Source organism: Lepisosteus platostomus, chromosome 3, assembly GCF_059453375.1.
Source record: "Lepisosteus platostomus isolate fLepPlt1 chromosome 3, fLepPlt1.hap1, whole genome shotgun sequence".
Taxonomy (NCBI): domain Eukaryota; kingdom Metazoa; phylum Chordata; class Actinopteri; order Semionotiformes; family Lepisosteidae; genus Lepisosteus; species Lepisosteus platostomus.
This window is the reverse complement of record NC_142613.1, coordinates 73,804,554-73,929,371: the sequence shown is the minus strand read 5'-3', so window position 1 is coordinate 73,929,371 and position 124,818 is coordinate 73,804,554. Positions and strand designations below refer to the sequence as shown.

The following is a 124,818-nucleotide window of genomic DNA, read 5'->3' as shown; positions in this document are numbered from 1 at the left end:
AACCATGTTTCAGAGAAGAGTACCTCATTCACATTGAAGCATTTACTGACCCTGGACACACATTTATTGCAGTAACCTAGTTAATTTCAAAGCTGTATGATTTTCTTACTTCTAGACTTCAGCAACAATTAATAAACATTTAAGCAACAATGAAACATTTAAGATGGGGTACATTTGATCTGAAGTATATTTTTAAAGGTTTCTAATGAAATGCTTGTATGTTAAAGTGATGTGTTTTATATGTTAAGTAAATGGGGAAAATAATAATAATAATAATAATAATAATAATAATAAACTTTATTTTATATAGCACCTTTAAAGGTGGCTTCTCAAAGCGCTTTACAGGATGACAATAACAATAAATAAGAAGACTACAACAATAACTAAGAAGAATTCACAAGATAAGACACAATTACAATTACAACAATACAACAATAACAATAGAGGAGACCGTGGAAGGTGGTACTAAGAAGAGCAGAGGGGTGAAGAATGGAACCAGTTAAGTAAAGGCTTTTCTGAAGAGGAAGGTTCTGAGTCTGGATTTGAAGGAGTTTAGAGAAGGTGACTCTCTGATATCCTTGGGCAAAGAGTTCCAAAGCTTGGGGACATAGCAGGAGAAGGCCCTGTCGCCCATACAATGTAGACGGGCTTGGGGGACAGTAAGGAGGGCAGAATTTGAAGAGCGGAGGTTGCGAGGTGGGGGGTAGGGTGATAATAGTTCAGACAGGTATTGAGGTGCCAAGCCATGTAGATGAGACATTTATCTCTCCTTAGATTTTCAAGTGTTAACAGTACATTTTATGTAAAGCCTTTAGCTCATTCTACTGTAAAATGACCCATTTGTTAGCATTTCAATGATGCTCACATTATGCAGAAAACCAAAGTAAGAATACACAAAGGGCCCATTTAGTTTTATTCATTACTGGTACCAGTCAGGGACATTATGAAATAAGTTCTGTCCCTCTAAATTAGTCTCAGGAAACAGTAACTCAGTGTATGAAAATAAATAAGCTGTAGAGTCACTGGTTTTGTCTTCTGTCTCTGTACTCTATTTAACGTTGTGTTGTGTTAGGTGTTAGTGAAACAATTGCTTTATTAGATCTGTTTCCCTACTGGTTATCATCTTTAAATGCACTAAAAATGTAATATTAAAATGGTATTTTGTAACTAAAGGGAAATTTTGGTAGCTAAAAACAAAACATATGAACATCATGAACTATATTAATTTAGTAATATAAATGTAACGAACAGTTCTTTCCGGACCCCATGCGGATGACACAATCCGAAGAAGTGGGGAAACACTAGGAAAAGGACATGCAGGAATACGGGGCTGAAAACTGGGGGGCGTGTCCAAAGTGCGCTGGTGCATGGGGGAGGTGTGGCCGAGGCAAACAATCCAAAAAGTAATCCATAGAGGGAATCCAAGACACAAGAATAAGTCCATGGCCAGGTGATCCATCCAAACTAGGAATAAAAACCATGAACCGGGTCGGAACCGGCGGACAGGGAACGGGAACAGAGATTAAAACCTTCCAGGTCCCGGACTTGCACGGTGCGGAAACCAGATGCAGAGCCAGGATGAGCGTCAGCGCCTGGCTTTTAAGGTGGGCTGGGAAAAGGGATCAGGTGCACAGAATTAAGTCTAAAGTGAAAGGGCTGGAGCACCCTTAAGGAGGGGGGACTACAATCGTGACAATAAATATATTATACATACTGTATATAGCTAGTAGTGGTAGCTAAAAATAAAAAAAAGCTACAACAGTATTACCAGTATTACCCTTACCTTATTAGCTGCTTCATTTTCTGCATCAAATTCTGTAGCTCTGTCATTGGGTCTGGCCTGGACCCCCTCCCATAAGACTGTGCAACGCATCCACCTTGCGTCTGGGCAGAGGCAACATTGACAGTGACCTGTTTCTGGACTGAACAGTAAACTGATACATCTGTTCTTTTTCTTTTTCCCGTTTACAACCGTTTTTGTGAAATATACTGTATGCCAGGGACTTTTACAATACATTTATATTTATATTTATATTGCGCAATACAACTTTTGTGTACTGTTCTGTTCCGGTTTGTTAGTTGTGTGTTCTGGACTGTGAGTAACTCTTCTTAGTGCACTTCTCACTGTACTGATTGTATTGTGTGTATTGTATTATTATTATTGTATCATTTGTTACACTGTTGCTGTGTTGTCTGTGTGAAGCTGCTGTTGCACTCCAATTTCCCTCACGGGATCAATAAAGTATCTATCTTCTTTAACTCTATATAAAGTTTACATACTTTATAAAACACTATAACGTTCTTAACTATTATATGAATAAATGCTATCACTAGTGTTGTAAAAAAAGATGTAGTACTTTTTAATATCAACTTAATACAGATTATTAATATGGAAATGTGTAACTAAAGAATTCTGGTAGCTGAAAAATTAAAATAAAAATAGTTTCTGATTTTATTCTCATTCACATGTGGTTATTTTGGAAACATTTTGACACAGACCTACTGGTCCCACTAACAGCTCTTCCAGCAGCAACCACAGTTTTTTCCAGGTCTCCCATCCAGGTACTGACCAGGCTCACACCTGCTGAGCCCAGTGGATTGCCAGTTGTGAGTGGCAGGGTGATATAACTGCAACTATATTCATGCCAGTCTGTCCACAGCTTGCTGTTTGCCCTTAAACCACAGGCCCACAGCACAACTGTTACTGTACAATTCATCTCAAGATACAAACTGCACAAACGATACTTTCAACAGTACATTGTTTGTGCGATTAAAGGTGGCTCAACTCCATTATTATCATGATATGGTATGGTTTATTTAAAATAGAACATGTTTCATTCACAGTGTGTACTGCGCTTGAATACGTGAACAACATGCCACACACATGAATCACATGAAGTCATATCCATATATATGCTGAAACAATAGCGTGCAGGTCAATAATAATCGGTCTTCTATATAAATATACTGTATATACAGAAAGTACAGTATGGCATTGTATGGTTTTAAAGCTACTACAGTACAGTATGTGTGAAATATTCAAAATCAAAATTGATTAAGACTATATATATTATTTTAATGTGGATGTAGACCTGAAAGAAGCTAATCCCATTCACAACAAGTTTTAATAATAAACGAATATCTCTAATAATAAACTATTTTTACGTATCCAACTGACTGTTTTTGTAAAATTGCCCTACTTTCTTTTTTAAAATTAATTTAGTATTTGACATACTATAATATACAGTATAAAATTAATAAAAGTCTAAACAGTATACAACTTATATTCTATAATTTGGGTTTTTAGATTGGGGAATTTAAAGTTTGTCCCAGGGGGCTCAGTTATTGACCAGAATTTGAAACTAGGCATTTTATGGAGACAGCCAAAATGCTTCCAAATGCCACATTAAACATTCACTGCGCCACCTGGTGGTTTTACAAAGTAGTGCAGTCTTGCAACAAAAGTTTTTCGAAAAGTGTGGTGCAGATGATGGGGTGTGTACACTGCATTTTACTGCATTATTTGCTGTGCATTCTGATTGGCGGGATCCATACATTTTATCAGAAATTGTGTTTTTGATTGAAAATATTCCCCACAGAGAATTATTTTAATTAATATTTTATTTAAATTAATATATCATATGTAATTAATATATCATATGTAGCAAATATGTATTTTAAATTAAGCACAAACGTACAGTATGCTCAGTATATCCTTACAGTTAAAACCAAATGTTAAATCTTCCAGAATCCTATCCTTAGCCAATTCAAGAAAGAAATGATCAGCTTTAATTTTTACTTCTTCATTTAGAAGGGAACAGTCAGACTCAAACAAAAGCAGAATTTAGGATTTCCATTTTTAATTCAGACTATTCGCCAAACATATAGGATAATATTTATCAGCTTGTGCTAAATATTCTTGACAGTACTATATGGTAGGGAGGTACTGTCAGATGTTGGCTGTACTAAAGACACGTGTATCTGACAAAATTCAGTAACTTGCTATTTCATATGAGTAATTTAGGTTAAAACCTCTTGTCTCGTATGGAATGAATATGCTAAAGCATTCTGTTTTCTAATAGGAAGTCTAACCTCACAGCCTCTTGTAGTTTGGTTACAGTTAGAAAGAGCTTTAGGCTGCAGTGTATGCGATACTTCTCTATTAATGACTGTCTACTATTGTTATTACTCCACGTCAAATTACCCGTTACAAGCAATTTAAAGATTTTTTTTATCCCAGAAGACCCCAGAATGTTTACCACATACAGTAGGAGATCCACTTCATCCATTACTGAAATGCAAAACTGAAGTCCATCTGTCACCACCAACCAGCCACTGAATGCCAGCAGCCCCCAATCATAATTGATCGGATGGAGAAGTGAGAAATTAACCCATGAATTATATTAAGCAGGAAATTAAATTGGACAGGTTGTGCAGACTCAAGGTGGAATTTAGCTAGGACACATGGTTTAACATCACTTCTTATGAGAACGGTGCAATGGGATCTTAGTAGCAGTCAAGTAGACAAACAGTAGACAATGAGTTGGGACCTCAGTTTAATATCTCATCTGAAACACTAGACATAGGAGGTTTTATCAAGATCCACATGAAAATGATATTCTTGCCTCATGTGACAAATGAATGTACAATGGTATTTTAAATACATTTAATAGGATTTAAATCCAGACTGAAAACCTATTAATTCAGCCTAGCCTACTCACACCTTACATCATACCTTGTTGCAACTATGGCTACTGGTGCTGCTTTACATGCCATTGTGTGTCTCGGTGTTGGCGTTCCAGGTAGATACATCTGTTCTGACCAAACTATGCTATTCTCCTCCCCACATGTCCGGATGCTGCATCAATGCCGTGGATCCAAGAGGGACACCCCAAATATAGCTATCATTTAGGAGGAGTTGATGGTCTACAGAGAACTGCATGGAGTACTGGCACACAGAAGGACACGATGGAAGACTTAATACTCCACATTTAGTACTTTGTTTAGGACTGTATAACGTTAGCATGCCCAGAGGTGTTGTGCAGTCAGCTGACCTTGGACCCCTAGAGGTTTTGTTCTCCTTACAGAAGAGTTTTTGGTTTCTCTCCTCCGTTGTCTTCTGGCTTTTTCTCTTTCTGTATTTTAATGTCATGTACATGTCAGGGAACCTATTGGTAGAATTGGAGGATCCTTATGCGTGACCGTGAATCCCACAGAACACAGAGTAGCAAAGGGACAATCCAAAAGACGAAATCCAAAGGCTTGGTCGATTAGGGAGGCAAAGGGTCCGGTAACAAGAGATATCCAAAAACAATCCAAAAGACAAAATCCAGAAGGCGAGGTCAAAGGCGGGAGCAAAGATTAGTAACGGGAGATCAGTCAAAAGGCTAAGAAACGCACACAGGAGAATACTACAAGAGGCTTCTCAATAGTGAGCGTGGGAAGGTGTGTGAGGGGAGTTTAAATACTGAAAGGAAAGGGATGTGGTTAGATAATTGGTTAGGGAGTGAGAATTTTGGGAATCTAGTGCATGTGGGAATGTGATGGGTTCAATCAGGAATGAGATTGTGAAACTGTGGTTCTGGGAATGCAACGCAGTTTGTGAGGGAGAGTGTGGAGTGTGACAGGAATGGAATGGCGTGTGCGAGGAAGAGTGTGGGGCGTGACAGTACAGTCACACAGCTTTGTTAAGTGCCTTGGGGCAACCTTGTTGTGAAAGGTGCTATATAAAAATAAATCGAATTGAATTTAATACTTAGTTTTCCTCATTCCCATTTGTTACTGATTCTTGCATATTCACAGGGTGCTTTTTGGCTATAGGGCAAACGTAACTTTATATGAAAATGTAAACATTTTCACGGACTCTCTGAGTTTCCTTCTTGGCAGTGATGATCGACAGAGACTGCGATTCCCCCAGCAGTGACACACAATTGACCGAGAGCTGCTGAGAGTATCGTGGTATCAGTTAGCCAGGGCTGACTTGACTGACTAGGCTCTCAGCAACACAATGACTCCTGTGGCCTTCTGAGCTCTTGCAGTCATGCAGTGCTGTGCTGCCTGAGAAGAGTCAAATGATGAGTGTCGTGAAGGTGAACGGTTGTCGGAATCGGCCAACACTTCCTCATTCTCACTGGTGGAGTTGCAGGCCCAGCAGCAGTGAGCCAAGTCATTAAAAGCAAAGAGCTGGCTAGTTCAAGCTGTGCGGGCATAATAAAACCAAATGTCAATTCCAAAATTTTAAAAAATGTGTTTTACAAAATGTATTAAGACATAATGTCCGTATGGAAAGGATGTGTGAACTAAATCAACTTTGGGATAATAAGCTGAATTTGAAAATGTAGGAAAAATTCAGATTTAGAGATTCGATTTAGCTGAGATATCCTCAGCAGAGAATCAAGCCTGGGAATCTCAGGCGTTCAGGAGATTATTCCGCACTCATGTGTACACAATAAAAAATTCAACTCCTTGGGCATCTTTGTATTTAAAGACCCTTGCACACAGAACCATCAGGATCTGTATGAAAACCATTAAAAAAGATTAAATTATAAATATATAGAGTAGAAAACACTGAAATACTGAAATGGTTAGATTTATTCATGAGGATGAACAGTTTTACATTATGGAAGTGAGCTGAAAATGTACAGTATGCTTCTGAATCCACAAATATTGGGTGAAGAGACCAGTACTGGCTAAATTATAAAACCATACAAATCAAGTGCAATGCAGCTCTGATACGCCTCTAAAACTCAGTAAGAGAGGATTAGATAGGGAGAACCTGCATGTCATTGCAACTTTGCTTCCATACACAGAAAAGGCGCCTAGGATTGGCCAGGCAGTAAAGGTTAATACCTAAAACATTTATCAAAAAACAAAGTGACAACATGTAGATTATTGGAAACTAACAACATCTGATCTTCTATTAACATTTTATTGTAAAAAACAAAGATATTGACAGTCTATTACAGTATTTGGCAAAATATAAGGATTTGGCAAATTAGGAACATAGTGTTAATGCTACACATCTTCCAACAACTAGTGTGAGAGAACTGACAGATGGATCAGGATTCTTCATCTTGAACTCCAAAAGAGTTATGTAGTAATTTCATGTGTATTGACAGTTTTAATAACGCACATTTAAAAGTTTTACCCTTATCGATCCTCAAGTGCATATATTGTTATACCATTTTTAAATGTATTTTCTTCTGCTTCTTAACTGCATTTATCCTTGAATTTCACAAATTGCTTTCCTGGATGAAGCAACCCCTAGATAAAATAGACAATACCTACATTTGAATTAATCCTCCTCTGGTATTCTATTATATGTGTGAACTATGCATAAAAATTACAGACAAAAGTGAGATTTTAAAATAAAAAAGCTAAACAAGTGCTCTGAGTGCATTTAAGTGTTTATCATATTCACCCACTAACGTGGGATACATAATTAGTCACTCATTGAACTTTTATACTTTAAGAACAAAGACAATTACATGTGCAAAGAATTCAGTTTGCTAATTAGTAAAGACGAGTACTTTCAAAAACTTTAGTTACATAACTGATGTAACTGGGATTTGAAATAAATATGAACACCACTTACATTTACAGGTTTGCTATTAACAAAAGGTTTCTGCAGGTATTTTAATTATTACAAAAATTAAAGATGTGTGGGTATAAATTTAGAGTAGATGGCTCAGTACAAAAAGATGCATAGAAAGAAAAAAATTAACATAGTAGTACAGTTGATTTTGAACTGCTGTATCCCTCTGTGAAAAACGCAAATGAAAAGAAAATATATACAGTTCCCTGTAAGCCAAGATGTAACATTGAGATCTGTTTCCAGTTAAAAAGCTGTACTTCCACTGCATTACAAGATTTTTGGAAAGTGTAAGCATTTTACATGTTTTGCATAACCCGTAAGCAATACTTTGTAAGGAAACTTAATATATACAGTATATATAAAGATACATGATTCCCTGAACCCTTATGTTTTAGAGATTAAACTCCATTTATGAACATCATAAAACATAGTTGTCCATATTTTAGAAGCTTCCATGGTGACAATTCATGGTCACACAAAGCCACAGCTGGAGGCCGTCACTCAAACAAAGAGTCCAACATCCTGAACAGAAACTCGATACATTTTTGCAGAAACCTGACGAGATGAAAGCAATTCGATTCGATAGCGTCAACAAGATTAACAATAACCCAAATTCCAGTTCCTAGTCTCCCATGCAATCCCACTTTATACTCAGAACAACACAGCATCTACCGTTTCAGCCACCCAGCTCTGTACAGAGTTTCTACATTGTTTCTTAAAGTTACAGGAAAACTCTGCAGAGCAGTTGTGATCAAAACTCCATTTCTTACTCTCACCATTATAATAACATTCATACTGAGAACAATACCCTCACTGAGTACAGCTAATATTCGACACACATATTTAACATATACAGATATAGGTATTAATTAAAAACTATTAGAAACATCACAATTTTATGGATGGGCCACATCTTTATTTTCAGTGATTTAACATATTTTAATATGCAAGGAAACATGATGCCCACTTCACTGAAACACTTCTAAAGATGACTTCACAGGTTGTGAATTTAATCACATTGTAGTGAGTGTACACAATACACATACTGATTCAGACACATTATTATTATTGTTACAGCTTTCAGACATCGTAACTGTCAACTGATGAGACTGTATTAAGATACACAAGACTGAAGAACAAAATTGTATAAACCCTTAAAAATTAATTATAATTGCTGCTACATTTTACTGCCCAAGCAGTTATCTGGGTAACACATTTATTCATGTGCTGGTTATAATTTATTAGCATATTTGTGTGTGGCTGTATGTACATATAAATATAATAGCCAATGAAAGAGTTACAAAGTATTTAGTCCTCTATAGTGTAGTATTAATGGACCTTTATTCACATGTACTTTTTTTGAGAAGCAATTGGAACTATATCATCTTAAATTTATGCTGAAGCACAGTAATATGTAAGGAGAGCTGACAGATTCCTTCTCTATATACAGTATATCTGAATTTGTGTGTCATTTGCATAATAAGTGTGAAGGTCATACAGTACACTTTACAAATCATATACAAATAATGAATGATGTTATTAAATTCTTACTATACAATTACTGGTATCACAGTACTCTTCACACAAATATTACTGACACTACAATATATCTAAATCACTGAAAGAACAGATTTTTTCATTAAAAGTCATTTCAAGGCCATGTTAGTAATGTGCATAATGAGTATGGTTAATTTTATACTATACGCCTTACTACATTCTGTTCTGCATTTCCTTCATGTATTGTTTCGTATTGTATTCAAAATAATCTTCTTACAATGAAAATGAAACAAAAAAAGATCAGTAGTAAATTTTATTCCATTGACTTTAGAGTTACCTATGAATAACAATACTGGTGGAATTTGTGCTTTTTCTTTACTTTATAAAAAAACCCATTTGTGCAGGTGTGCATTTTTAGACGTTTTGATATCTAATAACATATTATTCTGCGATTCTCAGATTATTTCCAAGCTCAAGATTCTAGTAAGAATGTCTCCTGACCCAGCTTGTTAAATTTTTAAAGGGGAAGAAAATTGTGTTTACTTCACGTCTTTTATGAACGTACTGTTTTAAAACAGGAAAAAAGGAAGAATTTGGAAAATGCCAATTGCCCATTCCTGTACTCCTTCCCTTTTCCTCACTGTCTCCCCTTTTCCCACCTCCCTCCTCTTATAAAAGGACAGAGAGACCCCTGCTCTCCCTCTCTCATCTGGGATTTTGAGAAGAGCAGCAGTACCCATCTTCCTCTGCTATCGCATCCTCCCATCTGACTAACCCACCCTGTTGTAAATAACAGGACAATAAACCATCCCTCATTATCTCCTTGCTTCCAGAAACAGCTTCAAAAATGACAACGGTCATGCTGGTGTTAGAATGGGAATGGAACCCAGGATCAATAGGAACAACTGGATTAACTTGGGGTGGATGTCATGGAGAGGTAGCAACAAGCTCAACCAGCAGACTTCCCCAGTCAGACAGGCCCGAGGACTCAGGAGTAGATGTAAATTCCCCTGAATTAATAAAAGACAGTTGTAAAACTGACAGCAGAGAATCGGACGAACCACATGGGTCACTATGTCAGTGAATTGCGAGCACTGCAGGGGTAGAAGGGGTGAGCACTAGAACGTTTTATAGTTGTTAGAGTGATCAGGATACAAAGCAGCAAAGGACGCAACTCTGGGGTAAGAAAGAAGGACAAACAGCACAGTTCAGAGACCAGGGGTCTCAAGTGAGCACCAAAACCAGGACGTGCCACTTTCAGCCATGCATTACACTCAATGCAATTCAAGCATCACTTGAGACAATCTGGGGAGAAACTTAAGACATACAGTGGTGATCTGCACATCCGTTTCCCTAAGAGGTCCAGGCAGAATTAATGACACACCGATTTTGACTGCTTCCATCATCAGGAGCACTTAATATCCCAAGAGACCCTGGATCCAGCGTTAAGGAGTGAGGCTCTTCAGTGAGCTAAAGAGACTGAGGTGGAGGAGATTATTTTAGAAATAACACTCAAACCGAAAAGGTGCCATGGGCCCCACACCACGTGGCTGTTTAGTGAGAGTTAGAGGCCAGGCTTAAAGGCGAAGGCAGGGAAATGTGTTTGCACCAGTGTGAGAGGGACCGGAAACTCCAGGCAGCTTGCTGGATCACCAAGCTGCAAGAATTAAATTTTACAGCACAGGACCGTGCCGGCGAGCACCATGGAAACTCTGATGCTCTCTCCAGATAATGCTTTGAGGAACCCAGCTGTAAACATCACTGAATTGATGGGAGGCAAAGCACCGAGGGTGAGACTCCTGCCTTATCACAGGCTGCAGGAATACAGAGGCTGGTAGGTGCCCCACTGGAGAGGCTTGCTGTAGACGTCCTGGAACTGTTTCTACGCAGGCTCGCGGCTAGAGCTTGATGCTGAGTGGGTGATGCCCTGCTGCATCATGGCACGGGGTGAGTGATCCTTCCCCCGAATGGTCATCTGGCGTTGAAATATCAAGACCGGGTGGCCTCCTAGCGTGGAGGTGTGGTGTCCACTTGAAGTCCTGCCTGTTCCCTCAGGCCGACCCTGTCTGACGGAGAGCACCCCCAGTTCCAGCAGGCTCCTAAGCGTCTCCAGTGACCTAGGAGCCTTTCCCATTTGCAGATACTCTCAACTATCCCGGTCCCCTCCCTGTGGACCAGACAGAGGCCAGTCCATTTCTGGGGCAACAATATCTCCCTCAGGCTTTGTAGTGATCCTCTTCCCCGCAGAATGGACTGTCCCTGTATCTTTCCCCTTCCCTCTGGCTCCCATTTTCCTGACTTCCCTCCCCATAATAGGTAAGAGAGACCCCTCTTACTCTTTTACTTACCTGTCCTTTTTGTCCCTCTGCTCCTTCCCTACTTTTGCTACCCCTGTGAATAACACACTCTCCATAAATAACAGGGCAATAAACCTTCCCTAAGAGCCAAGACAACAGCCTCCTTGCCCCCTTGTGTCCACAAACTGTCTACATTATCAAAATACATTAGAAATCAATCAGTTAAAGCAATTAGACCTCCAAATTGTATCATTATCAAAACAACGTCTGCATTGTCAGGGCGATAAGATGACATAGCTTACTTGACCTTGATAAGGGTCTTTCTGGTAAAGTGTAAAAAAAGTAAACATTATTGGTGGAAATTAATATGAAAGGTTGCAGGTTTATTTACCAAACAATTTAGTGTTAATATCAATGAGTGTAAATACACAATTTTCCCACTACAGTTGGAAATTTAATTTCACAACCTCTGCTTGTTTATCAGGGACACTATGAATCCATTAGAGATACCACTGTCATTAGTGGGTTTCTATCGGTGAACTTTCTGGCCAGAAAGATTCTCTGATCCGAAGAGTATTCAATAAGCCCATCGAAAAGAACACAATCAAATCAAACAGAAGTCCTGTTGGAATTCTGTTCTGGGACAGTAAAGAGTGGGGTGGTATAGTACTAGTAATCTTAACAAAGCACGTCACACATGAGTCAAAATCATTAGTCCATTATGATTAATTAAATACTCTTCTTGTTGACTTGTTTTTACAACTTTCTGCTTAGTAGACATATCAGACATGTTTCCCTTTGGGTGTAAGGGGAATATGTGCTGTTAACGGGCCTGCAGTTTGTTTATACTGAACATACTGTCTGCACTTGTCTGGCCTTCAGGCCTCTCGTTTGCAAACTATGTCAAACAGCTGAATTTGTTGGAGATCTGAATTCTATATATATTTCTATACAGTATATAATATTTTATATGTGTAGTTTACCTTGTATCATTAAGACTTCTTGATCCAGTATCTTTTCAACTGTTATTTAAAACTATATTCTGCACTGAAAAAAGGAATACTACACATTGTCAATACAGCTTTTGATGCACAAAACAAACATTAATGTTAAAACACATACTGTGTGTGGTTTCCTCAGAAAACCAATCAGCAAACAATACATGTAGTTTCCCAAAGAGAATTATTCTTGTGAAGTTAAAGGGGAACTGCAGTCCCAATTTCTCAGACAGTTTATTAAATCTTGGTAACAAAATAAATTGATTGACGTTATAGAAAAACACAATTTAGAATTGAGCGCAAAATTGTGAATTTTGTGAAAGCACTGTAAGTTTCCATGGATTGGGATGTGATTTCCCCCTTCCTCCTCACTAGTCTCTGTTATGACTAATATAATGTGATATACGAGCAAATAAATACAGGTTGTGCAGCAGACATTTCACTGCAGAAATGTTCCAACGTGATCTGCATGCGGAGCTAAGAAGTAGTATTTGTCAGCAAAACTGTGATGAAGGCAATATTTCTATTGCATTAAAAGTGATGTATTCACAAGTCTGCTTGTTTACAATGTAAAACGGCCTCAACACATTGCCGAATGTTTTTGTTGCCTTGTTCTGAATCACAGAACATGGCTCTGCACATACATGGAAATTTCACCTATTTGTGATGAAAAAGTTACCGTGTACATTTTACTTTTATTGCAGTTTGAAAAGCACTCATCAATGTTTATTCTTTCTAACCCTGAAAGATAAAAATATCATTGCAGTTCCCCTTTAAATGTGAAAATTGTGAAAATACATATACAGTACAGTATATTCTAAAGCTTACACATCATTTTAACAGCTGAATGGGATGAACTTTACAATTTACTTTCTTAATCAATCTATTTTGAGTAAGGATAATTCGATTTTAAGTAATAATAATAAAATATATGTGCATGGGATTAAAAGATGCAGTAAGTCTAACAATGATGTAATTTAATGGCTTTTAACATTTTGCCCTTCCAGGTTTATGGAAACTTCCCTTCACATTCTGACCAGGCAACAAGGAAATGAGTATAACCTCTTCTGTTAACTGAAAATTAGTACAACAGGAAACACCAAGACAACAACAAAGCCTCTAACAAATTACACAGTCTTTAAACTGCCCTCTTATTCTGCACCTTGGAAGGCTTTCAAAAGCACAGCTGCTTGTAAGGGAGACTTATCTGACAGGGATTTATGAGTATTTCCCCCTTTATGAACACATTTTTGACAATCATACAGCTCTCTTCAACAACATAAAGACATTTTCATTTTAAGATGCAAATCAGTGTCTTTGTTTTTTCAGTCTATGGAATTCCAATTGTTAATAAACAGAAAAGCTTAAGAGGAAATCCTCTGTGTTTGTTGTAGACAAACAGTTGTGCAGACTGCTTATGCATGTTCAGTCACAGAGTAACTGTTTTCATGTGCAACCCATCCATCTTTTGTAACCAACCCCCTAGACTGATACAGAACCCACATGCCTATAGGGGACAATTGAGAGCCGCCAATTAAACTAGACAGCCTGTCTTTGGACTGTGAAAAGTAACCAGGGCACATGAGCAAAAAACCCATGTGGCCATAGATGGAACACGCAAATGACACACGTATCCCAGGTATCCCAGCCTGGAATCAGACCCGGGACCCGAGCTGTGAGACAGCAGTGCATCTGCTCTGCCCACATGCTGTGATAAGTCGTCTGTAAGACTAAACATGCAGTTATCAGTCAATCATACCATGTGATCAGAAAGCTAAACAAGATTAGATCCCCCCTACAGCAGATGTGTTGAAAACCACACCTGTAGACTTTATAAAGGAAATGCCCGGTGGCATGATTAATCAGTTGGCATGTTTCTCTTTAAGCACATAAAGACTACAAAATATTATTATAATAAATACTCATTATTTTCTGCTTTCTGATTTTCTGCTGAAATGCACTATACTGTATGTACTGTATATCCGACAACGTCTGTAAACCACAAGCAACCACATTTTTATGTAAACATTCTCCATTAAGCATCTTTTGATAAAAAAAAACTGCAACAGATACTCTGGTAATTGGTTATAATTAAATGCATGTGCAGTTAACCAACACATTTTGAATAGTGTAATGCTTAAAAAGGTTTGGAAAATTGCTTTTGTTCACATAACACATGCATTATAATGACTGTCCTCTTAAATGTGTCGTTTATGTCATGAGCTATCTCTATATTTTTAAAGAAATGGCATTTTCCATTATTTCATATCAACTTTCTTATTAACTGCTGACTCCAGGTTACATAGCAACTGTGAAGGATTTGAGTCATGTACTGTAGCTTTTTTTAAAATGAACTTGATACTTATTGTTCTATTGTCTTACTCAAGTCAATACTTACAGATGCTCATTTACGATTCATATATGATAAAATTTTGTCCACCTGGTAATGGGAGGAAAATCCCACATATGGGACAGAAAAAGAGGATAGTGCAAAAAAATTCAAAGTGACAAAATATGCATGACAATACATGTCCTAGATAAAGGTTTGTCCTTTCTTTCTAATACAGTACATGAAGCATACAAAAATAATAAATATCTTTGAAAGGTTACAATACATGGAATGTTGGTTTGTAATGATATTTGTAAACACTTTTAAATGTTTATTTTGTGATCAAAAATGTCTAATTACCAAAAATATATTTTTCATGTTCAAATTTTGTTTCCAACATATGACAAGAGAAATGCCAAATCAATGGTATTCACAAAAGAGGAATCCACCATTTAAACGAGTTGTCATAACGAACAGGCAAAGAGATATTACCTATGTCACTGAATTTTAAAATCTGTGAGTTTCTTCTGTTTCTGTGGCCTAGTTCAGTGATTCTCAATCACTGTTCTGGAATACTCCTGTATTTGCAGGCCCTTCTGCCAAGAGGGCCCTTAATCACCACTGCTAATTGCTTTCAGTGAGTGATTTGAGTGCTTGTTTAGGCTTTTTTCCTGCACTTGGGCCTTGGTTTCAAAAACAGTGTTTCTCAATCCTGGTGCAAGTAATACATTTGTCTTCTGGTTCATGCTTCATCTGAGTTCTTAATTACAGGCTATTTTGTTTCAATTTTCTATCTTTAATTTCAGCTCTTAAGAAGCCCAACGAGATTCGTAATTAGTACTGTATGAAGCCTGTGCTAATTACCGAGTTTCTGACCTGCCCTCATTCAGGTGTATTAGCTACAATACAACCAATTGGACTTAAGCAGAAGGAAACACTCCGACTCCCTTTGGGGATTCTGATGTCATTCCCATCTGCTTCTGTTCTTTTTAATTGGTCACCTGTTACGAGCTGTTTAACCAGAAAGAAGGGAGCAGATTCTTAATCAGGAAGTTGAGGTGAGGCTTCACTAAGTGCTGTGATTTGAAGCAGTCGGAACATTTTTTAAACCAAGCACTGAGCGCGGAAAAAATTCTAAGCCAACAGGCAGATCAGATACAGGTACCAATTAGCACTAGAGGTTAAGGGTGCAGTTGAAAAAAAAAACAGTGAACACAGGGATACTGGCCTAGTCCGTTGGAGTAAAGGCAAATGTAAGACAAGCTGCACATAACAGCAGGTCAGGTGACGAGGACACTGTATTGTAAGGCAAGGTCAGGTGGGGAACCAATAAAATAACATAACAGCTGATAGACATCCAAGTTAAATAAATACTCACATGGGCAGGTGGATCCCCCTTTTAGAATTACGAATTCATTTTAGAATTAATAGTAAATGTCCCCCACTTAAATACAATGTTTCTTGCTGTTCCTTTTTAAACTTCACCTATACCACAATTTCTAGACAACTGCAAACAACAATGAAATAAAGAGCATTGTATATTAGCCTGTTTAGATAAAAGAACCATTTAAAAGAAACTGTTGATTCGCTGAACATGCTCTCTTCTGTCACTGTCACTATTACTTTGTTTGCTAATCAGCATTCATTCATATGCCATTGAATACAGAGGAACCTTTTCTGCATTAATCCATGATAGAAAGAAAAAGATCAAATTGGGAGCATTTTTAATCCCAAAACCATTTCTCAAGATTAGGAATAGTCTTGTATTCTTTGTGTCTTTTAATATAATCACAGGTAAGACAAGCATGTTCTTCCCAAAAGAATGACTTCTTCACCTTGAAGTACTTGTGCCAGGAAACGTACTGCAAATACATGTCTTCATTTTTGTCTAGAACCAGAAGATAATCGGCCAGTTCTTTTGGCGAAAGGAAATCATCTACATGAATAAAAGCATCTCCAGGGATGTAGTTCTCGTAGTTTTCTCTTGATGGTCCCAGGACAATTGGCACTGTACCGACCGATAGTGCATTGTACAATTTTTCTGTGATATAGTCTCTGTGGATTGAGTTTTCAAATGAAAGATAAAATTTACAGCTGGCAATAGTAGAGAGAAAGTTCTTATCACTAACATATTCCCCAAACGCCTGACCGTAGGTGTGTATTTCAATGTGTTTGTATAAGTCATTGTAGTACTTTACTCTGGCATGTTCAGGATTCCAGTTGCTCACAATCCAGCAGACCAATTTGTTCTTTACTGGAACTTCAAAATCTGTAGGTATCCTGCTGGAAATAAGAGACCCATAAGGCACTTCAATGTCAGAGTCCCGTCTGTAACTTAAGGTCACATTGAAGAGGTTTTCAAGACCAGCTGTTTTTGGAGAGTGAGTGGGTGACTCCAAGTTCATCCACACCCATTTCTGGAATGGGGGCCGATACAGTGGTGGCAGGTTGACTAAATCCCTGCTGATGTCTCTGTGGTGGAGAAGAACTGCATCCGATTTATTATACAGGTTCCTATCCACTGTTAAATGGCATCCATTGATTTGGAACAAAGAGTTACAAGAATTTAACTCAAAGGTCTGGCCGAACGGCCAAAGCCAGATAAGAATGATCGTGTGATTTAGGTCATTTTTTGAAGAGAAAAGGTTTTTCACCTTCAGTACTGATGTTGCTGACTCAATAGGACCTGATATCCAGCTACTGGAGGGCTTTATATACATAATTATAAAAGTCACAAAGCAACCCAGGAAAAGGGTAGCAATTAAAAGGGGGCGTAGAATTCCGTGAACAGATGCAGATGACATAATTTTTCCTATTAAAGAAACAAGACAAAGACAAACAAACATATAAATAATGATTCCTTGATATTACTGCACATGAGTCTTCTGGTTCTCTAACTGAATGCTTTTCAATAAATACTGTATGTTTGGTTTTGAAACTTGTTAAAACACTGTACAGTATGACTAAATTGGAAACACCTGTTAAGTTATACAAAACATAAACTGCTAACAATGCTGAATTGCATTTCAATTTTTACATTGTGTTCTGATAAAAACATGGTTCTCAACAATTAAGTTCAAAAGCATTCCTCACACAGTAGGTACTGATGCACAAATAGAAACAACGCTAAAATCTAAATTTTTCAAATATTTTAAACCTAGATATCAAACAGTTAATGTGAAAGCACAAATTAGAGAATCCTGCGTAGTATCCAGTATCAAATGTGACACTGTCAAAACGAAAACATAATTTCAAGTGTGCCCTGCTCGACCATGGCCCATTATCACACCCCTGACAGTGTTAATGCACTGACCCAGTCATCCTCTGGAGATACCACTCTGGGACATTCTGCCACTCTTCCTGTGCAACTGCAGCCAGCTGGTGAAGTCTCTTGATGGCACTGACAATTTCATTTAACACTCCACAACTGGCTTGCAGAAACCGAGGGCTCGGGGTCTCCATCAATGTGTCATTGACAGATAAAGTTGCCTTCAATCAGCACCTAAGGTGTTCTTTTGTTAAAGGGGATTCCTTATCACATCATCACACCCCATAGTTAACTTGTAAAGTAGACTGCCCCTGAATGGCTTCTGAGCTTGGAGATCATTTTCACCCACATGCCAAGCTACAGACACTCTGCTGCTGTTAATTTCTTTCCCTAAAATTTCTTGATCTATAGCCAATAAAGTCTGATCAGACACAGTCCTGGACTGGCATGATGGCTTGCTGTGCCCCTGTCCCTCACAGAGTAGGATTCTTGTTTTCTCTGGACTAGTGTTCTGATTGTTGAACTTGAACTTGAACTTGAACTTTATTGCCATATGTAACCGGTACTGGTACAATGGAATTCTTACTTACAGAAAGTCTCTCGATTATAAAACAAGTGTAAAAAACAAAACAAAGTGCAAACAGTGCATCAAGACAATGTACAAACAAACAATAGACAATGTGCAAGTAAACATGCAGACAGTTTGAAAGACAATGTCTCCAAAAGGCAGGCTACCCTGAGTTGCAATGACATCTACCACACAAAGTTCATCACTTTGAACTTGGCATGGTCGCATATTTCAGTGTTCTTGAAATGATTAAAATCCTGTCTTTTTTGCTCGGTTGTTTAAATTCTCAAAGACTCTTTAGCTTGTGACTAAACTCAAACATCAAACGCTAAGAAACTGCCACTTTTATAAAACCACATGATTTTAACGCGGTATGGATCAATACTACACAATCAACAAACCCATTTTTAATGATTTAAAACAGAAATAAAATCAATTATGTGCTTAATGGGTCACCGACATCACACTCTGTTGCATTTTCATTGTGCATCAGTATAATTATTCTGTCTCATCAATGTTCACAGTCACTGTTAAAAATGATGTCTTTGCTGTTTGAAAGCTTCCTTTTTCCTTTTATGAGTTAATTCAATATTGGTTAATTAAAAAAAATAGCTTATAGTATGGTCAAAAATAAAGAGCTGAACTGAATTTTTGTTATTTTTTCCAGTTGACTGAAGGGAGAGATCGAAATAAAAACCAGTTTGCCCGGTAGATGAAACACAAGTTATCTTGTTCCAAACTTTTCAATATTAGAAAGATAATTCAGACAGGATATTTTTGTTGTTTAGCTTGTTATAGTGTCAGACCAGCTTTCTTGAATGTGATACTTATTACTGTTTACTCCCCATCCCATTTAGTTCCTCATTCCATTTTTCTCCCAAAATTATCATTACTTTGTCTCTGAGCTCTTCAGCTAAAAAACTGGAAAGACCTCTGAGCACTAACAGTTAAAGCAATTAAGAGAGCACAATGCCCATACTAAAATTAAGAGATTATCTGCAGAATTATCTGACTGCTTACAGAGTATTTTTCTTTATTCAAATTTCCTACACTAGTTACTAAATCTGGCAAGTCTGAGACTGTCTCAGAATCCTGCTGTTTTAATGGTTGCTATCTCCAAATAAACGATTCTTTGAGCACATGCCTAGAATCAATTTCTCACACAACAAACTGCCACAACAGTAGCTCCACCTACACATGTTTCCACAGGCACTGCACAAGGATCCAGATGCTAACCTATCCGTTGCCAACATAAGACTTAATGATTGATGTTATCACCTTGAATTTAAGTACGAATCCAAAAGCCTGGGCACTCCAGCACTCAGATTACTGGTGACAATGCACCATCTAATGTGCCTTGTCTTGCTTGAACCATAACCAGTTGTATTTGTCACAGCTCGACTGTCACATGTTTTTTGTAGATGTTAAGAACACTAATATGCCTTGGTATCAACACTTCTAAAAAATATGATGAAATCTGAATGAATATTTTGATTATGCATATTAATTACTAAAACTAAAAAGACGTGGTTATGTCTAAAAAATTGGGAATAATTTTACAAAAGCTGTTTTTCTCATATCCCTTTCTATTTTTGTATTAAAGCAAAAAATATCCAATGAACTGCATTTTTATTTTTATAGAGAACTTGGTCCTACTCCCAAAAAATTACAAAATCAAATGTATATTAATTGTGCACTTAGTTAAATAATTAAATCTTTATGATTATGCATTATTTTAACCTTTGAGTTGTGTTAGCAATTTAACAGGATTTCATTGTTTTGAAAATATTTTATGTTTTAAGAGACATACTGTACAGTACTAAACCAAAAAATTAAACACTTTTACTTGACAGTTATAACCTAATATAGTCTGAAGTATCAAAGAAATCACTTTAATGGTTTAGAATTCGATGTTTGTAGTAGCCCATTATGTTAACTGGAATGTTAAAGTATTTTTTTTAGACGAGCAACAGATTATCATCTTGCGTCATCATAATTTATAATAATCTCTTAGCATTTCTTTTGAAATTTTCTGTTTTGGGGGGATTTTTGTCATTCATTAAAATACAGAAGCTGCTGTATATTCATATGCTGAAAATACTTACATGAACAACCTTATGCTGTGCTAGAGTGCAGGAGTCCAGAAATATCTGGTGATTTTTAATAGAGAAAACAACAGCAAACAACAAGGATTACTTGGTTAAAATGCGGCATATCAGCTTCTGGTAATACAGAGCAGTAAAAAGAACAGAATCGAAAGCATCTCACACCAGATCACAGGTTATGATCTTCTCCTTTGAGTGAATTCTGTGGGAGATTTTTCTCTTGATCTTGATCTTGCACTTGTTGGGCTTCTCACACTGTCTGCAGCAAGAGCTTCCATCAGTTCTCCTCCCTGTAACTTAAGGAAGCAGAAACAGCAATCACTGCCTTGGTCCCAGAGGTGGATGAAGCTCAATAAAACAAAAAGCATCTGCTATGCAGCCTTAATAGCAGTTATATATATATACAGTATAATAGCATTTATATATACACTACTGTATTTGCCATATTATGTTGGATCATTCTGTCCCATAACAGTGCACTGTATATAGACATACTGTAGAGACAGAACACCCAGAGACACGAAATAGAGGAATCTGTGGAGATAAACACTGCACATCTAAAATACAATGACATTAGAATCCAGTACTTTCTGGTCTTGTTCACGGTCACGCTGACAACGGTTGGGAAAACATACATGTTGTTTTGATGTCCAAATCCTGAATACTGTTTACATCTTACTTCTAATATACTGTATACTGTACGTGCAAATCACCTTTATAATGTTGACTACATTAACTAAGTTGTCGAGTAACCATTTGTACAGTATGTCTCCTGTGAGTATAGTGCTAAATGACACTAAATGAGTGTTTTTATAATGCATTAGACAGTACACATAATCTAAAATAATTACCACTGGTTACAATGCCAAGATAAATTTTGTGAACCCCAATTATAACTATTAGAAGTACATTTTCTTATTATGATACCCTTGTTTAATTGAAAGCAGTCTTTGCTTAAATAACCAAAAGTGTTTACAGTACATTTACCAATTCAACATTTGAGATGCAATTGTACTGTATATGAAGCAAAAAAAAAGAATTACTGTATTAAGAATCAATGAAAGCAAAAAAATAAATGAACCCCTAATTACTGTAACTAAGCACACATAAAGGGTTAATTTAAGTACCAAGTAAACAAGGACTAAGTCTGAGCAACTCTGTCCTATAAAATAGTCAGAATCTTTATGAGTTTGGTCTTCACAAACTTCACAGGTAAGTGTAAACCTACAAAGCAGATAAGCTATAGTTTTTGTGCTGTGTCCACTAAGAACATCACTTCAATCTTCTTTTCTGTGCTTTTTTCTGACCATTAATGAGTTCTCAAGAAAATGCGTGCATTACCTTGAATGCCTACTGTCTGCAATTTGGGAATTAATCTTTAATGAGGAACTTTATCAAAAAGCCTTATGAAAGTTTAAATGTGTTTTCATTACAGCTGTGACTAATTTACAACATTTCTAAATCCATGTTGACAATACCCTAGAATTCCATTATCATACGAGCGATCTTCTAGTTTAGTTCTAATTACTGTCTCCATAACCTTACACATGATGTAATAGGAGCAAGACACATTGGTCTATAATTACTTTGGTTAGTTTTGTCACCCTTTGTGTGGATGGGTGCTGTATTAGAAATTTTCCAGTCACTGTGTGTTAGTCTGATATTGTGTTTTTTGTTATCGTTCATAACATAATAATAATAACATCACTTTATTAACCCTTTACAATTTCTTGCAGTAGGAATTTGTCTTTTCACATGCCCCAGCTTGCTCTCCATGAGACACACAGACAGGGAGAGAGCATGGGGTCAGAGCACAACACTCCTGGAGCAGTTGGGGTTAAGGGCCTTGCTCAGGGGCCCAACAGAGTAGGATTCCTCTGCCAGATGCAGGATTTGAACCAGCAACCTTCTAGCCACAGGCACAGATCCTTAGCCACAGAGCCACCACTCCACCCAGTCTAACATCCATCATTTTCTTTTACTACAATTGAATACCATCAGGCTCTGGAGATTTCTTTATCTTAATTGTGTCTAGTAGCTGTAATACCTCTTCCGCTGCTGTGTAAATATAATTACATATAGAACTGTTGTCCTCATCCACGTTGCCTTTTTTTGCCTGAGCTAAAGACCAGTCTAACCTATCAGTCATTTCCCCTTCAGTCTTTTAAAGTTTCCCATTATTTCCTTTATTATATCATTTAGTGTTCCACATCATTTAATAGCTCTCACTGCTATAAAACCTTCTTCTCTATCTTGACTTTCCCAACAACATTTTTCATCTGTGCTTGCAGTTAACTGCACTGCTTCTCTTTAACTGGCTGTTTTAAAATAATTTTAAAAGTACTATTTTTCTCCTTCTGTTTTTCTTAATTGATTTATTAAACCTTTTGAATTGTCCCTTTCAACATTTTGATATACTTTTAAAATTAATCTGTTCTGTGCTTAAACAGAATATCTTTAAAATGCTGTCACCAACTCTCTGGTGATTCTTTATCTTGGTGCATTTTATTTCTTATCTCATTCCTCAACCCACCTCATACCTTCATAACAAATTTGTAGTTCTTTCCTTTCTTTTGACTTTACTTATACAATTTTAAAATTTACTTTTATGAATACCATAGTATCATTGCACTAGTCTAATGATTCTCTCATTTTAGTTGTGGCAGTATGGAACAAGCTACCCAGCCACATTGTTGAAATCAGTACCCTGGTTTCTTTCGAGTAACTGTGAGTAACTCATCACTTCTTCATAGTCAACAATTTCATGTTTCTATCTCACTTAAAATATCAGTCTTATTAAAGGGGAACTGCAATGCTATGTTTAGATTTTGGGGCTTATATTGAATCAGCAATGATGAGCGCATTTCAAATCAGGATGAAACTACCAAGCACGCAGTAACATGTATAACCTTCAATTTACATCACAAAATTGACAAAGTTTCAATGTATCATTTCCATTGGTGGTTATTTGTGGTAAATCACACCAAGAAGAAAAATTCTAGCAGGATGTATATTTTTGTAGCCCATGCTGTCGCCTGAACAGCTGATTTGAATTAGTGCAGCTGAACTGAATTCAACACATCGACTTTAAGACAGTTTTGTAAACAGATACTACTTGTTAACATACAGTTCATGTTCAGTTTTAGATTACAAACATTTCTGGGGTGAAATGTCTGCTGCACAACCTTTACTTACATCACACTGAATCGCATCGAGAAACTTGTCGATGGGACCAACATCACCAACATTATTAGCCATTTCTTGGCTTGTTCACAATCCCTTGGAAAAGGAAACAGTTTGACTTTCTGCTAACCTCTGTGCGGTGCACGACCACTACGGTCTGAATAGCCAAATATTTGACAGTGAGGCATCATTTAAAATATTACGTGAAATAATAAAGACAAAAACGAATTAACGTTGTTGGGAAACCACATTTCTCATTTTCTTACAGTGTCTAGCGAGCAGGAAGGGCTGCTTTCGTGCAGTAATTTAGCTAAATTCACAATTTAATACCAAATTTGAAATTTGTAAAATGTTGTGATACCTTCAAATGATTGAATTTGTTACCAAGATTTAATATTGGTTTTGAGAAATTGGGACTGCAGTTCCCTTTAACTTTGAGTATGCCTATAGCTTTCACAGAACATATACTTTTTCATAGAACATAAATATAGTACCCCATTTCACAATGCAGGGACATTGAAGTCTTAAAAAAAAGTTGCATGCTTTAGAGGTATCCAAATGTTTAAAATTCACATCAAAGCACCCTATTTAAAAATGGTAAAACAATGGGAAACCTTTATGGTGTTTGCTATAAAGCAAACTGTCATCGTACTGTTAAAGTTATTCTAAATTTAAGTCAGACTAAACCAACTGCTGTTAAATCATTAAGCAAGCTTTCTCAGAACATCAACAGCGAAGACAGGATAAAAAGAATAGGCAAAGAGTTATTGCTTTGGGAACACTGTAATTCATGCCAATAAATCTCTCTGAATTTGATTTTGAGAGAGTAGAGAGAAAGAAGAGAAGAGACAGCGAACAAAAGGAAGAAGATGGTGAGTAGTCTGTCTTTTCCCAGGTCCCTGACATTTCAGATGACACACCAGAAACATAATAAAGAAGTGAGGGAGACCAGAATACAGGACTACAAGCAGAAGGAGCTCTAATCTTGAGCTACTGTTCGGGTAAACTGGCCATGTGATACACATTCTGTGTGTCTGATGTCTGAATGTATCACAGCAACGTAATACTGAGCAAACCAGTAGCAGCTGATGGTGTTGATTTGGATCAGTGGTCTTCAAAAAGGAGATTATTGAAGGGTTATTGAAGACAGGAATGCCATTTTATTTTAAGGAACTGACATTTTCTTCAAGTATCTGTCACGCCCTGTACTCCTAGAGGGCGCTGCTCTTCTGTCCTGTTCCTAGTTCCCTGTGATTATTCATGTCTTTCTGTTGTGTCTTGTTGTGTAGCCTATTTACTTCCTGCTTCTGCTCTGCTCCTCGCTCAGTATTGAGGTTCGGCTGTCCTGAGACCCGCCTAGCACCAGATCGCCCCATGTCCGCTACCTGAGGGCATAGGTTTCTATACGGCACTTCCTGAACAGCTGAGCCCGGGCTAACCCCCGTCTCGCTGCTATGCATAGGGTCTTTTTCGCTCTCTTGCCATTCCACGGTTTGTCCTTTCCGACATCCCTGACAGAAACCACTGGTGTTGGCATGGTCTCTCATTTGACTGGATGGCAATTCCAAAATGGCACTGACAAAGCTCGATAAGGCATTTTAAGGTCTTATTTTGAATCAACTGAACACACTTCAGTTTCCCAATGGCACACTGCTGACTGCTGCTACTGCTGACAAGTGCGCCTTTCACAATGAAGCCTACTTCGGACATATAGATAATACAACACTTGGACCCAATAAATTAGTTTTTGCTTACACTTGGCCCCCATTAATCAAAGTCTTCAGGATTGTTTCCAAAGTATTTGCCAAACATTTTGTGGTTACATGAAAGGAAAAGTATTCATCATGATTTTGCTTTAGAAAGCCCTATCACTTCTGCACCTTTTCTGTGTAAATTAAAGCAGACATTTTGCTGAGGACTTGGCTCCTTGTGCCATAGCCCAATTGAATGAGAAAGAAAATCAAATCACTGTCTGTTGATTACTATGGTACGAAAAATCCAGCAGAGGTAAATTGAGATTTAAAGTAGGTTAATGCTGCAAGTGGCATTAATGTCCCTGCAGCCACAGGGGTCATGAATGAGAAAGAATGGCTGCTTGGGTGCCACATTGATTTTGTTTCTTTCAAACAGTGAATGCAAATAAAATCCAACAGCACCCAGGATGTCAAAAGAGAGGTTTGGACATCCCAAACTGCTTCACCTAGAAAATATTTATCATTGTACACCATGTTACTATATATATATATGCTATATATACTTAATATTATAATAATGAGAAGCTGACATCTTATTGAGGATATCTCTACTTATAGAAAGCGTTTAACATGGGTCATCATATGAAAAGACAATTGTTACTGTATTCTAATCTTGAGAACGTGGTACTCACGTACCACGCCATATCACCAGCAGCCATATCACCTTGCAACTCACAACTGGCAACCCACTGAAGCTAAGCAGGTGTGAGCCTGGTCAGTACCTGGATGGGAGACCTCCTGGGAAAAACTAAGGTTGCTGCTGGAAGAGGTGTTAGTGGGGCCAGCAGGGGGCGCTCACCCTGTGGTCCATGTGGGTCCTAATGCCCCAGTATAGTGACGGGGACACTATACTGTAAACAGGCGCCGTCCTTCGGATGAGATGTAAAACCGAGGTCCTGACTCTCTGTGGTCATTAAAAATCCCAGGGCGCTTCTCGAAAAGAGTAGGGGTGTAACCCCGGTGTCCTGGCCAAATTTCCCCCCTGGCCTTTACTCCATCATGGCCTCCTAATAATCCCCCTCTATGAATTGGCTACATTACTCTGCTCTCCTCCCCACTGATAGCTGATGTGTGGTGAGCGTTCTGGCGCACTATGGCTGCCGTCGCATCATCCAGGTGGATGCTGCACATTGGTGGTGGCGGAAGGGAGTCCCCATTACCTGTAAAGCGCTTTGAGTGGAGTGTCCAGAAAAGCGCTATATAAGTGTAAGCAATTATTATTATTATTATTATTATGTATTTTGATATTTCTAAAAGTGAATCTAGAAATTAAATTAGTCAGCAAGGTTAGTCAACCAGCAACCTCTTGGTTTTCCGGAAAAACTCCTGTGATTTGTCAAGTGCTTTCAAGCTTCCAGTGATGTCAGTGAGAGAGGTGGGGTTTCCCCACTTTGATCTTCCTGTCCTGCAAGGTGCTATGCTGATTGTAAGATGTCAAGCGATGAATGGCTGTGTATGAAGACTTAAGAAAATGAGATGATTTTCTATGTATTTATATGTATAAATACATTATGTATTTAATCCACTTGCAACCCTAAATCAGTTCAGGTGCAAATGAAGAGTTTCAGAGGTCAAAAGTAGTTAAATTGTCACTGTGACTGCATAATCAAAGTGCATTAACATGACTTCAGAGTACTGTAAATACCACGTTTGCTTTACATTCTCTCTGATAGATACAGAATTTCAAGTCACAACTTACTGATACAACAAATATGATAAAGTGGCAGAGAAGCACTAGAAGGTGAGGTATCCCTTTGAGTAAAGTGATGTTGATTATTAAGATAAGGAATGTGCATTATAAAACTCAGACACTAGCCAAATCAGGCCACCCTTCCAAACTGAGCAGCTCATAAGGCAGGAAAGACATTTGGAATGCCAAGGTGATTTGCTAAAGATTTGATTGATATGTCTGAGATGGGAGTCACTATTCATACATTGACAGTATCCTGGTCGCAGGCTAACTTGGATGAGTGAAAATCAAGGTTTGACTGGAAAATACCTTAATTCCTGTATGATGTATACTGCATAAGTGCAGGTTTTGTGGTTAGACAAGAAAAAAATGTAACTTTGAAATGCAAATATAAAGTCTTACATACATCTGGAGCATTCTCAACATACTGTAGCACATCACATAGCTAGCACCATCCCAGGTGTCAAGTATGGCGGTGGAAACATCATTATATGTGGCGATAATAGCTAGGGACCTATCTAGGGGAGGCACAATTACAAAGAAGCAAAGAAGATGGACTAAAATACTTTTAACCCATCTGAGCAGCAGGTTAATGATGCACAAGTCACAGATGTATTTTGGCCAGCAGTCATATCACCCTGCAACACACAACTGGAAACCCACTGAAGCTCAGCAGGTGTGAGCCTGGTCACTACCTGAATGGGAGATCTCCTGGGAAAGAGGTGTTACTGGGGCTAGTAGGGGGTGCTCATCCTGCAGCCTGTGTGGGTCCTAATGCCCCAATATAGTGATGGAGACACTATACTGTAAAAACGGGCACACGCTATGGCTGCTGTTTCATCATCCAGGTGGGGGCTGGTAGTGGAGGTTAATCCCCATTACCTGTAAAGCACTTTGATTGGAGCCTCCAGAAAAGTGCAATATAAGTGTAAGGAATTATTATTATTTCAGGGTGTCTTGTCCTGTACAGAATCCATAAAAAAGATCTTCCTTTTCTTGTGGCTTTTAAAAACATTTTATTTTCAACACACGTAAGCAGCCACCATAATGTCTGCTCCTTCATCAGGTCTAGAAGCTAGCTTTTGCTAAGAAAGACACATTCCAAAGCACCATTTTAGAAGAGCCCTCTTCCTTCTCATTGATTCATTAGTTTGCTCCCTGCATCTGTGCTCCTTTGTCTAGCATGTGTTTTGGGCAATTTTGACTGGGTAATTCCATTCTTACCTCAGCATTCACACAATCTTTAGTTTGTTATTGGACAGCCCAATCAAGCTTTCTAAAATGACTGAAGAAGCACTCTGTCCACTTTGACTATGAGCTTACATTGCCTAACTTTAACCAAGGCCAACAACGGAGGCAGTCTGCAGCTCGACTCCCCATCAGTCACTGCACACTCCCATACCAGTGATTAAATAATAATTGCTGCTTATGGTAATTAAAAGCCCTGTTGCATTGTTCAGCTTGTTGTGTTTTTGTTTGCTCCGGCAGAGGTCTTCCCTCTGATTTAATTTGTACTTTCTTTCTAAAATTCAACGTTTCCAAGGGAGCCTTCAAAACAATGACCTGTCATGACAGCATACCTCTCAAGGCAGTACCCCCAAATTTAAAAATGCTACAATTAAATATTCAGCAACAAACATAAACTGGATTTCACTATTAAATCCCCAAATCTCTAATCACCTACTCTATGCATATGAATTTACAGATCTCAGTCCGTATTATAATTCCTCTAGCAAACACGCATCTCTCCAATAACAGCATGTCCTATTTTCAATGGTGCTCCGTCATAACAAAGGGGAGGCAGACTGCGGCCTGGGGGAACTAAAAAGCCACTATCTCACTCATGTTAAAAAGACGCAATTCATCCAGTAAGAAGCCATTTTTAGAGACACAGGGCTAGGGGGCAGAAGTGTGGAGTCTGTGTGAAATAGATAGACAGCTAACTGGAGAAAGCCAAAAGGCTTTCTCTCCCTTGCTTTACAAAAAGTGATGAGCAATCTTCCTGCTCATGTGTTGGTTGTTATAGAATAAAATCTGGGTGAAGTGCATTTTCCTGACAACCTTATCACTGAGCACCTGATGTCGTCATTTAGGACTGTCTCCCATTTTTGCTCTTAATATGTTGCTTACACATTGTTCTTAATATATTTTTGCTTCTGTGAATATTAGGTTTGGGCAGTTGGACAGGATTGAGCGAAGACTGGATAGTGAAGTGTAGGTGAAACACGGAGAAAAACCTGCTTGACTCACAGTGCAGTAGGACAGGGACTTGAAGCACAAGGCCAAAGCTACACTGGACTGGTCTGAGAAGGAGAGAGTGAATATTCTTGAGTGGCCCCAGTCAAAGTACTGATTTGAATACGATCAAAAATGAATGGCAAAGCCTGATGATTGCTTACCTGCTATCCAGAAAAAAAACACATCTAAACCAAAGCAATTCTACTAGGGAGAATAAAAACATATATCATCCAACCGGGTGGCACAGTGGCGCAGGGGTTAGCATTGTGGCCTTGCAGCGCTGGGACCCTGGGTTCAATTGAATGCAGACAAGTGTGGGGTTTTTGTGTTCTGGTAGTAAAAACATAACATAAACATAAACATTGGGAGTTAAAAGAGACTACTTTGGAAAAATACTTGGGTGTTTATATTGACAAAGATAATGTGGGGAAGAAATACTGTAAAAAGGTAATCAACGTGTAAGACTATATCGTAAAAAGTGAGAATTTAAATCCAAGGATGTTACGTGAACATTTTACAATGCACTGAATAGGGTTTCATTCATACTGCTGCTCTAAAATCAACCCGGGACTTTAAATAATGTCCTACATTGACAGAAGGAGAGAACTAGACCTTTATGGTCCTGAATAGAAAATTTATGAGGGGACCTAATACAACTACTCAAAATCCTCGAAAGCACTAACAAAATCCTCAAACTGGACTTCTCCGACATTAACAGTCAAACAGGAACCGGAGGGTGGCGGAAGTATGGAACTCGCTGCTCAGCCGTGTTTCTGCACTTAAGAAACGGCAGGAAGAGATTCTGGGATCGATTAGTCACTACTAGCAACCGAACAAGCTAGAAGGACCGAATAGCCCCCTCTCATTTGTAACTTTACGGGCTCAAGGGAATCATACTGAACCAGGTAATTGCACACAGATAAAAAACAATGCCTATTATGTGGGAGAAAAAAAATAGTTTTCAGACAGTAATGGCGTTATTGGAGCACTCCTGTACAAACACTTTATTACTGGGGATAGTCAACACATGTTCCACAGAGGGAGGAATGTTAACTTACAACTCACCCAGAAGAACCCATAAAATGTGCTAAAATATGTACTCCTTTGTGTAACTAGATTTTCAGAAAGCCTTTGACAAACATAATAGCCCACTTGAGATCTAGTAACTCAAATTTGTGAGTGGGAAAGTTTTTTTTTTTCACTGTTTGACTCAAACTTTGAGAGACATGGCTTCACATACGCAATTACTCACCTTCTCCACCATTCACTTGTGAGACCTATGACGAGAAGGTGGTGAAACATTTAACTACAACCTCTTCCTGAAATATGACTTCTGTAAATTTGACTCCTTTTATTAGAAGAGCTGCTGTGGGTCCCGTAATAAGCTCTTTAACTTTCTAGTTAAAGGAAGTTTGCGTTACATTGAATACATACAGTAAAGAATAAGTAGTGCAGCATGTTCCTTCCATTGATGAAAAGTGCAGAGTTAAGTGTGACACAGTCATCACCAGCAAACACCACCACGGCTCTATTTTACATACAGGACACTATCAGTCCAACTCTACATGTCATCTACATGCAATCATTCAATAAGGCACCTAAGTGATTTCATGGTTTTGATTATTTACTGTGTATTTTATTATGTGTTTGGTTACGGAACAACACAATGTAGTGTAATGAAATGTACAGTATTTTAAATTCCTTAAAAGATAATCCCTTCCTAACATTTGATTTATTTTCTGCGTTGTGTTTTTTTAACGGTATGCTATATTTGTTGTTTAATCATTCTAGGTAAAGGCTTTAGAATATTTTTCGGTATTTATTGTCAATCCCTATTTCATTTCTTTCTTCCTTTATTAAGAGGAGAAATGTCCTTCCTCTCTTTACCTCATGGACTAGCTCCTCCTGCTTGCTGTCTCTAGCTCTGTACCCTCCTCTACATGCGCTTCTTATCCAATGAAGGACAACAAACCCTGTTGAGCCTGCAGTTCTGCTCTCTTCACCTCCAGACACAGCTAGGGTAAATAAGGGAGGAAAGCTGCAGTCTCATGAATGGTGATATTCTATATGGACTCATGCAAAAGCTGAGAAAGGGACGCTTTTGATGTAAAGACAAGAGCCCTTCTGAAATCCTGAGAGTGGATATATTGTAAATTCACCATCACACCATTGTACTTGGCACTTAAATGAGTAATGAAGCCAATATCAAGCCAAGGCTGAAAGAAAAGGTTATATTCTGAGTACAACCTTCAAACCTTATTCAACAGGTCTAAACCTGTTGTCATGGCAATAGAACTCAAAAGTGATTTTTTTTTCAAGATAAATTTGTTTGCATTTTCCCAGCTTTTCATTATTTGCACTAACACATTAGGAAATTGCAATCTTTTATCTTTAAAGAGTGTGAGCTTCAGATTTTCTAGATTATGATGTGATTTGGCTCAAATCACTCCCCAGACTTCACCAGAGCAATACTCATCCTAAAATTAGATTTAAAATATCGTAAAATGTCACAACATTTATAAAAATGCATTGTATGACCTAGAAAGTTTCACCTTCCCTTTTCACCTTTAAAATGCACAAACAGCATACTGTATGTGAACAAATTGTTTTTAATTTTAAGGGGTGTTTTTTCAAATTGAGGTCAGTAAATTATGTCTTTCTGGTACACATGATTTGTGTAGCACTGCTACTATAGAGCAATATAACTAAATCAGCAAAGGCTGAGCATTCCTTCAATCATCCCAGTCTTCATGTATCACATCTTAGTTTTATTACATAATCCAGTTAACCTGAATGCCTACCATTTGCACTGATAACTGCAATTCATCTGTGCCTCAGCAGGCACAGATGCACAAAACGATCACTTTGGTGTGGAACATCTGTTGAATGTCATTCTATACTGTACGTTGTCCAGAGTCTATACAGTAAGTCTCTGTGGTTGGTTCACTAGGGATAGAGAAGATAGTGATCCATCTGATTTCACATGTGTTTGATCTGAGAAAAACTGTTGGTGCTGAAAAAGCCATCGAGGGGCAAGTGATTGGGTGTGATGGTTATTATCCTGCTGTAAACAACACAGGACCTGTGCCATGAACATGCATGAGGGAATGATGAAGGGCGTGAGAACACTGCCCCCCTGGTAGGTTGTAACGAAGTTGGTTACAAACTGTGCTCTTTAAACGGTCATTTCAGAACAACCCCCACACCTGTCCCTCTCTTCATTGCAGACTTGTGAAACAAGAGGCTTGCCACACTGTAACAAGCTTGTGGCTTGGAATATTCCATTTCGAAGCATGTCCAGGGCTCATCATTGGATAACTGTAGTGTCACTGAATTCTTGGCTGCTTGATGTTGTGACTTCTTAAATGATGTTCCCATATGTTCCAATGAATACATTTTGATTCCAAACAATAACTGGATCAGCTCACATCACTCCTCAGACTTTAGGACAGGCTACTGTCTATTCTGTATTTCTAGAGCAGCGGCCCCATCTGCAGTGGGGCTCTAGCTGGAGGTCACCTGTCAATAATGCACAGATGACCAAACCTGCTGGTTGGGGAATAACATTAAAACTAATTGGTCAACACCAATCACCAACCACGATTACAGGAGTTGAAATGAAACTGTGTCTACTCTCAGCTCAGCTCTCTTTCTCACTTATGACCTAACATGGTTTTAACCATGACAACCTTATCAACCATGTGACTGCAGCCACTGTTGTCTGAACGTCCAGAAACACCAGGCTGAAAGTCTGTGAGAGCAGAATTCACACTTTTCTGCATCAAGAGAAACTTTGTGACTCAATAACCGATTGTAATTATGCCTGATCAACAAAAAAAATACAGTTGGACTTTTGTCGACAACCCTGAATCTAGATGTTCAGTAGCAGTTATGGAACAACCTGAGTTTTTCCCCACTGCCATCTCATGCTGGACTGAACCTAAGTGAAACTTCGTAAACAAAGTGTTGGACAGCCACTTAAGACGATCGAAGTGCAATCCTCTCCTCTTAACTCTAATCCTATTTCCTTTGGAGCCAAGCCAGCAGAATAAGACTTGGCAGCTGTGATGACTCCAGTTCAGTTCCATATCTCCAGGACTTTCCAACTCTCCATGGAACAGCCTGAACAGTGAATGTTGCTATGGATGAGTAATACATTCAACGTTCACATCAGAAATCTTAAGAATTAAACACATTTGATAAAGTTTAGTTCATGTCAGTAACTCAATATTGATTTGTTTTTGAGAACATGAATGCTAATTCATTACATGAGACTAATTTAAATTATGAATGAGTGTAACAACCAATGTATAGTATGTTAACCCTGATGCATTTAATTAATTAATTTCTTTTTAATCCCTGGGTGAAAGATCCGCCATTTCTGTCAAAGCAGAATGACTCACATATAAAATGGCTTGTTAGTTTGCACTGAATATTTTGTCATTGTATTAATAAATTCTATGGTGTTTATAGAGGCCATGTGTCACGCTCGTAAACGCCTCCTCTTAAGGAGGCTCCGGCCCTTCCTTGTTCTGTACTCATCACCTGCACCTGCCTCCGGTTCCTGCCCACCGTCCTATAAAAGCCTGGCGTTCCTGCCAATCGGGGCTCAGCTTTGGAAGATGGACGCCCGGAAGCCCGCCTACCCGCGAGTCCAGGAGCGACTCAGCAGCATTGGCTTCTACGGCGTCCTGCCCTTCTGGGTCCAGGACTGGAGCGTCTGGTCCCGTTACCCCCTTTAATTCCCCCGACCCTCCGCCAGATCCCGCTCCGGCTTTTAACTCTGTTTGTCTGTCAGGATGGATTACCCGGTCTCGGACTTTTGCTACACTCATGGATTTGCCTCGGACTCCCTTGGACTGTTTGCCTTGGCCACACCTCCCCGAACACCCCCGAGCATGATGACCTGACCTGCAAAGTTCTGATTTAACACATACGCTTTCTTTTTGTTGCAATAAAGATAATTTTATTCTCAAAAAACTAGCTTTACAACTATGTAACCTCACTATTTCAACCTCTTTGCTATCTTTGGCTGTTTTCCAGATTGCTACTTGTTCATTAATACTGCACATGCAATTTGACTCGTCAGCCTGCCAACTTCCACATTTTAGAATATATAAAATTGATGTGGAGTTATACTGAAATACCAGAGGGATTGTTTGCAGGCCCTGAGCTCCATGAACCATCCGTGCTGCTTTGCAGAACAACCCGAGTAATTCCTTTGGCAAACAGATGCTATTTTTTGTTACATGTTCTTTGTGATGCTACAGTATATAGTATTAAGGCTCCACTAATAAATTGAATGTGTGAAGATTATGGTAAAATAATTTGCTGAACACACAGCGAAGGAAAATTAATATGAAGTTTTACACAATCAAAAAATTTAAGAAATTTAAAACTGTAGTTTCTTAATAAATCTCTAACAATGAGTTTACATTTTTAACACATTGCCAAGGTAAATTTAACTATAATGTATTGCAATTAAACAATTTATTGAACACTTAAACTGTAATCTATTACATTTATAAACAAAAAATATAGATCTGATTAATGCTTAGTCATTACAGCTTTTTAAAAATCCAGTGACCACGTTACACCTAACTATGAAATACTGTAACTTGTTTTTTAAGGTTTGCATTTATAAAAACAGTATAAATTATGTGTTGTTTTTATAGATGATTAAATTAATAAAGTAAATAAAGGTACTATTACTATTTAAATAATAATAAAAATATTTCTTATTTAAAGCAACTGAATGCCAACTATGCAAAAGATGTAAACTGCTTTATGGGACATGTAGCTAAAAAGCTCAGTAAGCTTAGTACTGTACTGTATGCCACATTTACAGCACAAAAGAAAAAGAACACTATGAAGCTGTTGCCTTTCAAAATCAGTGCATTCCACTGTGATTAAAAGTCAAATGAATTGAGCAATACATACAGTATGAATACATCCAGAGGAGGCTGAACATTAATGTACTGAAAATGCAGAGGGCAAAATGTAACAGCTGGGTTCCCTGCCACCTTATTCCCACCCTATCTATGTGCACTGTTGCTTTGCATTGTGTATGCTAGATATTATTTCATATATGTATACTTCCAAATAAATTAATATCTTGTATATCTATGCTATTTTCTGCACATGTAGGACAAATTAAATGAAAGCAATTCCAAGACCTTGGAATACTATCATCCCAGAGAAACTAGTCAAGAAACAGTGCACTGGGTCTCAACACCACCCTATACAACTGGATTCGGGACTTTCTGACAGGCAGACCTCAGGCTGTCAGGCTTGGAAACCACACCTCTGGCACACTAACTCTGAACACTGGGGTCCCACAGGGGTGTGTGCTTAGTCCATTTCTCTACTCCCTCTATACCCACGACTGTAAGGCCAAACACAACACCAACTCCATCATCAAGTTTGCCGATGACACCACAGTTGTAGGTCTGATCACAGACAATGATGAGAGGGCCTACAGGGAGGAGGTCAATCTCCTTACAACATGGTGTGATGACAACAACCTCACCCTTAACGTCAGCAAAACCAAGGAGCTGATCGTTGATTTCAGGAAACTGCAAACCGGACATGCCCCTATCCACATCAACGGGACTGAAGTGGAAAGGGTCAGTAACTTTAAATTCCTTGGTGTTCATATCACCGAGGACCTCACATGGTCTCTCAACACCACCTGTCTGATCAAGAAAGCGCAACAGTGCCTGTACTTCCTAAGACGGTTGAAGAAGGCTAAGATATGTCCCCAGATCATCACTAACTTTTACAGATGCACTACAGAAAGCACACTGACAGGCTGCATCACAGTGTGGTATGGCAACTGCAGTGCTGCTGACCGCAAAGCCCTACAGCGGGTGGTGAAAACTGCCCAGTCCATCACTGGGGTTACCCTCCCATCTATCCAGGACATTTATGACAGACAATCCTTGAGGAAAGCTCTAAGCATAATCAAAGACCCCACACACCCCAGCTACAGACTTTATGATCTGCTACCATCTGGAAAACGGTACCGGAGCATTCAGGCCCGGACTACCAGACTCAGAGACAGTTTTTACCCCCACACTATCAAACGGTTAAATTCCCAGCCTCTCTCACTCTCACTCTCACCTCACCTCTCACCTATGATCTGAACCTCACAGTGCCCTCTTCCTTTCTTTCTTACCAAAAACCCAAACACACACTGAAAATCTACCTCTACCATACATGTCAAAAGCTCACTCCCCATAATTTCTATCCCTTTATTTTATTCTGTTGATGCATATTTTTGCACATAACCTGTTACCTTTTTGTTGTTTTGCACATTGCCTGTTGTTGTTTTTTTTGCACATCGTCTGTTATTGTTTTTTGCACACTGCCTGTTGTCTCTGTCTTTCTTTTGCTACACAATTGTATTGTTGTTGTTGTTGTTGTTGTTTTTTTTCTCTTTGCACTACTTATGTCCGAGAGCTAGCTAAATAGCATTTCGTTATACCATATACCATGTATATGAGTGTAATGACAATAAACTTGAAACTTGAAACTTGAAAATACTAACAGCAGAATCCAATCTGCGGTTTTCTCAGGCACCCTGTCTGTGGTTATAGAGGTGAAAAACAGGCTTCACCTTTCTCAGATACTGGAAACCTTTCCGTGGCAAAACCTATCAAAACAGATTACAAATGAATAAACTGGATGCCTGTCGCCTAAAGGCAATGACTTATAGGCAATCTCAAAAACACTTAAACTAGAAGCAAACAGGGTGAAATCATAGAAATCAGCAAAAGAGATGCATGGGGATTTAGCCAAAAAGACAGCCTAAGGGGAAAAACTAAATGTCAAAGGATAAGGTAATTAAGCACTAATACCTAAATGCCAGGAGCTTTGGGAAAAACAAGCAAGATACACACTTGCCAGGAACTGCACTAGCATGCAATCATAACAGATGTATATAATAAAGGGTGCAAAATGCACGAAAAAGAGAAGAGGCCACTTAATCCACGTAGCTTTTTTGATTGCTAGTAGATATCTACTAGCTAATTGCTAAGCTATTCAAAGATCTCTTCCAGCTATTTCTTATAAAAAGCCAAGGCATCAGTTTTAACAACAAGTCTGGGTAGTTTATAACATTTTTTTATATCCTGTATAGCATCCCAGAGTGCAGAAAAGAAGTGTAAAAAAACAGCAAATGACAAAATAAGCATATAAGGAGCATGAGCAGTTTGAGATGCAGCAGAAGATACACAGTCATTAGAAAGTGGAGCAGACACAGACACTAATTAAATAAAAGCCTTTCTGCAAAGAAAGGTTTTGAATCTAGATTCAAATGCACTCAGGGTCTCTGATATCCTTGGGGATAGAATGCCAGAGCTTTGGGGCGAAGCAGGAGAAGGCTCTGTCGCCCATCGAATGTACACGAGCTGGAGACACATACATTAAAGAAGACCAGAGTCAGACGAATGAAAGTTCAAAAGTGAGGTGGGGAGCAGACAGATAATAAATTGGACAGGGGCCAACTCATGTAGGGCCTTAATGGTGAACATGAGGATTTTGAAAGTCAACTTGAAACTTGATAGGAAGCCGGTGCAAAAACTCCAAACTCCAAGACAGGTGTAAGGTGATCGCTTTAACGTGAACTGGTCAGAATTCTGGCTGCCAAATTCTGAACATATTGTAGTTTCTGTTACAGTCAAAGATAACATACAGTAGGGCGTAATGTGTCAATATTTCTGAGGTTGAGGAATGTTTTAACAATACTCACGATGGTCAAAAGCCAAACCAGGGTCAAACATTACCCCTACATTCTTCAATTTTGATAGAAATTCAAGTACTGTGCCATCCACACATATGGTTGCTGCACTGGCTTTATGTACAGTATGTGATGGTAGGTGCCAAGTAGCATGATCTCAGTCTTGTTGCAGTTTAAGTTGAATAATTATGATGAAATTTCAATCACAGAGGCACGGCTAACAGAGAGCCTTGGTGAGTAATGCAACCAGTGATATACAGCATTCTAGAAATGCAGAGAAAAAGACAAAGGAGGGAGTATAGCACTATACAGTACATCATAAAACAGGCACAAGAACTAAACCTAGACAAGGTTTTCCAACGGTAGTCCTCAGGGTCCAGAAACCAGCCTTTTTTATGTTTTCTTAAATTCTAAACGGTCCTACTCCTGGAATAAGTATTACAGCGACCCAATTAATGTGTAACTGTATTCATCTATCACATCTAAAAAAAAATAACAATTTAAAGAGACACTGAAAATATGGGTTACAGACAGAAAGGCCCAGAGTTTGGAACACCTGATTAATCAGAATCTCAAATGGTTTCAGAACCTATGGGGATTATAGACATAAAAAACAGGTGTTATGCTACAGAGCACCAAATCCAGATGATCTATTACAATACATTGTCATTACAATTATAATAAGGAATCAGAACATATCTGTAAAGAAAGAATTGGCTATGAAGGGAAATGTCACAAAGAGGTTCAGAAAAAAAGCAATAGGGACATCAGCAGCTGAAACTGAAATGGCAAACACAGGTAACAACTTCTTTCTCACTCAGTGTGTCAGAGCACCTAGGAGAGTGGAGGTCCTCATCAATGTGATTTAACATTTTCAAACATTCAAGGCAGAGGAGGGAAAACAGGGGTGGGAGAACAATAAAGCAATTGTGACAATAATTTGACATGTTTTGAAGTATATTTATAAACTGTACAGAGTCCAAAACAAAAGTTTTCAATTTAATGACAGCAGAGTCTGAAGGAAAGAGACACATTATAAAACAAGCAGAAAGGGACAAGTTAGTAAGGAATCTGGCAGTGAATGTAGGGCAGCATTTAAAAAAAATATTCTGCTTGAAACAAGTTGGTAACAAAAACAAGCAAATCAAATAAGAAAATGCCAAGACCCAAATGGCTTAATAAATTAAGGAGAAAGACAGTCCTTTATAAAATGACTAAAAAGAACAGGATGCATTAGAAGATGTTTACAGGATACATTAGAAGGAGGGAGACCAAAATAAGTGCTACAATGCAGAATAAAATAAACAACAAAAGGTCTCAATATTATAACAGAGGAACAGAAAAGAATTAATGTAGTGTTCCTTAGAAGTAATCATAGTAATGGATATATAGTACAGCATCTAATAAGGTATATTTCGAATGTTAGAGGAGTTTTTTTCCATGTAAATTATTGATTCTTAAATAGAAGAGAGAATATATTCAAGGTAATGCATATAATTTTATTGAAAACTGGTTAAGAGAAAATGGAGAGTACAGGGAAACTATAAATGCTAAAATTGATTTGAAGTAATCAGACGAGTACCACAGGGATTTATATTGTATTGGGACAGTTAGGTCTGAAGTGGGATTTTCACAAGGAACTCCCAAAATAATATTAATAACAATACTACAATAACTAATACTAATCCATCCATTTTCTAATCACGTCTTCAAATTCAGGGTTGAGGAGGAGCCAGCGCTGGTCACGGAAAGCAACAGGCAGAAGTTAGGGTACACCCTGGACACAATGCCAGTCCATTCCAGGGCACAGACACAGACACAGACACACACGGACACTCACAACTAGGGCCAACTTCCCAGAAGCCAATTAACCTTCTGTGTTGACTGGCTAGTATGTTTCTGGACTGTGGGAATAAACCAGAGCACCCGGAGGAAACCCATGTGAACACCGGGAGAACGTGCAAACTCCAGTGCTGCAAGGCAACAATGCTTAACTACTACTTCTACTGCTACTACTACTTTATTACTAATAATAATACAATAAATTCACTTCTACCTAATTGACTCAAATAAACCGACAGTGTCAACTTCTTTATTCTCACTGAGGAAAAGTACTGGGACAACTGACTGATACAGTAGGTATCTCTTGTTGGTGAGGTGTCTCAGGAAGACAGGAAGGAGCTGATTACATCCTATCAACCTGTTTTGTTTTCTCCTCAATGTTTGAAAACTGCACTCAAAAGTCAAAATGAAAATCAAAGAATATTCTATTTAAGAAAAGCAGGTCATTTTGAAGATGAAAGAAAATAAGAAGTAAGTCATAGCACAGAAGCCAGGCATACTAACATCAACATAAAATCCACAGTTCTCAAAAGACTGAGATTAGCAAGATTACAAATGTTACACCTCGAGAAGTAAATCTCTCATCAGCACCATGAACAGAAAAGACAGATGAGAATTTACTCAGAAGTGCGAAGGTAAGGCCAGGTGAGTTTTGGAACAAGGTTTTATAGGCAGATGTACCCAAGATAAAACTTTAACAAAATAATGAAAAGGTTAACATGTGGAAAAAAGACAGAAACTGCAGATGCTCCAAAAATCGCTACTTCATTTGTGAAGCATAGTGGAGGTCATGCCATACCTGGCTGCCTCTAGAACTGCTTCATTGGATCTTTAATATTGATGCAACTAATATTGGTTGCAGCAGAGTTAATTCACTTGTAGAACCATATTCTCTATTATGTAGAAGAAAAAGCTTCCATTTTTATTGGATGGTGCACTATGCAACATAACAATGATCCAAAACATACAGCTAATGCATCCAAGGAGTTCATCAGGAGGAACAAATGGAACATCTTACACTGGCCAAGTCAATCTCTGGATTTAAATCCAGATTTATTTTACAGGCAGAAACTCTGTGGCAGCAAAAATGTGGTAAAATAAGGCATTTCATATGATTGTACAAAAAGTTTGTTTGGGTCAATTAGTCACAGACTAAAAGAGATATGCAACCAAATATTGGCTTTAGGCTGAAAAGTGAATGTGCCCCAATACTCTCTTGAAATCACTAGGAAGAACATCAAGTATGTTCTATGTTCAAAAGTGATCAGATGTATGCATGGAATTACCTTAAATTAAAATATAATGTATATTTAAATGTATTTATCACTCATATTAACTTCATGATTACATATACAAATTGTTAATTACAAAAGTAAGTTTTGAGTTAGCTATCCCAATATTTTTTTTGAGGACAGTGTATGGAAGCAGGGCTCAATAGTCAAAGTGTCTTTTTTCTGATTTTCAGTGTGGAATTAACCTCAACTTATTCTTTGTAGCTTGCATGACTCTGCTCTCCACTCCAACCTAAATATATAGGATTATTCTCCCCAAATACTGCCTTATTTTTTTTAAACAAAGATGCTTTTATACTTATTTTTTTCCAAGCCAAAATAGAATAATGCTTCAGATACTGACACAAGCTAGTTGGAGAATAGGGTGGTATTAAGGTTTCACAACAAACATTAAGAATGAAAAGAGTGAGATGGAAGACTGGCTGGGTTACTAAAAAGAATTCCCTCATCACCACAGTAATGTAGTCAACAACAATAAAAGATTATCTATAGCTTTTTAAATAATACCTCCAGACGGAAGGAGCTTTCTTCCCAGAAAGATATCTTCACTTCAGTTAAGCCGCAGTCTATTTCTGTTGAGCTCAGAAATAAAATGATGAATAAGAAGAAAACCAAGAGAAGACTTTACAGAGGAGTGTCTGCACTAGACTGTGAAAAATGGAGCAGTCAAACAATAAAGTTGGGGCAGCCTCACGCTGTTGAATACAACTGATGATGTGTGTTTGGGACAGCTAAGAGGTTGTGCATGTACATATACAAAACTAAATTTTAAACACAGATCTCATCATTAAAGTACATATAACATACAGGATATATTTGGTTAATTTATTCCAGGCACATATACTGTATATAACAAACCAATTTTCTTTGCAACATCTTTCACTCAATATATAAAACACTAGGTGAAAATACTGTATGCCATGGTACACATACTGTACTGTAAATTACGTATACAGTGTATAATTATAGCTGTTATCTTCGTGTTGTTTTAATTTTTATCTGGTCAAATATTTTTTGGTTCTTCTATCACTCTCTGAAACATCTAATTATCTTTTATTAATAGGTCTTTTTATATCTATAGGAGTATACAGTAAATTAAAGAACCTCTTTATGCAGTAGCGTCATATCTCGATATAAGGATTGTGTGTGTAACTCTATTTGATGGTACATTGTGAAAAAATACCAAGACAATTTCAGAATGTTGTTGACGATATACAGTATAGTAATGTACTATATATGATATTGAGCTTATTATTTCACGTGAGACAAAGCAATAAAGACAAGACATTAGGAACGAAGACATCTCGTAATATTAAGGTAATATTAAGATAAGATAATGCTTAAACGTGATATTTAATCTAAATATTAGTGATGTTTAATCTAATACCAGTAAGATTGATAAATACTGTAGGTACTGAGATGTCTTTGAACACGTTGTGCAGTCGCAAAAAAAAAAACACACCACGTCAAGTTCTGAACGAAGCATAGTGGTATTGACATCAAAATTAAACATGCTATTAAAGACAGAATAACTCCAATATCGTATTCTAGAAATGTTTCGTTTTCTCTGTGGCAAATTATTTTACAATACATCTTCTGCGGTGGTATGCCAAATAGTCTCCGCACCGTGAACACTACCTGATCTCATACAAAATGACATCAGCGGTCGTGTCTAACCCCTTGGCAAAAAGCCAGCAACCTGTCCACTTCTTTGATATTTGTAAAATCTTTGAGTCACACTAATTATTCTTTAATTCGAGCATCACGTAATGATTTGAAGTAACACCGTGTTTATATCCTATTTCGAAACATTTTAAAAGATCACGATAGTGTTTTATTTTACAGCCAACGTGCAACAGAAACGTGGAAAGGACCCACGTACGTCTATTTGGTAGTGAGAAGACAACTGAAGACAAATTTTCGTTGGGGACTAAGGTCATTTCTGGTATTTCGTGGTGGCCTTTTTAAATAACGTTTTAAATTCACGAATAGCCCATGCCGATTATTTTATATTTAAACATTTCGTTGTATACAGGTATTGTCCATAATAAGAATAATTGGTCGTCTATAACATTTTTACACTTGCATCACCCGGCATAGATATACAGTAACTGCCTTATGCTCCTCCAACTCAGTTTCTCAGAAACAGTCGCATTCAATGAATAATAAATCAGGCGAATTACAACAAAGGGCATTTTCATGCATGGTGAAGCACAGTCTTCTAAATGCAAAATGCACCTGAAGAAAACGCTTAATTTCTCGTAATCCGTATTCTAATTTAACAAAACCAGGTGAAGGTAAGGCACTGCAGGGTAGTGCTATTGTGTGGTAACATTAAATAACAAGTCCAGTAACTCACCGTCCTGTGGTAGGACTGACATCAAATAAAACAGATCCGTATCTTTTATCTTTGTAGAGAGAAATCGTTCCGATAAACCCGAGATGGCCATCCATTCCGAATCTCGTTCGTTTCTGCGTGGCGTGAAAATGTTTTCGATGATGGTAATGTTTTCTTTCTGCAGCTGATTTTAAAAGAGATTCGGCTGATCCGAGACCCATAGTATTGCTGCAGTGTACACGTTGTGCGGGAAGTGGCGTCTTGTCACTTTCACTTAAATGGCATTGAAACAGAACAATCTCAATGAGAAGCCGACATGCTGCGATGGAGAATTTCGAAGAGCTTAAACACACGAGGAGCACGCATCGTTTTAAAGGAACATTCTGCCTTTAAGCGGCAATGGTTAAGCCTGTTAAAGGAAAAGGTGTTGAGCACTACAGTACATCTCAGTTGTGTGTACAAGATAACATGCGGGGGAGAGGGTTGCCTTATCGAGTCGCTGGAATGCTATTCCGTGCTGTTTTTATAACATGATATCTGATTGTATTTTTTTAAGTTTTGATTAGATAGTTATAAACTGAAATTGCATTTACTGTATATCTCATATTTCACGTAGGAAGTGGGACAGGTCTCCAGACAGGTAACATCTTTGGTAGTGTTCGTTTCTTCAAACAGTTTTTACACGCCTGAGTATGCAGTGAAACGATTACTGTATAGAAACAACCACATTTCTAATCTTAATAGTACATTTTATGTGTCATGTCAGTGTCTTTGATTCAGTGAAGGACAACTGTCAAATTGAGCATGGATGAAAAATATATATTTGATCTTAGCATTTTTCATAATATGTATTTTTTTAAACCCGATCAGCTGATTGGTCAGCGTAATAAAATACAACCCAGAATTTCATCTCTCAACATGTTACAGCAGTGGTGCTTTGGCTTGTTATACAAATATCATATAATAATCGAATTTGAAAATGGAAACTTTGTTCGGACCATTGCATTACAACGGTATTAATAACATCCCATTACTTTTTATTTAGATGACATGAGCTGCAGTTTATTTACAGCCTTGTATCAACTAAGTAGCAGAGAAACAAATTTGATGCTTCTGCTTATGCTAAACATCCTCATGGATGTTTTTCAGAACACATTGGTAGATACCTGGCATTGCTTTCAGAAATTTGCAATCACATTTTACCACATTGAGTAATCGTGTATAAGAAAAAAATAATAAATTCCAGACCTGGGGTGCCATTTACAAGGAGTTTGTGTGTTCTCTCTGAGTTCTCATGGCCTTCCTGCGGGTGCTCCAGTTTCCTCCCACAGTCCAAAAACATAGTGGAACTGTAGGCTAATTGGCCCTGGTGTGAATGTTTGCATGTCTGTGTCCGTTTGCCTTGGGATGAACTGACGTTCTGTCCAGGGTGTATCCTGCCTTGTGCCCATTGCTTGCTGGGATAGACTCTGGCTCCCCCACAACCCTGAATCGGTGTCACGATTGTAATCCCTCCCTCTTAAGGGTGCTCCGGCTCTTCCACAATTTAGTTGATTTCGTGCACTTGCTCCCTGTTCCAGCCTCCCTCCAAAAGCCAGACGCTCACTCTGTTCCGGGCTCTGCATTGGAACACAGATGCCCCGAGGCCCGTCTACCACCGAGTCACCCTACGTCCGTGGTTCGAGGGCATAGACCTCCTATCGGCGTCCCAAACCAGCCGAGTCTGGGACCTGGAGCGCCTGGTCCCGTTACCCTTTTTAATCTCCCCGACCCTTCACCGGATCCTGCTCCGGTTTTTAACTTTGTCGTGTTGTCATTTGGATTCCCTGGTTTTTGGACTTTTGGACTTTTTCCCCCTGGACTCCTTTGGATCTGTTCGCCTGGACCATGCCCCCCTGAGCACCAGTGCACACTCATCACGCCCCCCTGTTCGTCTACCAGCCCAGTTCCTCGTCTCATCCCCGTGTCTGTTCACTCCCTTCTGGATTCTGCTGTCTGCATAGGACCCTGAAAGACGCATCGTAACAATTGGATGAAGTGGTTAGAAAATGGATGGATAATAAATAAAGCATATTTGTGAAATACATGCTGCACGTACTGTATCATTATTTTTCAGTCCAATCCCTCTGCACATCCACTTCCCAAGGCTACAAAAGTCTTTGAATGAAAGTTGACTTTGGAATGAAATCATTGTTTTTTTTAACGGAATAAAAAGTTCCCTGGGCCATGTCTGCATGACAATTAGTGCTTTGCTATGAAGTTCCAGCCTTGGAGCTCTACTTTCTAAAAGGGCTCTAAATGAACAGCAGATCATATTATCTAAATAAAAAGTAATGGGATGTTATAAATTACAGAGGCATTGACAAAGTCAACCAAGTGGATTTCTTCAGTGAAGTTCTTGTGTGAAACACAAACCAGAGGACGAACAGTGAGTGGGTACGACATGGAAGTACAGTATGTGTCTTTATCCTATGGGTGGCGGAGTATGGAAAAAGATATCCAGTCACAGTATTGAAGCTGATGCCCTGGCTTCTTTGGAGGAATAACTGAATGGGATCCTGGAATAAATAAACTACTTCCAAACAATAGATATGCCAAATGGTTTCCTGTCATTTATAGCTTTTTTATGTTGATTACGCAGACTTAGGCAGATTAGGAAATCTTTTGGTGCTAGATCCACATTGTAACGTGGGTGGAGAAAAGCACTCCATTGTAGCCCTTATGGTGCTATGCACTGTCATGGTGCAGGATGGCACCAGCGATGAGTGTCACAATAGGACGTGTGCCTCTGTTTCATTTTGCAGATGTGTGAAGGTCATTGAAATAGTTCAATGATGTCACAATCCTCCCTACCCACATCCCCGCACAAACGCACCATTGTAAAACTGACTCATTTAGAAATCGGTTTCTTGTTCTGCTGTGTCCTTTACCCTCTGAAAAGTCCAAGGAAGCACAAAACTCCATTATATTTTTAAAGCCGTTATCCTTCTAATCCTTCTTGATTTTTCCTAACATGCTGTAATCATTACTTTCCTGACACTTGAACTTAACTTGGTAGCTCAATGGCATAAATGACTGCTTAGTGACGGAATTGTGTCTGTGCTTGAAATGAAGAGGAACAGAACACCAATTCCCTCGTTAAAAGTAGTGGAAATAAACATTCCCTTTGTTATAAGAAGCAGCCCCCTTTTAAAAAACCTCTCTCCACCCCAAATGGTGATTATTTCATAATCCATCATGGGACACATTTCTAGTTACCCTTCCCAGTCCTTCCCAGGAAAAATAAAAGCATTCAATGGATTTTGACTTATTTTGTAAGATCACCTATTTGTCACCTAACCTTTTTTAAAATAAAACAATCCCAGATCTCCTGAAGACTTTTGGCCTATCTCTATACTTCTCTTCTCTCCAAATCTGTTGAGCAAGCAGGTCACTATCAACTATTTACTCTCTTTCTCCATAATTTCTGAACACTTCTTTCTCGGCCAAACACAGTCCACAATTTCACTGAAACTGTTTTATTCTGTTACTACTGTAAGTCTTGCAATAATGCATGCCTTGTCGACTTCTCAGCTTTTGACAGTATTGACCAAGACATACTTCACATTTTTCTCTCTGAAGTTGATTTATAATTATATTTATATAATTGGTTTACTTTGTTCACTTCCTAACATTTTTGATTGTCCTCCCATGTTTCATGTTTTGAGTTTCTTTGATCTTGCTCTTCACTTTTCCCAGTGATCCTCAAGCATCAGTACTTGGATATCATCTTCATTCTCTGTGTTTCGGGGTCACATGTATCTGTTTCTGCATCTCCTACTCTCCCTTTTCCTTCTTAAAGCTCTGATAATTATCTTATAGTTAAATGATTAGTTATATAACTGTCTCAGAGATATCTCTTCAAATTCAGTCTGAATAAATTTTCTACTTCTCTTCCCTCTTCCAATCTCTCTATCGGTGTTTCCCTGTAATTCTCTAATCTATTCTCTATACCTTTACAAATCATCTTGGTATTTTCTTTGATCCAAAGCACTCCTGTGCCTCTGTACATCTTTTCCCCCAACATGAAAGGAGTCCCACGTATGTCTTAAGGATAAATCCTTTCCTTAAAGGGGAACTGCAGTCCCAATTTCTCAGACCGGTTATTAAATCTTGGTACAAAACAAATTCATTAATGATTTAGAAGAAATTTACAAATTTCAAATTGAGTACGAAATTTTGAACTTTGCGAAAGTACTGTAAGTTGCCATGTTTTCGTAAACGCACATTTGAGTTCCCACAAATTGCAATGTGATGCCCTTTCTGCTCACTAGTCACCACAATGACTAGTGTAATGTGATGTATGAGCAAATACTGTAAATACTGGTTGTGCAGCAGACGTTTCATTGCAGAAATGTTCCAACGTGATCTGCATGCATAGTTAACAAGTAAGTAGTTGTCAACAAAACTGTCTCAAGTTAAATTAAAAGAGGTTTAGTCACAATCCTGGTTTGTTGTAGAAGTTCAGGTAGGTACAGTAGCTGCGTCAGCATGCGTAGGCAGCAAAGGAACAAGTAATAGGTTTATTCCATGCTGAAAAAAAGAAGAAAGAAAACACAACGTTTCGGCTGTGGAGCCTTCAGGTGTGAGAAAGACAGGGCGGTAAGCAAAGGTAATGTAGCGGGAGTTACAGGGATTGGAGCTGTAAACTGAGACTTAAGCAATTGCAGATTGGGAGGCTACAAAATAAATATAATTGAAGATTTTAAATGGAAAAATAAATGGCATAAATTGCAAACCTTTTTTCAGAAATACACTGTCCTTTAAAACCCTTTAAAAAGAGTTGCAAAACATTTATTCAATATTCTACCATTCCTGTCAGTTGTGCAATAAATAGCAGGGTAATATGCCTAAAATAAATCTGATTCTTTTGATATTTTAATTCACACGTTCTGCAGCTCAAATCAGCTGAGGAATGCTGATAAAATCGATTCAGCGATAATTTCTGCTGCAACATCTGCTTAGCACTGTAATAACAAACCTATGAATTATGTCAGACCTCTTTATTTTATATAATAAAAATGTCTTCTGGAATGCTGATACTAGCTTTCTGTTCACACTGTTCACACTAGCATATGGAAAAGGTTATACAGTGCAAGGTGTAGAAAGAAGATGTCTATGATTCTCATGATAATATGACCACATCTGAAATCTGATATTAAGGCTTCCAGGTCTCATTGGTAATCACCAGTAATTCTAATTTTATTAACATTACCCAACTAATTCAGAATATATTCATTAAAAATATCCGAATTAGTGGAGCACAAGTATACAAGCCTTTTTAGAGTATACACTGCACACAGGTATAAAATAATCATAAAAGTTGTATTTGTTACTGTATAAACACTCTTGAAGTGTTGTCATACATGTATATCATAATTTTAGTACTTCAGTAAATATTCAGGTCTATATGTATGTTGTTGCTTTATATTGCTATAGAATAAAAATGCAATTAACGTTAATTTAGATATTATTTCAGTAGCCAGTGATGTTAGTTGATTTTGCAGGTAATGTAGTCTTTATTCTTTTATCTTTTATATTCACAGTTTTTAAAAGTGTGCTTAACTACATGGTCTACTAGATTATTTTATTTGGAACTCTGCCCATCATTTGAATGTTAAATCTTTTTTTGCACAGTATAGATGTGCACAGATGGGCATGGACATTTCTAGGTCACTCTCTGTTTCTTTAAGCAATTGGCCTGTTGAGTTCACTTAATATTTGATTTTAGCAATGCTTTAGCTACAAGGCAAGTCCTAAAACATTTTAATGAGCAGCTTACATGCTGACAAGAGTCTTATAACCTAAACATTTCAAAAGCATGTGAAATTACGTTATTTAATTTTAACAACACCTTTATCATAATTATGCAATATATGTACTTGTACAATGATATTGTAGCGTTTGCAGGTTCTTTTTCAGAACTAAAGAACAGTGGAGACGCGATTAACCAAGCACTGGCTTTATTTTACAACCACACCAAAACCAAACACAGGATCTACACACACATGAGGAGACTGACGAACACGTACACACATTTAGGGTGGTAATTACCTAACAACACACTCTACTTTTACAGGACTACACAGGGCACTAGAATTACTAGGACATTATTTACACAGGTAGGGTCAGCCGCTGGTCATCGTGCTGACCCTCAGACTCTTCCCGGCTACCACTCCCAGCATGCCCAGCGGTACTACGAGCGCCTAGGGGCGCTTCCTCCTCACCACCAGGCGAGGGCCTTACAATATATTGTATATATACTGTATTTGCATATTATTTTTGTTTCAAAATCTCTTCTTGATGCAGTTTTAGGAGTAAAATATTGGATAATTGGGATTGTAGAAATACAATTAATCTGACGTAATAAAAATCCATCGTGACCAACATGTCACATTGATGGCATGTGCTACAAGCCAAAAATGGCGGCGCGCATGGAGAGGCTTTATTAGCTCTCAAACAATGGTGCTTTTTGTTTGTTATTTTTATGTTATATGTCACGATATTTACTCAAGACACTGAAGTTTACATCTCCTACGACCGGAAGACATTACTGGACATCAGAAACAACTGCAGGGATTTGTTGTTGGGATTGGCTTTTACCAATCATCAATAATCTCCATCTGTGAACTGGCTTCATTACTCTGTTCTCCTCCTCACTGAGAGCTGGTGTGTGGGGAGCGTTCTGGCGCACTATGGCTGCCGTCGCATCATCCGGGTGGGGCTGCACACTTGTGGTGGTGGATTATTACCTGTAAAGTGCTTTGAGTGGAGTGTCCAGAAAAGCGATATATAAGTGTAAGTAATTATTATTATTATTATTATTATTTCTCCTTCAGTTCGCTTGACCTGGATTACATCAGCTGGTCCATCCTCACACCACGGACCCGGAAGCCACGGAGCCGCCAGGCCATGACCGCCGGGAGAGGACGAAACAAAACTCAGGCTCACTACTCGCCAGGAAATAAAAGACTGCTGCACTGTCATTCAGCGGAACGATTTTTTAACTCTCCGCCCTGATAAAAACAAGGGAGGAGGTCTGTGTATTTATGTCAACCAAGCATGGTGCAGAGATGCTACAGAAATCGCGATCCACTGCTCACCAGATTTAGTATTTTTAATGGTAAAAATGCGACCCTTCTATTTACGAAGGGAATTCACGTCGGTCATTATTACCGCTGTGTACATATCTCCTCAAGCTAATGGTAAGGGAGCAGTCAAAACGCTATCCAAAGCTATTAGTAAACAAGAATCAGCACACCCTGATGGTGCTTTTATTATTGCAGGCGATCTTAATCAGGGAAATCTAAAATCAGTCCTGCCTAGCTACCAGCAACATGTTGACTGCCCCACCAGAGGAAACAACACACTAGACATGTATATACTAATGTACAAGGTGCTTACAAAGCAGTATCTCACCCTCCTCTTGGACAATCTGACCATATCTCTCTGTTCCGACTCCCAGCCTACAGACGACTTCTCAAACGCACCAAGGCATCAGTTATAACTGTAAAAACATGGACCAAAGGGGCAGAATCAATGCTTCAGGAATGTTTTGAGTGCACAGGCTGGAGTGTGTTTCAAAGATGCAGCCTCCCACGGACCCACACCAATATCGACATATATGCATTATCTGTCACCAGCTACATCAGCAAATGTGCTGTGACAAGCGTTAAAAAGATACACAAACTCCCAAATCAAAAACCCTGTATGAACACTGAGATCTGCTCTCTGCTCAAAGCCCATGATGCAGCCTTCAAATCTGGTAATGAGGAAGAACGGAGAGTGGCAAAGAAAAAATTAAGAGCTGGCATAAAATCTGCCAAGAAACAGTACTAATCCCAGATAAAACACCAACGCTAACCCACGACTCATGTGGCAAGACATAAATACAATCACGAGCTACAAGAACAAAACAAGCCCTGTAAGCGCTACTGACCCCTCCCTCCCAAACAAGTTTAACACCTTCTACGCACGCTTTGAAGCTCAAAACCCTGAACCAACCACCTGGACCACTGACTCCCCTACCACCCCACCCCCAACACTGTCCAAGCTACTGTAGATGTCTGGAAATCACTAAGTAGAGTGAACATACAAAAAGCTGCTGGACCTGATGGTATCCCTGGCCTGGTGCTCAGAACATGTGCCTGGCAGATAGCTGATGTCTGTACTGACCTGTCCTTAGCCCAGGTCACTGTAACTACAGTAGCTGCTTCAAGACAATCACCATCGTGCCAGTACAAAAAAGAAATCAGCAGCCACATGCCTGAACGACTACCGCCGTATTGCACTCACCCCCATCGTAATGAAGTGCTTTAAAAAACTTATTCCACACATTAAAGCCAGCATTCCCAAAACACTCGATCCTCTCCAGTTTCCCTATCTCACAAACTATTTCACGGAGGATGCAGTCTCTATAGCTTTACGCACCACACTAACCCACCTGGATAAAAGGAACACCTACAGTATACAAGAATGCTGTACATTGACTTTAGCTCAGTATTGGTAACACCATCATACCCATAAAACTTGCTACCAAACCCGGTGCTCTAGGTCTAGATACCACCCTCTGTAGACTTCTTCACCAGCAGACCCCAAACTGTCAGGATTGGCAACCTCACCTCAAACACGCTTACCCTTAACCTCTAAGGGCTGTGTGCTCAGCCCACTCCTTTACTCCCTGTTCACCCACGACTGTACTGCCAGGGACTGTGGTGGAGATGGTGAATAACTTAAAATTCCTAGGTTTGGCAACTGCACTGCATCCAACCGTAAGGCACTACAGCGGGTGGTCAAAACTGCCCAACACATCATCGGCAGTGCCTTACCACCCATCCAGGAAATCTACACCAGAATCTACACCAGAAGTTTGAAAAAAGCCACCAAAATTATGTCTGACCCCACTCACCCCAGTCATAACTTGTTTGTTCCTCTACCATCTGGTAGAAGGTTCCAGACGCTCCAGTCACACACAACTAGACTCCAAAATAGCTTCTTCCCCAGAGCCATCAAGCTGGTGACGCCCCCACTCCCTCCCATCATACTATGATCTCTCCTCACTTCTTCCTGTACCCACAACAACTGTACTCCTACACCACTACATACACGACAACTGAATAGAAGCCGAAATTGTACTTAACACTTTACTAGTTGTACTATTTATTAATCGCTGTATTATTTTTGCACTGTTTTGTCCTGTTTGTATACTTTTCTCAGTTTGCATATTTGCACAGTTTTTGACAACTTTGCACTGGCAACATACTGTTGTTTACACTGTTAGTGTTATTGAATTACTGTCTATTGTCTTGTCCTCCCTGCACCTGAGAGATTAATGGGAAACACTTTTCACTATACTATGCACCCATGTAAGCAAAATGACAAATAAAGTTGAATTTAATTGAATTTACATGAACCCATCACACTAGCCAGATCATACACTATATGCTGTTGTATTTTTATTACTCCCGATTGATATTGGTACAGGCTGAGGCACAGTAGGTGACAATGGAAGGGTCTCTAAGAATTTAGACACCAAACTAGTGTCAATATTTCCACTTCCTCGAGCTTCAAACCAAGTGGTGTTTACTTAGTTGTGGTCAGTGATGGAAACACTGATCAAAATAAGCTTCTGCTTTACCTTAGCTAATTAAGTTCTGGGTAATTTAAAATGTAAGTTAATTGTAGATTAAAAGTGTCAAAAGTGTAGGATAAAAGACAGAGGACAGAACAACAGAAAGAGGCGAAAGGGGAGACCACCAGAGAGAGAGGAGACAGAAAAACACAGAACACAAAGCGTGTGCCAAAAAGACCTTCTTGGAGCTAAGAATCTGAACCTTGTTAAGAGAACTGGCTATTCTGTAGTTTTTCCTGAGTGACAAATCATACGGTTAAAATAGCCTCTCCTGCTGAGTGGGTGAATTTTAGAACAGACGGTTAGGCTCCCATTTATTTTGTGGCATCCGGATTAGAGAGAGAGGTTTAATCATAAGTTGCATTCTTTTTAGTTTCCAAGAGCTTTTTTTTCCCCAATGGTTTTTGTAACGAACAGTTCTTTCCGGACCCCATGCGGATGACACAATCCGAAGAAGTGGGGAAACACTAGGAAAAAGACATGCAGGAATACGGGACTGAAAACAGGGGGCGTGTCCAAAGTGCGCTGGTGCACGGGGGGGGGTGTGGCCGAGGCAAACAATCCAAAAGTAATCCAAGGAGGGAATCCAAAAACGCAAGAAAGTCCATAGCCAGGAGATCTATCCAAACAAGGAATTAAAAACACGAACCGGGTCGGGACCGGCGGACCGGCGGACCGGCACCGGGCGCTTCCAGGTCCCGGACTCGCATGGTGCGGAAACCCGATGGAGAGTCAGGATGAACGTCAGCGCCTGGCTTTTAAGGTGGGCTGGGAAAAGGGGTCAGGTGCACAGAATTAAGTCTGAAGTGAAAGGGCTGGAGCACCCTTAAGGAGGAGGGACTATAATCGTGACAGTTTTGATTGTTTTAGACTCATTGTTTTTGCTTTGTGGAACCTTTTCAAATCTGATTAAAACCCCACCTAGTGTCAGGGTTAGCATTTCCACACTCCTTAGACATTTTTTAGGCTAAGTGCTGGATTTTGAGTCCCTTTAGAACGAGTGATAATTTGCTCCAATCTGAAACTTTTTTTTCTGAGACTTTTGCCTGCCTTTGTTGTACAGTATATTGCAGCGCTTAGAAATTGTATTTGAAAACTAAGTCTGATTCAAAGTTGTAAGAGCACCTGTTCTGCTGTAGAGCATCAGTTTCAAAGACCTTTTTTCAATCGTTTGATTGTTTTAGACTCATACCTTTTGGTTTGAGGAACATTTGAAAATCTCATGACTAGAGGGCTTTAGAGACATATTTCAGGACTGCTCTTGTAGCGAATTTGGGTTCTTTGGGGTTTCTGCCCTTGCCGCTCCTGCCCCAGTTCGTCCCCTGCCTCAGGATTGAACCTGGGACTCCAGCGTCACTCAACAGGGATATTGCCCGCTGAGCTACAGAAGGCCTTTGTCAGTCTGGGCGGCCAACATCCCTGTTATGTCCAGGGGAGTAGAGGACAGTGCCGTCACCATGGTGCAACCAGCTCCTACAACCTGTACAGTATGTCGGCAGTTCGTTACACTCTGTTGAAGCCCCAGCAAGGGTGAGCATTAGTATTCCTACACTACTTAGACAGTTTTTACACTCATTGCTGGATTTTGAGTCCCAAGGGAACATTAGGACAAGTGATAATTTGCTCCAATCTATAACTTTTGATTTCAGAGACTCTTGGCTATCTTTATTGTATATTACAGCGCTCAGGAATTGTATTTGAAAACTGTGTCAGATACAAAGTTGTAAGAAAACCTGTTCTACTGAAGACCATCAGTTTCCAAGAGCTTTTTATTTGTTTTGATTGTTTTAGACTCATACTGTACTTTTTGGTTTGAAGAACATTTGCAAATCTAATTCCTGGAGGGCTTCATACACAGATTGCAGGAATGCTCTGTTGACACCCCACGTAGAGTTAGGGTTAGCATTTCCACACTCCTTAGACATGTTTTATGCTCAGTGCTGGAGTTTGGGTCCCAAGGGAACATAAGGACAAAATTGATTATTTGCTCTTATTTGAAACTTATTTTTGGAGACTTTTGGCCACCTTTGTTGTATATTGCAGCACTCAGGAAGTGTATTCGAACACTGAGTCAGATCAAAAGTTCTAAGATAACCTGTTCTACTGAAGACCATAAACTTCTTAGAGCTTTTTTTAAAGGTTTTGTTTTAGACTTTTTGGTTTGACTCCAAAAAGCTGTGACTGCCCTGTCTTTCTCACACCTGAAGAAGGCTCCACGGCCGAAACGTTGTGTTTTCTTTCTTCTCTTTTCAGCATGGAATAAACCTATCACTTGTTCCTTATTATTATTATTTTGTTTTTGTCACTGAGATGTCTTAGTACATAGTATATACTGTATAAAACAATTTTACCTTGTACTTCATGGTTCTGGATCATAAAAATTTTACTTTTCCTTGCTGAAAGTCTAATGCACAAGAGAGAATGGTGATATACATAAAAAAAATGATACCAGATGATAATTTCTAGCGGCTTCCTGAATATTTGTCCCACAATAGACACTTTTCGGGGAAAAAAATCTGATTTTGTGTGCTATCATGTGAACACGTAATGAGATGGTAATTCTTTTATTTGCTCTGTCCTCTTGTTACTGTATATCAGGAAAATAAAGTATATGCCCAGCAAGGGGGGTGTAATATCTTGTCTGTTTATCAAACATAATCTGCAATTATGGACAACCATTTTTGCCATGGTTGTGAATATTATAATACTGTACCTCTGAAGTCACATCCAATCTTCCTGTAAAATTAAAAAAACACAGAAATACAAGCGGGCACTGATTTATGTCCAGGATACTCCAATGCCCCAGAAAGTGCCCATTCTCCCCTTTTGAGCCACTGCCCACCAAAAGGTCTCTCTGCACGTCTCTGCGCCGCGCACGTCCAAATTCTGTCCTTGTCCAAAACTTTTACAGTTTGGGTGGCGCTGTGCACCACGCGGTACTTGTGTCCCGAAACTGAGTCGTTCGGATCAAAAGTTGTCATCAAGCATTAATGAATCTCACTTAATTGCAAGAGCTTTGATAAATGGTCTTGTTTCCCACTCATACCTTTAGGTTTGGAGAATATTTCAAAATCTGATGCCCAGAGAGGCTCAGATATCGATCGCGGAAAGGCTCTGTTGACACCCCAGGTAGGATTAGGGTTAGGATTCACACACTACTTAGACAATTTTAAAGCTCAGCGCTGGATGTTTGGGCCAAAGTCAGGTTTAGGATGGGTAGTTTTGTAGTCCTATCTGAAATTTTTTTTTCAGAAACTCTCTGGGGCCTGGGTGGCGCAGTGCACCATGTGGTACTTTTATCCCGAAACTGAGTCAGTCGGATCAAAAGTTGTCACCAAGCATTATTGAATCTCATTTAATTGCAAGAGATTTGATCAACGGTCTTGATTGTTTCCCACTCATATCTTTAGGTTTGGGGAATACTTAGAAATCCTCTAATTTAAGTACAAGTGTATTATTAGTGGATCCCATAAGTCTTTCTCTTGATTGCATTTATAAAGTTTATACTGCATATGTCATATACACTGTATCAATTAGTCTACAAACATACATTTGAAACTGTATCATGTTGCGATCCGTCAGACATTCATGCTTTATGAACTTTTGCCTGAAAGAGTGAAAGAGTGAGCTAATGTTACATTACATTCCCACTTGTGTTTGATCCCAACCAGAAATGGCTATATGAATAGTCAGAGTACCAAATTTTCATTTTTGTGTATAAATAACTTAAAAGCCATAGGGTAAAAGGTGACCCAGATTTAGCAATAACTCAGTTTTGCAGAATGGAGATTTCCTGTTTGGCTATAATAGAAAAATGAATATGCTTTCTCCGTTAAAATACAAAAGACGAAAATAATGTGATGCAGCACATTCCACAACACACACACACACACACACTTTACTAAGCTGTTTCTTTTATTGAGTTTTATATGAGATATTATAGACTTTATTTCATTTCAAACTGCCATACTGTACCATCAACCTCTGCGACATCAACTGCAAGCAGCAGTAAAATATTATTTACCAAAACAACTAAACATGTTGCTCAGATTTTTTAATGTTAAATTAAAATTCACATAAAGAAAGACCACATGCTTAATACAGAATTGTGAAATCACTGTAATGTCCCCCAGGAACTATGTAATACAGCTGCTAGAGCAATAGGCTGTAAATCATTTGCATCTGATAAAATGCTTTTTAAGTAAATTATTATGGTACATGGTGCACCCTCCAAAGTAGAAAGAGCAAATACATTACAATAATAACAATGATGCTAGTTTTGTGTGTTTAATATAAGCGCTTATTATTGTAGTACAGTAAATACTGTAGCAGTACTTTGTCGCTGTGATCTCACCATTTGAACATTTGCAGTTGGAGAATTGGAAAACTACAAGAACTTGTTCACATAATGGAGAGCAGAAACCCTGCAGAGAACCTGAGGAAATCTGATCCAGACATCTCTCAAGAAACAGTGCAATGAGATCTTTGGACCAATTAAGACCTTCCAAAGTGTCTAGATGGACCAAATTACCTCTAGTCTTTTGTAATCATATTGCTACGTATGTTCAAAAGGTAGCTGGTACTGTATTTAACACACATAAAATTATTTTCCAAATCAACATCTGTAAAAATCATCTTCATTATTTTTAAGAGGTTGTAAATAATATGACTTTATAAAAGTAATTAAAAACATTTTTAAATATTTAACTGTGTTAGAGAGGTTCTTCACCCAAATCCAAAATGGAGGCCAAATTATTCCACCTCGTCATTATCATGGAAAGGGTGGAACATGGTCCGCCATGTTTTAAAACTCTACTATGTTCTATTTTAGAGAACTACAATTTTTAAAATTCCTCAGATTTGATTACAAATCCAAAATGGTGGTAAAGCCGTTTAATCTGCCAGCAGAACTTTGACTCTGATGTAACGTCCCATAATTTTACAGTCTAGGGGGTTTGGCATTTCACAGCAATTTTAAAACTGGCAGAGGCAAAAATAGAAAGGACCTGCCACAGTTCCCAAATATAACATTTAGTTTATGCACAGGTCTGAGGTGTTGTTGTACATTTCGGTAACACAGCAGTAAGATGGCTGTCAACAGAAAGGAGACATTAAGGAAAAGAGAGGAAAATGAGTTAAGACATGGGCTCAGCCGACTGAAGACAGTTTTCACACCTCTTTAAAAATAGCATCTCTTAGAGTATGGTGAATTGAAGTCACAAGCCTAAATCATATTTAACCCTTGAATTGAATTATTTTATGTATAAGGCTCATCAGCCTGCTCACTGGAGAGCATCTCAAAGCCTTTGTTGTGAACTGTGAACATCAAGTTTATGAAAACAGAATGTGAATGTAAAAAATTGAAAATTGTGAAGTACTGCATATCTGGCAAAAATAGCAAGTCTTATTAATGTCTGATGAGTGTAGGGAGAGGATTTGATTTACATACTTCTCTTAAAGAAATATGAACTAAATAAAGAAGTATGAAAGTATGTTAAGAGTACTTATCTTAACTCTGTAAACTACAAATACAAATTTAAAATGAGCCTTACATCACTATATAATTTTACAGTTATGGGGTCTGTCATTTCCTAAGAAAAATGAAATGACAAATCACAAATTTAAAAAATATAATCTAATTTACTTTTGGCATGGTTTTCAATTTTCCCCACTATCCAAAAACCAGAGGTACGTGATCAATGTCTTTTTTTCAAGTACGCACAAACCTGAATTTAGAAGCAGTAGCACAGTGCTCTCGTTCAAAACAATTCATGCATTGCACTGCAAAAACACTGAAACAAAAGACAACCGAAATAATGAGAAACATGACACACATTGTTCTACACAGTTCATAAAAAAAAATATCTAAATACTTAAATCATTCATTACGAAACAAAACACTTAAATCAATTCAATTTGAATTTAAGAAACTCTCACCGAACAGGAAATTATAACATTTCACAATTTTAATTATGTTTGGCCAGTATGGGAATCTTGAAAGATTACCGTTTTGTAAAACTTAACATTAAACACCTACTGACCAACAAAACAGAATTTACTGTACATATTAGTGGTTTCCTTTCTGTCTCGATCATTTGTCTGATACATAAAATGAACGCATAACCAATAAAATGAGAGAGGCATTTTCAGTTTATACATTCCTGCCAGTTTCCCTGTTTCATATGAGCCACTTCTCTTTTTCTTTAGTGAATCTTTCAGCCCATTTGCGGGTAATATCTAAATATATACTTGGTTTATGAGGCAGGTAGTCCTGATAAGTGTTCAGAGCAGATGTTTTTGGCACTGCTTTCTCGATTTGAGTTCCTTCATGCCACTCGTTAAAAGAAGTTATAGAAACAATATCTGTCCTTGCTTCCAAGGCAGCACTAAATGCTGTTTCGTAGTATTTTCCATTGATGCGGTGTCGTGTGTTGTGGAAGTTCCACGGTCTGATACTTGTGTCAATATAACCAGGCCCAACACTCGGAATGAACATCAGATTTTTGCTGTCACAGAACCTTTTGATGGATTTCCAATTACGATGTGATGAACCATAGGAGAATCCATTTGTGGCAAAATACGTGTACATGCCATCAAACCCAGCTGTCAAGATGCCTGTCTTGTGCTTCTCTTCCACAAGGAGACCAATAAAAATGCCGTCATATGGAGTGTTCCTGATGCTGTGTTGGCCTGTATCTTTGAGGAGACGTGCCCACATTTCAGGACTAATCAAATAGGAATCATAAACATAAAACAGTGGATGGAGCAACCCAGTGTTTGTTTTGTATCTGTAGAAAGCAGGGTGGTCACCATACCTGTGGAAAGAAACAGGTACACTTCACGTGCTAAGAAATAATCAAACTTAAACAAAAAAATGTAATTAAGGGCAGCCAAGTTTGCCTGCAATATGAATCACATGCAACCTATCTCATGAACCACACACATTTCCCTATTACATTAATCAGTCAGAAACTTGGAAACGAGAAACTGGTAGATCATACAGAAGGTCAGGACAATATTTTATTTCCCTGGCACTCCAATTCCCTGATTTTGCATCCCATAGAATACACCCACCCAAATACATTTAATTTACTACCCAAGCTAAAAAATAGAACCTCTGGCACCGATTCCACATCACTCAGATTGAAAGGAGTTCTTAGCTCATAGTCCACCGTTGGTAGATTTAAAAAATGAAAACTGCTGGCAAAATGATGAGTTTTGCTCTTTTGAAATGGACATACTGTAAGAATAAAAGACTAGTACACAATAAGTATAGTATTATAATAATTATAATACATTTTTGCAGTAAACAGGCAGCTGAGAAGACCTTGATTGCAGTTCTCATACTGACAAAAATATTTTAAGAGTTAGAACAATGGATATTGTTTTCCCACATTTAAACTCCTAAAGGAGAAGTAGTTTTCAGAAGTCAGGCTTTTAAATGGGACTGCCCACAGCTGCACTGTAGCTCATCCACCATCAATTCTCTAAAGCTGTGGCTCTCCAGCAGGCAGTGGTTGTCATTATTTGCCATTATTTCCCTGCTGTGGGAAGAATGTGACCTGAGGTCTTTTACCCAGAGAGCACTCAATCCTGGACCCGAGACCCTGAGTGTGCGGATATCTAGGCGGAGTTCTGTTAACCCATAACCATAAACCAATAACAAACCTGACACCAGAGAGCATAACCCAAGGTTCTTTTAAACAAAAACCTCACACGACAAAACACCACAACCACCCCGAGAACATACCCACCAACATATACCATAACCTTCACCTGTAACCAGATATAAACGATAACATTAGCCCGTAACAGTGTTGTATAACCACGTAGACAGATCTATCTCCCATAATTCCATAACCATTAACCACCAGGTGTTTTCTCTTTCATATACAACTAGATGTTTTTTAGAAAATAGCCCCCTCAGGGATTATTACTAACCATGTGTTCTCCACTCCTTTCCCCAGGCAAGAGCCACTACTTCCCCCCAGCCTGAGGGCTTACCCACTATGGGATTCTCACAAACACTTACAGACTCCAAGCTCACGGTAACTCTCTTAGCTACCTCACTACATAAAGTGGATTTACCCACTGAATGAGCATTTTTCCTTCTTGGTACCAGGTTACACAAAAGATGTTGCAGCTCTGTAATCCATCCAGAGAAGAGTACCTAGATACATTCAGGGCTTAAGGGAATGTACCACAGCAACAGGCTAAAGGAAACAAACTTTTCAGCATTGAACAGAGAAGACTGAGGGGACATGATACAAATATTCAAGGTCCTCAAAGGCATTAGAGATAAGATCACTTTATTGGCCATACACAATTTCTTGTGTTAGGAATTTATCTTTATTCGCATACTCCAGCTTGCTCTCCATGAGACACAGAGGCACATGGATGAGGCAAGAGAAGCTTCGAGCCAGAGTGCAGGGTCAGCCATTTATACGGCGCCCCTGAAGCAGTTGGGGTGGAGGGTCTTGCTCAGGGGCCCAACGGAGTAGGATTCCTCTGCCGGCCGCGGGATATGAACCGGCAACCTTCCAGCCACAGGTGCACATCCTGAGCCACAGAGACCCAAGTCAACCCTGTGGATTTCTTCAAAATAAAAACACTGAAGCATGAGGGGCAAGTGGAATATATTTGGAACTAACTGCATTTAAAATAGAGAACAGGAGGATCTTCTTTACCCAAAGAAAAAGGGGAGTACGGAACAAACAACCCAACTATGTTGTTGAAGCCAATACCCTGGTTTCTTTCAAGAAATGCATACAGGAAATCCTTGGATCAAGTAACTAACTACTAACAGTCTAATGGACTGGATGGGTTGAATGGTCTCCTCTTATTTGTAAGCTTTCTTATGTTTTTACGTCTTCTGAAAATCTAAATTTACTCTACTGGATGAACAGTGTATGTATATCTAGTGCTGCTAATGCTTGTTCAAAGATGTCTAACAACTTAAATAAGACCTACCTTTTCTAAATCTATATCAGCTATCCCTTAGAATTATATTTCCATACAGATGATCCTCTAGTTGAACTCTTATTATTGTTTCTATAACCTTACATGTAATAGAAGTAAGATTTATTGATCTACATTGACTTGGTACAGCTTAATCACCCATTTTTATTGACGGGAGCTACAGTACATAAGCAGTTTTCCAGTCAGTGGATATTACCCGTCTTGAGAGACTGCTGAGTTTGCACTCCAGAAAAACCGAATACCACCAGGACACAGAGATATGTTTGTCTTCTATGCTCATATTATTTAATATAGAACTAAAACATGTTGTTGATTTCTATCTTGGAAAACACCTAAGTGAAACATTCACTTAAAACATCGGACATTTTCCTTTCATAGTCTAGATGTTTTGTTATATTATCCCTGAGATTCTTTACTTTATCCTTTCCATTTGTCTAAACAGCTAAACATTTTCTTTTGACCTTTCTTATATCCCTATCACTTGTATTTGGAACTCATTAAATAGATTTTTAACTAGTCCATTTTGTTTTTGATCATTTATAAAGTGCTCTATTTCTCCTTATATTTGTCTTAATTGATTGATTAAGCCATCTTGAATGTTTGAATAGATTAGACAACTATAAGCATTCCCTCAAGCTGGAACATTGACTGTCTGAAAAAAAAACTGCCATTAGAGTTTCTTCTGCTGACATTCCCAAGTTTTCCCAGTTCAAATTAAAATTTCCAATGAAAACAATCCCTAACTTCATTATGCAAATTTGCATTAGAATTTATATTATACAATATAGTATCAAAGATATTCTTAACATGTAAATCAAGATGGAATAAACAGTATATACTTTCTGCTATGTGGCTATATGCTTTGTGGCTGGGACTAAATTGTTTAATTTGATAACTGATGAGAGTTATCAACAGGGATATATACAGTAACTGAACTACAGCTAATTTAAAGTCACCAACAAGTGTGAATATGTTTGCAAAAGAGAAATTATGGTTGATGACTTTCTGCAAATGAATGTTTTATCACTTTTGCTATTTCCTGCACTTGTTATTTTTATTTTTGTATTCAATAAACGCTTCTATTTTAATAACTCTACAGTTATTTTATTACATGCCTCCTACGGTTGACTGCATTTGTTTGATTTACATCTTATTTAGCTTTAAGCTATTGGTTACTAGTACTTTCTAGATTAAATGAAGTATTACATTGCTTGTTGCTGCTAACTTTCACTCAAGTGGACAGATTCATGTACATGTAACCCATTAGGGTGGGAGACAACATGTACCCATCATTTTAGAAAGCTGCAAACAAAAAGCTTTGCTTTGATCAATTAGAAAAATGAAAATACAGTTACTCATAAGTAGTCTACTACAACTAACTCATCAGTTTTGAAATTAAGGAACAAGTAATAGGTTTATTCCATGCTGAAAAGAGAAGAGAAAAAACACCTGTGTTTTCAACAACAGTGTTTTGTCTCTTCTCACCTGTTACTTGTTCCTGTGCAGACTACGCACGCTGACGCAGATACCCACCTGAACTTGTTTGGGAATTATGTACCCATGACTACAAAGTCCAAATTAAATTAAATAGAAAACTCTTACATAATTAAAAAAGAACAAGAGGAAAGCAGACAAAAGGCACTCACTTCTCTACAATGTACTTAATGTTGTTGAACATGCTCAGGTCATCTCGTCCTTTATATGGTTCAATGTGAAAGGTGACCTGTGAAAACAGACATTACAAGCAGCAGGTACTGTAGATTGATTTCTGTTCAGGAATACAAACGTGTTAACGAGTACACGTATTAAACTGAAGGGGAATGAAAAATATTTTTCTTTTCTCTTATTTCTCTGTACATTGTACTTACAAACCTACTACGATAGTATATGTAAACTGTAGAACACTGTGCCAAACAAAGTGTTTTAATACACTTTACATTGCTTTATTCCACTTATTGAAATAGGATAATTTTCAACCACTACAACCTAGTACATTTAGCAAATTGCTACAATGGCTCAAACCTTCATTCAGAAATTTGTTCCAAATGATCAAAGATAAAAATATACTCTCTTTTTCAAATTTTGCTTACATCCTACCCTTGAGCACACCGATAAAATGATAAACCTACAGTCTTGTAGAATTAACATTTAAGGAAAAAAGTAAAGAATGCAGATTTTAACTGTCTACGGATTTATTTTTAAATAGCAGGTTCATGAAGACATACCTTCACTTGATATTTATGAGCAATATCCATGATGAGAAGCACCAGATCATCAGTGGGCTCACCATTGTCATCCTTCATGCCAGGTGGATACCAAGACAGGGCCAGGACACCTATAAAATGTAAACTTTAGGATTAGGAGATACATACAATGTGGGGAGGTATCAGATTACAAAGCTTGGTAAAGGTAAAGGTACGTTTTTACTAACTTACCTAAACCCTGTATTACTATGAACTTTAAACCCTGTAATCTTATTCCTTTTCCTTTCAAAATTCACCAAGTAGGACTGACTATACTGTATTACTTTGAGATTATATAGTTTGCCTGTGACAAAACAAATACATTATTAATCAAGCACCTACTCCGTGCCTTTAGTTGTATTTTAATATAAGTTAAATATAGGCATTTAGTAGTTTTCACCGTTGTTCTAGTCTATAGAAACAAAGGTTTTTCAGACGTTTTTCAGTACTGCTTTGTGTTTGATATGACAAATCAAATCAAAGTTTATTTATCAAATGCACAACAATACGGCGTGCAGCAGTAGTTGCTGGCAATGAAATTTCTTTTTCTGCAAGCTCACAAAAATTACAAGAACCACAAAAATCACAAAAATTCACAAAAACACAAAAATCACAAAATTGAGGTTACATTTTTGAAATTGAATAAAACTCAATGTGAATAGAGCTGTTATGTGTCCATGGTGTATGCAATATATACATGTAGTGCAGTTATGCTGAATATAGTGAGAATTGTGTGTCCATGTAGCCATTACAGGTGATTTGCTAAGGAACTACAGGTTGGCTATTTTACAGTAACTATTATAAACATAATCCACATGATTCTTTTAGCCATTTTAGTTTTGTAATTCCAAGATTAATACGATGTGGACCATCAAGAAATAAGGAGAACAGCAAACCAGAACAGTTTGCACTTGACTGAAATGACATCCTGCAAAAAAAAGAGACCATATTTCTGATGGGTGTAAAAATAAGTACTGGGGCTACAGGGTTCACAGACCATGACTTCAGAAACATAAGGGTTCTGGATCATTCAGGGATAGACAATGATCATTAATGCTAGAAAAAATGTATTGGTCAAAGGTTGTATTTAAATAGTTTAGTTTTAATGTAATTTTTTACCTGGGTCACTATTTGTATACTGATCATCAAACGAAACATGTCACAAATAAAAAAAACAACACAAAATCCTTATCAGGAAAATAAGTTATTCTGCAACAGTTGTTTTGACATTTTACTCAATAAGGGTGAGACAGGTAAATTCACTATGCTGATCATCCACAGGACTGATAAACCGGGAGTCTACTCTGAGAGTAGACTAGAAGTCTGCTGGAAGTAACACAAACTATACAGTACATGTGCGACTCATACTTTGTGTCACGTTGCAGATGCTGTCTTGTGGAATTCCGTCCCTTTCCTCTTGTAAAGACTGGATAAGCGTGTGCTTATTCTCTATGTCCGATATCTCATCCTAGCTCATCCCACAAATGTTCTATATGTCTCAAGGTTGGTAAGGAGGGCATTCTCAGCATAACTGTCAGACTTTTACCTAGTTACATGAACAGAATGAAGACCAGCGTTTTCCTACTGGAACTTTTTCACTTCAGGGTGAGCCTGCAGGAAGTGCAGCAAGTAAGGTTCCAGGACCTGATGAATGAAGCGCAATAGAGTCAGGCACACTTCACTAGAAATATGGCACAGATTGCCCAAACCATCACATCCCTAAGCATCGTATCCTGCACACCCACCAAGTCTATCAGAGTGGTCTACACAAAATCTTAATTCACCAACACACCACTAGCATTAACGTATATTTAACTACTCCATTTTACAGGACGATCGCTCCCATCGGTACCCTTTTTTCCGACCGCCCAATCATCTCTTTATCACCGACCACCCAATCTACGTAAACTTCTGGTTCACAGCACCCTTGACCGCACTCGGCAATCATCCCCACCAGGCACCTTCCCCTGCAACAGAACTCGCTGCATCACCTGCAAATACATATCTAACAACACGCTCATTCAGGGCCACACAGGTCAATTCTGGATCACCCAGATGACATCCTGTACCTCCAGCAACCTTATTTACTGTATCTTCTGCAACAAAATACCCAGCTATCTTTGCTGGGGAAACCGGAAGGAGACTAGGAGACTGCTTCAGAGAACGTGTTCTGGCTGTGAAGATTAAAGATTTCTCCAAGCCCATAGTTTCTCATTTCACCTCAGATGGCTATGATCACACTGATCTCTCTGTTCTCAAAAAAGGGTTTCTCAACTCCCATAGCAAAAAGACAACAGAAACTAAACTCATCCTGAAACTAGGTTCACACCATCCCCCTTCTCTCAATGACCGACTTATTTTCGTGTAGTCTTCTCTATTCTCATGCAGGTTTTTTCTTCACCCCTCTCTTCACCTCTCTCCACTTTCCACTTCCTGAGTGGCCTCTCTGCCCCTCCTGCCTCCTCCCCTCTCCCAGATTTTGTTCTCCTGTGCTATTTAATCTTCGCTGTCTTCCCTGTCTTTCTCACACCTGAAGAAGGCTTCACAGCCGAAACAATGCATTTCCTTTTCTATTCATATTGATATTCATGATGGCACCAGACTTCTGTAAAGAGGACTGGCAAATGCTTATGGCTGACTACATCTTGTTACAATGAGCACTGTCATAAGATTTATTAAAATATCACTCTAGCATACATTTTGCTGAGTCTTCCTCATGTTACAATTATAGAAAATTTCTCACTGCTGCATCTTTAAGGACTGGTTTGCTATAATGCTCTCTATCCTGGTCATTACTTTGAATTACTCCAAATTCACCTGTACAAAAGCATTCAGACCAGGTGGAAACACCTGGTGCACACTCACAACAGGGTGTAGTTGTACATCCTGCTACTATTTGCATTAAAGGCAAAATGATGTGCAAGCTGTCAGCCAGCACATCAGTAATATTTAAACCTGAAATAGGCAATAATCTTTTGTGAGAAACACAGAAAATAGAAAAGTCCTAACATAATCCATTATGCTGCTCACAAGTCAAGTACAGCAGACTGCAGATTTCTTTCAAAGTCATATAATTTACAGTGCCTTGCGAACGTATTCGGCCCCCTTGAACTTTTCAACCTTTTGCCACATTTCAGGCTTCAAACATAAAGATATAAATTTTTTTATTTTATGTGAAGAATCACCAACAAGTGGGACACAATTGTGAAGTGGAACGAAATCTATTGGATTTTTGAAACTTTTTTAACTAATAAAAAAATGAAAAGTGGGGCGTGCAAAAGTATTCGGCCCCCTTGCGTTAATACTTTGTAGAGCCACCTTTTGCTGCGATTACAGCTGCAAGTCGCTTGGGGTATGTCTCTATCAGTTTTGCACATCGAGAGACTGAAATTCTTGCCCATTCTTCCTTGCAAAACAGCTCGAGCTCAGTGAGGTTGGATGGAGAGCGTTTGTGAACAGCAGTTTTCAGCTCTTTCCACAGATTCTCGATTGGATTCAGGTCTGGACTTTGACTTGGCCATTCAAACACCTGGATACGTTTATTTGTGAACCATTCCTTTGTAGATTTTGCTGTATGTTTGGGATCATTGTCTTGTTGGAAGATAAATCTCTGTCCCAGTTTCAGGTCTTTTGCAGACTCCAACAGGTTTTCATCCAGAATGGTCCTGTATTTGGCTGCATCCATCTTCCCCTCAATTTTAACCATCTTCCCTGTCCCTGCTGAAGAAAAGCAGGCCCAAACCATGATGCTGCCACCACCATGTTTGACAGTGGGGATGGTGTGTTGAGGGTGATGAGCTGTGTTGCTTTTACGCCAAACATATCGTTTTGCATTGTGGCCAAAAAGTTCGATTTTGGTTTCATCTGACCAGAGCACGTTCTTCCACATCTTTGGGGTGTCTCCCAGGTGGCTTGTGGCAAACTTTAGACGAGACTTTTTATGGATATCTTTGAGAAATGGCTTTCTTCTTGCCACTCTTCCATAAAGGCCAGATTTGTGCAGTGTAAGACTGATTGTTGTCCTATGGACAGACTCTCCCACCTCAGCTGTAGTTCATCCAGAGTGATCATGGGCCTCTTGGCTGCATCTCTGATCAGTCTTCTCCTTGTCTGAGCTGAAAGTTTAGAGGGACGGCCAGGTCTTGGTAGATTTGCAGTGGTCTGATACTCCTTCCATTTCAAGATGATCGCTTGCACAGTGCTCCTTGGGATGTTTGAAGCTTGGGAAATCTTTTTGTATCCAAATCCGGCTTTAAACTTCTCCACAACAGTATTACGGACCTGCCTGGTGTGTTCCTTGGTCTTCATGATGCTCTCTGCGCTTTCAACAGAACCTTGAGACTATCACAGAGCAGGTGCATTTATACAGAGACTTGATTACACACAGGTGGATTCTATTTATCACCATCAGTCATTTAGGACAACATTGGATCATTCAGAGATCCTCGCTGAACTTCTGGAGTGAGTTTGCTGCACTGAAAGTAAAGGGGCCGAATAATTTTGCACGCCCCACTTTTCATTTTTTTATTAGTTAAAAAAGTTTCAAAAATCCAATAGATTTCGTTCCACTTCACAATTGTGTCCCACTTGTTGGTGATTCTTCACATAAAATAAAATGTGGCATTTTGCCTGAAATGTGGCAAAAGGTTGAAAAGTTCAAGGGGGCCGAATACTTTCGCAAGGCACTGTAAATGGTTTACAAAACTGATGCAGACTTCCCAAACTACATGCACATACATAATCACATTGTCATTGAATAAAACTCTTAATGTGGCTCAGAAATCAAAACTTTAATCTGAAATCCTGTCACCACTTTTTTAAACATGAATAATATACACATCAATTATAAAACAACAGATAAAAAAACAACAAATCAACTAGAATAATCATGTAACTACATTAAGTTCCTAAACCAAGAACAAAGCAGAGACTTTTAAAGATCCAGAGATGTTATCAAAATAGAAATTGACAGAAAATAAACTGTAGATATTCAGAACATCTGGAATATGCAGCAGCATTCACTTAGCTCACTTGTCTTCATTAATAAAACTGTGCAATGCGTCATTCTGTTTAAACCATCTGCTACTTCCTTTTCCCAGCATACCTGATCCTCATAATCTTTAGTGCTAAAATTAAAAAGGTGGTAACTTAATTTAAGTGATCCAACATTTCTTTAAGTAGTTGGATGCTTTAAGGTATTAATGGTTCAAATATAATAGTATACTGCTACTGTACATCAACACAAACTATCCTGAAGGCAATGTTGTACTGTCTGCACATCCTGTACATCCAAAACCCAGTGAAATTAAAAACAGCGGTATCACAGTGCCCTCTACTGAATTTAATTTAATTTCATGATATTTGTGCAGCATCAGCAACAAAAGGATACATACAAAATGAATGCAGTTTAGTACTATTCAAAATTATTCAAATTGCATTGAACAATCCAAAAAATGTAAATAAACGAATGGAAGAACATGATTGTGAACATAGTAAAGGTCTTTATATGTAAGACATCATGGACCATGCAGAATACAAGGTAAATCTGGAGAATGACAAAGGTTGTCACCTCAGTATTTCTCAGTGTCATCTTTCCACAGTCTGTGAAAACAGCAAACACAAAATGTTGGAGGAAGCACTTCTTGAATATGGACATTTGTATTTTAACATCAAAGAACGTAGTAATGCTAGAACACCAAAAGACTATTCTTGCGGATTGATTTTTGTTCTCTTTTCAACAAACTACAAAACCTCTTTATTCATCTCAGCAGGGTCTGGGAACATGAAACAGCACAATAAACCCCTTCTGTCTGCTCTGGGAGCTGACAAGAGCCTGCATTCACAGAAACACATGGTAGAGGGAAATAACTTGTATTGCTGTGCACAGAAAAGTATCAATTCAGGCTCAGAAGCTTTTACAATGTCATAAAACTGAATTACACCACATGGAGTAAAGTAAATGGAGACAGGTAAAACAAAATACAGAAAAAGCCTGCTGTTGTTCTTAACATTTACATTCAAGAGGTAAGCTATGATTGCAGCAAAATACCAAAACTATTTAAATTGAACAGGTTAAATAACAGCAAAACCCACGCAGTTCTTTCATATCCTCTGATGGCCTTGATCAAGGCATCACGAAAATTTTCAGGTGTTTTAACATGTTTTTCAGGACCTTTTGAATTAATCAACCAGTAAAGACACCTGGCCATGTGTAAGCTGAGCTCTCAGCTCACAGGTTTGAGTCTAGGCTATGTCACAGCCGACGGGGATTCCCCCAAGTGGAGGCAGGAATAGAGTAGGGTGGGATGTGTTGGGAAAGTCTCTATGGGTCTCTTCAGTGACTCCTGCGGCGTTCTGTTGATGTCATGTTCAAAGACCACCAAATGGGAGTAGACTGTTCGCACTTCCTCTCTCGTGTGTGCGGTTGTGGGGTTTGTAGCTATAAGCTAAGATATAAAAAAACACACCGCACTGGGTATTTTAAATGAAGTTGATATAGCAAAAAATAACAGGCAATTCTATTTAAAAAAAGGTTAGTGGATTGCAAGCCTGTCAGTTTTAACCATCCCCGTAAATGCAGTACAAACGTTTAAGAACTAAGAAGGGAAATCTTACCTACTGCTGCTGTTCTAAGTTGGAGCACATGTGCTTCAATAACAGAAGGATCTCTAGAACTGTAGGCACCTAGTTCAGGGTAGAAGTTGGACCCAATGTCATCTGGAGGACTGTGTCTTCCTCTTGGAAAACTGGATGCTACTTTGGAGTCCCAGTGGGGCAGAAGTGGGTGATCCCAATGAATATATTTGCCATCAAACTGTGGATTGCCATACCAGTTATAATAGAACACATGGAGATTGTAATTTGGTACAGGTAAATCTTCGGGTTTGGCTTCAAAATGCATGCCACCTCTTGCTGTATTTTTATGGATATTAGTTGAACCACCTCTTGTAGCTGCAGTGTCTTCTTGAATGTGTATTTGAGTTTTGCCGCTTTCTAATCTACTAAGATGTGGAAAAAGTCCAAGTCCAAAAGGGTTCCCAAAGCTAGTACCTTCTGGCCTCAAGGATTTCAGAAAAATCATTATTAAAAATGTACACAAGATTAAACCAATCAATGTAATACATGTCTTTCTTCGAAACCTTGCCATTTTTCAGTAATATTGCAAAACAAAAAACTATTTTAGTGTAAATGAAGACTTTTACATTTTAATGCAGTCAGGCATTAAGTATAGCAATTTAATATGACAATTTTACTTCCCCTCTTCTTTTTTGCTGGAACGATGACACACATTTCTTCAAACTCACAGACGTCCTGTTGACAACAACAACAAAAAAACAGATTTAGTTTCCATTGCAGAGACAAGTGGGAAGAAGAGAAAGACAAGACACAGAGAAATCAGTGCTAGAAGCTCAAACAAAGCTGTTTAATTATTCCCAAGACAAAAAGTGTTTGGGCAATCAAAAAAAAAACTTAAACCACAAAGAAACTGATTCCTTCCAATCTCAATTGATAAAAGGGTAGAAATGTATCCATTAGAGCTTTAGCCTTTTACAACAAAACTTTACATAACGTGTAGACAATTATGACTATGACATTTGTGATAAACCTGTGTAAAAAATATTACTAGTCTGCATATCCGTTTGGAATGGAAATGGCAATGCTGTCCTGCTGGGCTTCAGTTTCTTTCTGTCCTCATACAAGCCCTCTTGTATGCTGCTGTCAGAGCGAGGATGTTCACTATTTACTGCATTTGACCCATTTACACAAGCCTGATTATTATTGGAAAGTTATGCCTGTATAGAATGATCCATGTCTAACAGCGATTATATACAGTGTTACATAAGTATCTGCATTATCACCTTTTCACATTTTTGTGCATGCAATCAAATGAATTCTTAATATAGTAAGCATGAAAATAAGCATATAACTTATCGGGACCACAAATTCATAAGGACATTCCAGGCCAATCTCTTCGGAATAAGCACACTGATCTTTTACTGATCAATGTAAATATAATTCATGATGAATAACGTCATTAACATCTCCAACATATACTTTGCACCCGTCTCTTGTAGGATTCATCCCCATTCTTTTCCTACGGGACAAGCATGTGCACATTGTTGCAGTTGCAGGGCTCCAAATGGTCAGTGGGGCTCATGAACTGGGCAGAAGAAAGTCAGTGTCTCACAGGCAACTTAAGAACATACACTGTCACATCAGGCTGAGTCTGCAGAAAGGGCAGTAGATGAGGTCCCAGGATATGATCACTAAAGCACCATGCAGCTAGGCTGAAACCAATTTCTACAAATGGCACTGTGTAATGACTGAAATCTCCTACCTAAACTAGAGATCAGGCTGACAACAAAACCTTGATCCATGGCTATAGAAGACTTTGCTCCTCTGCTGGCGGATTCGAAAAGTGTTGTTTCAAAGTATTTGTTTTCTTGACAAGCAGGGCTCCTCACTTCCATCCTATGTTCTTCTTTCTCAGTTTTCATTGGGCGTGACATTCAAACGGATATGATGTAGCGCCCAGTGAAACCTGTTATTTACTGTGCGATGTATTGTGTATATATATTGCGCATGTCGTGTGGCTTGTTACCTTGCAGTGGGAAAGTATAAAAAGCCAGACAGCTTTTTAAAAAAATGGGAAAAAAGAGACCTTGAGGTACTCTTCACAGACTTTGAAAGAAACCTGTTTTATGTCCCTGTGCCCTTCAGGTGTCTTTTTAATAAAGACCCGTAATATACAGTGCAGTCCAAAAGTATTTGGACAGTGACACACTTTTTGTTGTTTTGGCTCTGTCCTCCAACACATTGGATTTGAAATGAAACAATGACTATGAGGCTAAAGTGTCGAATGTCAGCTTTAATGCAAGGGTATTTAAATCTATATTGGGCGAACCATATAGGAATCAGAGCCGTTTTTATACATAGTCTTCCCATTTTAAGGGACCAAAAGTAATTGGACAATTGACTGCTCAGTTATTTCTTGGCCAGCTGTGCGTCATTGCACGGTTAGTTCATTAACAAGAGAGCTAACAAAAGGTCTAGAGTTGATTCTAGATGTGGCATTTGCTTCTGGAGTCTGTTGCTGTGGTCTCTCAACATGAGGACCAAAGAAGTGTCAATAACAGTAAACCGGGCCATCATGAGGCTGAAAAAGCTGAATAAATCAAACAGAGACATAGCCAAAACATTAGGTGTGTCTAAATCAACTGTTTGGCACATTGTTAAGAAGCAAGAATGCACTGATGAGCTTAGCAATAGCAAACGACCTGGTAGACCACAGTAGTGGATGACCGAACAATACTTTCAATCATGAAGATAAAAACCTTTTTCGACTGTTGAACAGATCAAGAACACTCTTCAGGATGCAGGCATGGATGTGTCAAAGACTACCATAAAAAGAAGAATACACCAGCATAACCTCAGAGGGTTCACCACCAGATGCAAATCACTTGGTAAGCCTTGAGAACAGAAAGGCCAGGTTACAGTTTGCTAAAAAGTACATATAAAAGCCTGTAGAGTTCTGGGACATATGGACAAATGAGACGAAGGTTAACCTGTACCAGAGTGATGGAAAGAGGAAAGTGTGAAGAAAAAAAGGAACTGCTCATGATAAAAAAGCATACAGTACCACCTCATCTGTGAAACATGGAGGAGTTACTGTCATGGTTTGGACATGTATGGCTGCCAGTGGAACTGGCTCACTTGTCCTTATTGATGATGTGACTGCGGAAGGCAGCAACAGGGTGAATCCTGAAGTGTACAGAAGCACCTTATCTGCTCAGATCAAATCAAATGCCTCAAACTCACTGGACGGTGCTTCACCTTGCAGCAGGACAATGACCCCAAACATACTGCTAAAGCAACTATGGAGTTTTTCAGGGCCAAAAAGTGGAATGTTCTTGACTGGCCAAGTCAATCACCTGACCTGAATCCCATTGAGAATGCATTTCACTAACTGAAGACAAGACTGAAGACAAGCAAAAAGTCCTCGAAACAAGCAGGAACTGAACATGGCTGAATTACAGGCCTGACAGAGCATCACCAGGAAAGATACCCAGCGTCTGGTGATGTCTATGGGTCGCAAACGTCAGGCAGTCATCGAGTGCAAAGTATTTGCAACCATGGACTAAACATGACAATTTTATTTAAGATTCTGTTAATGTTTCCAGTTACTTATGGTCTCCTGAAATGTGGGGACCACAGTATATATAAAAAGGGTTGTGATTCCCATATGCTTCACCCAATATAGACATAAAAATACCCTCGAATTAAAGCTGACATTCTGCACTTTGACCTCATAGTCATTATTTCATTGCAAATCCAACGTGCTGGAGTACAGAGCCAAAACAACACAAATTGTGTCACTGCCCAAATACCTACGGACTGCAATGTAAATTAACTAAGCATGCCAGAGTTAGAGGGGGTAACAATAAGAACATAAGAAAGGATACAAATGAGAAGAGGCCCTTCAGCCTGCCTGGCCCATTTGTTAGTTTTTAATTCATCCAAGGATCTCATCCCTCTGTTTTTATAATGAAAGCAGGCTCTTAGATTCAACAGCTTTCTCCTGGTAACTTGTCTCACACCCCCCTAATCATTTAGGTTGTTCTGTTCTCAGTATTAAAGGCACATCCACACATTTTCCTCTTATGCCCTCCCATTCATGTATCACTGATCATTCAGAAGAAATGTGCCTGGTTGACGTAGTCAATGCTATTGAGGATTGCGAAGGTTTTGGATTTTTTTAATACCAGGTCCCTTCATAGTGTTTTCTGGACAAGACTAAAGAAGCTCAATTCGTTCAGCCTATTTGTGTATGACATACCCTCACACCACAGAACAGGTGTCCAGACTGAATCGGGGTTGGACGCAGTGAATAGAATGAAATAACCTTTCCACCTTTGCCATTCAGTTCTCACTAATAAAGCAGTTTAGAGCTTACGCAGCGGTCAAATCAACTTGATTATATCATAATCACAAAGGATTTATTTAAAAAAAACCCATAACATTCTATTTTGCTCTAGAAATAAACCAGCATAAATAGACCAATAAGCTTCTTATGATGCAGTATATATTTATACCCGAGTGCAGTAATACAATATTGTACACCAGGCTAAATAATTTTTAATTCAAATTTCAATGACTAGCTGCTTGCATTATAAGAACTAATTGCAGAGAAAAACACGAATTGCTGTAAATCAGATTTGATAAAATCTATGATAAGACAGTATAATATACAGCGGTAACATGAGTCTTTGATAAAATACACATGGTTGTTAAAACATGGCCTACACATGCTCAAATTGTTCCTCTTCCTCGCGGCACCAGAAAGGTCATCAAAATACCCCCCTTATAAGCATATTGGAAAGTATTTTATTTTGAAAGTACAACATGTATTCAAATTAGCACATTTTTTTCAGTGTTAATTCCTCCAATAGTATGTACAATATGGAAAATTATTTAAACAATAAAAACAATGTATATTATACATTATGATTTAATATATACACATTATGCAATTTATTACTACATAATAGTAGTTACTATAGGCATTGCCGACTTGCAATGTGAAACTATCAAAAACAAGATCACAAGTTCCTTCTACTCTTGTTTAGCATCGCTGAGATGTCCGGGGATGACACACTCCACCGGAAACATACTGTAACCGCATGTGAACAGTGCGGCTCAATCATATATTTGCAGACACAGAGGGTAAAGTAATGGATCCGAGACCGCGGCCACAGAGAACAGCGCATGTACAGTACTGTGCTACTGTATATCTGCTGCAAACCTGCTGGCAAAACGAGCTCGTTTAACTTTCTTACAACTACACATACTGCAGGACGCGCTCAGACCGCAAAATCGTACGTAAGGTTAACTCAACCACTTCTCGCAATAAAATCACTTTTCAGTACATACAGTATACGCTATAATGGATATATATGCCAAGTCCCTGAAACAGACCTAACGCACGGTTTCAGTACCTTTCACACACAGGAATCCAAACAGCCCCACAGCAGCACCTGCGTGATGTTCACGTTTAGGGAGGGGAATACTTCTCTACCCGCCCCACTTGCTTTTGCGATGTCGGGAAATGCAGTTCAGGCAGAGCCGGGCTACCCTGCACCTCCTGCACAAAGCAACTACAACAACCAGACCCCAGCGCGAAAACAGCGCAGCGGCAAAGCGTCGTGCTAAAGGGCGATTGTCAAGTACCCACACTGTGTTTAATGTGTTGGAAGTGAGGCACACCATCCGGGCTCGGGAGTTAAAAATTAGGGCTTACAGGACTGGATATTAATAAGCTCTTGTGGTTGAATTTGCATAAAGTTTAACTGAACAGTTACGGCTAGTAGTTTTGTTTTAATTGTGGCTGAACGGCCTCTCCGCTAATTTTGACCAGTGAAGAGGGCGTACAGTATCACTATAGTCACTATGAAACATAGACCAGGGGTTATAGCGAATTATATAATCTTAAAACATTGTAAAAACACATACTGTACGTGTTTCTTAAACTGTAATGTACTGTAGTCACTTGCATTTACACAGTATGTATGTCTGCATAAGCACTGTACATTAAAAATCTAATGCTTGATTTACAAGCTGCTCTGACAGCCGAGTAAAAAGCTTAATCTGCTTGTTTAACCAGGGTATTTAAATAGTCTGATATACATACGTATATATAATACACTGTCCAAGTACAAATCCTTGTATTTGTGTAGTGCTGTGCATTCTGAGGGATCCCGATGCGTTTTACATACAGGAAGGAGCCCACAGCGCAACATGCCACGGGAGGGCAGCACCGTCCTGTGATTCAAGGGACCCATTACCCACTAACAGCCCCCCTGCACAAGATCAGGTGAGCAAGCGAGACAGGAGTTCACCAGTGTCATCAAGAGAGGAGATAGTTAATCTGTTTACAGTTACCAGATAGTTGTTGCCGCAGTTATTTTCGCTACATACTGTATGTACATTACTCTAAGGCCGAGCTAAGGGCTAGTAAAGTCCTTAAACCTTAGTGATTTTTGATGTCATAGATTTGATAGACAGTTGAAGGGATTAGAAAACGAATAGGAGTTATGCTGTATCTTGGCCTTTCACAGAAATTCATTTGTGTAATTTTGGATATTGATTCCTAACAATATTACTTTACATAGGGCTTTGCAAGTTAAAAGCAGTACCAAATCTAACACTCCAGCTCTCTTTAGCCATTAAAGTGCAACCATTAAAATTATTCAATTTTAAATATAAAGGTTTTTCTAACCCTAACCCAAGCTTGGCATTAGACATTACCTCTTTCATCACTACACATGAACACAATGTCCACTTTGACTCTCAGAGTGGTCTAAAATGGAAACAACAATAGACAATTTGACTGCAAATCACCAACAACAATCAAAAAACAATAAAAATCAACAATTTATATTCTGTTTACACATTGTAAAATAATTGTTTCTGTAGTTATTGGGTTACATTTACACAGTACTGTATGTCCAAATGTCCAAACGATGAATGTTAAAGTTAGAATTGACTTCAAATCTAGCTGCTTTTTTTTTGTTTTAGCTATGTTTTATAAAAGATCACAAAAAATATTAGGACTCTCCATCCTATTTTGAAATGTAATTTTGGATATTGATTGCTCTTAGTATTACACAGGGCCTTTTATTAAATGCCACCCACTTAAATGAATGAAACAATACCTAATCTGGTAGTTCAGGTTTTCTCATTTTGCCATTTAATGCATAACTGTTGGTATCAAAGTCAGTGTAAGTATCAGTCAATCAAAGTATATAGATTAAAGGATAAATCAGACTTTAATAGGTATTCTAACCCTAAGCCTAAGTCAGCATTAGACCCTAGCTCTTTCAATTCTTCTTTAAAAAATAGTTCTGAACACAAACATCTAAAAAAATATTGAAACTGCAGTTGCAAAACAGTACAGAATGAGAAGACTCTCATCCTTATCAGAAAATCAGATGATATTTGCAGTTCTCTTTTCTAAAACATTTTTCATGTTGTCGATACAAATAAAAAAATGTGGGGGCACCTCAGACAAAAAAAAAAACTAGCTACAGTAGAAGATGCTCAAGAAAATTGTAGACTGTGCAACCATAAAATGCTACAATGTAATGAGAGTGGAAGTGAGTGTAATGAAGTGAGTGTAATGAATTTTAATGAATTAGAACAAAATGTTTTTTTTGTATTCATTCCTTCCCCTCCAAATTTAGGTCGGCATAAGTATTCAGCTAAATGAACTTAAATTTCATTAAAACTAGTGTAAAGTTAGTATTTGCCTGTGTATCCCTTACATGCAACGACTGCTACAAGTCTGGGACCCATCAATATAATTTAGACTCTTGATATGTTCCATTGAGCTGTCTCAAGCCTTAACTGAGGCCACTTTCAGCTGTCGCTTGTTTTTGTGGAGTTTCCTGACTTTAGTTTCTTCTTCAATAAGTACAATGCATGCTCAATACCATTCAAATCAGGAGATTGGTATGGCCAGTTCGGATGTTTCCACTCCTTCTTCCTGATGAACTCCTTGGTTAAGTGTGCGGTATGTTTTAGGGTGAATTTTGGCCCAGTGAGTTTGGAGACATTTTCTTGGACATGGGCAGCCAAGATGATTCTATACACTTCAAGTATTCATTCTGATGCTGCCATCATCAGTTCCATCACCAATAGAAACCATTGCGCCAGTTCCAGATGCAGCCATGCATGCCCAGGCCACAAAGCTGCGGTGTACAGTACATCCACTGTGCTCCACCGATGAGGTGGTGTGCTTTTCACCTTCAGTTGCCCTCTACACTTTTGCCTTTCCATCACATTGATAAAATGTTATCTTTATCCTGTCTATCCATAAAACTGTTCCACAGCTGCTGTGACTTATCTTTGTACTTCCTTGCAAATTCGAATCTTGTAATTATGTTTTTACTGCTGATGAGAGGTATACATCTTGCAGTGCAGCCCTTGTCATTCTTCTGTTCCATTGTTCTGTGTACAGTGATGCTTTTAACCTGCATCCTACAGATTGTCTTTCATGTCTTTTGACTGTTACTACAGGATTTTTCTTCACAGTTTCCTTTGTATCACCTCATCTTTGCCGATTGCTGTTTCTTTGTTTTCAAGACATTCCTTATTTTGGATTTTTCTCATCTTCACAATTGCTTGCTTTTCTTGCATAGGCAAGTCTATGTTTTCACAGATACTGTAATGCAACAGGGAACACATGAGCAATTAGAAACACTCGTTAGCCATTTGTCCCAATACTAATGCTCATCTGAAATGAAGGGATTTAACGCAACAAATAACATTGTTCTTAAATGCAAATTAATACCCAGAAACAAAAGCTGAAATTCAATACTTTCACCTCATTAATCTTTTAATCAAAAGTACAAATTTCATAAGTACACCATAAATATTACAAATTTCTCTTCACTGCCCCAGTACTTACACTTTTCAGTTTATAACGTTTCTGCACCAACGTCAATTTACAAGGTGTTCAAATTTGTTATTCTAATAATAGTTCAAATACAATTCCTGCCTATTTAAGAATTATCTGCATTCAATACATAATGAAATCAAAAGTAAATTAAAAAGGGTATTGAAATACCTTGAAACGTGTAACAATAAACATACTGTACTGTATATTCAAATAGGTTATGGCCAAGAGCTGTAGATGTTTGTCTGTAAAATTAAAATGAGCATTTTCTAAGATATGAAAAAAGCAAATCATTGTGCAGTAATAAACAGAAGCTTTACGTTTAATGTGTCTTGCATACCTTTACATCTTATTGGTACAGGTCTTAAGTGCCTATTTTTCTGAATGATATACTGGAACTGAAGGCAAACCTACTGGACTGTGTGTAACCTACCTTAATGTTTCTAAGTGGTATACAACTGTGATTGTCTACCACATTGTTGTTGTTCCTAAAATGATATACAGTGTAAGCGTGTTACTGTATCAAAGTCCTACCCCTGAAGCTGGTGTGCTGTAGTCGTTGCAGTTATAAATGTTCTGTGATTCAAAGGGAAGTGGAGGCGAATTCCATATGGGTTGTAGTTTCGTGCTGATTGCTAGGCCACTGTAATTTTATGTGTTCAGTCTATGTACTGTAGCAGTAATGTTAAATTCCATTAGCTGATTATGCTGCAATGTTTTCTTGTTGAACAATAAAGACCATAGAAAAAATTGGTTTCTTTTTCCCATTCCCATGTTTCTGAAATACTTGGAACTTGGCAAGTATTGGATAAATGGATAAATGAAATATTGAATATAAATTTAGCTCCAAAATATGTCCATTTCATTTTGTGTTTTTTATTTCTTAAATATATCATCTTGAGGCAGTGCACGTCAGAAGAGCTTCAGCATTATGACCATGCTGTGTCCTGCCCGATGTGTCACCAAGAACTCAAAGCATTCATGGAACTAAAATACACCAGTTGGGGCTTAATTTCCTAGCAGGTACTGTGGAGCTTTAATTGGGCTTGTAAAGAAGGATTGCCGATTCCACAGATGACTAGATAGAGCATTAAAAAAATATGTAAAAATCTTTAAAAAAGTACTGCATGTAATCAAGTGTTATTTTTAATGCTTTGCTTCATGTGTCTTCAGTTAAACAGTGAATAAGTGGGCTATTTGGCTACTCTTTAGAATTTTCAGGTTCATAAGCAAGATATATTTTTTTTTACAGCAGGTGTGGTGTCCAACAAACTTTAGAGTCCGCTGTATTTGCAGTATATTGCTGTATTTGTAGACTTGCATTTGGTGCACTTTTCGAGGTTAGAGGTTACACCTCTGTGTTTTAGCACTTCCTGGAATTTCTTTTTCGGAGAGCCATCTCGCACAAGAGAAATGCAGACTAAAGAGAAACTCAAAAGTGATGTCTTAGCAAAGCTAAATACAAGTTTGCTCAGTCTTGCTCACCTGGGATTCCATTAGTAGTGTAACATCAAAAAGGAATGGAACTATTTTGTACTTTGGCTAAATTATTTTCAGATGTTTGTGAAATGGTTATAATAGCCCCATAAACGTATCCGTTTTTATTTTTTACAAATGATTTATAGGGTACAGATATCCTGGTGGTTTACTGTAAAAGTCAACATGTACACTTCTCTGGCTTTCAAAGCTATCAGCAGAAACAGTTGATGGAAGATCAATGTCTTGCTGAGCTGTAGGGGGTCTGAGAGACATTCTTTAAAAGGAATCTTCTGGTTAACCTGGTTAATTGCCTTCTTGGTAAATCATTAAGAGCCGTCAACAGTTTAGAAACACAAGATAAAAGACAGGTAGATAGATCCAGAGGAAGACATGCAAATAGAGAAGAAGTAGGAGGGACAGACAGAGGAGAAGAAATAGAAACAGAAGATTCTAGCTATTAGTGCCTTGTTTAAGGGAGTTTGCCATCTGTTATTTTAGGAAACTCTAATTTCCCTTATAAGAAATTCCAAGGCTGAGTGATGCGTTTCTAGAATAAGGAGATAGGGCCCCATTCACTTTGGACCATCTGGATTTGGAAGAAGTGAGAATTCGCTCAAGGTTGTATTCCTCTTTTTTTACTGACCTATTAGGCATTATATAGGATTTCCTATACTGTATTTATAGGTTTTAATACTAGGTTAGCAGTCTGGGGTTTTCTGGTTGGTCAAGATGTAGGCTTCTGAGATGCCTTGTTTGTAAATATTGTTATCTTTTATGTTGTTGTTCTTGGTTTGTATAAATATTTGTTTATCCCAGTTTGCCTCTGATTTATTACTCTTTCACCAGAGCTGTGCCAAGGAAAAAATACATCAGGTGCCTCTAACTATGCTAACTACTTGGGTGTACTCTATGCATATATTTTGTTATTTGGGGGTTATGATTATTTTAATTATTGATCACCCCACTATAATTTTATGTTTTCTTAATCCCTTATATTTGTAACATTGTAGCGCTTTTGGGTTCAAGTGGGTATGTGCCCTCGCCACTGCCGCCTCAGGTCGGCCCCCCGCTGCTAGGGGCTCGAACCCTGTTACTCAACAGGGAACCAGCCAGCTGAGCTAAAGGGAAATCTCCCATCAGCCCGGCGGCTGAGGTCCCTGCTATTCACAGGGAAGGGCGGTGACGTCAACCTGTAATGTCAGCCGTATGCGTTACAGTATAAACATTTTAGTTGTTCTTTAATTAGAGTTTAAAACAACTTCCTCTGGGATTCAAGTGTCATCCTGCATAGAAAAATAAGACAGCAGCACTATTATGAGCTCATTCTGATGTTAGTAAAGTTGTTTTTTTAATATCACTTAAAGAACACTACCTTTAGATGCATCACATACAGTACTTTTAGGATATTACAGTAGGTAATCCATTAGACTGTTACAGAAATTGTTTTTTTATTACATTTTGTTTTCCTGGAGAATGAAATTTTTTAATGAAAAAAAAATCCATAAAGATGGCCTTAGTCCCATGTCTCCTTTTTAGTAGGTATCAGAACAATAAAATACACAAAGTAATTGTGTGAATGGTCCAAATGTGTGATCTCTGTAGTCCAGACATGCCTACAGTAGTTACAGTCCAGGCTATGTAGTCAACCAAATATGATTGTGATTCCTTAAACTGTGACACACAATTTGCAGACCACCAGGAAATTGCATGGATTTTTGGACATTTAAAAAACTGACTGTAATGAATAAAGACTGCAGTATGAGCGTTGATGCTGGTGAAAGATTGAACACTGGAGGGTAGCAATAGACAGGCTATTTCCTATCTGAAATTTTCACTCTTTCACCAACACTAGAGGGCAGTATAAGCATAGTGAGCTGAAAATAACTACTTGTATGTTTCTGCAACACAATAGATAAAAAACTGATAATTGTCTGTAAAAAGCACATTTATTTTCTGCCTTCAGTACTGGTTGTTATAGACAGGCTTAACTGTAATTTGCCTGTAATTGGTTATTAATTACTTTAATATAGAGAATGACCTCTCAATTTGCAACTGTCAAGAAAGAAAAGGTTTTTGAGGTTGTCATTTAAAACTCAATTACATACAATTGGTTTAAGCACTGATGCTGCGGCAGACTAATAAAGAAAATGCTGCATTCACATTTGAATTGTAAATACGAAATTAAAAAGTACAACTTTTTTTTATCATTTAATAGAGTTAAATAGTAGTCAAGAAATTAAGAAGTTCCTCATAGATGAAAGGTGAAATAAACAATGCCATTTCCATGAGCCTGAAAGAGGAAAATCCATCTGAAACCTAATTTAAACTGCACTTTAAAAATGTATGTTTGCTAAAGTTTTAACTGAACAGGCAATAGTTGGGTCATGTCAGAGGCCTTTTGAAGTTTCTGCTTTAATTTCATTGGTGCAGTACAGTCATTCAGTATACTGTCATGCATTTGCCTTTCCATGAATGAAAGAAATAAGTTATCACTGACTACATTGCTAATCTTAAACTCTCCGCTGGGCTCTTATTAAAGTACTGCTTATTAGTACTATCCATATTGAAAACAAATGCTTTCTAACAGTCTGCATGCTAAGCACATTGCAAGTAATTCCATTGCCAATATTCCATGATGAGATTTCTAGGGAATGTATATGTACTGTTATGCACATAATGTGCTCTGCTTCTGAACCAAGGGTATTCATTAATATTTTAAGTGTAATGAGTATATACGATCCTGCAGGTTTATTAAACATGCAGTCATCCTACTTGTTCAGGTGCCGACATCTGTAATTCAGATGTTTTAGCAAATTAACTGATCCATACTTACACCTATAACTATAAAGATGGGTTACTGGGTTTACAAATATTTACTAAAATTAAAATATGTATAATATGCATTTCTTTAAGGATTAACTCTTAAGTCTTAACATTTGCCCATATAATATAGGTTCTTAATAGCTGAGTTTATGCATTGTAACACAATTTAACACAGAATAGAAAGTAGATTAATTTTACCTTAAATTATGTTAGGTAGCTTTTTACATGATTAGATAAAGCTTTTTTTTCTGACCTGCAAAGAGGACTTTTGTCATCACCTTACTTAGAAAAAAATCATTTTCAAGAGATCAAAAGTAGAAATATTTTACATGCTACTTAAATTTTAGAAAGGTCCTGCTGAATTCTCTTTCAATAGTACACATTTTAAGAGATCACGTGAGACGTTCATCTACAGTCAGCTCCATAAATGAAGTTTGGATACATAAACACAGTTACAATACATGTGCAAATTAAGGCATATAAGGAATTTTAAATCCTTGTGTTAAAATTGACTTAACCTATTAAAATGAGTGAGAGCAGCAGACATTTAACAAAAAATAAATCCTACAGAACAATTTCCTTTTGCTCTGTACTGATCCCATTCAGAGGTGTGTTCTGAACAGTAACATTTCAGATGCGACTGAAACTAAAATATATAATTCCCTGGTGTGAAAAACATCAGATACATAGCTGCATTAAAAGGTACAGTAGTTCAATATCAAAACCCAATGATTTGAAGAATTTGTGCTGTTGTATTACATTTACTGTACAGTACTGTATATTCTACACGACATTTTGGTCCCCAGTGTGCCACTTTCCTTGCTTTCTTAATGCTCACAAGTTGCAATGCAGTGACACAAGATTAAGCTGTGCTGACCTATGAAGTTTTCACACAGTCACATCTTTTTTTGAGGATCTGCACTCAGAAAATGCAGTGAGTTCAGTTGCCTTTAATGTGTGAGACTGGGTTCACCTGTTAGATCGATTTCCACATCTATTTGCAAAACCTACAAGGAATATATACAGAATAGAGTATACAGTATAACGGTTACAGCATTGTGCATAAAAGCAAAATGTTGTAGGTACATCATTGAAACAAAACATGACAGTTTCCTCTAAATGCAGAGCTAAAACACACATAATAGTTTTACACTTACATGTACATCTTAACACTTGTCCTGAAAAGAGCAAACTGCTCATGGCTGCAGAGAAAAAAATACAAGTAATAGGTTTATTCCATGCTGAAAAAAAAAAGAAAGAGAACACAACGTTTCGGGCGTGGAGCCTTCTTCAGGTGTAGAACCTGAAGAACCCACACCTGAAGAAGGCTCCACGGCCGAAACGTTGTGTTCTCTTTTCTTCTTTTTTTCAGCATGGAATAAACCTATTACTTGTTCCTTTGCAGCCTACGCATGCTGACGCAGCTACCCACCTAGAGAAAAAAAATATACAATATACAGCATATTTAAACATTTAAATCAATGCAATAAGAAGTCAATAATGACTACAGAAAGCTTATGGCATTTTTTTATGCCCAAATAGTTTAATTTATAGTTTAGTTTACTTGAAACTGACATAGAGTAGAGGTAAAGGTATAGGCTTATATAGCAGGTGCTTTGGATTTTGGGGTCTTGAGGCAGGAGGACTAGTGACCATAAATAAATAAGAAAAGGTGAAGGTTTTTAAGAATGATGAGGCTTCTGAGAAACAAATCCTTATAAATAACACACAGATGCACACATATTGTTAATTTAGAAGTTGCATACAAAAGATCAGTTGTATTCTGTTAAATCTAAAACAAAAAAGTGTATCTGGCACACAAAGGGTAAGAAGTATTATGATATAATGATAAATTATGATATTAATGATAAAACAATCTATTGAGATACAAAAGTACAATGAACAGTATGGATAAAAGATAAAGCAATAACTATTATAGTATGGTCTGAAAAGAGGAGTTTTGTGAATGCGATGCAATATATATATATAGCAAACATGTATAGATACTGTTCATATCTGCATGGACAGCCATGTTGAAAAATATATTATACATTTGCACATAGATAAATACAGGCAACAGGATATATATAAAAAATACATATATACTCCGTCCCACATGTGCAGTACATACACATACAGTAGTGTATGTACAGTAGTTCTACCACAAGAACAAAAGTCATACTGGGTAAATTAAGATCTGTTGGCACCCAACCCACAAAAGACCAGTCTCTGACCTTTCTAGTCAAAATGCAGGACAAAACCAGAAATGTTGACTCAACTCCCAATCATACTGGATGTGCATCTAAAATTATCTAAACAGTAAAATATAAAAAATTTATAAGAAAAAATAAAATAATAAATTTGTAATTTGATTTCATAAAAACAATATATGAAATAATAAAATATATGAAAATAAAATACAAATCAAATACAGTAAATGTCTGAATGCAATTTGGACTGCAACTAAAACAGTAGAATACTAAAATTCTGTGACCGTGTGTGTGACATTGTTTTCTATTTTAATAAGATGAAATGACAGCAAAGTCTCCTTTTTTACATTACGTTTTCAGAGGATTAATAAATGAACATGTGAATCAATATTTTATGTATCAATATTCTAGGCTAGTTGTTTTTCAACAACATTGGCCTGGTGTGTATGTAATTATCTATCTGTTGGTATGTTCATCCATCTGTACTGAAGATTTCTATGTTGGCTTTCTGTAATTCCACTACATTCAAACTAGGTCAATTTGAATTATGTCTGGAAAATACAATGAATATTCATTGCCATTTCATTAATGTTCATTATCAGTTCATTAAGGAACTTTACGATCAATTTATTAAGCTTTTGAACGTGAACTACCTCAGAATAATAAAGACATTCTAAAGTGTTTCTGATTTTTTTACAGATTAACTCTTATGCAACCAGTAAATCTAGTATCACAAAGTATCAAAAAAAGTAAACAGTGATATGTTTATAATAAATGAACAATTTGGTGTGATTATCAGTGAGTTGTAAGTTAATATTTTACAATAGTTTCAGAGTACGAGTGCAATCTTAAACGGTGTACTTACAGTAACAGCTAAAAGGAAAAGAAAGATGAACTCAACATTTTAATTATGAATTTCCTATGGAACTGCATCTTTAACAGTAACTATTGGATCACACTGTCATCTTAGTATAATCATGGTAAAAATTAATTTTGAATGGGGCTGCAGACTACTGTACAGAGTGTTTTCTGCTACCATTTGAAAATTTGGTTTCAGTACCCCAAGATAGATTGTCTTGTCCTCCTGCTAAATTCCCAGCAAGATGTTAAAATGTCAGAGACTATATCTCTCCTCTTGTTATCCCAATCTCCCAGTTGATAGGGGAAGTCTCAAGTCAACATATCCCCTATGATGGCTGTGGATGTGATACTAACAAGTAAGTGCATGAGACTGTGTCATAGTTAACACAGCTTCACCTGCCGATCTCTGCAGAAATTTCTTCTGGAGATCACCGGCTTCATCATCTGCAATAAATAATAAATGGAGTACTCCCTGAGATGTGTGACTCATGAACTTACACGTAAGAGTGCCATTCTGATGCACAAGGAAGACAACTGCAGTGTTAGCACTCAACAGCATCAGTTAAAAGGAATCACTCGCTTCTCCAGATTGCTTTAACTCTGCTTTATGTTTAATTTATTAGAAAGGGAAAACAAAGGTGCTGAACCATTGTGTGTAAGGAAATCAATATTTCTCATACATAGCAAATCATTTACAGATAAAAAAAGAAATGTAATTTTTCTGGAGGATTCAGCTACTTGTGTTTGTAGAATTGAATTCTGAGCAATTACGGAATAACTTGAAAGCCAGATTTTTTTCTCTTGTTGACCTAGAAGGAAATGGGCTAAAATTAAAATATTGATTATTTTTTTTCCGAGTTGTGTACTGTGATCTTTTTTCTGACTTATTTGTTCTAATTAATATTTTATTGCATATGGTTGCCAAAAATTACACCTTAGAGGGAAGTATTATATAGATAATGACAATTCACTGAAAAGTGAACATATTTTTTATATAGATTAATTTGAATTGCAAAATAAACTGAATCAAATAATTTTGTACATGAAGGTATTGATCTCATCTCTATGGAAAGAAAATGTTAATGAGTCGAATTCTTATTGAGAATTGCAGCCCACATCAAGAGTTATTGTATAAATTGGTCAAAATTAAACAAATCATTCTGTACATTGTATAATATACTGTTAGATGTACTGTATAAGAAAACTTTCTTGTGTCTGCAAACTACTAAAAATATAAGCGGTACTGAATATCTGTTTATATTAATTTAAATGCTGACAATGGTCTGGAAAAATGATTTAATTATAAAAAGTAAATATGTTTTTTGCAGGTGGATAACTTGGACTGCCAAATTTTCTGGCAAAAAAAGCCTTGCTAGACAGATTCTCTCTCTACAGGACAGTGAAATTGTCATGGACAGAGCCTCATTATCCTGCTCAAACTAGCTGACATGGCTCTTGGTTATCTCCGAGAACATGCCCATGCTATTCGCTAGCTGAATAAAATCTTTTTTCTCTTACTTTAAAAAAAAATCTGCATTTTTCCACAACATCAATGATAAGCATTGATGCATCACCTGGAAAAAAATAGTCAAACTTATTTTTTTCTTTTTTCTTGCCAGCATGACTATAAATATTTTTAATAATGAACTTAGCGATTTTCACCTGACGTTAAATCGCTTTAGACTTTCTTTCCAGAAACAGAAATGCATTTTGGGATCATGTGAGTCATGTTTGTCAAAGAAATATGATGTCAAATAAATAACAGAATAGGGTTCATTAGTTCATGTGTAAATTAGGAGACGGTTAACAGATTATTTTCCTGGCTAAGGGTGCATGAAAAATAATAGGAAGAAATGAAACAGCTGGCTACTACTGGTTATCACTGGTCTGACAAATTGTGAAATTAAAACCATTATTACAGGATTAATGTTATTATTTTGTGCTATGAACACAATATCCCAACTCAAAATATGCTTCATGTTAAAACAGTTTAAAATTTGGTAACTTTTATGCATCAATGCAATATTTAATATAATATTGGTTATGACTTTTCAAATCGGCAACTCCAGAGCTGGTACTTCCATGGCTTATGTGGGATAATAATGCCCTTGTCCTTTCAGACATAGAATCTGTCTGAAACATTGCTGACAGTGTCCAGTGTCCAATAAGCCTGGACCTGGAGGACCACACACCTGCAGGTGTTCATTCCAGCTGAGCTTAATCACCTACAGTAATTAAAGCCTGACATGATCTAACAAGTTGCTAGATTGGGATATTTTCATTTTTTTTTCTACTCAGAAGTGGGATTGTCCTTATTGTATGAAATGCAGTCTAACTTATACTACTTTATGCAGTCTAACTTGACATCTTCAGTTCCAGTATATCTACAAACCCTGAAATGTCTGGGAAGAGTGAAGACTTGCACGCACACTACTCCAATATGCCCCCCAGCAGAGGTACTCACTATTTGGCACATTGCAAATGCCTCTGTCTCCTACAGGAAGGTTCCCACTGCTTGAAGGAAGCAGGTGACTTTCACCGGCAAGGCTGTGAGGTCGCAGATACTCATCTCATCCTTGGCTGGTGGATCCCTCCAGCATTGCTGTAGTTTGTTCATTTTTATCCACAGTCATGTGGATTATGACATGGCCAGGTGAGACTGCACTGTGAGAAAGCACCTTTACTCTGTGAGCCACTCAGAAGCCCTGCAATTGTGTTCTACATAAAGAAAATACAATTGTTAACTGACAATATTGTACCAAAATGCGATATACAGTATACAGTATATACAGTATTTGACCCATTGATTACTTTTTACAGGAATGATCATAAGAGATTACAATATACTGTACATGTAGACAAAGCTGGACTCACATGCTCAATTTACATTTCTTCTTCTATCCTGAGAATGTAGTTAGAGTTTCTACATTCTTGTAAGAACTTAATAAAAGCTATAAATGAGAGGAGATCATTTGGCTCATTTATCCCATTTAGTAGTTTGTAGCTAATTAATCTAAGGATCTCATCTAGCTTTTTCTTGTTTCTTTTTCAGTGCACTGCTTTCAACAACGCACCTGGAGCTTGTTCCATTCTGCTGCAACCCTCTGTGTAAGGAAGTGCCTCCTGTTCTCTGTTTAAATGCACTTCTACAGAGTTTCCAATTGTGTTCTCTAGTTTGTTGGTTCTGAAGAAGTCAGCTGGGTTGACTTTGAGGATTTTGACAGCCACTCCTTGATTACATTCTTACAGTCTTCTCTATCCAAGACAAAAAGGGCTTCAGTTCCTTCAGCCTATCAGTGAAGGACATTCCTTTAAACCCCAAAATGAGTCTGCTTGCTCATTTCTGGACTGATTCTTTATAATGGGGTGATCTATCTACCCTTGCTAGTCTCAGGAAACACTATTGACAGGATGAAGCTGCGTTAAACTGGATTCTTTCAAGAAACAGCTAGATGAGCTGAAGACCACCCAGGGTTAGTCAACCATATACATATAAGTCCCCAAAGCCTGAGTATATGAGAAACTGCTTCCCAGTAGAAGTGATTACTGTTAACACAACTGGTCATCACGGAAGACCCCCAAATCTGACTCCAGTCAATTCAGACATCCTTACAAATAACATGAAATGACTCTTGTCACCTGGCAGCATGACTGCAGTTTGAAAATTAACATGGACAGCGGGTTTCCAACAGCACCGGTGCAGCACCGTTCACAACAGTGTCAGTCCTACGTTGCACCTTTGACGACAGCAACAACAAATCATTCTTTTCAATATGTTCATACTCGTCCTCATGCAGCATGTTGCTTAACACTTTCTGAGTCAGTCAAAGTACCAGTGAGGTAAAATGGGCAGCTACTGTATGCATATCATTGTCAAGTCCCACTTAATAATGTTTCTCCTCTGACAGCTACAGTACAGAATGGGTGGAAGAACATGATGGGGACCCTCACAGTGCCTGCCTGTTACATTGCACTGTGGGACAATGCATAAAAAGAGTTTGATTTAACAACAGAAATAAAACCCTATTACCTGTTACCAGTAGATCTATGTCCCACAGGATTTATGGCAACATCAGTCTCCAGCAGGGGAAGGAAACTAACAACAGGCTTTCCACTCCTAACAGTGTGGCAATACAACTGCTCAAATGATGAAACAGCTGGAAAGAGTCATACGAACAGCATCCAAGATCATCGGATTCGAACGTCCCTCTGTTGCCTCTGTTTGTGACAGCAGCATCAAACGGAAAGCTAAGAAGGTGTCCACAGACCCTTCCATCCTGCCAGCTCCTTTTATAAACATCTCCGTTTGACGAGAAGGTTTCAAAACATCAAATGTAGCACTGCTCGGTTCTGTAATAGCAGCTGTCTAGAGGCCATTAGGCACCTCAACACATAGATCTTGATTGTTGAAAGAATTTCATGGGAGTGAATAAAATCCTTTTGTGAATAAAATTGACTGAATGTTTAAAAGTGTACTGTGTATGTGGAGTGTTAAAATGTTGTTTCTGTTAGTTTTCTATCTGGGATGCCCTGAGACAAATTCCAATCAACTTTGTTGACACGGCAACAAAGTATTGAATTGATTGGAAAAAAAAACTGAATTAAAGTTTAAGATTGTAAATGTTTGCATTTTTTCTTCTTGCTTGCTACAATTACTGTACAACTCAATTTCACAAAGCTACACCTAGAGGCCAAAACCATACTTGAGGTCAGGACCAAAGACATACTGTAATCTAAGAAGAAATGCCAACTTCCTGTCACGGTCATCATCCCTCCTCTAGAGGGCGCTCTGACCTTTTATTATTAGTTTCATTATTACGTGCACCTGTCTCCTGTCACTATATACAGTACTGTAAGTTCTGTGCCTCCTAAGCTCTGCGCTCAGTATTGGGAGATGGACGCCACAAGGCTTGCCCATTCCCTGTGCCCGCGGGTAACCCGAGGGCAGCCCTTATTCCCCGTTGTCCTGACCATCTGGTTCCGGGACTTGGAGCACCTGGCCTCGTCATCGTGTTCCTAACTTCCCTGTTCCTGTTCCGGTTCCCACCCGGTTCCTGTTTTTAACTGTTTGTCTTGGATTGATCTTGGATTGATCTCCCGGCTTCCTGGACCGCCCTGTTTTTCCCTCATGGACTCCCACTGAACTTGTTCGCCTGCCCTCCCCCTCGCACCTGGATCACCGTCGGCACCGCCCCCTGTCTGTCCTCCCATCCATTCCTCTCCGCATTTTTCCCTATTGTCCTTCTCCAGTCTCTTCCGGATTATACCATCTGCATAGGGTCCTAAATAAGCACTACACGAGAGTCAGGACCGGCTCCCGTGACACTTGCACAGCTTGTATAGTGCCCTCTTCTGGTTTGGAGGGGAATTAGTCACCCTAGTGAAATAATCTAGGTGAACTGAACTAAACTGAAATGCACTAGTGTTGCCATATAATGATACATCTTTACTAATAATGTTATTAGGCAAATTTTTAGTGTGAAAGAGTACAATAATGAAGAGTACAATAAACAATAATGTCATTTTTGTTTGGGGATATGTGGAAAGTGGGGAAGTTTTAGCAAATAAGGCAGACTTTAATCCCCTTCAGTCGGTACTCTAGTATAGTATAGCTCAGGGGTTACATACTATTTGCTCACCTTGAATCAGAAGGGAAAAAATAAAACCAACTTCTTAATTTATGCCTTGGCTAGTGTCTGACATTACTGTTACACTAGGCCAACACATCTGTACAAGACCATATGAATCCATCAGGTGGTAAATGTGACAATGATGTAGGTAGGCTAAATAATTAAATTAACTGTTAAGAAGGGCACTGAAATACATACAAAGAAGCAATGTCTGAATTAAAATATCACTTGCAGTCTTATGACATGTGAATGTGACCAATATCCATGATTTCTATGCTTCTCTCATTTACCTTTAATTCACTGAAAACCTGAGCTTAAAGATATCCTTTGGACGAGTCTTTTTTAGAGTTTCCGAGTCACGCTATATCATTATTATTATTATTATTATTATTATTATTAAAACTACTTTATAGCACTCATTCTGTTTTGTGTAATCACCCAAGGAATACTTCAAATTTCTTTTTTGACTTCAGTATGGGGTGGGAAGCCACAGATGTTTGTTATCTGTATCATATCAATGTCAGAAAGGAAATGCATTTCCCTGAATGCTGTGAAACCAAGTGTTCCAACCCTATGTACTGTAGCCTCACATTTAAGAGAATTGATGTCCAGTGCCAAAATGGACAGAGCTTTAGAACTTTTGCTTGATTGTAAAGTTGTGAGAGGAAACTGGGAGCTCGAAGGGAATATTTAATAGTTTATTTTTCTCCATACTGTCACGAACACGGACTGAAATCCGTGTCAGATCTTATAGAAGACCCTATGCGATGCGGTAGGAGCTGGAGAAAACAGGAGTCGTGGTAAAAGGGGACACACAGGGGTTTAATAGTGCACAAAATAATAGTGACAGTCCGTGAGACAGTGAACGGGGAAGACAAACCGGCATCCAAATCCAAACGGGTCCAAGGGCAGGTCAAAGCACAGTCCGAGAGTCCATCAACAAGGAATCCATCCTGGGACAGGCAAAGTTAAAATCCCCGGGAGGGGGGAGCACACGGACAAACGAAACATGGAGGTCCAAGGGTGACGGGGCGAGATCCTCCAGACCCCGGGCTCAGGAAGCGGGAGACGTCGGGGATGAGGCCTATGCCCTCAGGAGATGGACGTAGGGTTTCCTGGTGCTAGGCGGGCCTCGCGACATCTTACCCTAATGATGAGCCCCGAGGACTGGAGGAGCTGGTCTTTAAATAATAACACTGAAAGGGTACACCTGGAGAGCTTAATCACACGAACAATAATGGGAGCAGTGGAGTGCCCTCTAGGGAGGGATGTCGGGCGTGACACATACAGGGAGTAAATAGGGTTTCACATTTAAGTTTTGGTCTTTCAGAGATGATGGCTTCATTATCAGTTCAAAGAATTGTCCTTAGGTTCAATAACTTAAAAAAAATAAAACTGTTCTGTTTTTATAGTCTCCATGAGAGAAGTCTTTTGACTTTCTGATTAACACATGGATCCTGCTGAGCTTGCTTCATGTTAGGCTTTGAACTGAAAGATTTTTTTTTTCTGTGGTACTTTTTTTATTTTCTTTTCATGGCAGAAGCTTCTTTGCCTCTCAGACTGGATGAAACACTGAAAGCATTTCAGAAATGCTTAGAAGTACACCTAAAATGTGAAATGTCCTTTTGCATTTTTCCTGTCAGGGATCCTGGGGTAACACTTTGAAAATTAATAAATGCAGACAGACATAAAAGCTCAAAATGTTGGTAGTTAGCTTGCAATTCCCGTTGGGTGACTGAGTATCTGAAATTGAGATATATTTCCTCAGGAATTGTAATCCTTTCCTTCACCACAACCTTCACTTTAAGAGTCCTTGCTCTTTAACTTCTGTCAGAAAGCATGGCCTGTCTCCCTCAGTATTCTAGCCTTCTGAAATTTTCTGTCAGATTTTTCCAGTGGCAAGCAGAAATAATCAAAGCCTTACAGCAGAACAGGTCCTTTTAATAACCTCAGGGTGCTTGTGGCTCAATAGGTGGTACAGATGCAATGGGAAACTACAGGAATGATTGCTCCACCTGCCGCACTCCAGTGTATGTGAGTTGTTTTGATAAAGATGTTTTTCTGTAAAACATAGGTATTTTGCAGTTTACCATTTTCCTTCTTTTTGTTAAACTAACTGAATAATAACTCCACTGCACATAACACTATCTCTACCATCTTCTCTGTCAGGTTTCTCAGTGATTTAGTATTTTACAATAGCAATACCTGAAGACCTAATCCAATAGATGTTTTTATTACTGACAATGACTGGAGCAAAGTATTTCAGGGTTTCTTTAGAAATAAAAAATCTCAAAGCTTTTTAAAAATGAGCAAAACATAATTTTCAGTAAGAAAAAGTTCTTGAAACTAGGGAATTTTACATTTATGGGCATATTTTATACATACATACATATATATATATATGGTCTTTCCAGTATTGTTATTTAATATGTTTGGAGGCTTTAGAAAGAAAAATTATAATTTATCATATCATAAACACTGTGTCAAACGGTGTGTAAAGTTATAAATGTAAAAGACTAAAATGATTGAAAAAGAGGTATCCTAAATACATACTGTATGATTTGATGCAGTTTCCAGGGTGTGAAAGAACTTATTTACACATACAAAAAATCTGCCATTCTGTAGTTTCAGTATGCATTTATTTTACAGCATATTATTTCAGATGCATTTGTTTGATATGACTTTAGATGTTTATTATAGTCTTGGGATTGAAGAATTTGTTCAGTATTATTTCACCTTGATTTTTAAAGGTTTTTTTTTTCCCTGACAAACATTTTTTCTTCTTTTCCCAAATACAGTTAGATTTAAAGATACATTTCCAAACAACACTTAATACTTAAAGCAGGGGAAATTCAGGCAGCATTTCTCTCTTGAGCAAACATCTTGAAATGTTTTTTCCTGCATTTCCACTACTTTCATTCTACCTAAGGCACAGAGTGGAATAGAGAAGGGCCTTTCTATCTTTAAAAAAATCTTTATTGCTACCCTTTTGGGATTACACTACATTTGATAACAAAATGTTAGAATTGAAAAGGGTTGCATGACGAATCTGTTACCATTTTCTCTGCTGTAAGCTGCAGATTTGTTATCTCACTCAAAACAAATAAAGCTTCTCTTTCTTCCAGGAGTCTGGCCACAGCAAAAAGTGAGAACGTAAATTGAGAGAGAGCTGAAACCCTCCGTACAATTTCTTACTCGATGGTTAGCATTTCCCTCTGCATTTTAAAACCAAAATCCAGTTGTGAGAGACGAGTGAATAAATCCACTGCTCCTTCAGCCCCTCTTTGGCAAGTGCACATTTTGCTAATAAAGCAGAGGCTGAAGCGATCACTTGCTGGATACATGATGAATAAAATGAAAGGCTATCTCATGTTACAATTGATTTCAATTTACTGAACTACGCACTGTGCATGTTGATAAGCCTGGTAATGTATTTCGCCTTACCAGTGCTTTGCTATGCCTCTTGCATGGGGTCCTACTTCATTTTCCTGGCTGTTCATTCATCAAAGTTTTTCTAATCAACTACTTATTTCCTTCGATCCAGGCGATGTGAATGAGATGGCTTATAGTTTTCTTTGCATTTCAAATTGTGACCCAAGTTTTCTTTAGTAATAAGCAATGCATGAAAAAGTTTCAGGTTTTAAAGGATTTCTGAAGAGAAATTATTGACTTTGTGTGAACTAAAATTTGTGTTTCAATGGCTTCTTCTATCATTTATAAAATGTTAAGCATATTTTAAAATGTATTTTAATATCTTGTATGTTATAATTGTTATTGCTCTGAGAAAATAGCAAGTTTAATTCTCTCTGCCCTCATTGCTCATATTTATTATTTCTTCTTTCTCTTATTAATTGTAACCCTAGTAATAAGAAGAACTATAGATATTTTTAAATAGCTACAGTATGTGTGGCATACTGTAAGTGAAAACAACTGTTTGTCAGTTTCAAGAATTGCATATACCCAGCAAAATCAGACTTTAAAATAAAATGTTAACAACCTAACAGAATACACATACCCGTATAAGTGTACATATTTGTAAATTTGTGTGCAAGTTTATATTTTACCATTTTGTTGCATGCTGTCTTGGGTCAAAGACATGATTGTAAGGAAGAGTTCCTTCTGTGTGGAGCTTGAAAGTTTTTCTGTATTTCTGTGTTTTCTTCTTGGAGAGCTGTCATTTTCCCCCTTTCAAAGAGAGACTGGCTATGTTAAATGGTGTCTCTAATTTATCCTTGTGTTTGTGCCCTGTAATGGACTTGTTATCCCAATCAAGGTTTTGGTCCCATAGAGGTTCTGTTCCGGCAGCTCTCTGCAGGATGAAACGGACAATGGATTAAATGAACTACATCATCTTTTAAATTCTCTTCAAAATGCTGTGTTTCCAGGAAGGCGAATTAAATAACTATTCAAAACATTTAAAAACGTGATATATTAGGTGACAATTGAACAGACCAGTAGTTCTCAAACTCTGGTACGCCGCCAGCTGGTACGCCATATGACCCTGGAGCTTTGTAGTGTACGCTGAAAAATCAGGACGGGTATTAATATTTTCTATTTTAACACGTGTCGAATACGCAGCCTACCTACTACGATACAGTGCGCGCTAATACTTCAGTGGACACAGAGCTACTATGTAAGTCTATACCATTCTACAGGAATGTGTGCTACGGACACAAGTGACCAATTGTATTTAAAACAAAAGCCATCTCCAGCAAATAGGGAGGAAGGAGAATGTGCGTGAACAATTTTGGAACAATGCCAATGTTGTAAACACAGCAATGCATAGAAATACGTGCTATGAACGCTGGTAATCTTGTGAGCACAAGAAAGCGTGATCGATAACAGAAAAATATTTAAGAACTGTTCTTAGTTAATTTGACAAAAATACACAGAGCGTCTCTGTGTTTCGCTCCCATGCGCATGAAATAAAAACTTAAAAGTAATACAGAAATAAAAACGGAAACGTGGAAAAATGCAAGCTTGCGGATTGCTAAAGCAGGTAAGCCCCACACTACTATGTGTGGAGAAAAAGCTGCTGAACAGCTCGACCTGCTGCCCCCTCGCATGACACGGTCACTTACAGAATTGTTGAAATGGTGGATGATATTAAAAGTATGTTGATAGAGCGTGTTAAGATGAGCAGATGTTTTTCACTGCAATTAGATGAGTCTGTTGTCGATTTGGCCAATTTGCTCGTTTACGTTAGATACGAGTTTGAGGGTACGTCCCATGAGGACTTTCTGTTCTGTAAGCCCCTACCAACAGGAACTACAGGAGAGCACGTATTTCAGCTTCTGAATGAATTTATCGAAGAGAATGGCATCGACTGGATAAAATGTGTCGGAGTTTGTACAGACGGTGCTAGAGCCATGACAAGCCAACACAGCGGTGTAAATGCACGAATTAGAGAGGTTGCTCCAGAAATTAATGGTTTCATTGCAACATCCACCGCGAGGCCTTTGCCTCAAGAAAATGCCTGACGATTTAAAATCTGTTAGACTCTGCTGTGAATTGTATCAAGGCTCAAAAATTAATTCACATCTGCTTTGCTCGACTAAATAGGCTCACCCCTCTCACTGAAATGGTGCTTTTTATTTTTTTTATTTGTTGTTGTTATTCTGTAAAACAGTTTGAGAACCCACCTTTAAAGGTGCTATATCAAATAAAGTTGATTATTATAATATTTATTATATGTATGTGTGAGTGTGTGTGCACGCGCACTCATGTTGGTCATTGAGAATTTCTGGGGTTCCTATGAGATGATGACTTGTAGGTGGTACTTGGATGCTTTGGTTGGATTAGGGGTGGTACTTGGTCCAAAAAGTTTGAGAACCACTGAAACAGACCATTTGTGGGGTGAAAATGATTTCACTGGAATAAACACACATGGATTACATATCTTTTCCTGTCTTCATACAGTTTAGAAGTTTTCGTTTTCTCACAAGTACAGGCTAATGTGTTGAAGCATTGCAGGAGTACTTGTCATAAAAAAAAATCCTGTATATTGTGACAGACATCGAGTTAGAAGTTTTAAGGCAAGATCCTGGGATGGAGTTTGCTATTTTATTCAGTCCAAAAATCAAGAAAATTGGTTTGTACCTTATGATTCCAAGGGTTTAAATAAATCACTCATTAAGTAACACTGACTCAGATAAGTGACTACTTAAAAATCCATATTACCTATTTATTCCCAATAAAATAATTTTCCTTTATTTTCTCTATGATTCTGTATCATGGCAGTGCCTCATGCCTTTGGCCACATTTATGTCCCACATTTCAAGCCCTGCACCTGCAAAGTTTGTGACAGGTGTCCTACCCCCAGCTGGGATCCCACCTTGAATATTTTCTGTCTGCCTGTCAAACTCTGTTGCGGAACCTGCCTAATCCTTTCTTTTCTTGTGCTTAGGGGTCAAATATACAGTCCCAGTTCCCTCTTCTTTGTTTCAGTCCAATTTCACTGCTTTCGCTCATATATCCCAGTTGGTATTCAATGTGGAAAAAGCCTAGAAAACAAGCTCTACCATGCAATATCCTGAATGAGCGTCCATTTCTGCTACTACATATAAGCCCCTACACTAGCAGGCATACTACCAATGTCCAGGGCAACAGGCACACTTTGCTAATGTTGTACGGAACAGTATGCAGCACGACTGTCTTTGTTTTGTCCTTTCCTGCTTTCCTTTCAGCATTCTGTCACCTGGCTGTCTACATTCTATACAGTGTGGATTCTGTTTGGGTGTTCCAACAGGCTCAGCCTTGTGGACAGGCTGCTGTTAATTTATTCTTTCAGCCAAGAGAGATCAAGAAATATTGGAAATATCACATTACTCATGTGGTAAATGTCTTATTTCTACAAGTTTTGTTCAAAGTTATTGAATTAGGGTTATGCACAGAAGTTATACACAGAAGATCTAGTGTAAGGACACACTTGTCTTGGTATTGATCATTTTACATCTCTTCCTGGCTCATGCGGTTGTCAGGTCTTTATGCTTCTAGCATTATAGAGGGAATGCAGATTTCTTCATTTCTTAATGAATCTCTTAATTATGTGTTTATGTGTTTAAAGATAGGAAAACAGGAAAGCAAATGAACAATGAAAAGGTGTCACGATTGTAAGCCCCTCCTCTTAAAGACGCTCCGGCTCTTTCTTGTTTGTCGTTGATTTTTTGCACCTGCCTCCGGTTCCAGCCCCCTTCCTACAAAAGCCAGACAATCCAACCAATCTGGGCTCAGCTTTGGACTCCCGGAAGCCTGCCTACCAGCGAGTCCAGGAGAGGTTCGATGGCATAGGCTTCGCAACGGCGGCGTCCTGACCATCTGGGTCCGGTGCTGGGAGCGCCGGGATCCCTTACCCTTTTTTATTCCCCCGACCCTTCGCCAGATCCCACTCCGGCTTTTAACTTCATCTTGTCTCCGTCATGGATGGACCACCCGGTTCTGGACATTTGCGTTCCCATGGATTTTCTTACAGACCCCCTTTGGACTTGTTTGCCTTGGTCAAGCCCCCCGAGCACCAGCACACCGTCGACACACCCCCCTGTACTTCTTCCAGCCCCGATCCCAGTCCTTTTCCCCCTGTTTGTCTCACTCCCCTCCTGATTTTGCCATCTGCAAAGGGTCCTGAAAAACGCTTCGTGACAAAAGAAAAGATTCAGAGCATTTTAAAAAGATATATTTAAAAAAATACTCTGTCTCTTCTTACACAATAAACTCAGTTTCCCTTTGGGATCTTATCTTATCTTAATGTTTTAGTGAAACAGCAATAATTGGCAAAAAAAAAACTGTTGGCCTCATGATTTGGTTTTGATTTTTCAAAATATATTTTATTTTTTTGCTCAAAAATACATTTTTCTTTTCTGATCCAGCAGTTAGGCTTGGCACAGAGGTCAAAATTTATACCTTATCTGAGAGCAGTGTGTGGTAGTGTACAGTATAATCTGAGTCTCCTCTTTCCATGTAATTCTTCCTGTGGACTACGGTAAATTTCTGTCTATGCCCTACTATTCCCTTGCATATAAAACCTACTGTTAAATACAACCCTAAGTGTTGTCAGACTCAGACTACATAATGGACGGATCTGTTAAATTTGCCGTGTCTAATTAGAACACTATGTAGCATTATAGTAATTCATTTGCTATTGAGAAACACCTTCAAACCTACAAACATCTATATCCTGTATAATATACTTTATTTAACAGTATACAGTACATTTACGCTTGAGGAGATGAGATCCCCAGGTTAATTATCATGTGTCTTCCAACTAACCAAAAATAAAACTGTACAAAAGGACCATCTCTGAAACCCTATATTAATGTTCCCTGTGAGCAGGCAGAAAATGTATCATTAATCTGGGTAATCTGTATGCAGTAACATACAGTAAAGCCCCAAGACAGAGGCCTCAGACTGACATTAGAGTGTGCAGTTAAAGCCCCTCCTGTGATTCACAATGCTTTTTAGTCACTCATACAGCAGGAAGAGGCATACTTGGTGAAAATACTATTATTTCCCTCCATCTTTAAGGCTTACAATGGTTACAGAATTACCATTATGAAAAGCACTATATTATTTTCTTGACAAAACTGGTATCTGAATATCAAGAGGCAAAAATAGCATATGTTTATATTTGTCTGAAAATAATGTCTGTACTACACAACATTTGTATTGTAAGTATTTCAGGTGGGCAGCTGCTTCAGCATGCGTAGGCTGCAAAGGAACAAGTAATAGGTTTATTCCATGTTAAAAAGAGAAGAAAGAAAACACAACATTTTGGCTGTGGAGCCTTCTTCGGGTGTAAGCTTAGCGTTACATTTGTATTGCAAGACACATTTAAAATCTAAAATTAATTAGATTAAAAAAAGAAAAAGAAAATTTCATTTCCATGGAAAAGTAACACTACAATAACTCTAACAACAATATATCTAGCACTTAAACAACTTAATTTTATATAGTGCCTTTAAAGGTGGTTTCTCAAAGCGCCTAATGTATGCATTTTATAACTATATAAACATGTACCATAATTGGGTATGCAGAAGGAACATTAATGGACCTTTGCAAAATTGAGAATTAATGCTGGTTATCATCATTATTATAATTTTTATTAGTGTTACTTCTATTATTTTTACTATTATCTTTTTAGGACTGCACTACTTTGTTGAGTTCATTGTCTGTCTTTAAATCTGGATGCTTTCTTGGAATCTTAATGGGTGAGCAAATGTCAGCCCAAGTGAGATGGGACTTAGGTCCAGAGGACTACTTGTATATATAGATACTAATTTTGTTTGGCTTCTCCAACATTTAATTTCAGTGTGTCTGACAAGAGGAGAAAGGCATTTTTAACGATTAATTACATGAAATGACACAATTAATTTTGCCAGAGATCTTGAGTGTCAGTCTCTAAGCAGTTTTCCTTTTATGAAAGAAGACATGATCCTTGCATGATTCATTCATCCCTGAGTGATGAGTCTCACCCAAAACCAGTGAAGGTCAGATTACACTGAAAAGAATATAGATTAGCAGAAGGGCAAAAGCAGGATGATATAGTATATATCTGAATGTGGAATAAAATATGAAGTATAAGCCTGTTTCATTGATAACATGATTGGTAATTAAGAATTCTTAGTTATTTATTTTACCCAGTGTAAACAGTATTTCAGATATACTGTAGTGTAAGCAAACCATGTAATACTTTATTAAAATAATTTATTAGAATACTTTATTTTCTGCCCATAGGAAAATCACATGATCATATGCTGTTGGTCATCCTGTAGAATTTTCTGAGTATTTTAGTTTGGTAGGGTGAATCAGCCATCTGGCTCCATTCAGATTTAACTGAGTTAGATACCACTTGCAGCTGTGTAAACACCTCAGAGCTCTACTGCACTAATTACTACAGACATATTCTTAAGACCTGTGACATGTGTGACAGAATATGGGCTAAAGTTGTCGGCAGTGTCTACTGTGGGTGAAGTATAGTCTTAATCTCCTGCATAACTTTCCCTTTTTACTGTCTATAATACAGGGAGCTACCAGAGCCACAGGACAAAAACCCTGCGACCCGATTATAGGGTTTTCCTGAGATAACTAAGCAGAGGTCTTATCAGCGAAATACTGTGCTCTGTGGATATAAAGGTGTGGAAAACTGGTCTGATGAGTCAGTTATCTGAGTCCAAATTGTTGTCCTAAAAACTGACAGTTTTGACAGACTGAGGAATGTAAAAACCAAAGATTTTTTCATGATAATATTGAAACCTCTGTTATTCTGCATAGAGTCCTCACTACTATTTCCTAACACAAGCTGCCCAGCATGCTATTGAAGTCAGCACCCTACCTCGTCTCAGGAGAATCCTGGATGAAATCTTTGGACCAATTAACAACTAACTATCAAACAGGCTAGACGGGCCAAATGGACATCTCTCGTTTATAAGCTTTTCTTTCATTCTTACCTCTTGCTATCATGTCATGACTAGGACTAAAGAGAAAGAATTGTCTACATTAGTGAGCCACGGACCTGTCGCTGCTCTGCCCAGATGTAATTAGCAACTTATTCAAAGACAGAATGCGGTGCCGTGGTTTGCAGTAGAGAATTCACTTTCTCCACCACCTCACTGTTTTGTTTTCATGTGATGTTATTAATTTGGATATCAAAATGTCCTTGTTGAATAAATGCAATTTACTGTAAACACAATTTGAATTTTAAGTAATGATTAGTTTAATAAATGTGTAACTTGATGGTGAGAATTTAATTAGCTTTGATTCTGAAAGCCTTTGTGGAAGCTGACAAATCTTAATAATTTTAGCTGTACTTTAGATTTCTAGACAACTGTTCTACAAATAGGTGGGTTCGTAAGTGTTCAAATGAGTAATATTGCTCATTTCCATTGCTCAGATAGGAGTTGTTAGGATGTAATACCCCTGATACACACTTTAAAGGATATTAGTTGCTGCAAGCGAGCCAACTTACCTGTGTAAAGAAAAAAAACCTTTTCCTTATTGAAATTTCATATATACATCTGTCAGTCTTAATGTCTTTTAATTTCCTTCTAAAACTGCAAGTCCCTAATTACAGCAATGAACACTGCTCTCAAACATTTGAGAGGGGTAATCAGAGAGAACTTATACAATATTTAATTGTTTCTTCTTTTCAGGTTTCTCTAGAGGGAAGATTGGGGTGTTTGGTTTGCAGCTATATTCAGACATCAGTTCTTTTGTTTTCAAATGAATCTCAGCTGGGAAAAAATGTTCCAAACCAATGTCTCAAATGCTTAATTTACATAGCAGTAAGCCCTGAATTGAACTACAATTCCTGATTCTTATTTCCATTTTTTTTTTCTGTGATGATGCTCTGTTTGCTCATTCTCTTGATTTATATCAAGTGTCCTGATTGGTGTTTTTGGTGTGTTGATGTTTTTTAAGAAATTCATTCAACGGCACCTCAGGCTAGGAGAAGGACGGTTTATCAGTTATTTTTTGGACAAATAACTAATATTTGCAGGACCATTATTCTGATTTATTCAAAATGGAAAATGTTCTATGTTGGTTTAAGCTCCCACAGGGTAAGAGGATGAAGCAGTAGTGAAGTTGGACACAAATTGAGTACTTCCATACTGTGGAAATATGTACAGTACTGTACTATTATTTGCCTAGAAACTATTGTTCTTATATTGTTCTTGACATTACTGCAAAAAATAGGATCACAGTGTAATTGGCTTGAGTGTTTCAAATTACCAAAGCTAAACCAAAAGCAATTCAACAAACATGATGATGGTCATTGCTAAATGTAGCCTGGCCTTCACTAATAACCATTTATAGATGCAATTTAAATGTAAATACAAAGCCCAGCTGTAATAAGGATGCTCATTAATATTCAATTTAGTTTGATTGCATAAATGGTCTCTTTATTACAATAACATAGACAAATTTCATGTTGAAATTTCAGGGGGGGCAAGACAGTGGTGGAGTGATTAGCATTGCTGTCTCATAGCACTGGGGCCCTGGGTTCAATTCTGGGCTTGATGTGCAATCTGTGTGGAGTTTCTATGCCCTTACTATGTTGGTGTTGTTTCCTCCCGCAGTAATTGGTAGGTTAATTGGCTTTAGGGAAAACCCTGTCCAGGGTGTGCCATGCCTTGAGCCCATTGCTTGCCAGGAAAGGTGCTTCGTTGTATATTATTCATGTAGATTTGTTATTAAACACATAAACCAGAAAATTAATTCCCAAAGGATGGGTGTGCGCCGTTGTTGTCTTTTTGATTCCTTTTTCCTCAAAAGATATGCCTACAGTTGCAAATAAATACATAAATCCATAAATAGGAAGAGAAGCATAAATAAAGAATTAGAACCCTCAGCACATGTTCCCATAGAGTGGCTGGATAGTGATTTGACTCAGACTTTGGGCTCCCTATTTCCTCCTTTCATGAGATTAAATATTAAAGCAAAGTTAGGGCTCAGAAGCTGAGCACTTGAAGAGATTCTAGACCAGCTTTTCTTTTCGGGACTGAGGCTTCATTTGCATGTTGTGCTTACGAGTGTGCCATTGCCCTTCAAAGCAAAGCAAGCATCCCACTCTCTTGACCTCTTTTACTGCTTCACTCTCTCCTCTCTCAACAGCCAGTTGGTTAACTTACCCTTCTTTTTGGCAGTCTAATTGTAAGCCTATATTATTCCTTTGAAGAGCAGTGAGAACAAAGTTGAGCAGTAAATTGAAAAGGGTGCTCTTTGTCTATGTTTTCTTTTCTGTTTGGCCTCCGCCTCATGTTTATGGATAACCTTTTTAATGAGAAAGCTGTATAAATTAGCTCATCAAAATCACTGCACTTAAAGTAACTGTAAAAACCCATACTTGCTTTGGAGTTGTGTACACACAATATATTTACGCAGTATGCACATACAAGCAAATACCATTCTTCTGAAACTATCAACACAATACATAAACTTAATATTCATTAACATATTTCAGCTTGGATCCATCAAGAATGTCCCTAAAGTTGGATAACCTTTTAACTCCCCAGCAATACCTATGCATTCTCACAACATTCAGCGTGACCTACATTTGAATTAATTTAAGTGAAGATTGCCCATTCATTTCTCTCTATATCGTTCTGATCCCGGGCTCTTTCTTATACGTTTTTGTACCACCAATTGATAAAGACATTGTGAAGAAACAAAGATTGTGGACAAGAAAGTAAATATGCAACAAACTGCTGTATTTCCAAAATTCGGCAGCCAGGATCCTGACTAGGTCTAGTGCAAGTGATCACATTACTCCTATCCTGGAGTCCCGGCTTCCTGTCAAATTCCATGTGGACTTTAAAATCCTCATGCTCACCTATAAGGCTCTGCATGACTTGGCACCTCAGTACCTGTCTGAACTATTATCGCCCTACTCCCCACCTCGCAACCTTCGCTCTTCTAACTCTGCTCTCCTTACTGTCCCCCAAGCTCGTCTACATTGTGTGGGTGACAGGGCCTTCTCCTGTTATGCCCCCAAGCTCTGGAACTCTCTGACCAAGGATATCAGAGAGTCGCCTTCTCTGAACTCCTTCAAATCCAGACTCAACACCTTCTTCTTTAGAAGAGCCTTTACTTAACTGGTTCCATTCTTCACCCCTCTGCTTTTCCTAGTACCACCATCCACGGTCTCCTCTGTATATTGGAATTGTATTTTATCTTGTGAATTCTTTTAATTTATTGTTGTTGACATTCTGTAGAGCACTTTGAGAAGCCACCTTTAAAGGCACCATATAAAATAAAGTTTATTATTATTAATTATTATTATTAGTAGTAGTATTATTAAGTCTGTTAAGTGAGAATCTAGGCTGCTCATATGCAAGACAGGCACTGTATCTCCTTCAGTCGTGTATATCTGTTCTTATATGTTTTACACAATGTTTCTCACCTTTCATGGCACAATGGACAACTCTGAATGAATAAAATGAGCTAATTAATTGCAGTTTTAAATTTTCTTTTTCAAACATGTGAATGGGTGTTCTCTCTTAAATTGAATTCAAGTGGTCTTTTTTAACATGAATGTCCATTTCCTTTCACGCCCCACACTCTCCCTCGCAAACGCCGTTGCATTCCCAAACCCACTGTTTCAAAATCACATTCCTAATTGAACCCCTCACATTCCCACATGCACCAGATTCCACAAATTCTCACTCTCAAACCGATGATCCTACCACATCCCTTTCCTTTCACTATTTAAGGTTCCCTCTCACTCCAACCTTTGCTTACTATTGAGAAGCCTCTTGAAGTACTCTCGTGTGTGTGTGTGTGTGTGTGTGTGTGTGTGTGTGTGTGTGTGTGTGTGTGTGTGTGTGTGTGTGTGTGTGTGTGTGTGTGTGTGTGTGTGTGTGTGTGTGTGTGTGTGTGTGTGTGTGTGTCCCTAACTTTCTGACTGATCTCCTGTTGCTAACTCTTTCCTCCTGCCTTTTGAATTTTGTCTTTGGATTGTCCCTTTGCTACTCTGCGTTCTGTGGGATTCATGGTCACGCACAAGGATCCTCCTATTCTACCGATAGGTTCCCTGACATTTCCAGTGTTGCCAAAGCATGACAGTACAATTAACTTAAATCATGACAGATAAAATTTAGATATGTATGATTAGGAAGTATTGCTATTCTCATCCTTGTATTGGTTACAGACCCTGCCTCACTTCAGTTTAAACAGAGTCCTACCTGTCCATCAAGAGAAGACAAAGGGGGAACTTTAGGTCCAGTATTTAACCTGACACTCATGTTGTAGTAGTCACGCAGTCTTCTTTGTCTGAACAATACACTGAACACGCTCTATCATAGCTGAGGTCTTAGGGCTGTGCCTAATCAGATTAGTGGTGGGAAGTCACAGTGCATTTTAGCCTATCTTGAAAGATTGCTATTAATGAAGTCCTTTCAGAGAGTTAAGCACAAAGACACCAACTTTCTCTCAGAGATCATCACTATCACATACAGTAGGCCATTTCTTTATACTTTTATATGACGCATAGTTTCAGACTCTTGTTATCATAGCTGCACCTATTTGGAATGGGTAACGTTGGACATTGAAAACATCACAAAACATTCTACTCCTTAGTCTAAATAAAGCCCTGTCCCTGCCGGAGTTGCACAACAGCTGTACTGTTTGTTTTCTTTACATAGAGGAACTATGTTCAACTGAATTCTATTAGACTTTTCCTAAAAACAAAAAATTCAGATTGGTTATTTTTTTATGCCATTGGTGTTTTTCTGTTGTGAAATGTTTTTCCTTGCATAAGAGTGATCAAGTAATTAAATTTTGCCCTTTATTTTTTTTCCTGACTATATTTACAGTATGACTTGTTTGACCACACCTGTAGTTACTCCCAACCCTTTTAGCTAGAAAACTAAAATAATCGTGTTATGTCTGATGACCACAAGGAGAAAAATAATCTGCATTGAATAAGTACACGAAGTATTTCTTCTTAAATACAGAATGTGTTTGCTCTCCACGTTTGACTCTCCTATTCCATCTCCTTCCTAGATTCCCCTCTCTTTCCCATTCACTTTCCTTCCCAATCCATGTCTTTCCTCATTCTTGAAGATGTTTTTCTCTCTTGCTTTATGTCTGTTTCTTCTTCCTTTACTCCCTTTCTTCCTCTAACTCTCTGACTTGTCCCATATTCCCACTCTGCACATTGTCCTGTCTCCATTTCTCTCTTTTTTACCATGACATTAAAGAGAGTCTCAGTTGTTTCTAGGACTGTAGCTAAAAATACATAGAATATATTAATTAAATGCCAAACAGTTACAGTTTAATACAGGAGTGTCAGATTCAATTCCTGGGGGACCTAGTGTCGTCTCTTTTTTGTTCTAACCTGATCTCTCAGTTACATTGTGGGTCCAATTATTTAATTAACTGCATAAATGTAATACTTGGAACTTGGCTCTGAGGTGTTTTGTAAGTAACTATACCTTTAATGAAGTGAGTACTTTGAGTTATCCTTTGTAAAAGACTGTACATAATACAGTATGTATAGGAACAAGTAAAGGTTTATTCCATGCTGAAAAAAGAACAAAAGAAACACAATGTTTTAGCTGTTTCACAGGATGTTAACCCCTCTGACATGTACTGTATTATGAGGCTAGTGACTAAATATTATTCCAGCACTGTTGTCAATTCAATGATAAAGATATTAATAGTGCTGAATTCAGGCTACATACCTCTTGCAGTTATGCCCCTGTTTTAATAATACTGTTAGTTTGTTACCAGTTTTTATTTTGTATGTCTTTGTGTGTACTGTACATAGATTTTATTATATTAATTAAAATATATAACAGTATTCTAATAGTGTTGTATAATCTTCATGTTTTACAATATAATTACATTGTAATTAATTTGATATAATAACAGTTTATAACGTGTTATAAAGTGACATTATACAATTAATAAAATTATGAATAAAAGATACTTACATAAACTGTAACATGCTTACATAAAATATCACATTTTATCATTTGTGCCTAAAGGTGTTTATGGATATGTATAGTAAAATTAATTGGAGGCACACTGTACTCTAATTTTTTATTTAACAGTTGTCAAATGCACACCTTCATCAGGACAAATGTTTTTAGCTAGACAAAGCCTTATATACTGTAAATGAGTTCCTTAACTGCTGGCATCCCACACGACAGGAAACCTGTTTTTTTTTAAGAAGATTTATTAAATGAATGGACCCATCTGGCCATCCTGACGTTGTTTAAAATTCATTACCTGACTGAAGGACCAGAGACAGGTGTAATTATTCTCATATCGTGGGAACCTCTATTATTGCACACAGACAGAGGCCACCCAACGTACTGTGTGGCTCATTAAGGTCATTTTGTGCATCTAAATTTATTGAGGTAAAGGGTTTGTGTACTTATGCAATGGTCCATCTGTTTTCTTAACCACCTGGACAGGACACCAGTCCATCACAGGGTACTGACACTCACACCAGGGTGAGCTTTTCTCAGAAGACAATTAACCTATGAGTATAACCTATGACTGTGGGAAGAAACCCATGCAAACACAGGGAGAACATACAAACTCCACGCAGATAGCACCCCAGGAATTGATGCCAAGGCCCTAGTGCTGTGAGGCTGCAATTGTAAACACTGAACCACCATACTGTCGACTGGAATGAAATGTATTTAGCTAAATACAAGTGATCTACTGTATAGTGTCATGGGATAGTTTACAAAAAAAGCAATAATGTCTCATAGGTAGAGGTGCCAGTTCCCTGGGACCTGAGTGCACTTGAGCACCCAGAACACTTTGCACTCTGAGAGCTGCTGAGCACCCACTTCCAGTATATGCAAAAATACAGAGTCCACAATATGGCAGCAATATATTATATGCATTTGCAATAAACTTGGGAGACTAGCAAAAGTAAAGCATAGATGTATTCAAGTCAGTTGGGTCTTGTTTCAGCCATGGCCTAAACAGACCGCTCTTTAGCTGATGTGCCATTCCAGAAGTCAGCTCACTGATGAAGGCAGGACCCTGACTGCTATATCCCACTGTGCTTAAGGTCATTCATGCTGGCGGACAGCATCTCTTTCACAGCTGCACAAGTGGTAGAGGAGTTCACCAGATATATCCCTGCCAATTCAGATGGAGTAAAACAAGGAGAACTTTTATTTTTCAAGAACACAGTGTTTTTTTATTTATTGTTCAAGAGGTCAGTGTATATGAATAATTGTTTTTTTTATTACACTTGGACGGGGATTGAAGTTCAACTCAGAGTTGAATATTGTGAACTAAAAACTTGTTCACTTTAACATTTTTCTCTTATCCCTTACATATTTTTAGCTTCTGTTTAACTAACAGCTATATCTGCTAAATGGTTATTTAAATGCTGAACATGTTAATTCTTTATTTTTCTTACAAGGAGAAATAGATTTGTCCATTGACTGTTTTCTTGTAGACATTTGCTATCGCTTTGCCACTGGATCATAATGGTGTTTGTGTTATGGATTCAACGATGGGAGGAAATGGGGATCCCATTATGCTCTCCTTTCCTCCATGAAACTTTGGAAAATTGTTTTGTTCTTGTTTGGAATTTGAGGAAGGAGTGTTATTGTTGCTCTGCTTTCTAGTACTCCCCTCTACAGTACATTAGCGCAAGTTGTATTTCTCATTTGTAACCATACAAAGGCTGGTAGTTAGTAGCTAATTGATCTGAGGATCCATCTGTTTCTTGAAAGTCAGGCTATTGGCTTCAACAACATGGCTAGGCAGCTTGTTCCATACCTCCTCAACCCCTTAGCTAAAAACGTGTCTCCTGTTCCAAGTTTTAGAGAGATAAGATCACTTTATTAGCCATATACAATTTCTTGCACTAGGAATTCGTTTTTTCACATACACTGTCTTGGTCTCCATGAGACACAGAGATGGGGAGAGAGAAGTCAGAGTGCAGGGTCAGCCATTTATACTGCACCCCTGGAACAGCTGGGGTAAAGAGCCTTGCTCAGGGGTCCAACAGAGTAGGATTCCTCTGCCAGCCGCAGGATTTGAACCAGCAACCTTCCAGCCACAGGCACAGATCCACCACTCTGCTCCAACACACCTTCCTCTTATGTGCTCTGAGTTGTGTTTCAGTGCTCATTCTGAAGATATTCACTGGGTTGACTTGCCTGTGAGGATTTTGAATGTGTGTATCCGATACCCTCATGGTCTTCTGTGCTGAAGAATAAAGTGATTCAGTACCTTCAAGTGTAGGAAAGTTTATTAAGTCCAAGAATGTTTCTGGTTGCTTTTTTGGGGGCTGATTCCACAGCAGAATATATTTTCTATAATGAGGTGACCTTAATTGTGTATGATATTATAATACTATTGTATATTGAATTTTAACATAACATCCCTTGATTTATATTTTACACTTTTAACTATAAGTTTAAACATTTTTCTCTGCCTATGCCACTACAACTTACAAAACATATTGTTTACCAGATGATTAAACCTGCAGTTTAGCATCTTGATGTATTCTTGAACACTGACTGTACTGTAAATGTTAGTGAAACACTATTCTTAGCTTGAAAACCATCTCCATCTTTTCTGACATGGAAAAAATGACATCAGTGCATTCTTTTTCCAAAAGACATGTAATGTAATGACTATGTATATCATGATAGAATATGAATGTGCAACAATACAGCCATTTTTTTTGTCAGATACATCTGTTTAGTTCTAGTGCATGGACGCTAAAGGTTTTAAAATGGTTGTCTTTCCATCTCTGTTTTTGTGCTGTAGTAAAATATTATGAAAGTCATGCAATCTTGAAAAGGTACGACTGATTGATTTCCACCTGAAAAAATAAATAAAACATCCAAACTAATATATAGATGTACCTCTCTCTCATATCACTTGTACCAATTTGTGCAACAGACCATGGTACCATCAGTACTGTTGGTTGCTAAGGAGATTGAATAGATTCCCAATACAATACTAAAGGATCAAGCCCTAGGCCCTGGTGTGATTGGCAAAATGTTCAAACCAATTGAGCCACCTTCCCCCTCAATATAACCATCCTTCAAGAAAACCAGTTCACGCAAAAGAATAAATAAACCCATACCCTTTTTTTGATCAAAATCAAGTAATGATGTTATTATATGGATTGTTCATCTGAGAGGAAACATAATTGCAGGTGAAAGTCCTCAGAACACATTAGAAAAATCATACAAGGAATGTGTAAAGAGATGACTAGAGTGTCAGGGGTCAAATAAATTAGAATATCTCTAATGTGTAAGAATTTTTAATAAACTAAACATGTTCCATAAGCTGTCTTAAACTTAGAGAAGGGACAAGAGTTAATGCATCTAATTCGAGACTTCAAAGCAACATTTTCCTTTTTATGTGCAAACTGTGCTTTCAAGAAATGAGGCCAACTTTCCTCTGCAATTTAAAAATTCAGAGAATGCCTCTTTGAAATGTGCTAGTGCTGTGCTCACTAAAGTAAACAATTTTGCTGTCGTCAAATGGTGCTTTGTCCTAATACTTATTTATATCAATCTTTTCAAAAATGGATTTTCAAAGATGAAAATGTCGTTTATTAATAAAATCCTGCATTAAGAGGAAACTGTGAAAGTGAAATTACAATATCAATAATCAAACACTAAAGAATTATGTACAGTATGCTACAAAGATATGCATTCCATTTTTTCTTGAAAAACACAATCTAAGCCTACAATATGACCTAAAACTAGTTTTCTAAAATCACCAAGATGTTTTGATCAGTTGTTTTTGGAAATCTTAATTAAGATGCAGATATGTGGTGGGCCAAAATCTTATTTGGGTAGAGAACATTATTCAGTGAAAAACTGGTTTCCATAGAAATGACAATATTGCTGTTTGGATTAATATTTACCCTAGCGGTCATAATATGGGAATACCTGTAAATCTGTGTGAAATAAAACTATAGGAAAGACGATCAACATAAACTATACATATGTACAGTATGTGTACATTTTTGTAATATAAATCTTCTCAAGCTTAAAATGCGACAACCATACTTTCTTTATTAAATTAATTTTTCTCATCAAAATAACTCATCGTGGTAGCAATGCAGGGTGCACATACTGTACTTTAGCAGTGTACAGTAACAACATGTAGTTTCTTTGCCCACACAAATCCTATGAATCTCCAAGAGCATTTTTAAACTTTATTCCATCTTTTGTTCTTAAGTTCATTTTGTGAAACATTGGCATTATTTGTGCCAAATGTCATTTAACTCCAAGAGGCTACTCATGAAAAAGAATTAAATGTTAATGTTGACACATGATTTATACTTTCAGACAATGTGTGTTCGTATTAAAAAGGCAAACAAAATATTGATCCTTAAGTCAAAAGTGGAGAATTCCAATCAAGGAATATTATGTGGAATTATACATTTGAACAGTCATACACTAAGGAGTGTATACTGTACACTAGTTAGGCTCCTAGTTAGGCTGTTACATTGTCAAAATGTTACATAAAAGATACTTTTGCTCTGGAATCAGTGCAGTGAAGAGCAGCCAGGTGCATTCCTGTACTTAATGACAAAGATGAAAGAATGTAACCTTTTTTTGGCCCAAACAGAGAAGACTATTAGACGACTGGATACAAGTATTCAAAATTCTCAAACGCATTGTCAAAGACAGTGCAGTGGGCTTCTTTAAAATGAACAGTGAAACACAAACCAGTGCACGAGAGCACGCTGGTCTAAACTATAAGGAAGTGAATTAACAAAAAAAACACTTTAAGTGCTGTGGAATAATGGAACACCTTACCAGGCAAGTAGTCTAAGCGGATACTTCGGCTTTAATGAAACAGCTGGACAAAACACTTGGATCGATGAGCAACTAACTACTGTACCAAACGGTCCAGATGGGCAAAATGGCTTTCACTCGTTTGTAGCTTCTCTTATATTCTTATCACTTCCCTGCCAAAACGCTTTGCTTTCTGAAGTACTGAAAACGATTCTTTTACTGCTTTTCCACCCACGACCCCTTGAGGTTCCTTGATGACCCCATAGATACAGTGACCATATTCACTTACTACTTACAGTACCTGTAGTAAATTTCAGCTTTTAATCATTGTATAATTGGGATTTTAAATGCCTGATCTCTGTATAGCTGAGTTGCCACTTTGTACTTAGTTATCCATAGAGAAAATGTGCTTAGAGAAAAGTCAATCCTGTACTCCCCATAGGAGTATTAGTTTGCTAAGGAACTAGAGAACAAACAAATGATGAAATAAGAAAAAAACATTGCCAACTCTTTATAAAACATAAGCAGGTTTGTTTAGTATGAGGGCACAAAATATGGTGGTTTAAATGTTAGTATTGTCTAAAAGAAAGCATGATTTTATATTTATAACAATCAGCTTCCTCAGGTGGAGAGAAAGAGAGTGTGCTATAAAGAGAGTCAGACTCAGTCTCAGAGTAAAAAAAAACTGGTGCTTTATTGTTGAATATTACTGAAGCATGGCTCCACACATGGTTACATATTAAATTCTGAGCAGTTGGGTTGCTTTTTTTTTCTTTCAGCATTAGCCATCAGGGTGATGGCAGATGGCTGCTTTGCTGTGTATGACTCTCCAAATGAGTGGGTGCTTGTCACTGTGTGATCATGTGTATCTTTGCCACCAATGTAATCACTGACGATGTGAATCACTTGCATTGCTAACCAAATCAGCATGAGCTTCACAATTGGAATGATTTATATACATTTAACAGGGAAACATACACCAGCCAGACTGACTGGCCTTATCATACCAATATAGATGTGGAGGTGTTTATATTCATCTTTAAAAATAACCTCTCTGATACTTTTTTCTGTATAGAATGAAAACAATCCCACAGACTAATAACAGCAGAAATGCAAATTTCTACAAAAATAGTGATTAATTGGAAAACCTATAGGAAACAGTACATTCAGTTCCTTTAATCTTATTTTACAAATACAATTTTATAATATAGAAATTCATATTATATTAATCTAACATTATAAAGTTTTAAATCTATTAAATCATGAATTGTTATATATGAGAAAGAAGAAAAGAACAGAGTCATGAAGACAGAGATTGGGATTATAAGGAAGTCATGATGGGTAAAGGCCAGGAGGAAATTTGGGCAGAACACTGGGGTGACATCCCTATTCTTTTCAAGAGGTACCCTGGAATTTTTAACAATCATGGAGAGTCAGGACCGAGGTTTTACATCACATCTAAAGATCGGCACCTATTTACAGCATAGTGTTTCACCATCAATATACTGGGGCATTAGGACCAATACATTCTGCAGGGTGAGCGCCCCCTACTGGCCCCACTAACACCTCTTCCAGCGGCAACCTTAGCTTTCCCAGGAGATCTCACAACCAGGTATTGGCCAGGCTCACACCAACTTAGTTTTAGTGGGCTGCTAGCTGTAAGCTGCAGGGTAACATAGCTACTGGCTGTGAGATTTGGAACTATGAAATTGTGAAACAAATAAAATATGACAGTAATATGGAAGTATATTTAAAACTGACAAGTGGAGTCATTTATTTACCCAAAGGGTTGTAGGAATATGGATCCAAGCTAGCCAGCCATGTGGTTGAAGCTGCTTTGGCTTTAAGAAACAACTGGATGAGATTCAAGGATCAATAAGATGATCTACTGTGCTGGCCTGTTGGGCCAAATGTCTACTCATTTGTAACCCTTCTTATGTTCTGTTTATGTTTTTATTAATTTGGTTGTATGGGACGTATAATGACTTGACTTGAAGAGACTATGTATGTATCATATGTATGATGTGATATCTGTTTAAAAAATGTGAAATCTGTTTTTATGTTCTTGAGCCAGTGACAACAAAACAATTAGAAATTCGTTTTGCACGAGGAAAAATAAATCAACAATATATTTCTGCATTTAAGAGCCCAAGAGAAAATGTTGCTCAGAAAGTAGTAAGTACGACAAACATACAGTAGGTCTGCTTTTCACAGCAGTAAGATCTTTGAAAACATAATGGCAGCATAATGAATTACTCACAAAAGTCAGACTTTCTCAGTTTCATTTGGAATCCAGTCCAAAAACAGAAATTACTCCCACATAACAGAAAGAGTTGGCACCTCTGTAATAGCAATCCAGTTTTACTGAGAGGAAATGTAATTTGTGGTGCAGGCCTGTGCCAAATCACAATCAATATGACTGCATAGATTTGGTTTGCCAATTCTCTTACTTACATTGTGAAGTGGCTTATGTATGAATTCAAGAAGGCGTCTAGACAAAAAGAAATACACTATTTTCAGTAATCTCAGCGACCTCCATTACCAAAGGGTGCATTTTAGCATCTGGCAAAGATCTGTTAACATCAATAAATGTAATAGTAATTTGTACAGCAGATTGTATAAATTCAATGAAAACCCCATAATGCATTAATAAGTATGCCACAATGAGTAAGCTAAGGTTTGACAGTCATCCCATTTATAAAGACTTTAGTCTTCAGCTCGCACTCATCTGACATCCGGTTCAAGACAAGTTAAAGACATAATTAATAATTACAAACAAAATACTATATAGTAATATAATGGGTAGTCATGTTTTAAAATGTCCCGCACCAAATGAAAAGTTATCTAGCACATGTCTACATATGAAGACATTGACCTACTTATGAAACCTGCTAACCAGCTTATGTGAAACTCCTTCCTTCACAGTATCATAGTGTGTCTGTGTTTTAAGCTGGAGGTCATACGACCAGATTCCACCCAGGATGGAACACAATAAGTTATGTAAAACTAAAATCTGGAAAGAAAACCTTTGCAATGATAAGGAATATTAAAGCAGGATTAATCAAGAACATGAGACTAAAAAAGTATAATCATATTTAAATTTTCTTGGAATATGTAATGGAATATTGTGTATAGTATATTAAACCTTAAAGAAACCATATAATTTTTTAACTCAGAAGAATTTAAGAAAGATTGCAAATGAGAGGAGGTTAATTGGCTGATCTCAGTTTTTGATTGCTAGTAGATAATTAATCCCAGGATCACATCCTGCCATTTCAATTCATGTTTAACCTTCAGCAACGTAGTGGGTAGCTGGTTCCAGGTTCCCATAACCCTTTGTAGAGAAACTGTAGTTTTATACTCATACAGTAAGTCATACTTTTAAGACCTTTATTTTAAAATACACTGAGAGTAGTGTGTTTTAATGATATTGGCAACTAAAAAAAAATAGTTTTGAAGCATTATTGATTGACTATTAAAACTGCCTTCTGTGGTTAAACAATGGTCAATATAGTTATGGTTCAATGCAGGGCATATTCAGTTTCTAATGGTCTGTATTTTTATTTTTATTGTTCACCATTGTATAAAGAACAGTCATATTTACTTTGGACTTGTCATTGATTGTTGCTTCAATTGTTGTCACAAAACTAGTGCATTAGGAATTTATTGACAGTTGGGGATAGAAAGTAATTTTTAACATAACATCAGTGATAGTCATTGTGGGTTTTAATGATGTGAATCCCAATTTTCTGGGCATTACTCCTTCATGGGTACACATACCTTGCTTCAACCAACAAAGTCTCTAGATCTGTTGCCTTAAGAGCATGTTTTCGATGTTACTGTATATGCTGATCTCCCGTACACCCTAGAGCCTACAGAAGTCATGCATGACTCTCTACAAGTGATGACAGTGCATTCAGCATGCTGGTTTGACCCATAAGTGGTATAAGATCACACTTACAAGTCTGTACTGTCTGTGTATGTCCAACATTAAAGCAGCAGCAATAATGATTTATGGTGGTTATTTTGGAAAAGTTTTGACATGCTTTTTGTAATTTTGAAGTTTATATACTTTATTAAAAGCACTAATGTTTTATTATTTTCTAAGAATACATACTGTAGTGAGAACACTGTACTGTAATTGCTGTTGTCATTGTTGAAGAAAAGTTGTAGTTCTGATTAAATACCATTTGATAGGGAATATTAATATGGAATCATATTTCTTTAGTTTATTTATCAGCTAAAAATATCACTTGTGCTCATTTTTATGTTCATTTTACTGACTTATGATGTCCTTGTAGTTGTAATGGACAATGAAACAGCCATAGATGGTAATATACCACGTTGCTACATTACAATATGTCTAGAAAGTGACTGAAGTTTCAAGGCATTTATGACTAATTACTGGAACAATATAGCAATAAGACTGGATCCAATATTGTTTATGACATTTAAAACACAGCACATTTACTGTACAGTATGTCCCCATTAAGGCCAGATTTTTCTTTCTGAGGTAAAATGAAGTAATATTTCTGTGTAACCTATTTTTTTCTATATTTTTTTATAATAATCAAAATAATATCCATTTAATAAATACATATATTTCTGTATTTAACCCCCCATCTTGGCTGGCACAATGTACAGTAAAAAAGTATAAAGAAAAGATGAAAAAAGTTAAACATTCAATGTATACTTTACTTTTACTAGAATATTTCTACTTTAAAATGGTACATACAAGCAAATGCATCTATTTTCAACAGTATTTTGAGAAAGTGCAAAGTTATGTCATGGACATTATTTAAAACACCATTTAAAAGAGGTGTGTGAAAAAAACTTAACTTTAAGAGATTTTATTGTCATGTTAGCAATTTCAAAGTAGGACTAATTTGCAGAGCTGATACAACAACAAATTACTTTTCCTGTCCTCCGTGTGACTGTAGAACCCAATAGTAACACTAAAACCTATTATAAATATGTAGGCTGAGTATTGCAGTTCTTTTAAGATAGCGGTGTCCCAGTACATTGTTTACCGAGTTGCACTCTGATTATAGGTGTCCTGATAGATTTCCAAGGGGCCTTTGCTCTAAATGGAAATTTCTGCAAGGCACTTTATATAACAACTTCCTTTTCTATATTAGGGATAAGGCCTTTCTTAGCAGAGAATGAATCATGAACTTTTGCAAGACAGATAGAACTGCCACTTCTAATTTTTTGTCTTTAATCTGCCTGTGAAGCTGTTCTCACATATCTATGTGGTTGTGCACTGTATAGCCCCTGGGTTCCTCAGTTATGAGATTTGTCAGGCAAATCTATGACTCTGTCTTGTGAGTTAGTCAAGCATGACAGAGATATGCATCTCATCGTATTTACTATTTCCTTAACTGCACTATTCTCTTTAGACCTTTTTTCTCCATTCCTACATACAGTAAGAGTTGAATAAGTATATACATACATGTATATACTTTTTTTCTGACCGCCCAATCATCTCATACTGCCGACCACCCAATCTACGTAAACTTCTGGTTCACAGCTCCCTTGACCGCACTCCGCAATCATCCCCACCAGGCACCTTCCCCTGCAACAGAACTCGCTGCATCACCTGCAAATACATATCTAACACCAGGTTTTAACTTCACACTTTCTTCACCCCTCTCCACTTTGCACTTCCTGAGTAACCTCTCTGCCTCTCCTGCCTCCTCCCCTCTTCCATCTTGTGTTCTTCTGTGCTATTTAATCTTCGCTGTCTGCCCTGTCTTTCTCACACCTGAAGAAGGCTTCACAGCTAAAACGTTGTGTTTTCTCTCTTCTCTTTTCTGCATGGAATAACCTGTTACTTGTTCCTTTGCAGACTACGCATGCTGACGTAGTCTACCCATCTGAACTACATGTATACACTTATTCAATTCATGTATTTGTGTATACCACATACAGTAAGTGTATACTGTATATACAGTGCCATATATAGAGAGCCAGATGTGATCCAGATTTCTGTTGTGTTGTAGAATGGGATGCTAAGTCTGTCGCTGATTTGTGATTTGCTGTTTCTACACTAAACAATAATGTGTATATTTACAAGAAATGAACTGTAAGTATGTGGAGTCGTACCAAACAAATATCGGATTAAAATGATCTTGACTCTATTATGTTAATGTTTTAGAGAACTATGCTACTGTATATATTAATAATTAAGATTTAAATTACTGCCAATGTACAGTAAGCTACAGTACATGTCATGAATACCCCAATGCTGTTCTCCTCACAGAATATCTGCTACACATCTATGCTGTAGCAGATGTACCTAAATAAGCACATCCCTTTTTGTGAGTGGATATCATCACTTTTTATCCGTTAAGAGCATGCAGAAGGGAGCTTTGACAAGAATAATGATAACCTTTCGGTAGATTAACAGTCCATATCTACCCTTTAACATTTGTTAGCAAAAATTGTATTGCTTAAAAAAAAAGTCTAGCTAAAAACCTGGCAGAGATATATTCACATGGTCAGGAGAGATTTGGGATCAAGAAAAACACGGTTTCAGCCAAGGGTTGCACAGACTGTTGGAGAGACTGCCAGGGCACATAATTCTGCAGTTCACAAGGACTATGAAAAAATGGAGAGGACTGCATGAAACATGGAAATGAAATTCAATGTTTTTTTTTTAAGTTAGGAACTGGTGTCAGAGAGGTAGAGCCATATCTGTGGAGATTAACAATTGACCTGGAATTTGTACGAGGGCCACAACAAGAAGTAGCCATGTGAAGAAGGGAAAATAGGATATTAGACAAGATTTTTAGGTAGTTCTTACAGTAACAGTAAGGCCTTTTTTGTCAAAAAGCTTTTCAAGGGATGCTACACAAGTGACATTGCAATAAGATATATGCAGGGTTATAGAAGGTGTGTATTTTTTTTGTGTGTATTTTGGACCGAGAGTTCTGAGAAGTCTCTACTTATCATAACCATGTGCTGAATTTTGTAGTTTTCTCTACCTGATTTTTTAAAAAAAGGGAACACAGTTATGAGGCTGTGAAGAATTAGCTTGTTTTACAACTTATAATAGTGTGAGGCAAGCACAACCTTTTATCTTCTTTAGTTTGAGAAAGACCTGAATCTTTTGGATTTTGTGACTGGAGTATTGGAGGTCAAAGAATGTTCTGGGAGCTTGAAAGAAAACTAGGGCACCGGAGAAGGAGTTAACTTTATTTTGCTGGCTTTGAAAGTGAATTGAAAGATTAACCCTGGGCTGCACTTTGTGAATACTAGAAGAATGTTGTTTGTCTTGTTTATCTGTAGTAGCTAACATTACACAATTGAAAAATCCCAGCCAGAAACTGTCACAGCACATAGAAACACAATTGTTGCAGGTCCAATACACAGTGGGTAATGTATATTTTTGTTGCAGTAAAAAAAAAAATTAAATGGATTTGGATTGTCACTATGGCTCAGATCAGCCAAACATGAAGATGAAATCTTAATAATCACATTTTACTTGATCATGTGCACCTGCCTCCTATCCAGCCCCTCCTTAAAAGCCAGACGCTCACTCTGTTCCGGGCTCTGCATTAGAAGACGGACGCCCAGAGGCCTGCCTGCCACCAAGTCGCCCTACACCCGCGACTTGAGGGCACAGGCCTCCTGTCAGCGTCCCCAACCAGCTGAGTCCAACCAAGGCTCGGAGCACCTGGTCCCGGATCCCCATTTTTATTCCCTCTCTCTGCACCAGATCCCGTTCCGGTTTTTAACTTTGTCTTGTTGTCGTCTCTTCTGGATTTCCCGGTTTTTGAACTGTTGGACTTCGCCCCGGTTTTCCCCCCTGGACTCCCTTGGACTTGTTTCACCTGGACCATGCCCCCCCGAGCACCAGTGCACGGTCGTCACGCCCCCGTGTTTGTCAACCTGCCCAGTTCCTTGCCATCTCCTCCCAGTGTTTCTATCAGATTCTATCATCTGCATAGGGTCTTGAAAAATGCTTCGTAACACAAGGGCCCCCTTCAGCTATGGACAGGACTGGAGCTCTTTCAATTAGCAAGGAAAATACTCCCACATGAAAAGCATATAAATAAGAAAAGGATAGTTGAAATATACTGTCCTCCTGCACACCTCTGCAACTGTGGTGTTAATACCTTTTGACTGTAGTTTATCACAATGAATAGAAAACACTGTTCTATTTCAGTCCTGCATTGACATTTGTTTTACTTCTAAATGAATCATTTAAAAGTGAGTTTATAAAGATTGTGTTCAAAGTCTAAAATGTGAAACGCAATGAAAAGATATTTAAATCCCGGTACTTATTGTACTTATTTGATACTCGATATTAAACTAGCATGCATCCTAGTCACTTTGTTTTCATAATGAAAGGATTGCCATATGAAAAATCTTACAGTATATTACACACAACAGACAGAAGGATAATGGACTCGATGCAACTATGGGGGGAAAAAATTGACTATCTCAGAAAATCACTGTTGGAACCATTTGTCTTCCATGTCTGTGGCAGTGATCTAGATTCTGGTATAGCAGGAAAACATGTCAAATTTGCAGATTATATAAATATAGTTGGCATTTCAAACAGAGTAACAATAGCTCAAGCAATACAAGAGGCCCTAGACAAAATTCAGGATGGGGTGAGTTCTTCAAACAAGCTATGGCAGTAACAAAAACAAAAAGAGCACACGTATCGGATACAGTAGATTCTTGACATTCACGAGGGTTCAGAGCAGAGAACAATCGTCAATATCAAAATTTGCATATAACCAAGTACACTCCTATACTGTCGCATAATGTACTGTACTATAAAATAAACATACAGTTAAAAGACATACTGTAAGTAACTCTGCCATATATGATAAAGTACTAATGCATTGACTTAATGGCAATTTACATTAAATAACACTAATCAACTGAAAGAAACAACAGTAATCAAAAACACATAGCAATCAGGTATAATAAACAACGTGGATCCCTTATCTTTGGCTGCACTTTCTCTTTAGACCTCCATGATTAATATTACATTCACACCATAATGCAATGGGCAATAAAAGTGTCACCGGGCCTGTAAGGTTGTCTCCAGCCTGTCTTTTCCCTCTGCGTTGACACAGAACCTGGAGTGTTTGTTACAAAATAAAAACAAGAACAAGTTGACGTGCGGATGCTAGGTAGCGGGTACTCATTTCGGGAGGTAGAGAGAATCACTCCAATCACACAATCACACAATCACACAATTGTAGTCTGTCGTGCCACTAATGTGAAAGTTGCAGTTACCAACCTCCTGCTCGGATTCATCTCACTCTGCTCTTCTTTTATACAAGGCTCTATTGGCCAGACCGGATTGAGAATAAGCAAATTAGCGTATGTTAAATTGGCAGATGTCAAGACCCTACAATACTTGGATTTTTGAAGTCTTTCGATAAGTTTTCAATAATGTAATGTTAGTTAGCTATATAGCTGTAAATTTGACTGTCCTTGGTGAAATGGTGAGCAAACTCAGAAGTCATTCTACACATCCAGTTGGACTTTATACTATGACTTCTTGACTTCAGAGGATAATGCCTCACAAAGACAGGTTGTGGGGATGGTTAACAGTAATTATCTTGCTTCACTGATCAACTCTAGGTGTCTTTTGCAACAATTGACTAAAAAAAGGCTGTGATCACACAATAAGCTCAAGCTGCTTTTCATTCGAGTAGCAGGCTGACATAATAACAGTGGTGAAAGGGTCTTGAACTCAGTTATATTCCTCTTTGTTGATGTCCTTGAAGCTAAAGTACTCAACCAATAAAGTTAAATGAACAACAATGCATTTTTACTCAGTTAACTAGTAGGATGCTTTCAACCACAAACTCAGCCAAAAGCCGAATCATATCAGTGATCCTGTGTCTCAATATTGCTTTCTAAACCTCTGTATTCTATAAAAGTCTTCCTACTCTGCTGTTACTCTAATCTTTTTTCTTTCATACAGATATTTCTATGGGTTTATACCGAATGCTCTGTGTGCTTTGTAGTAAGGTGTCATTTTACCACGACAGGTTTCATTGCCTCATAATATGTACGATATGATTTGCAAGCATAAAGTATGTTGTGGGTCCCATTACTGTTTTCAATGTGACTGAGATTGTCGTAATTCCCATAATTTGTTTTTATGGCTTCAGTTTTCCTTGACCTTGTCTTCAGCAGTACTAGCTATGCAAATGTACGATCGTTTAAGAAAGTAGTCTATTTTATTTAATAAATGAACGCTTAAGTTAGAAAATATGGGCATCTCCAGCTAGTCAGTTAATGGTACTTAGACAGGTGCATTAAGGTGAATCAGGTTGTGCTGTGCCTAGTATAGTAACTCATAATATCACACATGTTCTTTGCACAGCAAGACTTTTACATAAACATTAGTGGAATTCAGTCAATCTGATCTCATGTTACAAACATATGATTCAGGTTCACCCCCTAACCAGTCTCTGCAGAGCCCAGTTTGAAGTCTGGTGTTCTGGGTAATGTGGGGTTGCC

The 124,818-nt window shown here is 37.9% G+C and overlaps 2 protein-coding genes and 1 long non-coding RNA gene across 6 annotated transcripts; 1 reads left to right on the top strand and 2 right to left on the bottom strand.

Moving 5' to 3' along the window:
- Window positions 1-4,541: 4,541 nt before the first annotated feature.
- Window positions 4,542-44,167, bottom strand: LOC148675440 (4-galactosyl-N-acetylglucosaminide 3-alpha-L-fucosyltransferase 9-like). 3 transcript variants are annotated; one of them, XM_088626781.1, is made up of 3 exons: window positions 43,755-44,167; window positions 20,657-20,952; window positions 4,542-17,527 (listed from the first exon to the last, which is right to left on the bottom strand). In XM_088626781.1, the coding sequence occupies exon 3, from the start codon at window positions 17,517-17,519 to the stop codon at window positions 16,440-16,442; it is 1,080 nt and encodes a 359-aa protein (XP_088482907.1). In that variant the 5' UTR covers window positions 17,520-17,527; window positions 20,657-20,952; window positions 43,755-44,167; the 3' UTR covers window positions 4,542-16,439. The 3 variants fall into 3 exon arrangements, with proteins under 3 accessions (XP_088482907.1, XP_088482909.1, XP_088482908.1); XM_088626783.1 differs by having other exon boundaries at window positions 20,820-20,952; XM_088626782.1 differs by having other exon boundaries at window positions 20,657-20,946.
- Window positions 44,168-57,300: 13,133 nt separating this feature from the next.
- Window positions 57,301-76,756, bottom strand: LOC148675439 (glycoprotein endo-alpha-1,2-mannosidase-like protein). Of its 2 annotated transcripts, XM_088626778.1 has the most exons (5): window positions 76,622-76,756; window positions 71,241-71,936; window positions 64,608-64,717; window positions 64,029-64,105; window positions 57,301-60,218 (listed from the first exon to the last, which is right to left on the bottom strand). In XM_088626778.1, the coding sequence occupies exons 2-5, from the start codon at window positions 71,770-71,772 to the stop codon at window positions 59,582-59,584; spliced, it is 1,356 nt and encodes a 451-aa protein (XP_088482904.1). In that variant the 5' UTR covers window positions 71,773-71,936; window positions 76,622-76,756; the 3' UTR covers window positions 57,301-59,581. The 2 variants fall into 2 exon arrangements, with proteins under 2 accessions (XP_088482904.1, XP_088482905.1); XM_088626779.1 differs by lacking the exons at window positions 71,241-71,936; window positions 76,622-76,756 and adding an exon at window positions 66,172-67,743.
- Window positions 76,757-76,824: 68 nt separating this feature from the next.
- Window positions 76,825-91,908, top strand: LOC148675438 (uncharacterized). The gene is made up of 3 exons (XR_015935526.1): window positions 76,825-77,496; window positions 89,953-90,105; window positions 90,505-91,908. It is a non-coding gene; the product is annotated as an uncharacterized LOC148675438 (long non-coding RNA).
- The last annotated feature ends 32,910 nt before the right edge of the window (window positions 91,909-124,818 follow it).

Excerpts from the sequence above, each read along its gene's own strand:
- LOC148675440 (XM_088626781.1), bottom strand. The coding sequence starts at position 17,519 with ATGTCATCTGCATCTGTTCACGGAATTCTACGCCCCCTTTTAATTGCT.
- LOC148675439 (XM_088626778.1), bottom strand. The coding sequence starts at position 71,772 with ATGGCAAGGTTTCGAAGAAAGACATGTATTACATTGATTGGTTTAATC. Across the intron at positions 64,106-64,607 it reads CTCATAAATATCAAGTGAAG|GTCACCTTTCACATTGAACC; the intron begins GTATGTCTTCAT and ends CTGTTTTCACAG. Across the intron at positions 60,219-64,028 it reads ATTAAGTACATTGTAGAGAA|GTATGGTGACCACCCTGCTT; the intron begins GTGAGTGCCTTT and ends TTCTTTCCACAG.